This window comes from Clarias gariepinus, chromosome 4 (genome assembly GCF_024256425.1).
Source record: "Clarias gariepinus isolate MV-2021 ecotype Netherlands chromosome 4, CGAR_prim_01v2, whole genome shotgun sequence".
NCBI lineage: Eukaryota > Metazoa > Chordata > Actinopteri > Siluriformes > Clariidae > Clarias > Clarias gariepinus.
Genome location: NC_071103.1, coordinates 11,848,089 through 11,992,267, shown reverse-complemented (window position 1 = coordinate 11,992,267; position 144,179 = coordinate 11,848,089). Strand labels below are relative to the sequence as shown.

Genomic DNA, 144,179 nt, shown 5'->3' with positions numbered 1-144,179 from the left:
TTGTATAGCAATTTTCATTGCCGCAAAGCAGCTTTACACAGTCAAAAAAATTATTTAAGTTTGTATGAAATGTGAATTTGTATGAATCAAAATGGTCAGTTTGTCCCTGGTGAGCAAGCCGAGGGCGACAGTGGCAAGGAAAAACTCCCTGAGATGGTAATAGGAAGAAACCTTGAGAGGAACCAGACTCAACAGGGAACCCATCCTCATTTGGGTAAAACAGAAAGCAGTAAATGATCTGCATTTATACAGTGTGTAGGGTGGGAGGCAGTTCAGCTATAATAGCTGATGTTAATTGATGTTAATATGGAGTCCAGGTAGTTATTGAAGACCCAGGTAGACTTGTAAGAAGTTCCAGTCATGAACTATCGAACTGTCAAGTCCCCAGAGAAACAGTTGCCAACACCAGTCAAGGCCAGAACCGTCTTCTAGGTAGAGAGAACCATCCCCAGACACCAGACGCATCCCAGAGAGACACACGGGGCATCCATGTGACGAGATCTTCAGCCAGAAGCGGGGCACCAGGATGGGTCAGACAGGTCCGGAGGGCAGAGGGAGTCTGGATCACTGGCAGCTCAGGAACGACGTGTAGCTCGACAGAGAGAGAGAGAAAGAGTGAAAGGGGGAGACAGGAGGAGAGAAGAAAGAGAAAGAGGGGGGGAAGAGAAGAAGAGGAGAGATGGCAGTTAGGTATGGTCACAGTCACACAATGTATAATGTGAATGTATATTAACTGTAGAGTGCAAGCAGAGACTCCGGCAGGACTAACTATGACAGCATAACTAAAAGGGAGAGCCAGAAGGAAACACAGACATGAGGGCTTCCTGACATGTAAAGCAAACAATCACCTCACCGTCAGCAAACCTGAGTGATCAATGAGAGTGAGGAAGACAGCATCCAAACATACCAGTTCACCATAATACTCTACGTCCATGAGTCCCCCAGATCTGCTCCTTTATCTATGGCAAATCTATTTATAAAAAATAGGTTTAAAGCAGTGGACCTAAAACTGAACCCTGCGGAACGCCAAACTCCACTAGAGAACATGCAGAATAATCACCATTTAAGTCTACATACTGATAACGATGGGTCAGATAGGATCTGAGCCAGGAGAGGGCTGTACCCTTAATTCCTACTACATTTTCTAATCTGTGAAGAAGAATAGTATGATCAACGGTGTCAAAAGCTGCACTGAGGTCAAGTAATACAAGCATAGTTACACAACCCTGATCAGAGGCCAATAGAATGTCATTTACTACTTTAACGAGTGCTGTCTCTGTACTGTGATGAGGCCTAAATCCTGACTGATACAGTTCATGTATGCCATTTCTATGTATATATGAGCATAGCTGCTCCGCTACTATCTTTTCCAAAATCTTAGAGATAAAGGGGAGGTTTGATATTGGCCTGTAACTGGACAGCTGACAGGGGTCGAGGTCAGGTTTCTTAATTATTGGTTTGATAACTGCTAATTTAAAAGATTTTGGAACATAACCAATGCTGAGTGAAGAATTAATTATTCTCAACAGGGGTTCTGTTATTGCTGGTACTATCTGTTTAGGAAAATGTGTCGGTACAGGATCTAATATACAGGTTGATGAATTTGAAGAAGAGATGAGTGAAATTAGTTCATTCTCTTCAAGGGGAGTAAAGTATTCTAGGTTTTGATCTGACATGGCTAGATTAACATCTGCATCAATTACATTGTTCGGTTTCAAAACCTCAATTTTATGCCTAATATTTACAATTTTATTATTAAAAAAGTTCATGAAGTCCTCACTATTGCATGATGTTGTTGTGGAGATTTCTGCAGTGGTCTTATTTCTGGTTAATTTGGCTACAGCATTAAATAAGAATCTAGGATTATTTTTGTTATTTTCTATAAGAGTGGAGAGATATCTTAATCTAGCTACACTAAGAGCTTTTCTATAGTTCAGGATGCTCTCCTTTCATGCTATTTGAAATACTAGTAAATTAGTTTGACGCCATTTACGTTCTAATTTCCGAGCGGTCTGTTTTAAAGTGCGCGTGTGATCGTTATACCAGGGAGCAAGTTTCTTATCTCTAATAATTTTTTTTTTAACTGGAGCTACATTATCTAAGGTATAGCGAAATGTTGACTCTAAATATTCAGTCGCCCGATCGAGTTCTGTGGGTTCAGACGGTGATCTAATCGAAGTTGGGAACTCTGGGAGATGACTGATAAAACTCTGTTTGGTAGTTGATGTGAATGTACGTTTCATACGGTAGCGCGGCGCTGTGCGTACATTATTACTGTGACACACTTGAATTGAGACAAGATAGTGATCTGAGATAACTTCAGATAGTGGAATTGTGAATAAATTTCTTATACTTAATCCGAATAATATTATTAAATCTAAAGTGTGACCTGCTTTATGAGTGGGTCCTACTACACACTGATTTACTCCTACCGAGTCCAGTATGGACATAAATGCTGTTCTCAGAGGGTCTTCTGGGTTTTCAAAATGAATATTAAAATCTCCAGCAATTAACACTTTGTCTACAGAAACGACTAGGTTTGAAAGGAAATCTGCAAATTCACTAAGAAATTCAGAGTACGGCCCTGGAGGTCTGTAAATGACAATTAGCGGGATCGACTGAGCTGACTTAATATAGTTAAATACACTTATGTTACTATAAAGAATTTCAAATGAAATAAATTTGTGTCCGTGTTTTTGTACAATAGTCAAATTATCATTGTGAATAACTGCGACGCCTCCTCCTCTACCAGTTAACCGAGGCTGGTGTATCGGGGGGTGGTGAAGGTGGATGCTGGCGGCAGGGTTTTCGGGGCTGGCTTCGGGCGAGAGGGGAGGCGCTGGTCGATCCGGAGGGCGAGTTGAATCAATCCCTCCAGCGTGGCAGGAAGCTCTCGCCCGGCTAGTTCGTCTTTAATCCTGGAAGCCAGTCCCTCGTAGTAGGACGTCCGGGGCGCTGCATCTCCCCAGGTGGTCTGGACGGGGAGAGTGCTAAATTCTGCAGTGTAGCGACTCACGGACGATCCTCCCTGCCACAGGTGGTAGAGCTTGGTGTCGGTTTCCACCTCGCCCGCAGGGTGTTTAAAGGTGAGTTTGAGCTGCCTGGTAAATTCGTTATATGAATGGGCGGTACCAGAACCAGATCTAAGAACTGCTGTGGCCCACTCAGCTGCCTGCCCGGATAGCAACGAAACGAGTAGCGCGATGTGCAGCCGATCGGTGGAGTACTCAAACACCAGATCTAAACCCATCAAAAATACACTGCCCTTCCGTCCATGCCATCCCATTTATCTGGTAAAGAAAGGAAAACACCGGGGCTTTTTCCAACGCGGATCTCCGCACGGCTGTTGGAAAACACGGGGGCCGCCGGAGCTCCGCGACCTCTTGGAGGCCCCTGCGCAGATTAGCGATCTCTCTGGTTAGCTTATTGATAAGCGCAGCGTGCTAATCTACCACGTCACAGAGGTGCGCTTGATCCGCTGGGTTCACCGCGGAAGACTCAGTTATTCTGTCAGAGTGAACTAACCTGGAGTGACCAGAAGATCTTTAGCGGTTAGCCCTTTGTAGCGTGGATGGTAAACCCAAACGCAGAAGCAAGCGAGTGGGCAGGATAACCACGAGAATTTGTCTAAGGACTCTTATAACTGCCGTTTTCTCCAAAATACAAGCTTGTACATACATGCTGCTCATATATTACTGTGTAATCAGACTTTAGCCATTTCCAGTGTAATCTTGGATTATGAGCATAATTTGTTCCGGAAGCTTGTTCATATATCTATATATATATATATATATATATAAACTCATAAATCATAGCAAATTTCCCTATAAGAAATAATAAATAGAAGAATAAAAGTGTGCGTATGCGCTGCGTATGTGTGTGTGCTGTGTATGTGTGTGTTTGTGTGACAGCCTCTCCCTCTTCTCGTCTTACACAGTAACCCTTCTTCCTCTCTTATTTGAGAGGGGGGAGGAACTACTTTACGGGACGACTGCGGGAATCAGTGCAGGCTGACACAGAGAGAGAGAGAGAGAATGTCTCTCTAATGAGACTTTCTTTTTCGGGAGCCTACGGGTAGGGATGGGAATCGAAAACCGGTTCTTGTTGAGAACCGGTTCCCAGTGTTTCAATTCCTCGGAATCGCAAAATGTGCAAACGATTCCCTTAACGATTCCAGTGGGCACGAATGACGTCATCACGCGCATTGCATAACTTACGCACGTTGCGTAGCTTACGCTCAGTCAGTAGTAAGCATGGCGCCTAAGCGGAACAAACGCTCAAAAGTCTGGTTGTATTTCACCCAAAAATGTGAAATGTGGACATTCTTGTAGAATTGCCACAAAATAATTTGTTGTATTTTGTTAATTTTACAGAAGAATATTTATTTTATTATTTAATAATTTTTTCATTGGTGATGCTAATCAACAATTTGTTGTCCCTTTTCTTCCAAATTAGAATTGATAAGGGAATCAATAAAAAATCGAATCGTTAAGCCGAATCGAAAATGGAATTGGAATCGTAAAAAATCTTATTAATTCCCATCCCTACCTACGGGGTGAGCAAGGAGAGTTGAAGCACACACCCATCACAAGCGCATACCGTGACCGAAGCCTTACAGTTGTTGTAGTTCTGGCTTAGGGAAAACCACTCTTGGTGTCAAAAAGATCACTTTGAAGATGATTCAAAACTCACCTTATAATAAGTTGTTAATAATGTTGCCTCTCTCCCACACTCAAGAAAGTTCTATTGGGACAAAGCACTTGTGGCACTAGCCTTGCAAGGGGATGTAATCTTTTTATTGACTTTATATACAAGCAGTTACAAGTTAGGCAAAATAAAGCAATGTAAGATATTCATGAATATCAAAAAAAAAAAAAAAAGCAAAATGGTTCTAAATAAAATTAAATTCAATTCAATTTTATTTTACAACACTTTTAACAATTGATATTGTTGCAAAGCAAACAATTAAAATAATTATTTAAGTTTGTATGAAATGTGAATGTGTATAAATCAAATTGATAAATTGATTCCGTAATGAGCAAGCCGAGAACGACAGCGACAGTGGCAAGGAAAAACCCCATGAAATGGCAATAGGAAGAAACCGTGAGAGGAACCAGACTCAACAAGGAACCCATCCACATTTGGGTGATAACTGATAACAGGGAAGGATCTGCAGTCATACTGTGTGTTAGGAGGCTGGAAGATCAGTATAACAGGAAATGTGTTTAAGTTAATATGGGGTCCAGTTCGTTATTAGAGGCTCACGTAGCCTGTAGGAAATGACCTGACATTCTTACAACATTTCCTTTGCAGCTTCCCCTAAACTTTTCCCATTAATGATCATAAACTCTTTGCAGAGATGTGGTTACCTGCTACTGCTTACTAAAAGAAAATCAACATAAATATAAGACAGGATTTGGGTTCTTGTTGTCTCTAAGATTATAACCATAAAAGGAAAATAACATAGAAATAGCAATTTTCTACAGACTGACAGTGCTAATGATATCCATGACCCAAACATCTCACAAATTCTTTAGAGTTTCAGGTAACCATGTACCATACAACTCACAGAATATTCAAGGTTCTAACAATGTCTTTGTTTCTGTGCGAGTTCCTATATGCATCTGTTCATAGACTGTCTTTCTTTCTTCAGTGCTCATTGCCGTTCCAAGATAAGGCGCCAGCTCTTGAGCACCTTTTGCAAGAACTTGACAAAGATTCTTGAGACTTTTCTTCTCCCTCCGTACTGCCTTCTATCATGCATCTCAGCAACATGTTCAAGTTCAAGTTTAATTAGGCTTTATTGTCACTTCAACCATATACAGTTAGTACACAGTGAAACGAAACAACGTTCCTCCAGGACCAAGGCACTACATGCAACATAAATTTACAGAAAAACTAAACTAGCTAACTAAGAGGCCTAGTTAGCTGGCTAGCGAAGACTAGACAGATTGACCTGACAACATAAATTTACAACATAAATTAACAAAAACTAACTAGCTTACCCAGAGAGGAAGACTATCTACGGATTTTTTTTTTTTTAGACAACATAAAGTGCATGTGCAAATGTGCAAACAAGAGCAACAAAGGGACAGTGCGACAAACACGACAGAGAGAAATAGAGAGTATATTCTGTCAAAAGTAATTATAATTTTGATTGATTGCTCAAAGGTCAAAAAGGTCAAGGGTAATCATAATTAATAAACATGTTGACATGTCTAGGTCAAAGGTCATCGTAATTAGTGAAAAATGCTTAGGAGTAATTAAGGAAGTAATTAAATAAATATAGGTTCAGTTTGCTGCTATGATTTTCTTTAAAATCCCATCACTTTCCAAGTTAAAATGTGTCTCTAGACTAATCTTTTTAATTAAAAAGTCAATATTTTAAACTTTTATACTCATTTGAAGATGCTCTTATGCAAAGTAACTTACAAGTAAGGCGGTAACAAATTATATGCAATAGCTAAGCAGCTGAAGGTTAATAGGGTCAAACAGTGAATTACAAACCTAACCAAGTCATTTTTTTCCTGAAATATCAAAGACAAGATGCCTAATAAAAGCAATACTTAAGATGTTCCAAGTTGTATTGTGTAAGTGCTTTTTTAATTACAGAATCTAAATAGAGGTGTGGCTACTATATAAGGTGTTCTGTTCACAGAAAATATTTTTTGCATTCACTGAAACTTATACTGTCATTTGATTATTTTATTTTTCTGTACTCAAACTTGAGACTTTTAATAAACTGCATGAAACAGAGCTAAGACAGTTTCAGCAACCTGATTTAGTAAACTGGTTTTCTGCTGTTTTGAAATGGACAGTAAATGAGTTTTTAGACATCTAAAGAAGGAAACTGTAATAGTTTCTGCATGTGGTTATGGTGGTGAAAACAAGGAATATAGGAACGTGAGAAAAAAATGAAGTGTTTATAGGCAATGCAATATGCAATGCAATATGCAATGCTGATGATTATGACATAGTGTTTCAGTTAACATTTTTTTTCCTTTATGTTTCACACACACATTTAACTGTAAAGAATTAGCTGTCAGAGAAGTTTCATACTTGCAATGAGACCATCACTGCAACATTACCTTGTGCAAAATGACATGGAGAAAGACTGTCTGTGGACAAACTCTTGCTGAAACTCTATCCTTTTGCATAATGTAGTGACTATAGTGCTATATTAGGATTCAAGATTCAAAGAAATGTATTAATCCCAGAGGTAAATTGCTTATTCATGGTTACAGTTGCTCACGGTTGTTATCCAGTAAAAAGGAAAGAGTAATAGATAAGGAAAAAAAATAAAATATGATAGAATAAAATAAAAAAATTATTATATATATATATATATATAGTGTATATATATAGAGATATATAATATTATATTATTATATATGTTACATTGTTTTAGTAAGTAATATTGTATTATGTAATATTGTCTTCCATTTTGTCTTTCTACTTACTCGTCTGTCTGCATGCCTATCTGTCTGCCTGACTTATCTGTCTGCTTGCATGTTTATGGGTGTGTTTTAGTTCTGTAAAATATAATGTAAACTTATTCTACTCAATTCTATACATTAAAATACAATAATAAACAAATTAAATAATAAACTGTTTAATTATTTCCCTATAAGACAATAATAAATTCACTTAGATTTTAGATAAATGTTTCAGAAAGAAGTAGTGGAGCTGAGTCTATTTTCTTTGCTTATTAGACTCAGAGTTCCATTTTTTTTTCTTTTACTTGGGAAGCCATAGTGGGTAACAATCTCAGTCTGCAGTCATACCTGTTCTGAAAAGTCAGATAGTGGCCAATATCAGTTCATATGGCAGATAGGCCGAGTTCTCTCAGAGGGGAGGGATGAGAGGTACTTAGTGCTCCCACATTAATTACGGCTCTACAGCCAATCTTCACTAGTCTAACCTCACTGTCTATAGTCAAAAAAATATTGTCATGTATCACTCTTAATCAGGCACCTGAGCTCCAGTTCAAAATTCTATATAAGAACTCAATGTTTCTAAAAGCACTTATTCTTAGAATAGAATTTACTGCCAATCATGACAAATTATTAACAAGTACAATATTCAAGGACAAGACTGAAAAGAAAAACTATGCTACTCTATTCTTTTTACTCTGGATTTTAAAAACACCTGTTGTGCTGGCATTCCTGGTGTAGCCAGTGTAGCTAAAACCAGGGAAATAAGCTCTGGCAATGTTTGATTTGATAGAGATTTACATGTACATTTCAGTATAAACAGCATGCAGTATGTAAAACAGGAGAGATCCAGAGAGCCACCACTGCTTCATAATAAGCTTCTCTACAGGCTGAGGCAGAAGGAGATCCTAAAGAAGGACTTCAGGAGCCTGGTCGAGAAGGTCCGCAGCACATCACCCACAACAAAGATTGTCGTATCTGGACCACTTCCGAATCGAGAGGTTCAGTAGATTATTTGCCTTTAATGAATGGTTACAATCTTGGTGTCAACAACAGAGATTACCCTTTGTTGATAACGGGAATGTTTTCTGGGAGCGTCCTAGGCTTTACCACACAGATGGCCTGCACCCTAGCAGAGCTGGAGCAGCGGTCCTTTCAGACATCATCTCCAGGACATTACAAGCCATCTGACTGGCGGTAAGTTATACCTTAGATTCTTTAGATATCAGCCACAATACAACCCATCATACTAATAGACGCACACACATAGCTTGTCCTATAGAAACTGTGTCTGTTCCCCGAATAGTGAGAAAAAAGAATAAATTCATTAAATCCAGCCGAAACAATCTGGTAACCATTAAACCAGAAAAAGGCCAAATAAGTAATCGAAGTCTACCTCTAAAGTTGAGACTTCTCAACATTAGATCCCTTGCGCCTAAAGCACTTATTGTTAATGAAATGGTATCAGATTATTGCCTTGACGCACTCTGCCTCACCGAAACCTGGCTTAAACCAAATGAATATATTTGTCTGAATGAGTCTACTCCGTCAGGATATTTTTATAAGCACGAGCCCCGTCTAACTGGTCGCGGTGGTGGTGTCGCCACTATCTACAATGATGTACTCACTGTTACTTAGAAAATAAGGCCCAGGTTTAACTCATTTGAAGTGCTCATCATTAATGTTGCACTTAATGAAATACATAATAAACCCGCGCTATATTTTACAATGGCCACCGTGTACAGACCCCCAGGGCCATATGCCAATTTTCTTAAAGAATTTGGACATCTGCTATCAGACCTATTTGTTAACTCTGAAAAAGTGTTGATAGTAGGAGATTTTAACATTCATGTAGATGATGCTAACGACACTTTAGCCCTCGCATTTATGGACTTACTAAATTCCTTTGGGGTTAAACAAAATATAAATGGATCAACTCACCGCTGTAACCATACGCTAGATTTAATTATATCTCATGGTATAGATGTCTCCAATATAGAGATTTTACCTCAAAGTAATGATATAACAGATCATCATCTCCTGATATATACTCTACCCGTAGAACAGATTAGCTGTGTCTCCCCACGTTATCGATTTGTTAGAAATATGAATCCGACTACTAAAGACAGATTCACGAGTAATCTGCCGGAACTGTCCCAAATTCTCATTAGACCCCTAAATGCAGACGATCTACAGTAGATGAAGTGACTAGCAGCATGGGTACTATTTTTACCAGAACATTAGACACTGTTGCTCCCATCAGATTAAAAAAATTCTGAGATAAAACACTTGCTCCTTGGTACAATAGTCATACTCGCGCCCTAAAGAGAGCAACCCGTAACCTCGAGCGAAAATGGAGAAAAACTAAATTAGAAGTTTTTCGAATTGCGTTTAAAAGACAGTATGTGCAGCTACTGTATAGACAGGCTCTAAAAACTGCTAGGACCGAGCATCTTAGCCAACTGATAGCAAGAAACCAAAACAATCCCAAGTTCTTATTTAGTACAGTAGCCCGTCTAACAAAACCTAAGATGCCTGCAGAGAGTACTCCACAACATTTTAGTAGTGAAGATTTTATGGACTTCTTTAATGAAAAAAATCGATAGCATAAGGAAGAAAATAACAGAAGTTCAACCTCTAATAGCATCTCATAATCTAGTTCAGCCAAAACTAAAAGTTTCACATTTAGTTTTTCAGTGCTTTACAGGTGTAGGACAGGAAGAGCTTTATAAACTTATCACCTAGTCAGCTAATTCAACAACATGCCTTTTAGACCCAATCCCAACCAGATTTTTGAAAGAAGTAATGCATACGGTTGGAAAGCCACTTTTAAACATTATTAATTCTTTATTATATCTAGGTCACGTCCCTAAACCTTTCAAGCTGGCAGTTATTAAGCCGCTTCTTAAAAAATCTAATTTGGACGCAAATAAATTAACAAATTATAGACCGATTTCAAACCTCCCCTTTATATCAAAAATATTAGAAAAAGTAGTATCAGCTCAAATATGCACATTTTTGCAGGAAAACAACAATTTCAAACAGGTTTCAGGCCCCATCATAGTACAGAAACTGCACTAGTTAAGATTGCAAACGACTTGTTTTTAGCTTCAGACCAAGGCTGCACCTCAATTCTAGTCTTGCTTGATCTTAGTGCTGCATTCGACACTATAGATCATAATATTCTCATAGATCGCTTACAAAATCACATAGGTATTCAGGGACAGGCATTAAAATGGTTTAGATCATACCTGTCTGATCGATACCATTTTGTAGATCTAAATGGAGAACTGTCTGGTGTAATGCCAGTGAAATATGGGGTCCCACAAGGGTCAGTTTTAGGACCTCTGCTGTTCTCAATATACATGCTTCCCTTGGGTAACATCATTAGAAGACATGGGATTAGTTTCCATTGTTATGCTGATGATACCCAATTATATATCTCAACAAAATCAGACGAACTACCTAAATTGTCTAGATTAACCGAGTGAGTCCAGGACATAAAAGATTGAATGACCAATAACTTTCTTTTACTAAACTCAGACAAGACAGAGATATTACTCATCGGCCCAAAAACCAGCACACAACAGCTTTCACAATTCAGCCGGCGTTTAGAAGGATGTACTGTTACTACTAGCTCAACAGTAAAAGACCTGGGCGTAATATTAGACAGTAACTTGTCCTTTGAAAATCATATTTCCAATATAACAAAAACAACCTTTTTCCATCTTAGAAATATCGCCAAACTTAGGAGCATCTTATCCATATCTGATGCAGAAAAGCTAGTTCATGCATTCATAACCTCCAGACTGGACTATTGTAATGCATTACTAGGTAGTTGTCCTGCATCCTCAATAAACAAGCTTTAGTTAGTCCAAAATGCAGCCCCCAGAGTTCTCACTAGATCCAGAAAATATGATCATATAACCCCAATATTATCATCCAAGGCTTTAAATGGTTTAGCTCCCACATACCTAACCAGTCTTCTAAAACGCTATAATCCACCACGCTCCTTAAGATCACAAAACTCTGGACTTCTTGTAATTCCCAGAATTTCGAAATGTACACAAGGGGGTAGGGCTTTTTCATATTTAGCTCCAAAACTTTGGAATAGCCTCCCAGACAGTGTTCGGGGCTCAGATACAGTTTCCCAGTTTAAAAGTAGACGCATCTCTTTAATCTGGCATACGCGTAACTCATCCCATAACTTCATACTTCAGTTCTGAATGGCAACTACGCTAATTCTCTCCATCTGTTCTGTACTTTTCTACCCATCCTGAGGCATCTGAAGATTGGACCAGCTTCAGTAGACAAAGGCCAACCCTGCGAGGATCCTGAGGCATCCAGAGAAGGACCAGCTCCAGCTGAATTCTGCCTTATTATGGTTGGAGCTACACATCCTGCTCCTGTGCTCCCAGTGATCCAGACCCCATCTGCCCTCTGCACCTACTGACTCATCCCTGTGTTGAACTGAACTTCATGTTAATTTAAAGAATTCCTGTTATATTGTACTGTACTTTCAGCTGCATAACACACATGGTGTTATATCATCTCTATCTGTTATCACCCAGATGAGGATGGGTTCCCTGTTGAGTCTGGTTCCTCTCAAGGTTTCTTCCTATTACCATCTCAGGGAGTTTTTCCTTGCCACTGTCGCCGTCACCCTTGGCTTGCTCATCAGAGAAATTTCATTCATTCATCTCGTTATTATCTAGACGCATTTTTCTCACACATACACAATTTATTATTATTATTATTATTTATATATATAAAATAATATTTATTTATTTATTTATTTTAATGAATTTCTTTCATCTTTGTGAAGCTGCTTTGAGACAATGATCATTGTTAAAAGCGCTATATAAATAAAATTGAATTGAATTGAATCTACAGAGTGATCTGTGCTGATTAATCACCAAATGTGAACCGAATAGTGTTGATTTGTTATAACTCAAACGCCAATAGAAGTGAGCAGATACCGCAATAGACAGCAGATGAACAGACTTTGGGTAAGAAGGCTACTGTATTACATTCAGGTTCTGCCTTCATGTCATTACATAATAAGTGTTATTATTTTCACAAATATCATACAATATCACTCGGGTCAGATCAGAGAGTTTAAGTTTGGGTCTGTTAAAAAAAGATTACATTAATTAACATCTAGGAATTTTCTTTTTTGGAGGTGTTCTGTTGTCAATCGTGTCATAAAAACTAATTGCTTTTTTCTTTTAAACCAGAGATATGGGGAATACTGTTGCACTAAAGTGCAGTACAGTCACTGATCAGACAGTGCTCTCTACTGGTCAAATGTTACTAGTCTAATATTCTAAGGAGAGGATTCAGTGTCAGCAGCAAGCAAAAAAGCATCTGGGGAAAATACATAAAATGTTTTCCTTTTTATTTGTGGCATACGAACAACATGCTACTCTGATATACTGTACAAAACCATCAGCACACTCATAACATTTGTTCTGTTTGATGAAAGGCAATCAAAATCTTACAATTTAACTATTAACTATTAACTATCATTTTAAATATTTAATATTTTTTAAACAAAAACTAATACCCCAACTATTAAAACGTGTATAACTTGTAAATAAATTTTGAATCATAATAAAAATTGATTAAAGATGTACAGAGATTTATTCTTTTTTTTCTTTTCTTTTTTTTTACAGATTACTAGCCTATAACACTAAGGATTTCTTGCTGAAATTAAAATTTTAATTGTGATTTTTTTAATAAGATGTAGTCCTCGATAATAATGATAAATATATAAATCCTTTTCCAGCTCAATTTTTTTTTACGCTCCAGCAAGACGCAATGACTTATGGGACATTTTTCATTCCCTTTTCCGGTGAAGTGAAGACCAGATATTCACTCACTCCCTACACACTATTCACAGTTCCCTTTGAACTGAACATTTTCACTCCCTGCAGTTTGGAATTACACCTAACATGGCTGAACACCCTGTGAAATATACTTCGCAGGGTACTTCAGGCCGATTGGAACGCACCACTTGTTTATGGCAAAAAGTGCCATTGACTTGAGTGGCTTGTATGCTCAATACCCAGTCAGGAAGCTCACTTAGGGTTGCACAAGCGAGTTAAATTTCGGTAGGGTTGTGTCGGGACGGGCAACCAAGTTAAAACCTGGGCTAGATTAAAATCTGCAAGCCCAGTGATCCTCTGTAGTAACCCACAACATGGGCAGGACCCAAAACAGGAAGAATATAGATTATAAAGAGGGGTTTGGTCAAGATTGGTGAACTTTGACAAAATGACCAGGGAAGTAAGCTTTTGACCAAATTAGGGCAAATGACATAAAAAAGGGGAACCTGTTTCAACAGATTAAGTTAAAATAGCTCAGAGGGTAGCTTTCCATGTAGATAAATTAGATCATACATTTTTCTTATTTTAGAGTGATCTTTTAAGTTCTGCCTTAGCTTTATCTTAGACTCTTATCCATTTCTTCTCCACCTTCTCCTTCTTTTAAAGGTAGTTTTACTCTTGTCGCAGACAAACCCCATACCATTACCCCACAACACCAGTCACCCCTCTATAACGGTGCGACAAGGGACAGAGTCGTGGAATGGCTTTAAATAACCTGCCTGGCAGGTGCAGCCAATTCAGCCTAATCACGCTGGGGGATTCTGGGAAGTTTTCTCGGCTACTCTCACTATGCACCTATGTCGCCCTCTGCTGGCTGGCGGTGGCTATTTGGGTTATAGTTTATACCATAAGTCATGTTAATGGACATTGCTCATCATTTGTCTGAAAGCCATATGCTGTATGTATTTCAGTTCAATAGCACTATACACAGTACAGAATAGAACATACAAGAGAAGTAAAAATATCTGTCGAAAAACAGGTAAAACCAGACTTTCGTGCCGTTTCAAAACAAACTGTATGCATCACTCAACAGAGCCAATCAACGTGATAGTTCACCGTGTGTAGATAGAGTGTCAAGTCGCCACAAACCTCACAAACATAGATGAAAGTCCAGGTACCAAACAGGGAGTGTATTTGGCTGAGGATGAAGGAACTACAATTTACTGTAAACAAGGTGTAACTGATACAAAATGAAATTAATGAATAAGCTAGGCAGAGAGTTCTGCCATACAGAAAGACAGGTGTACGATGTACATGGGCTTCAGCCTGAAATAATAATATCAGCTACAGTATTGATCTAGAACAGATTACAGTTAAAGTTAAGGTGAATAGTAAAATCAATCTTCCTAATTACAATTAACTGGTTTTTATTTCAGCAAATCACTATATAAAGATTTTAATATAGCTGTATGTAATATGTACAGGAAAGTACAGGGAACATATTCTAAGCATTTAATCCTTTGACACTTCCTATTCATGGTTTAATTATTCAGTGCACTTTAGTCTATCATTAACTAAATGTTTACGTCCTCTTCTTCTTATCATCAAGACAGCTGTGTATATTGTTCAGTAGAACTACTACAACTGATCGCCATTAATTAGGAATTTAACTGGCAATAATTATTTTATTTATTATTACTATTATTTATTAATTCATTAATTTATTCTCCTCAATTGTCAATCTATCACAGGGCACACACACACGCACACACACTACATGCAATGTGGAAATGCCAATTAGCCTAATTTGAGTACCTAGAGAGGAAACCCACCAAGCACAGGGAGAACACTCACACCCAAGGCGGGAATCGGCCAATAGACTCTGGAGGTGCAAACACTACACCACCATCTATTATTATCGAGTCAAGTCAAGTCAAGTCAAGTCGGCTTTATTGTCACTTCAACCATATACAGTTAGTACACAGTGAAACGAAACAACGTTCCTCCAGGACCAAGGTGCTACATGCAACATAAACTTACAACATAAATTAACAGAGAAGCTAAACTAGCTAACTAAGAGGCCTAGTTAGCTGGCTAGCAGAGACAAGACAGATAGTCCTAACATAAATTACAACATAAATTAACAAAAACTAACTAAAGACTAACTAACTAAAAGACTATCTACAGGTTTTACAGACAACAGACAACATAAAGTGCACGTGCAAATATGCAAACGAGCAACAACAAAGTGACAGTGCGACAACAACGACATATCAGAACAAGAATCATTATTATTTATAAGATTATTATTATTATTGTTGTTGTCGTTGTTGTTGTTGTTTTTGTTGTTGTTGTTGTTATTATTATTATAATTGTTGGTATTGTTATTATTATCAAGAAGAAGAAGATTTTTCTTAATTCATTTTACTGCACTTTGAACTTTCAACAAGTTGTATGTTATGAAACAACTCACAGTAAATGAGGCTTAATGTTGGATGCTTCATGGCCCATGAGCCAGATACAGAGCAGATGAGCTGTTGAATTTAAGCAGCAATCTTTTATTTGTTACTATGGTTACACTAGAGGCTGGCACTATAGGGGTTAAAAGGTAATACATGGATCAGGTCCATACACAGAAGACCAGAACATGAGCATCTTAAATCAAAAAGACAATTGTACGTCGTTATTGTACCAATATTATTAACAATATTATTAACGTGAATTTAGACAATAATCATTTACATCTGTTTAAGTCATAGTGGGGAAAAAAAAACATGCAGATTAAAAATTTCTTGATATCGGGATGCTGGCTTCCACAAAACTACAGAACTCCTTTAATGTTCCTAACATGTGAAAATCACTTGGTCAGAAATATACTGTATATGGGATGTTTCAATAATTCCAGTCAAATTCTTGGAAGGTTATGCATTGAAAAAACAGGTATCCTTTAAGTTAATGGTCATCACAGCCAGCATCATCATTCACACATGTACAGCTTTTTTTTAAACATGCCTCATTGAAATGTTTTACTGTGTCTAAGAGTCGTAGTGTGCTTGAAGTATCCTTGCTTGAGTAGAACACCCCTCGTGGTATTCTAACATTTTTAAATGTCAATACAGTGTTATAAACTTTTGATATGGGTCCCAATCACCAAACTTCAGCCAAAAGCCATGCCAAATTCTTTACTGCAATATGGCACCAGAATAAAAATAAGCACTACTGAAGTAAACAGTGACACAGTGGGTTGGATGAAAGATGATGGCTTCTTTAATTTTTATGATGTAATCATTACACAAATCTGTTAATTAAAATAGTTTTGAAGTCTACAACATTCTGTATTGAATTTTTGAAACCATATTGACAATATTAATATACTGTAGGATAAACTAATAAATAACACAACCACATCACAATGTGCAGTAAGACTGGTGTTTCCATTAAATCTCCATCCCATGAGAATGTGTGCAGTATCAGAAACATGAAGGAGACTGAACCTAGAGATATAATGAACGTGTTCATCTGTACATGTGACCAGAAACAGAGTGCGGTGTGTAAATCCACCAGGAAAGATCCGGCACTCCATCACCGCTTCTTAATAAGTGTCTCTACATAGAGATCTGTGCTGATTAGTCACCCGATGTGACCCGAAATAAGCAGAACAGTGCCAATTAAAACCAAGTTATAAATATAGAAATGGTCTGAAAACAGTATCATAAAAAAACACATGGAGGCATGAATAGCCTATAGGAGGGAAAAAAAATCTGATTTATTCTCCACTGATATATTCCAGACGATCATATTAAAGTTTATAGGTATGGGCTTCCTTGGTACTGTCCTATTAGCAGAATGAATTAATTTATGCTGATGCTCTTCAGATGTCAAATGGACATCAAATTTATTTCTGAATTAAATATAAATATATCCCTTTGCATTTATAGCTGCCTTCAAACTTTAAGTACAAAATGTGCAATAATTAGGCAATATGTGCAATAAAGAGAATTGTGCAATTTTTACAGTACTTTAAATAATTAAAATCTTGCAGCAATATTTGTGGGGTGAAGAGGTCTCGGGTGCAGCAGTTATTAAAGTATCTCTTAGGGTTTCAGTGGGGTTGAGGTCATGGGCCAGTGCAGGCCACTGAAGTTCTTCCACATCTAACTTGATAAATCATAATTTCATGGAACTTGTTCTGTCCCCTTAGTTCCAGTAAAGGGTACTGATGTTATAGCCCACAAAAAAAATTATAGATCTGTGTGTTTTCAAATTGGTGAAGAAACATTTATGTAATGGTCAGATTTTTAACGTGCTTTTAGCTATAAAGTGAATGTGGGTGATGGGAGGGTATGAAATTAAGTTATGTGTACAACATGGTAAATATTAACTGTGCTATAGATTGGGAAAGCATGTGAGCATATTATACACAGCCTTTCACGATAAGGTCTGGAGGCTTTATACTTTTGGCACTTTTCTAATAAAATGTAGTTGTCCATTTTAGAGTCTTTTTAGATAAAGGTATATTTAGGTTAGTTATATTATAAAATAGACCTTTGTTTTCCCTTTGTCATCTAAAGATATAGTATCAGATACTTTTGCAATAACTTGTGTAATGTACTTGTGTATTGACAGTATTTGGTTAAACCTTGCAGTCCATGGTCAGAGAGTGCTCTCTAGTGGTCAAAGAAAGGTTTACATCATCACAATATCATGTTACTGGCCAAACAAGTGTCTAGAAAAGATTTATTGTTAGATCAAAAAGCAGTTATAATGGTGAAAAGATAAACCACCAAATAAAAGTTTTTTTTATCTTTAGTGAAATATTAGCAGGAGACGTCTTTTGTAGAATTAACTGTATCTTAGAGGGAAGGGATGGGAGGCAGTCAGCGCTCTCACATCAATCGGGGCTCTAAGCCAATCACGGTGTGTGCTTCTCTTCTCGGAGTGTGTTACACATGAGCGAGCAGTTCAAAAAGATGCGGTTGGCTGGTGTCATGTGGTTTAGAGGTAACTCTGCCCTCCCTGACTGATAATTGTTGTTTACATGTAGTTGTATCCTAATGATGGATTTCCCAAACGTGGGGATTGGCTACTACTAAATTAAGGAAAAAGTCAAGAAATCCTTATCCAAATCAGTGATTCTGTTTTTTTTCCCTGAAATGTTATATCTTTTATTTGGATGTTGCACTAAGTAAATACAGCTGGATATACTGTAAATTTGATTATTTTATGGGGGTGGGTGATTCTAAAATAATGTACTATATATTAGACTATTCTGGGGGAAAAACATACAGTGAACAAAAGCAAGTACAGTGAAACCTCGGATTGCGAGTAATGCGGTTTGCGAGTGTTTTGCAAGACGAGCAAAGATTTTTAAATAAATTTTGACTTGGAAAACAAAAGTCTTCGTTTACGAGCACCAAGTATCATGTAGCATGCATGCACTTCTTGTTTTGGCGCCGAGCATTGCGTGATCACAACTGAGCCAACGGTTTTTGTCTCTCTTGCGTTGCGGAATTGTGGGTAATCGTCTCCCCTGCTGGGTCTTAGTGCGCATCTCTTACGCATAATCAACATTCGGGCATGCATGTACTGTTTACTATAACACTGTGACCATGTGTGTGGGCGTAAAACATATTTTATTTTGTGTCTTTATGCGTGTTTGTACAGCGTGCGTGTAAAGCAAAAGCAAGTCTCATTAGAGAGGTTAAAGATCTATTTTCTTTCTCTGCTCAAGGCTCAGACTCCTCTTTGTGTCTGTGTGCACACGTCATTGGACACCATGCCCCAAAACTGCCCAAAGTGTACATTTTTACTAAATTAATTTATATACATTTATTTTTATATAAATACACAATTCTGTATAGATGTATAATGTAGTACTAAGCAATGAAATGGAAAGACATCCCGACCAAAGTCCTGCCATGCAGTGAGTGCTCCCATGATACATTGTGGATCCAACACGATTCTAACCAGGTTCAAATGTGTACAGTGAACAGTTGGGCACTTAAAACCACTTTTAATTTATTTATTAATGCATTTATTACATATAAAGTATATGGAGTGTTCAAGTCAAACCAGAAGCTTTGGTGAAATGTCTTCTAAATGAAGGTATAAATCTGAATGACATTTACAGAAGACTTCAAGCACCATATGATGATGAGGCTCTTAGCCACAGTAAAACATTTGAATGGTGCAAACATTTTTAAGAAGGCCATATATCCATGAATGATGATCCTGTCTCGGAACTCACTGCGATTGTTCCCGCAATCATTCAGCAAGTAGAATGCCTGACTGTCCAGTGACTGGTTGCCAACTTGAAAAGACGCATCTGTCTGTGGGTACTGTACACACAATCATTCACAAAGATCACTTGCACATTACAGGAACTCAGCTGGGAGTTATTGCCACGTCCGCTGTACAGCACTGACCTCACTCCAAGCCATTTCCACATGTTTGAACTGTTAAAGGTCAGAATTGAAGTCCAATTACATTGCTCCAACATGTTAAAAAAACTTTTTACTTTGACTTTCTTCTTTGATGGTGTCCAAGCACTATAAAAAGCTGCAATAATATAGCATGCAAAACTGTTTTGTTACTCTGCACAGTCAAAAGTCCCGAATTTAACTGAACGTTCCTCTGAGTTTTTATCCTAAAAACACTGAGACAACTGGGAATTTAGAAGAAATATCCTAAAATCTAACCTTTTTTTCTTTTTCTTTTTCAACAAATTCCTTCAATTCTCCTTCAGAATATAGACAAAACGTAGACAGCTCTGCTAGGAGCCAATTCTCTGGGAATTTGTGTAAGTAATGTTGATCATAGGTGACATGGATAAGATCCACATCTGCTCCATGCAAACTATCCACGGTGTCCCACAAGACTTAGTACTCGGTCTTCCTCTTTTCTTGCACTATACTTCATATCTTCACATGAGTTCGCATACCACTGGTTTGTAGATGACACTTAATTCATCACCTCCTTCCGCCCCTCATACACTTCTGCTCAGATCTCAGCATATTTGGCAGACAACTCATCATGGATGGCAGTTCATCAGCTAAGAGTTAATCAAAGCAAAATTAAGCCGCTGTTCACCCCAGGTGATTTATTTAATGTCAGGACAATTTGACCAACATGGACAACTCTCAGCTTTTACCCTGGTTAACCAGGAACTATGAACTGAGCTTATACTTTCATATCATTCATTTGGCATGTCCATGTCAATTTCCCCTAAAAATCACCAGAAGATTACATCCATTTCTACCCACACAGGATACTACAGTATATTGTTTTTCAGGACTGACCTACTGCAACTTGCTCCTGGCAGGTCTGCCCCTGTAACTTATGCTGGATACAGCTGCACGACTTGTTTTTAACCTTTCTATGTTCTCCCACACCACCCCATTGTTACACTCCCTTTTCTGGCTTCTGTAGCTCCCTGCATAAGATTTAACACACTGATGCTTGGCTACAAAGCCAAAAACGAACAAGCACCCACTTACCTCAAAGCACTTTTCACACCCCGCACTGCACCACTGCTCATCTGGTCCCACCATCATTCAGGGTACAAAGAAGACATGCCTTAGGACGTTACTTTATTCTTTATTCTAGGACGTAAGTGATGTGATGAACTTCCCCTAGATGCCCAAACAGCTGAAACACTGGCCGAGGTCTGATTTATTTACATTAGCAATTTAAAAAAGTCTTGTGTGTGAATTTCTAACTATAATATATCCCTTACAGAATTTTTAGCTTGGTTGTATTCTTAGGCTGTGACCTACTGAACCAGTATTTGGATGTATTTAATAGCTAACACCCAAATTCAATAAATGTAAATGTACCGTCTTTCACTGGAAGGCTTGTTCCCAAAACTTAATTGAGCATGCCGGTCTTTTCCAGCTGTAACCATAGCTTTTCCTTAACTGCATTGTTTTTGTTGTCGCATCATCTTATTAATGATCAAGGTTATTGCTTTTGAAGGTGGATTACATTTTATGTCAGCATTTAATTCTTAAAAAAAAGAGCAATGCAGTGAAAGAAAAGCAACACAATCCATGTATTGTATTTCATGTTTTTTCACTGATGTGTTTACTTTTTGCTTTGGCATTAAGAAATTCTCAATAATAATGCAGGCTACATAGCAGGCATGCCAAAAAAATAACCTAACATTTTAAATTCCAGAATATTTTGGAAAAGACTTGACCTTGGTAAATCTTTTAATAATCTCTTAGTTTTGCTGTATGATGTTTCTAAAAGAACATCTAGGGCTCCATAGCTAGCTAACGATTTTAGTTTAGAGGAATGTATTCTGAACAAATGCTTCAGAACATTTACTTCAAACTTTTCTGCACTGCAGCATATCTCTGCAAGTACATCTTAAAAAGATGCCAATCAGCTATAACATTGAAAGCATTAACATTAAAACAACCTAGGTTTTGGGCTTCCCTTGTGCTACTGGGACAAATCTGGCTCCTTGGGACATGGTTCAACAGGGCCTCTGGGTGTGTCCAGGACCAGGACATTGGCAGGTCCTTTTGGTTCCGTGGGCCTCCACAGATCAGACTTTTTTTGTCACAGGCACATCCTATGAGGGATCTGGGAAGTTGGTGACCAGGTTGGTAACCTTGGGCTCTTTGCCTGCAAGTCTCTGTTAGTGGCAGGCTGTAATGCATTGGGGTGTTCTGGTGCCTTTCCTTTATTAGCTTTTCTCTGGAAATGGGCTGACCTTTTGTCCGTGCAGGCATGGCTGATTGGTATAGGTAAAGATTTCTCATAATGGTATTTTGATGGAAATCCAAGAATCTTAACTTATTTTTGCCATTTTTTTATTGCAGTAACATTCTTCTTTGAAAAAAAAAAGAACTAACCTTCTTAGAAGCAGTTGAATACTTACTGAATGTTATAATTGCATTGTCTGTCATCTGGATAGCTCTAGATTTCTCAAAACAATAGATCATACTGAGTAGCTGAATAAGCATTGATCGTTAATAGGCTGATGACACACCATTATGTGTGTTCTAAGTATCTAATGAAAAGGCCTCTAATTACTGGTAGAAACAGTTTTTTTGTACAGTAGATTACAGTAGTTAATTGAAAGGTGCTACAGAATGGAGATTTGTCACCTTGTACAGTGGAACCTCAGATTGCGAGTAACGCAGTTTGCGAGTGTTCCGCAAGACGAGCAACGTTTTTTAATACATTTTGGCTTGAAAAACGAGCAAGTCTTGGTTTTTTCGAGTACCGAGTATCATGTATCACGCATGCGCTTCTTGTTTTGACACCGAGCGTCAAACACGTGATCACAACTGAGCCAACTTTTCTCCTGTCTTATTTGAATTTTACACAAACACACACACACATTAACGGAAAGACTGTTTTGTCTGAAATTGTAGCAAGGACACTAATGACACTCGCATGAGCACATACTAATGAAATCATTGCTGTAAAGTAAAACAAACAAATAAATTAACCTGCACTTTACTTTTAAAAAGAATCGCGACAGAGCAGTGTTTCTGTGTAGAACAGAGGGTGTGTGTGTGTGTGTGTGTGTGTGTGTGTGAAGCCGAGATGGAGGACGGGTGTAAAGGCGAGAAAGAGAGAGAGAAAGAGAGAGAGAGAGTGTAACAACTGGCTGAAATGGAGAGAAAGAAAATGGTTCTTTAACCTCTCTAATGAGACTTTCTTTTGCTTTACACGCGCGCACCCATGTAACTATAAGAAACAGTACACACGCACTGTACACACATGCTTACAAACACAAGATAAAATATGTTTTACGCACACACCCACATGGTCACAGTGATATAGTAAACAGTACACGCGTGCACGGATGTTGATTATACCAGTAAGAGACGAGCACTAAAACCCAGTAGGAAAGACGATTAGTTGTAATCACGTGACGCTCGGCGTTAAAACAAAAAGCGCATGCATGATAGATGATACTCGCAGTCGTAAACCAAGACTTGCTACAGTAGTTTTTTTATTCAAATTTTATAAAAAATTGTTGCTCGTCTTGCGAAACACTCACAAACCGTGTTACTCGCAATTCAAGGTTCCACTGTATAAGTATTCAATTATTATTGCATCTAAATTCACTTATCAAGTTGATGTGTGCATTTACTTACCATGTGTACAGATTTCCTTAAGTGTATCCTTCCTTAAACATTGATTTTGCAAACAAAAGCAGATCACTTGTTAGCACTAACCTGGGAGGAAACTGGAAATACCACCAGTAGAGAGTGAATGATAAATGGATGGCCTCTGTATCCTAGCAACAACATCCTGTTCTCAGCTGGTGTTTTTCAGTCCACATCAGAACTCCTGTGTTTGCTAAAAATATATAATACCATAAATATATCATGGTGAGTTTTATACATGATGCTTTCCAAATAAAAATTATTAGATTTAAAAGTTTTTCTGCCCACTTAAAAATACAAAAATATATAGGACATTGCCTGTAATTATGTCTATCTTTACGTTAGCTTCACCCCCAAATCACAGTTCTGAATCTCTTTCAATCACACACACAAAACCCAATATCAATAAAGACTGATTGATGTCTTCTTTATTCCAAAGAAATCTTTTTGTCTATAGCTTTAACATCAGGTGGTCACTCGGTAGCAGACCCTCATCCCTACACTCATATACAACCCAAAAGACTCCTCCACTTCAGTAGAAGTACTTATAATAACAACAATATAATCGTATTAATATTCATGACCATCGTTTGATAAACCATTGCACAGTAGTAGAAATTTGAAAAAAGAACATAGAGCAGAGAAATTTAAAACATAGAATGGTTCGATTCCCCTTGGATCTCTTTAGGAATGTATGGTTTCTGGACTAGCCTTAACCTGCCATTAACTCTTACAAGTGTTAAATTCAATGTCCTGTTATGTCAGGGGAAAATATATGCATATCTGTAAAGATTACGTTATATAAGCTGAGGCAACTACTTTTTTAGTTGAAACGCCACCATCTGGCAGTAGGAGATTTGACAACCAGCTGAACAGCTATGACTATCGATCATGTCTACCCATTTTTCCTGCTTATACCATGTCGGTCCAATACACTGTGTCACCAGGTAGTTTGTTTATATCTACATGAATTTGTCAGGTAGATGCACCATATAGGGCAATTAGTACATATAAAATTACTTAGTGTAGATAATTAGACCACATAATACACACTAACAAGCCACATGCCATGTCAGCGATCCTGTGGTTGAGACTACAGTCAGTAACTGTATATTTACAGAATCACCCCTTTATGGTAGCTGGTCATTTTTATTTTTTAAAGGCCTGAATACACTAAGCTCACATCCTGTCTCATTCTATAACACCTAGTGAGAAATGTAATACATTTCACCCCAATATTATGTCATATAAAGCCATAATTATGACATGTTTTACACTACTGTACCACTGTGTTTAAAATAAGGTTTAGATGCTGGCATGAAGTTTTCTTGGTTAAGAAATATTTCTGCTCTCGTTAGCAGGTCGCTCGCCCCTCTTAGGAGGTTAAAAGGGTGGGTTTATACTGTAGCAAGATCATGTAAATTAAGAAAGGCATTAAGAAGGGAAAAGAGAGCAAAACAATCTTGTAATAAGATCACATAAGGTCAAAAGGAAGAGGCAGAGGTGATCAAATTAAGAAACAACTCCAAACTTAATGCACATTTGGCAAAAACCTGCATCATGAATCCCCACAAACACTCTAAGAAAATAAAGACAATTCACTCCAGTTGAGGTGAACATGGTAACTATCACTTCAAGTATAAAACAGACAGAAAAACGATTAACTGAATAATCACGCTGCTCTACCAGAACCGTAAGACATACCTACTGACACTACTGTGCTGATAAACAGAGTAAATTCGTGTTTACCTTTGCATCCCTTTCAAATTGAATTGTCGACCCTTGTGCATAATCTTCAGTATGCTGTTGCAACAATAACAAAGGAATAGCTCGGCATGTCTCCTGAGTGTATTCAGGCCTTAACATACAATTAATCCGCACTTAATAATGGTCCATAATTTATAAAACACCTGTAGCTCTTTAACTTTGCATTTTGAACCTGGCAAAAGTAAGCTTGGGGAATTAAACAAGGTAGACAGTAAATAAAAATAACAACATTGATAATAATAATAATAATAATAATAATAATAATAATAAACCTAATAAAGAAAAAAAAACTGTGAGAATGGATCAGTCTATTTGGAGTGTCCCATCATATATTTTTTTTTTAGATTGTAGTACATTTAACATAGATTAAACATCCTCTTTTATGGTGTGTGCTCTCATTTAGGAGAAGCCAGAAAGTTCAGCTCGAGGGAGTCTTTGTGCCAGGGCGCTGCTGTTCAGGGGGAGGTGAAATATCACTGCATTACTCATTCATCCTCAGCTTCCAGTGTCACTGCAGTATGAAAAGAGACCACCATTTTCTTTCTCTCTCTATGTGATATGTCTATAGTGATTTCCACACATCTAAAATACCAAATCCGGACATGACAAAACACAGAGGAGGAAGTGGGAGGACCAGACTCCGGTTGAAACATTCAAGTCCCTCTTCTACATTTTGTCATCCTGATTCACATGTTGAATTGTCCTTGCAGAACAGTACGTCCATTAATCTGTCCGTTCTTGATCTCCTCCCTCTGTCTCTGTCTCTCTCCCTCTCTTTCTCTCAGTCCTGGCCTCCCAGTAGGTCTGTATTTGCAGTGCTCTGAGGGGGCGGGAGTGCACAGGCTCTCGGAGGAGGGGAGTGGCCTCTTCGGCGTGGGCTAGGGCCACCACCCCCCTCGCTGTCTGTGTTGGAGGAGGAGCGCGGTGGGGGCGGAGCTAGGCGAGGCAGCGGTGCTGAGGATGGAGGGATCCGCGAGCACGAGGTTGTACGTAAGCTCTGTATGCGCCGGCACTCCTGGCAAATTCTTACATGAGTGCAGCCTCGTGGCAGAGGCACAGTCACTGCAGGGGGGCCCAGAGGCCCTGCGGGTGTGCTCTTGGCCCCCAGTGGCTCCTCTAAAAGACGCTGAGGTCCAGGACCAAGCTCTGAGGGACCTCCTGCACCTCCAGCGCCTCCTGTTAAAGGCCCGGCACCACTGTAGAGCTTGCCATTGCTGAGGCGCATCTCTCGGACGAGGCGTAGAGGACGTGAGGCCCCCAGGCTGAGGCGAGCCGGGTGGCGCAGGGCTAAAGAGCTCGATAGAGGCCGGCGGCGACGCAAACGAGAGCTCTTCTTACATGACACGGCATTCCGAAACTCGGTCAACATCTCCTGGCACACAGACACCTGTGATAAACAGAATGGTAGGAAAGAAAATGAATGATGGTTAATGATAAACCTCGCAAAAATAAAACAGCTAGTGTAAGCTTCATCGAATACATACTGGCTTCTGGAAAAGTCACGCAGGCATATACTGTATTATTGTGTTTTCTTATGTATTTAAATTATGTCTAAAAATCATGATTTTATTCAAAACCTATTTTAATGAAGAATCATAGGGGTCATTGCCCCAGAAGTTGTTTTGATAGACTTACTGTATGTTTTGTAAATAAAATTCAATATAACAAATGTGTATAAAGAATTAATACATAATGTAGCCAGATCATAATCAGATCTTTCCACTCTGAATTGAAATAGAATCACATTGTTGGATGCCCAAAAATGATTTTTGTTGCAGGGTTTTCTTTACATCTATAAAAAAAAAGTTTGTGGTAGCTGCGTATTGGGTGGGAGGAGAGAAATCATACCTCGTCTGTTTCAGCAGAGCGCCGTGTGGACCACACGAACTCCATCACCGCCACAAACACTGAGATGATCAATCCACAGATCAATACCACAAAGATCCCACCAATATTCTCCATTCCCAGACCTGCAACACGCAAAGACACTCAGATACCTTATTAATCCTATCCAACAGAAATATTTGTAGAAAAGACATTAGTATAAATAGCATTTATTTGAACTGAAACACCAAATACACAATTGTTATTTACAGAGCCAAGACCTGAATTAATTATCGGGAAACAATTAGACATCATGCTGTGTAAAGTATATGGTATGATAGACAAATTAAGTGTGCGAAATGTCAAACCTTTAGCTCTGTGATCCTCTTCTTTGGGGCACTGCCCTCCTTCCCACCACCTTCGCTTCAAAATCTCCAGCCTGTTATTCTCCTGCAGCTGTAGAACAGCCAGACTGATCTCATCTCTAAAGGGAGAGCCTGAGAAAAAGAGGAAGTGTGTGTGATACAGAGTGATGGCAATATGTAATTCAAAATACATTGCTGAGACAGGGAGAAATCCTTTTTTTTTTTTTTTTTTTTTGCTTTGGCTTTTGTGGCATGTCTCTATTATCGTCCCGCTATGTTTATGAATATTTGAATAGTGCATTGGCGTGGATTCCTTTACCCATGGTGAAATTCATCTGGTCATGGTTGAGCAAATACATTATGTGTGTATAGCAGTGTGTGTGAATGTTAAGATGATCTCTTTTAACTCCTCTAAAATAAGATATTTCTATGCATACCTTATAACACTCTCACTCATTCTCTACACTGCTTATCCTGAACAGAATTATAGGCCTAGAGCCTATACTGTACCAGGGGACCCGGGGTATTAAGCAGGGTACATCCTGGATGGTGTGCCAGTCCATTGCATGGCACACAAGCACACATACTGAAACACCACGGGCAATTTGGAGACACAAATTAGCCTACTCTGCACGTGTTTAGACTGTAAGAGGAAACTGGAGTATTCAGAGGAAACCCACCAAGCACAGGGAAAACATGCAAATTCCAACCAATAGACCCGAAGGGGGAGGGGGGGGGGGCACAGTGCTAGTCACCACACCACCATGCACACAACAAATGGCATAAAAATACACTGATACTGTATTAGATAGCAGATAGACAAACCCTATTTTAATATTATTCAAAGCTTTGTTTGAAGATAGACATCCAAGCCTCCTATTAATAAAAAAACTGTGTAATGTTTGATATATACTGTACAGTCATTTCCAAAAGTAGAGAACTTTTTTAAGAACTATTGGGGAGAGGCAAGCTATTTAAAATCTGACAAAAGAGGGAAAATCGATCAGAACCATTGCACAAGAATTGGACATAGCCAATACAGCAATTTCAAATGTCCAGGAAAAAAAAGAAAGAAACTACTGGTGTACTAACAACACCTTTGAACAAGTTGGCTGAGGAAAACAACAGCAGTTCACAATAGAACTTTTTTTCACGAAAAAAAAGAAAATCAACATTGTTGACCAACAATTTCACAGTTACCACAACCCACCGTTCGAAGAAATCTACAGAAACATTCTTCCTGCCAGTTTACAGAGTAATGCATCCACTGTAATTAAAACAAACTTCATTTATCTTCACTGCCAAGACAACAAAGGACTTCATAAGAGGAAAAATGGAAGGTTTTAGACTGGCCACGTTAATCACCAGACCCTAACCCAACTGAGAATATATTTCACCTACTAAAGAGGAGACTGAAATGAGAAACATTAATACTAAAGAATCTGCAATACAAGTCTGAGAAAGCTTTACAAGTAAAAGGAATGCAACAGCTTGTTAAAAGTGAGGGATATTAAAAAATATTAAGGGCCTCTTACTTTAAGACTATCTGTTCCAAAGTTTTTGCTCACCCAAAATTAGGTGGTATGTCACAGAACGTGGTGTGTTCTAAGTTGTTTAACACAACAAATATCAATTCAGTAGGTCTCTGACTTACAAACCTTCGTGTTACACATTTCTGCAGATAGGAATAAACTGCACATCTACGAACATTCGTAGACGTGAACAAATTACGAAAATACAATAAACAAAATACGAAAAAAAAATATTTTTTTGTTTGTTTGTTTGTTTTACGATTTACATTGTATATTTGTGCCAAAGGTGTATAAGGCTCACTTTGCCAGACTTAAAAATAAATCTGACTTACAAACAAGCTCTCGGAACAGAACTCGTTGAAATTTGTCTCATGTTTATCTTTTGACCTACATTACATACATTTGGGCATTTGGCAGACGCTCTTATCCAGAGCGACTTACATTTTTATCTCATTACACATCTGAGCAGTTGAGGGTTAAGGGCCGTGCTCAAGGGCCCAACAGTGGCAACTTGGTGGTTGTGGGGTTTGAACCTGGGATCTTTTGAACCGTAGTACAATGCCTTAACCACTGAGCTACCCCTGACCTTAACCCCAAATGTCTCCAGTGTACAGCAAAAAGAACATAACTGATCTTCCTGTCATTCCAATACTTTTGGTTACATCATGTTTACATCATGTTTCATTTTTAATTGACTTTATCATAAACTGGATATGTACAGGGATAAACCCTTACCAAAATATTATAAACTCATTGCTATAGTTTCCTGATTAATGGTATAACAGTGTTTCTCTCAGTCTCACCCAGAGGCATGCCAATGCCGTAGCCCTTGGTATCCAGGAGGCCCCCGATCTGTGTGAGATTGCAGTTGAGACTGCGATGGTACTCATTCATAGTGCTCTCCAGCAGAAAGGCGTATTTGGAATTCAGGACACGGGCAATGCCTTCCTCCGTGCTTTTCACGAACACACTGGGCTGCTTGGAGTACATGTAGTTCCACATCCGCTGATATGTCTGATAACGTGAGTTCTAGAACAAAGACAGAAATGAAGAGTATCTGAGATGGACATTTGTCCTGCATGGTTTTAGCAACTCTGCTCTTTTTCCAACAGTCCCTTAGTTGTCTGAGACATGATACATGGGAACATTCTACAACAGGTTTTTGCCCTTATAAAGAGGAAACGCTAAATGATTTTCTTCATATATTACATGTTTATGAAATACAGAGGCATTTTACTGTACCATACTATGGTATATGGTTCTATCATGGTACATACTGTACTTTAATATAGCAGTATGTGTACTATATGTGGCAGGTTGAGGCTCCACATACTTACACCTAATAGGTTACTCAATTTATTGGTTGTCCTATGATGGGGCAGTGGGAAGATATATAAGTAGGGTGGCAAGGCTACCTTGTGTTATAAGTCCCGGCCCTTGGCCTTGGTGTCATCACTGCACTATCCAGGTATGTGGAGTGAAGCTGAGTGGGTTGCTTGTGGTAGACTGCAGGTCATGGTAGTGTTTTTTTTTTAGACCAACACATTTATCGAAGCCCCGTTGCTGGCATTGGCCCCGAGGTTAGCCCTCTACAGGTAAGAAAGTTGGTTGTAAGTGCTGTAGTTCTCTGAACCTGTCCAAATGTTCAGCTGTATTTGTCTATTTATTCAGATTCAGAGGTTGGCATGGGACAGATTCAGACATGTGAGGTTCGGACTTTATAATATTGTGTTTTTGATGAATTGTTGTTCTTTTATTAATTGAGCTTTCCCCTTGGTGGTGTGTGTGTGTGTGTAAAGTGTTGTAGTGGTTTGATTTAGAGTGACTGATTTCACCAGGGAGTCGGTGATCACACCGAGAGAATTATATAACATATTTTTGTAGTTACAGGAGCTGAGTGTCTAGGGCGGGATGTAGTCTTAGTGACGGTCTCCCTTTTATGTGTGTGTGCGCATGTCAGTCTCTACCAAGGTGTAAATAATGGTGAGGTGCTGTGGGGGCCTAGTTGTGCCCCTGTTTGCCTGCTGTCATGCCTCAGCTGTTGTACATTGAGCTCAGTCCTTTTGGGATATCCCAGTCATTCTTGTATGAAGTTTATGATGTGCTTGCATGTTATATGTTAAAGTGGGATTGTTCTTCTTCGTGATGTTTTGTAATAAAATTGTATTCATTTTTCTATCTGCGTCTCCTGCCAGCTCACTGAGAACAAACCTGTGCTGTCGCTGGTGAAATTCCAGGCTGACGTAATGGTTGGGTAGCACGTCCTTGAACCCTCGGTGTCCCGCCACATATAGTATGGTATTATAGAACACATACCAGGATACTGTCATATGTTATACCTGTCATGGTGCTGCCTGTGCTATACCATATCAGTGTGGTCACTAATTACTGCACCATGGTATTTACCAAATGATTGTGGTGCACACCAAAATACTACCACAATACTCACTTAAGTGCCCTTAGACATATCCTGATGAACTTTCTTATGGAAATTAATCAAAATTATAATCATGGCATATGCTTTGACTCAAATTTCATCAACAGAAGACAGAGACAACTAAATGAAACTGACCGTCAGTGTGAGTTTATTCTTGTAGTAATATTTCATCATACAGACTGCACTCTTCTTCTACAGCGCACCACTTCGTTTGTGCTAATTAACTGGGTGGGCTTATCTGCTAATTTAAAAGGTAATTATTTTATGGATTGGGTTTGGATTGTATTCTATCAATTCATTAATAGGAACTGAGTGAGTTGGACGAAAAGTTCAAGAAATCTGTGTTTGTAATTGAAATAAATTTGTGAAGATAATGATATGATTTAAAGCCTATTAGCTGAGGGTCACATTAGTTAGCCTACTACACCATAACTAACTGGATGTTCAATGGGGGTTTGTGTGTGCGTTGTGTAAATGATTTCTAAATGCATTCATTTAATCCAGCTTGATATTTAACACAGTATGCTTTATACATTCAGTTCCTGTCCTGACTTGCAGCACAGCTTTGATGTTCTCATTTACATAGACACTGAAATGGCACATTTAGAAGAGGAGTAAAACTAAATCAGTTTAAGGTATGGAGAAAAAAAAACATTATCTGAATGATATTTCAGCTGGAGCATCAACAGGTACTTTCTAGGGGAACCCTGAGACTGATGTCAACATGTTAAAGAAATAGTAAAATACTTTCAAACTGTTGTTGTTTTTTTAAATCAGTTTGTTTCCATCTTATTTATGCATGTGTGTTGGCTGAAGAAGTTACTGAACAGAAGTTCACTGTAGTAAATTAGATTAAAACTGAGCTGTTCCAAATGAAATAAAATTTTACTTTATCTAACTGCCAAGCATTGAATGCCAGCTGAGTTTGCAGTTAGGCCAAAACCACAAGTCATCTGGGTACAAAAAAAATAGTTAGTGTGATTGCTCGAGCAATCTTCCTAAGTTTTATTTGTATTATTATATTTATCTTTATTCCTCACATATTTGGCGCTGCTTCTACTCCTAGCACTTTTGAAATATCGACGATGCTCGATGTCTGGTATGTTTGCAGATCCCATGTGGTCCTGGTGTTAAAATGATTGCTGTGGTGCCCGTCTTCCTTTTTCTCCATCAAAATGAATGGTCGAACATTCAGCATTTATGACCTTACTCGCTCTGCCAGCTGTACAGCATTCTGAGCAGAACACCTCGCTCTTTGCATTTGATTGCAGACTTGCGTCTCAAGTTCATAAATGAAAATGTGTTTCATCCGTGATCAGAGACAACAACACAAACAAACACAGAATGTCACGGCCTGACAGGGGCAAACAAGACCTGTTACAAAGCACACCGAGCCAAGAGTGACTCAAACCAACAAACAAAATACAACACTACTTCAAACAGCAGCATATGCCAATCCAAACAGAAAAATGCTCTGACACACGGCTGGCATGAGGACAGCGAGGAGAGCACATGAACGAGATTATTCGATTTAAACATTCACATTTTTCATACCATGAAGAAGGTCATGGTACTCCCACCATGTATGGTGCCATACTGAATGTTGGTTTGGTCTGCCAGGTCATCGGGTGACTCGATAGGGACCTCCATCCTCTGCACTGTCAGGAATGCAGCCAGATTGGCAGTGTACGAGGAGATGATAATCAGAGTGAATGCCCACCTGAGCGGAAAAGAAATCGAGAGAGACAAAAGTATTTATGAAAGCATGAATGATTACAACGTTGACCTTCATTATGCCTGACTATGTTATTATAATTAACATTTATAACATTTAACCTTCAGTACACTAAAACTCTGATTGGAAGGAATTAATTAAATGACATATGCTACACGCAGACACACACAAACACACACACACACACACACACACACAAACTAACCAGACTCCGCTAACACAGCGTGTAGACAGAGCTTTAGGCATGATTTCTGAGCCCTGCTGCATGAAGCCTCCCACTGGAAACCACAGACTGTTCCCCAGAGTGTACTGGTTCTCCAGCAGGTCCCGGCGTTCGCGCAAGCACGGGTGAGGGTTATACCACTCATAGGGGCTTAGCCTAGGATGCACACAGAGAATGTGATTTATATATGAATATATTGTTCTTTTCTTTATTCCCAAGCCACCCATGAGTAAACATAATGCTTAAAACAGAGCCGCAGTCTGGCAGGTCTCTTTCTTCATCACTCTGTTATATAGCTGCCTGTTGTTTTGTTTTTTCAAAGGATGAGGGCATTTGATTGACATTGCAAATGACTAGCCACAGACCGTTAATTTTGTGTGACAGATATATTCAGTTAGTTGTGGCTGGTTAAATGTGCAATAAATGTAAGATGGTCCACAGGCAGAGTGTCTGAGGCTGAGACTCGTGATTGACTGACTGGGGTTCACAGTCAAAGCAAATGATAGGAAGCGTTTTAAAGTTCATGTGGAATTCTGTAGCATATTTACATTAGATATTAAATCAGAGATATTCGATACCAGATATTCGATATAGCTGTGCTTGGCTCTGAGAGACACCACACAAATGGTGTTCTGAGTGCTGCAGGTTACAAAACACATAAACAACTATCTCTGATTATGAGTCGGGGTATGTGTGAGCAAGTGTGGGTGGGTGTCTGTACCGGGCAGCGAGGAACAGCACGCAGCTGACAGCCAGGTAAGCCAACAGCATGAAAAGCCAAACGGCTGGAGAGAAAGGATCTAGGAATGAGAAATAGCCTGGCTTTCGCCCCTAAGACACAAGGGAGAGGAATAAATACAAATAAAAATGAAGCTCGAATACTGTGTATATATACTGTACATCTCAGCTTAGTCTTGTTCAGTGCACTAGTAAAGCAGTTTGCATAAGCTTAATCGTACAACAATAGGTTCTGATCAAGTAATATGATTTGAAAAGAAGCATGCCATGATTGGTGCTAATAGAGCATAACGTCACTGTGATGTTGAATTACTGTATATGTATTACACCACATCACAGGTGTTCTGATATTCACAGTAATGAAAAGAGGGAAGGGCAGCTGCTTGCCAAGTCCGTATTCACGGAAACCCTTTCGCAAAAGAAAACACATCTGATAACGTTATGTCAAACAGCACTTGGTCTTCTTAGTAATTGCTTCAAAGTCATTCCTATATGCCTCATCCTAATTGCCTGATTGAAACATTTCTCATGTTTAATGCAAGCTGCAAAGCTTACTCGCTTCTAATGTAAGGCTAAATCCAAAATCCCTCTCTAGCACATGATCAAGGGCACTACTTTGTGTGTGGAACAAGTGATTGTACACTTTAATGCACAAGTTTTTCATTGGAGTTTTTGTGGGATTCTTACAGTATCCTGAGCCCCCCGTGCTGATATTCAGTACAACAACACTCCTTCTTGTTTGATGTTGCTTAAATACCACCTACAGTGAATACCCTTTTATGTGCATTAAAGGCAAAGCTGTCTTATACAGTATAAACTTTATCTGTAATGTCATTGGCAAATCCGTCTACAGCTACAGTACCCCGCAGATTTTCAGGTAGGCAGACCCACGGACATCCCACGCGCGGTTGCTAGGCGATGCCCCCGAGGAAGTAATCAGAAGAGATGCGTGACACCTGGGCACGCACATACGTGTAGTGTATATACACCCAAAGATTCATAGGGACAAAGAGCATGTGAAAAAGTAAGAAGAGCGTGTTGAAAAGAAGAGAGAAGTGTGTTAAAAAAAAAAGAGAAAAGAGTATGTTAAAAAGAAAAAAGAGTGTCTCGAAAAGAAAGCCAAAAGAGATGGTGAAAGAAAGGTGGAAAGAAGTGTATAAAAGATAAGAGAGTTGCGTTTAAAGAAAATTGAAAAGAAAGACGTGTTTAAAGAAAATTGAAAAGAAAGTGTTAAAAAAATCTTCGAAAGCAAAGAAAGAAGTTGCCTTTAAAAACAGGTGAAAAAATTGTGTTTACAAGAAAGGAAAGAAATGGTCTTCCCAGAAAAGAGGGGAAATCTCCCAAACAGTTGCACAGTCACTCCTGCAGGCTCCTGCTCCACCATCTCCCCCTGCATCAGGCTTTTACTCGGTACACACTGATCTTGGCTGCCACTAACATCTGCCATGCCGCCACTGTATAGAGGTTATGGATAGAAGATAAATAGGCTATAAAACATAAAGATACAGTATGGTATTCCACTGTACGATCAGTGTTACTTAGGATACCAATAAAGCCTGTCTAATTAACACTGATCATAGCATACCATACTGTATGTTTATGTTTTATAGCATCTTTATCTTCTATCCATAGCCTCTATACATTTACCCCCCACCCTCACCCCCAAGTGCACCTGCCTTTAGTATTCCACGTATACAGAGCTTCATCAGAAAGCTGAGTCCAACCAGATAATAAGTTCCTTATTTAATAATGATACAATATCCTGTATCATTCTGTTGCAGTCATGGTTATTAAAGTGCAATAAATGATTTAAAACTCCATACATCAAAATCTTTTTACCTGGAAAATAATGAAGATGTAACAGGTGAGCCTGCCAAATGAGTCATTTGAAACCTGAACGAAACTAAGCACCTTAAAGGGATTCTCTGCACATCTCCTTTGCCCTGCCATGCACATGGTAACACTGGCTAGGAACTGTATACTGCATTCACTGTGAAGGTTTTCAATATATCTAGATATTTTTGATCATTTGTATTTTCTCTTATCTTTACAGTGTGTTAGATTTGAATATCTTATAACATCTGATGAAAGAGTGAGAAACGTCTTGACTAGACTAATGACACACATGCAACACTAAAGCACACAATTATTTTAATTAAGTGACTTTAACAATTCATAAAAGTTTAATGGAAGTATTTAAATACATAAAGCAAAAAATGTCACCTGATTCATATTAGCCAACTGGTGCATGTTTGTGTAAGCCTGATTTTGGATATCAGCTGGCTGGAGGTGCACTGTGACCCAGATCAGGAGAATGAAACATATACACTATTTTTCTAATAAGAATAGTCATGATTTTATAAGGGTCAAATCATTGGGCTGCTTCAAGGAACAAAAACAACTAAAGAGACTTATTTTTATTATTATTTTTATTATTATTATTATTATTATTATTAAATTATGGAACTGGGTTAAGATTGATGGGCACATCAGGAAAAGAAGTTAAGCACATGAAGAGATGCACTGATCATGCATAGTGCTTGCGGTACATGCCTCAAGACAGTGTTATGATCAGTTGGTCAGGTCTAGCCTCAGCAAGATGATTTGGAAATAAAATGAAGTCAACTGATGGTCTTAATCATTTTCGCACATGAACTAGCCACCACATTGTGTGCTGTAATCAAAGCTAAAGATGATTAAATAAAATCTTTGAGTATGCACCTTTTGTCTTTTAGCCAGGCGGTGTTTATTAATGAATTAATTGTAGCACTCTTCTTATCAAAGCCTTGGAAGGATTACTTTTACAATAGTCCTACATATAAGCTTCATTCATACAGCACTGCTTTTGAAAATACTACATCAACATGCCTGCGTCAAAGGAATATGTCTATTTATGGCTTCGCTTTTTCTCACCAGTAGAGGGAATATTTATCATCAGCAGAAACAGCTGAGTTAAATCAAGAGGCTCAGAGATTGTTCCTGATTGCCGGCACATAAATCTTTATATAACTTACTATATGAACTCGGTAAAGAATACTGATGCCCAGGGTCATGAAAGGTTTGGAGAAATCGATGACTTTCTCCCGCTCAGAGGTGATGGTGAAAGCAGCTACAGCTAAATCTGCCTTCTGCTCCAGATAAAGAGAAGGAAGGAGAGAACATTGGAAAGGTGAGTAATGTGAAGGGGGGCATAAAAATTAGGTAAGTTAAATACAGAAACAAAATGTGTGTGTGTGTGTGTGTGTAGACTTACTCTATTGATAAGTTCCCCGACCATGCCAGTCCAGGAACCGTTGGGCTCTGGAGCTCCGTACAGACCGTCATCTACCAGTTTGATTCGAAAGGTGAACTTCAGAATGTCTGACAATTCCTTCAGCATGTCCACACAGAAGCCTTCATACTGCTCATTCCCTTCTAGTTCCTGGTAATTTGCTTTCCTCATAACATACGGGTTTTCCTGATTTCACATACACATAGCGAGTTCAATTAAAGAACCTTAAAACATGTGATGTACATTTCCTTTTTTTTTTTTTTTTTTACAGTTACGGAACCTCACCAGTATGGTGGTGACAATGAGGGTCTTGTTGGCCAAAGTTTCGGAGACATTGATGTCCAGACTGGTGGAGTTCATAACCAGGGTGTTGTTCGAATACCAAATACCAATCTAATACATAGATATAGAGTAAATCCCAATTACCCAAAAAACCATTATATAAAGATAAGAACTGGATGTGGGAAGAAATCTGAATGTGAATGTGTGTTACCTGTTTGTGGCCTGATTTATGTTTCTCCAGGATATGCAGGGTGTAGTTGGTTCTCTGACCTTTGCTGTTAAACTCAACACGGCCTGTTAAACCATCATACTCCACCTGAGAGCACAAAGGGGAGAAAAGAAAAGCCAAAAGCATTGGCAACAGTGAGATGAACTACATTTCATCACTTTTTCAGCTCCAAACACCTCTTGTAGTGGATATAGTGTGTTATTAAGTTCTGGTTTTAGGCAAATTGGGAGCTGTGAGAAACCAAGAATGTGGACCATTTGGGCCTCCAGAGAAATGATTTACCTAAAACAGGCCTAGAGAAAGAAGAAAAACAACCAGCTATTTATAAACTGTAGACACATTTACTTTTTTTTTTTTTTTTTTACACAATTACTAGTTTGGGCTGCACTGTAATATAGGGTCTGTTATCTCATTAGATCAGATCACATACAGTAAGTGATGCAAACTATGAAAGGAATCCATTATTTAAAAGCATAGTTCAGTTTTTTTTTTTTCAAGTCTGTCTGAAATCAAAATTGAGCTTCATATCCATGATCTGTCATGCTTACACCACTAGGCCAAAAAGTCACACACTCCAAGATTTCATTGCCCGACTTTTGCTTTGGTTATGATGCTCCTAGGAACCACACTAACACATTTTGAATCCTGGAATATTTTTGTAAAATCAGGAGGAAATAAGTAATTTGATGTGATAACCTGGTCATTCAGTACATTCAGGTTATCAGTTGACTTCATTTTATTGCCAAATAATATTGCTGAGGCTACTGAAACAACCTTAGATCATAACCAGAGGCTTGTACAGTGGGCAGTATGTATGATAGGTACATTTGTTCATGCACTTCCCTTCTTACCCTGATGCACCCATCACTCTGGAATAAGGTCAGTCTGAACTCATCAGCCCACATGACCTTTTTTCATTGCTTCAATTGTATTTTTTTGCATTGCATCTTCATAAATCATTTGAGTGATTTAAGTTGGACAGTTCTTCCTTAATTGTGAGTACTTGATGCAGGCCAATAATTTGACCCTTCTGAAGTGGTGGCTAGGCAGTGCATGTGAACCAGATGTTTTATTATTATTATTATTATTATTATTATTATTATTTATGCTGCTTCTTTTTTCTTTAGTTTTTTTTTCCCAAATTTTGTTTTCTACAAGACACGTGGCACCAGCCAAATACATATATTTAAACTGCTTGAATACACACACGGTAAGGACTGGCGTAACACTTTGAGGATAGCGCTATCCACTCCTTTTGCTTGCATGAACTCACAGACGCCCATGATTGGCTCGCGTTGCCATCCCTCCCCCCCTGAGAGAGCTCGGCCAATCAGCACTCATAAGGCTACCCGGATACAGCACCACCCAGGATTCAAACTTGTGATCTCTGGTTGAAAGGCAAGCTTGTTATCGCTGCGATATTTGGGGTAGAAGGGGGTGGGGGGAGATTTCACCTCACTTTTGATTTAAAGCGAACCATCCTTTTAAGCATGCAACAAAAACACAGCAAGACAGTGAACATGGATTGGAGCTGTTCTTCAGAGTTTTTGCTTAGTTACACACAAATTACCCTGGCACAAATGTAGTTTTAAAATGCCATAACTACAGTGCCATTAAATCAAAATACGATGACTGTAAAATGCAACGGCAAACCCAGACACACATCATTAACTCAATACAGGAAGGCTACAGTAGGTCCGTATTAAACATCACATTCCTGTTGGCTCCAGCACAACTCAGTCTGAGAGATCAAGGAACACAGACAGCCAGAAAATGTTCAAAACAGAAGTTATTATGAGAACCTCAATTAATCTACTGACTCCCTTATTTCTGCTTATTTTCATCAAGGGCATTCATATGATGTAATCGTAGATACGCTAACTATATCACATGGCAGTATTACTGTAAAAGCAGGCGAATGCTGAAATCCTGCATAAAGGAATCAGCATTATTGTGAAGAAAGAATTAGTCATTACTATAATAATAATAATAATAACATACATAAATAACTTCGCATTAAAATCATTTAAATAACAGACTGAAAATGTTCTGTTCCTGTTCCTTTTAATAGTCATGCATCGTGTTCCATCAGGAACCAGCATGTGATGTTTAATAAGCACCTACAGGCTCCATTTCGACTTAGTTGTAAATGTGTTTCTTGCATTTTTTGATTTACTCTCTGTAAATGTGTTTTGCACTTACAGGTCACCAAAACACTATTTTTAAATGTGGCTCGAGGATTGCACAAAAACTACAATACACTCACTGTTTGGTTTTGTTTTTGAAATTACATACTCCGCAGCAAAAAAAGTACAAAAAAAAAAAAGTTTCCTAGAACTATAGCCTGGGAACTAGAAGTCTGTTTTTGTTTCTGGTGGAAATGCTTCTGAAAGCCCTCAGTAGTAGAAACATGCCCGAAGGAAATCTGCACACACACACACACACACACACACACTAACCATGCGCAGGTAGTTCATGAGGCTGGTCCCATGTTGCCAGATCTGTGGGGAGGAGCAACTTAAAGGTTTCACTCCAATTTCCTGACTTCTGTTCAGCTCCTGGACAGCGCTCGCCACCACATGGACGGCATCGAACAGCAAAGCTGAAGACAGCTAGACACAGCAGGTAGAAAGAAGTTTAATGTGTTTTTGCATGTCTCCATGTTTCGTTTTGATTAGGATATAATTCTGTAAAGGTTGTGACATTTGGCTATTTTTATTTAACAGTCAATAGGTTTCATTTTGGTTAGTGAGGTTAAGAGAAGGGATGGATTCAGATGCAATTATAGCTTTAATTATCATCATGTGCTTGTGAAATATGTCTCACCGCTGGTCCTGGGTATGGGTTAAGGTCACAGCCTTCTCTCCACGACAGGTTGAGGCTCCGGATAAATTCCAGGTAAAATGGATGAGTGGTGTTGAACATAGAGAAGCCAACGATGTTGGAGTGTTCATCAACCACATCATCCAACCACAGCAAAGGAAAGTCCTACATACACACAGAGACACAACATAATCACCTACATGTCCTGGTGTCCATGCTTAATCTTGCCATTTAACGTACACTGTTTTCAATCAGGAACCAATGTATTATTTAATGTTAATTCTCTAATGTCTTCTTACTCAGTCACTCATCGTCTATACCACTTTATCCTGTGTACGGTGTAGTGGGAGGCGCCTCTAGCCCAGGAGACTTAGGGCACGAGACGGGGTACACCCTGGATGAGGTGCCAATCTATCACAGGGCACACATGCATGCATACACACACTCACACACTCTGGGCAATTTTGGGAACACCAATTAGACTAATCTGCATGTTTTGTGACCAAGCACGAAAAAACACGCAAACTCCATGCATACAGACCCGTGGCGGGAATCGAACCCAAACGCTAGAGGTGCGAGGCAACAGTGCTAACTACTATGCCACCAAGGCTGCCTTATGTCTTCTTATCAGTAAATAAATAATTAAATAAATAACTAAAAAGTAAATAAGCTTTCAAAATAATTTTATAAATAAATAATTCAATTTAGTTACAGGTTATAGTAAAGGGCTTTCAATCCCAGAGTTATTTCAATTACAAAATGAAGCTGATGAATAACCATGCACATAACCATCAACAATAAAAATACTAATCCTTCTTACCATAGTGGTAAGAATGTACTTGTAAAATGCTGACGTCATCCCCAACTCAGACGCCTAGGACGGAAAAAAGAAAAAGTGAAGAGATTAAAGTGTAAAAAAAGGAAGGTGAAAATAGAGAGAATCATTTCATCAGCAGGTTGAACCATACATATTCAGAGCTCTTCAAATCAACCAGAGTACAGGTACTTTTAAAGGGAACAGAACTGAATTACAGTAGCTGTAAATCAAAAATGAGAGGGAAAGGGGGAGAGGTGGAGTGAAAAAGAGAGAGAGAGACAGAAAATGACTGATACGAACAAAAGGAAGCCGTCACCGAGCTCCATTTAAATGCATTAGTTTTCAGTAGTACAGCCACCAGGGGACAACCAGATCCGTGCGGTGCAACTCAAACCCATATCATTTTGTCAAGTAGGTTTTTTTATATGTGTGTGTGTGTGTGTCTGTGTTTGTGTGTGTGTGTGTGTGTGATGCTCATCATGATATACTGTAGCTTGCCAGCACGACAGAAGCATTGCATTTCTTTTAAAAAAGGAGTTTTATGATTTATCTATCTACAATTTAAAGGTGACACCAAAATGAAAAAGAAAATCTCTAAAATGAGTTTAAAGATTGCAGTTCAGCTGATAAGTGTCTCTTATATATATGTACAGTTGCCGCATTCCGTGGAATTCCGTGATCAAGTTGGGGAATTTGAAAACCATTGGGGCCCCATGCGTGGCAGGCTGTGATGCTGTGAGTGTTCGGGTTTGTTTCTATCATAGTCAGTACTGACGTTTTTTTAAGCAATGTGTCTTATATTAGCTTTTTTGTTAAATCAGACCAGACAGGCTAGATTTAGCTCCCCACCGGCATAAAAGAGCCTTTAGTGCCCATGATCCTGTCACCAGTTTACTGGTATATACTAAATAATCAGTGTTAATGTTATGTCCTCTTAATGTTATGGCTGATCTGTGTTTAATGATAAGGTTATATCTTCGGCGGAGAGCAAATTTGCCTTATTCCAACTCTTTGTTCCGAGTTCATTCCGGTCTTTTTCACAATAACTGCAACTTTTATTTAAAAACATAAAACAGCCAAAGGGTTTCCTTTTTGTTCCCGAGCTTCAGGTTAAGTCTAGGCTGATTTGGTGGCATGGCACTAATTAGCTACGTTTATAATTATGTCCCCACAATGCTACTTAAACAAAGATTCTGTGTGTGTTTGTGTGTGTGTGTGTGTGAGACGGGGGGTGGTGGGGGTGGTGGTTGTTGCTAAGTGTCTGTACCTTTTTCAGGATCAGGTATGACACAGAAGCATTAGCATCGATGATGATCGTAGCTATTTTATCATCACGGATCTCTTTGAGTAAAGACGTAGGATCGAGGTCATCATCCAGCATTCTGACAGACAGCGTTTCCCTAGAGATAAGAAAACGTCGCACCAGCTCCTCCAATCTCAGCAGACCTGTAAAGCAGGTGGGGTTAAAGATAGCACAAGGGAATGCGCGTGCATGTGTGTGCATGTGTGTGCATGTGCGTCTGGGTATGTGTTTGTGTGTGCATGCGTGTGTGTGTGCATTAAATGTAAATAAGTGGCTGTCTTCTCATGGGAGTGTGTGTACGGAGAGAGAGAGAGAGAGAGAGAGCCAGTGAACCTGGTGCCAAACTTTAATTAGTTTGAGGGAGGAGAGAAATCAATGCACTCACTTACATGCTCTCATTCTCTCTCTCTCTCTCTCTCTCTCTCTCTCTCCCTTTAACTCCCCCAGCACTTCTTCATCCCCCCTTCCTGTAGCTTCCTCTCACCCACTCACTGATTCCTGCAGCAACCCTTCCCAGATATATTCTCAGTGGATTTCACCGACTCTGTTTTTTGTGCATTAGTACTATTCATGCCGTCTTTCAGCTTCTCTTTCTCTCTTTTCCCCGACAATGAAAACTGAAGGTGATGAACAGCAGAAAGTACAGTAACTAAATCCTAACAGTCAACAAAGCAAGTACTCGGAGGTCAGACTCCACTATTTGCAATCATTAGATTGTTGTCCAGAGAAATTCGGTTCATATTTACTCATTATTACCCGCTCTTGTTCCATTAGCCAATTCTGTTACCACAGTGAAACCCTTTCAGGTTTGTCCCAAAGCCCTTCCATATTCCACAATCAATCTCTTGGTAGGTCTGGGCTAACATTCGGTCCTGTTTCTTATACCTTTTGCTGACTAAAAAGGAACTAATTTATAATAGCTCCTGAATCGTATGCTTTTTAGCTGAAGAAATGAATAATAAGCCTAAGAAGAAGTGTCTAAAAATAGCACACCTCCCTAACTGCAGTCACAATTCACCTATGAAAATAATAAAGGGCAATACCGATGTCATTGGATTATGGATTATAGGTTTACTAAAGGCTAAAGAGCAAGTGCAGCAAGGAAAAGAAAAAAAAAACATTTTTTATGGATTACTTGATGCTTTATTCTCTTACTTCAATTGTTGTTCTTAGAAACGTGCCTCAAAGGTCAGCTCTACCGTTTTCTTACAATAACGCAAAACCTTTTTCATCAAACCTACTGTATAGTCCTGGAAAAGTATCCCCACAGCCTTTACGGAATAACTGAATACATTCACAGGTGCGTGTGTCCGAGAGGTGGCCATCTTGTGGTCAGACTCGGCGCTGTTAAATCGGATGTATAATGGCTCCCCTCTCTCATGTGCCCGTTCGCACTAACAGATGCAGCCAGACAGAGAGATCAAATAGAGTGTGCAGAATCAGAGGTGATCACGAGCGTGTCCAATCAGAGGGCAGAATAATGACTGGGTTGTAATGAGAAATAAATGAACATATTCTCATTAATTAACAACTGTGCATCTCTCTCTCACACATACGGAATCCCACACAAAACCAATATATACACAGCAGAAAGCGGATGTGTAGAGCAAGGTCCGCTGGCCTGTCTCTCCATCTCCTGCCACCATTTTAAATGAGCTTGATGAGTGGCAAGTTGCACCTACTCTGCTGCCATGGCAACCACGGCGCAGCCAACTAGGTCAGAGCCGAGCCGTGTGAATTGACGATCTCGCACATGCTCACACTTGCTTAACTGTATATATATATAAAAGGCACTTAATGTACATATTTCCAGGCTGGTACACAACACAGAGTGATATTTAATCAGGCTTCCATGCGCCACATATGATACACTCCTGGGTAGAGACGTTCCCCTACTGGGGCTGACCAACACTGATGAATCCATATGCAATGAAGCAATGGATGAAGTATATGATGGAGCTTTCAGGATTTATTTCTACGTTCTATATTCACACTGATTCACTTATGGATACTGAGTTAAAGTTAATTAAGGAACATCTTATTGTATCGCATTAATTATTCAGAGCAGAATCTTGAGAGTCTGTACTTGCTTTACATAAAATATATTTTTCAAAAGTTGAGTGGCCATACAACCCCTGTGGTGACTCATTTGGAAAGGCACTTTGACATGTGTGGAGCTTCTGGGCAGGTCATACACACTGATGGCGAGAGCAAAGATCAAAGACTCACACTCGGCCTTGGCACAGACCAGACTGGCTGATGGGTAGCTGAAAGAGCGTAGGATGGCGCCCACGGCCAAGCTCAGATCCTCGTTGCTAGGATACAATGTGACGGACGCGAAACGCAGGTAAGGCAGCCGTGGAGTCTCCTCAGGACCGATCTTCACATGAGGGATCTGAGAAAGAGAGAGAGAGAGAGAAGAACAAGAAAAAGAGAAGGTTCGAGTGAGATTGTTTAGAATTAGTGTGTAATACTAAAAACTATACTGGTATACATCATACTATACTTAGCGTACATCCTGTTTTGAAAGTACGAAGGGCGTTCAACTCAAACAGGGACTTGGGTGGTGACATTTCTCGTGAATGAAGGCTTAAAAACATTTGACATTTACATAAGACTTCAAGCTCAATACAGTAGAGAGACTCTTAGCCACAGAAAACATTTAAATAGTGCAAAACACTGCAGTCGTTCTCATGAACATTCAGCATCAACACCTGATTGCTGAAAGCTGACAGATAACTCGTCACCAACTTGTGAAAGTCATCTGTCTGTGGGAACTGTACACCACTTTGACAGGCACTTGGCTGGGAGTTATTGCCACATCCTCACTACAGTCCTGACCTCACTCTAAGAGATTTCCACATGTTTGGCCTATTGAAGAGGTTCCTGGGAGGCCAGTATTTCAGATGTGAAGTGGGCATCATGGCTTCAGCATCGTCAGAAAGATTTCTACCTTGCTGGTATTCAAGCACTATTATATAGAGAAATAAAGGTAATTTTCTAATAATCTAAAGTCTCGGTTTGACTTGAACACCCTTCAAATTAACAATCAACTCACCTCCTTTTCCCCACAGATGTGACTGACAGTAGAACCCGAGGCAGGACTGGAGGTGGGGCCAATCACAGCAACCACACCCTTAGGCAGAATCTGGCACACTAAAAAAATATGAAAAAAATTCCTCAGGCCTTTTTTTTTTCCCCAACTCACTTCATTTTTTCTTTTGAATAAGGCCAACTCATACTGATGGATAGATAGAGCTGCCCAATCCACTTATAGTGATACATTTCACTCCTAATTTATTTAGTGTTTTTGAGTGTGGATGAGACTTACTGGTGTCTGTGGTTTCGTACTGAGAGTCTTTCTGGAGCTCGAAGACTTCTACGTCGACGCGAGCACGAGCCGGTCCCTCCAGCACGCTGTTGATGTTCTCCCGTGCTAAAGCTAGAGCCAACCGCTCTCCACGGCCACAGGCAGAGCGGTCATCCAAAATCGCCGCTGACCAGTAGGAAGTAGGTGCAGTGAGTGAGAAAGAGAGAGAGAGAGAGAGAGAGAGAGAGAGAGAGAGAGAGAGAGAGAGATTTACTCTGCCTCTCAAGGGCCAACTCCAAAAGGTCATGGCAGAAAATTCTGTGCTTAATGTGGTGGCAGTAAGAGCGGCCAAGCAAAGGCCAAAGGCAAAGTGTGGATTTGGCTGAACAAAGCGGATATTTAAAAGACCCCTGCCTGGTGACTCAGATGAAGTGAAGGACAACATTTTTGCCCATCCTGTTCCGACACAAGCTCAAATTTCCAGCGGCAGCATCACTATTGTATACTGATGACTAAAAAAAAAAGAACTGTTGTCAAATTGTATTCTTCAAAAATGATGCATAACATTCTCACATAGTTGGTACCCATTACAAACATCTCCAGCATCTCCCAGCACCTAAATCCCAAATTTAATCCCCACTCATAATATAATCTGTTTAGGATTAAATATTTCAATCAATGTCATCGTGAAGGTGGTGCGACTCACCCATTCGCACAGATGACAGGAGAGGGGTCTGGCTGAGAGAACAAGGCGGCATGTTAAGAACAGTAACTAGCAGGAAGTGGACGTGAATCGACAGCAGCACTGCTGGCAGTTCCGGCATCTTCTACTGCTCCTCATGGAGACGCCGTCTGCTGCCTAGAGCACCCCCTGTCAAACAAGTGAGAACACTTTTAAGAATAAAAAATACAAATAAATTAACAATAAATGCATGCATTATTCCTCACACAGTTGATCAGCCTATAGCACCCCCTAGAGGACAAGTGTTAAAAGTAAAAGCCTAAAGACACATCCTGTTTATAGCACACATAGACATAATCTGCAGCCTTGGGCATGGCAATGTGTTAAGGATATTTACACACACAGTTAGTTATACTGCCTAGAGCTCAGAATACTTCCATACAGATTGCCTTCTTTCTCACATCTGCTCAGCAATCGTACAAGTGTCCGGACAAAAAAAAAACAAAAAAATCTGTCAGAGGTTACCTTAAAGCCAAATGCACAAATTAATGCAAATTTACATTCAATTTAAATTGAATTTGTGTTCAGAGAGCAGTGGCTGGTCCGAATTTACATGCAAGTGTAACTTGAGAATCTGAGTGGTTATAACGGCAACATATTGCTGATGTAGTTGGTGCATATTTTAGCAAGTGTGCTTTTCCTTAAATGAAATCTGAAACGTGAACCCTAAGGTTGTTCATACAGCCTGGTGTCATTAACATACAGTATAATAACATTTACTCACTCACTCATTCACTCACTCATCATTTATAGCGTTTTATCCTGTAAACAGGGGCCTGGAGCCAATCCCAGGAGACTTAGGGCACAAGGCAGGGTACACCCTGAATGGGGTGCCGATCCATCACTGGACACACACATGCACACACACACTAACTCACAAAACTAGGAATGCCAGTTAACCTTATCTGCATGTTTTTTGGACTGTGGGAGGAAACCGGAGTCCCCGGATGAAACCCACCAAGCACGAGGAGAATATGCAAACTTCATGCACACAGAGCCAAGACTCAGAAAAAAATAATTTAAAAAATGGTCAACAGATTAAGTTATTGTTTAGTACGAGGAAAGATGTCACTGTACTGAGCTGTAAAGAAGGTAAGAGGAGCTGAGTTTTGATTATATACATTTAGGCATTTGGCAGGCGTCCTTATCCAGAGCGACTTAAAGCTTTTAGCTCATCACACATCTACACAGTTAAGGCTTAAAGGTTAAGGGCTTGCTCAAGGGCCCAGCAGGGACAACTTGGTGGTTATGGGATTTGGACCAACCCGTAGTCCAATGCCTTAACCCTGACCCAAATTTACATTTAAGCATTTGGCAGGAGCACTTATCCAGAGTGACGTACATTTGTATTTCATTATACATGAGAGCAGTTACTGATACTGTATCAGCTATCCTAATGTGTTGTCTTTTGACAACATATTCATTCCAACTCAACCCACTTTTTAAAACCACTGTGATTTTCCCAAGTTATGAACAGCCAATGGCCATAATGCATTTTAACAAGGAACCTTCCTACATTCCATATCCATATGCTATGATATTTAATGGTACTGAGAGTTAGCGTTTGTATTTAAAAGTCCATGAATATAAATTCCATGAATGCAGGGGCTCGAACCAAAAACCTTCTGTTCAGTAACTCCTTAACATATTGAGCGACCACACCCTACTTTAATGGCTGTGTGTACTCAACAAGGCATGGACTTCACAAGTTTGTGTAAAACCCTATGATCCATTTTTGATCAAAACTGGACACAAATTTCAGTAGAAGGCAAACGGGACCTTTTGTGCAAATCAGCTAACATGCCTAGTATCACACATTCACTTACTGTATATTTACAGAACATTGGGGTACAAAAAAAGTGCAGAAAATCAAATATTAAATATTCAACTAACTGAACATTTTCTTTCTAATTTTAAATAATAAAAAAAAATGGCTTTAGACTTTTATCCACTTTTGTGTGCATTTATAATACTGTATATTGTATAATATAATCTATTTAATATATGGTACTGTATATCGAGTATAAGACGACTATCCTAATTTGTATGACCTCTGTAAACCACTCGTGCACATGTGCAATGCAATCAGCGATGACATTATAATGGAGAACCCTTTTCAAACAAGGGTTAGCAGGTGCGCTAATTAGTGCTTTGTTTTTGTTGTTTGCATGGACCAAGGGAGAGGTCTTTCTATGCATGAAAACAACTGCAGCGTGGTGAACAATAGGGAGAACTAGACAACCAGCATCATGGGAATGCAAAAAGATTAAATACAAAAACACAGTGTAAAGCCACTTAACAGGGTCATAAAGATGCCTGGTGAAGTAAATAACAAGATAGTTTATTACTGGGCTAAGCTCTTGGTGGAATAAGCTTTAAATTACACTTAATTCCATAACAACCATCATTTTGGGCAATAAGCGTTCGTTAGGTAGACAGGCATTTTATGTTTTGGATTGTCACCCTGACTGTCATCATTTTATTCAGCAGCAGCAGCAATTTAAACAGGTGTGTGTAAATCTGTATGGATCTGTGTGACACAAAACCTGTCATTCAGTCATCCAGGATTCTACTTTGATTAACTGTTAAACTACTGGGCAGAGCGGGTGTAATGGTTAGCACTGTCGCCTCGCACCTCCTGGGTCCGGGTTCGATTCCCGTCTCGCGGTCTATGTGCAAGGAGTTTTGCATGTTCCTCCGGGTACTCCAGTTTCCTCCCACAGTCCAGAAACATGCAGATTAGACAAATTGGCATTCCCAAATTGCCAGCTGCGTGTGAAATCAAGGGGCAGAATAACAGAACACAGTTAGAATCTCTTTATTTCTCTATATAATCCCCTGCTACACTAATGCACCTATCCCAGTGTTTCACTAGTGCTTGGATAGTCAAGGTAGAAAGCTAAAAAGGTTTCTCAGGAGCTATGATCGGACTGCCTGCTTCACGCTCAAAATGCTGGCCTGCGAAGAACTTTAAAGGAAATCACATTGAGTGAGTACAGGACTATACGAGGGATGTGGCAATAACTCAGAGTTGAGTTCCTTTAATGTGCAAGCAGTGTTTCTGAAAGATAGGGTGTACAGTTCCCACAAACAGACGTGTCTCTTCTGCAAGTTGAAGACAAGATATATCCGTTTATTTTCACGGATCAGGCATTCCACCCACTGCATGTTCACGAGAATGACTGGAGTGGGCTCCGAACTACCTTAGCCAAAATCATCGTTCACACAATAGGGCATGGTCTGCATTAATTCCATGTAATTTGTGCATGTCAGCCCACCAGTGTCCAATCTACAGGGTGTTTTAAAACTCCCCATACTTTTTAGCCTTTCAAAAAGTCTGGCCTTCTTTAAAACTTTTGCACCGTTCAAATACAGTATTTCACTCTGGCTAAGAGTCTCATCGCCATACTGTGCTTAAAGTCTTCTGTTAATATCAGTTTTACCGCAAGTCCCAGTTTGACTTGAACGGCCCTTGTACACTGTTAACCATTAAAAGTGTCTGACAGAGAAGCTTTTTGACTCAACATACTGTAGCACAAGAAGTAAAAATTTATTACAGTACATGTTACCATATATCTTTCTACCATGTTAGCTCCATACAGTATGTTTGTCAGTGTTTATGCGCTGCACAAAGTACAGTAGATGTAGTAATTTCGCCGTGTAGTTTCTCAAGATTTGTGGATCTGTTGACAACAGCACACCACAAAGGAATCACACAGGAAGTTTGAAGAGAGTGCTGTTTGTTGCACACAAATGAGTAAATCCACAGGGTGTCCCAAAAGTCTCTTCACATAGGGAAAATTAATGCTTTGTATTTACAAAACAGCTTTTATAGTACATGATTGCCATTTCTTTGTAAACCCAGACAGTTGTCTCTCCCACATATTAACACATCTGGTGTTATGCATGTAATTGTTCTCGCTCATCTATCACAATCTTGCGACGGCTCACCGATCAAGCCATTAGAACCATTTCGATGCATTCTTCTAAGTATAAAAAAAAATGTAAGACAATTGCTAGAAAGTATGGAGAGTTTTGAGGCACCCTGTAGATTGCACATTGGTGGGCTGACATGCACAAATTACAGGGAATTAATGCAGACCATGGCCTATTGATGTGAGTGTACTGTACAATACAGAAATGTAGAATCAAGCCTTGCAGTACAGAAAGCAGCACTAACCCCAAATGAGAAATGTACTTTGCAGCATGCTGACTCAACTCGAATTTTATAAGGTCATGATCATAAGGCTCAATACAACCATTCACAAAAGTGGAAATGTAGGTATAAGATTTTATATTTCCTAGTTCATGAATTTAGAAATTGCACCTTTGGGACTTTACTCAAGAATTCAGTAAGTGTTTCTGTATACAGGCTTGTTCTGCAGGACCTTCACTCTTCAACTCACTATACAAGTAAAGAAATGACACTACAGTATAATATTGCTGGTTGAATTACAAAAAAATACAAATAATTAAAGATGATAAACAAACTATTTTGTTCATACACCAACGATGAATGTCCAATCTGATAAATTGCTTTCGCAGTTAGTGAGAATGCGAAAGGAGATTTACAAAGAGGAACTGTGTAAATGACGCCCAGTGTGCAAATGTCAATGGTGAGGGGCAAAAGAAGAAGGGGAAAACAACATTTACTCTAGGCTTTTGTGTGTTTCTTGCTCATTATAGCTTTGGCAAGTTCAGATCTCAAGGAAATATTCAGAAGTGAAACACAGCTTAAACCCGCTGTGAAAGCTTCTAAAACAGATATTCCACATTCCCCGCCATTAAGACAACTGTAGCTAACCTGCTGCTACCTTGGGTTGAGTTATTGTTCAGTAACATACTGTACCATGTACTATTTAGAGCTGAGCCTGCTGAATGTATAGGGTTGGAGACACTGTTAACTCCACACATATTTTTCTTCACTTTGATGGGATTTCTTGGTATGTCGAATTGATTGGCCACAAATAACTCTGCACCAAGTTTGATACTCATGTAGTCAACATATGCATTTCTTGGAAGTCAAAGATGGGCGCCAGTTTTCTGCTCATTGCCTCAGCACCAAGCAAATCAAGGGTACCATGTTTGACTTCAACATCTGGCCCAAGCCCTGCAGCATTAACAGCTTTCTAGTCAGAAACACCCACGTCCAGTGAACTCTCTAGATGAATTATGACTTGGCAGCAGACATGGCTAAATTTAATGATTCACTGGAGTGGGCTCTATACAGCAATTCTGACATTGCTGTAGGGAAAGAAACTGCAGTTCTGCTCCCAGTCCCTGCCTTTTTATGACTGGAGGTCTCAACACAACCTTTTTCACAAAAGATTTGTTGCAAAAATGGGTAGATTCCATGGTTTTAAAAAATTATTTTATTTAATGATTTAAACATTTTTGTAAGCAATATAGCTGCTTAAAACATTTGCTTTATGAAACAAATAGTTAAAGTACATAAATCTGTGTTGTAATTGTTTCCCTTCCCAAAGACCACAGACACTTAAAAGATTATTATTATTATGATGATGATTTTATTACTATTATTATTATTATTATTATTATTATTATAAATCTGAATACTGCTCTTTAGCCTTTTCCATACATCACAGGTATTTCCATAATGTATGCAAGCAGTGATTCCTCCTCTGATGCCCAGTGGAATCAGGATACTACTGGGCTTGGACAAGTTGCTCCCATGTCCCCTATAAAGAAGTTAAATATTTGAGACATACCCACCAACTTTACCCATATTATGGTGACTGGCCATATGCCTGTAAAAGCAGACCACACATTTTTATTGGTATTTGAATGGGTTCCAAAATACTGGGTATGGGTGTCTATTCTGGATGTTAGTATTGATGATAGTGATTCATCCAGGTTAGTCTAGAGTTACCATAAGTGATTATACAGTATTGTCCAGTAGTTGGAACCCAAATGCCACAGCCTGAAACATGTTCTTGTCTCAGTTCAATAAGCCCAGGTATTGGCTTGCTGGAGACACAGGGCATCCCTATCACAATAGTTTTCCCCCACACCTGCTGATTTTTAGAGCATAATATAGAATTCAGAAACTAGGTCACAAAATGTTGTATTTGTCACAGAGCGAAGCATTGTTTCCCCAGTTGTCAGAACACCCATGCATCATCTTTCTTAACCAGGTTGCTATTTTAAATAGATAGCCCTCTTGAGCTGAATCACCAAATGAGAACTGCAACTTTGATGTTGAGGAAACACCTCTAAACGCAAGAGATTGAAGCACACAGATCCTGTTTATGTGGTTTTGCAAATTGTGCTTAACTCATCAGCTGGCCCTGGACATTGCCTGCTTTAAAGTACAATCCCAGTCCACACTAGGTACAGAAATGGTTAGCTATCACTTGCACCTTGGATGCCATTTTCCATGGTTCATTTGCTTTTTACTGCTTTTCTAATGGGAATGAGACATCTCCACCTACCATGGTCCCCTAGGAGCCTAGACTGAAAGCTCTTTCTTGGACTCCCTTGGAGTCTCATAAGCCTTTGCAAGATACAGAATTGAAATAGCTATCTCTGAAAACTACGATTGGCTTCAGCGAAAGTTGGGAAGTTAAGTGCGTTAACTATAAGCTTGCTTTGCAGACATGAGTAACCAGAAAACTCTAGAGTGACCTTGTGGTTGAAGATTATTTTTTCCCAACTTTGTAAATCAGTGTACTGACCTTGCAGTTAACCAGTAAATCACGCCTTGCTGTGCTTAAAATGCACCCTATGGCATTAGTTCTCCTCACAAAAATTCTTGTTTTTAAATCTGTTTGCCAGGAGATTCTTGACGTTTGGCTTTTCTCTTTTTCTCCCGTTCCTGAAAGTTTTCATTATATTCTGCATTTAACAGCTGCATTTGTATGTGTTGAACTGCTCAATCTCCAGGTAGTGCTCTGGGGGAAAAAAAGTGTGATATGGGCAATCGGGCTTCTTTTTAGAGTAAAAACTGGCCGTTTAGGGAGGGATGGTATCCATTTGAATTGGTAAGGTGCTGCTCATATTTTATGTACTTTAGCTTATAGTCTTTTAAAGGCATAGTTAATAGCTGATAATTCCAGGGCCTCGGCCAGGCAGCAGAGTAACAGGCTACATCGACCATCTGCTAACTGCCTTGAGGCATCAGATTTCAGATTCCAGATTTCATTCTATTGAGTCACTGTCTTTTCCCCAACATAAACAAAGATACAGAAAATCTCTGAAAGTTTATTGTAGTAAACTGCATAACATAAAATAGTCCATTTTAAACACGTCATGGCTTTAATGTTAATACAGTACCAGTAAGCATTATATCTCTTGCATCTAGTTCTTTTTGAAAATAAAAATATCAGAAAGCAGGGAATAAATGTACTTGTCTAACTGTAATTTAAATTAGAACAAATGAGTATGAAACTCTAAACGGGGCTATCCCCAAAGACTCAATGAGAGCATCATTTTTGCGCCTCAATGGGCATCACTCGGATATAATGGGGCCAGTCACAACGGTGGGCGTACTGTTAATTTAATACTTTTATTTAGTGTAGATATACAACATAGTCATCCTCCCACAATCTAAAATTAACCGAGTGCCTCATTTCGTATGTATTGCATCTCAGCCATTACAAGCATATTAGCTGCACAATCACAACAGCTCTAGTGTTCTCAGCTTTATTGACAAAACTTCAGTTTATTGGTTTCCCCTTTAACTCCAGAGAAATTAATCAAGTGACTGAATGCAAAAAATGTAATGCTTTGCTATACACTGGATAATAATAATGTCGCCTAATTCGAATATACTGTAATTACAGAAAAATAACTTGAACCTGGGTATAATTATAATTTTTTTTAAAGGACCTTTTAAAATGTAGAAAGTAAATGGCACCAAATTACAAAGGTGGCGTTCCAGATTGCATGGAAGCAAGAAAAAGCTGCATAACTAAAGTATAGAAAGACTCAGCTTATTACTGCACTCTAATAGAAAATGATTAAAATAATCTTAGATTTAAACCTTACTAGGAATGTGACAGACACTGATGCACAAATGCCAACTGTATGAATTATCAGTGACTTGATGTTTTTATCTTGACAACATCTCCAAGATTCCAACTGAATCCTGTACTTACAGTAGAAATGAAATCACATGCAGGAAATAGTTCACTCAGGTTTTGCAAATGTGTGCGTTTCGATGGATGGATGGATGGATGGATGGATGGATAATTTCTTACTTACAAAGGGAAATTATAATAATTATAAATTGGAATTTTACAATTTTATCCGGCCTTTCATCCACATGCAAACGTAGTTTTGATAATTAAAAACTGAGCTTTTGGAAAACTCATTCCAAAGTGAAGATTTTCCAAAACTCTATTTTCAGTGGTCTTCAGTGGACAGGGGAAACGGAGATTTTGGTTTGTTGTAATGTAATCATCATCATGTGCTAGTCTCCTTGATTTCACGTCAGCTTTGTTTATAAGGATATTTGGTGCAATGGTGGATTTACGTAAACTAGTGACTGTGTAAACCTTGCTTACAGGATTTTTTTACAAACATCTTCATACACGCACAGCTACTCGCACATTACATTAACGAACAGAGGTGCCTGAATGTACTACAAAGTTCACTGCTGCTATATTCAAAACTCTGACGATACAGACCCCGCAGACGAGACGAGACAGACTTTTACATAGCACAACCGGTAATGACGTTTTGTCTAGGTTTCTGATTGGCACTCTGTTGATTAGGGATGCTTATAACAGCACTTAACAGGACGTTTTGCATTTTCATGTGGACAAAGACATTTTTAAAATGCAGGTCTAGTGGACTGAATCTTTTAAAAATAAAAAGAATCTCGTTTTTTAAAAATACCTGGCTATGTATGGACATACCTGTATGCTTTACCCAAATCAGCTGACGAACTTATGACTTACAAAAGGTGTTTAAAAAGACAGTTAGGCTGGAGGCTAAGTAACTTTTTCCTACTTAATTCTGACAAGACTGTAATATTTCTACAAGGCGGAGAAAGATAAAAATAAGGTTCCATATTACTCAATATTTTTCTATGGCCTTCCAGTTGTATTTTGTGCAGTAGTGAATGACCCTGGTTTGACTACTGACCCCAGTTTTTTATGTAAAACCCAAGTGTCCATGAGGCCAGGGGTAGCTCAGTGGTTAAGGCATTGGACTAGGGTTCGGATGATCCCAGGTTTAAACCCCACAACCACCAAGTTGCCACGGTTGGGGCCCTTGAGCAAGGCCCTTAACTGCTTGGATGTATAATGAGATTGAATGGGGAAAAAATGTAAGTCGCTTTGAATAAGAGCGTCTGCCAAATGTATACAGTATGTATTTTTTGAAACCGTGCCAAGCTAAAAACTATACTGTAATCACATTATAAATAAAAACTAGCTCTGAACTCACTAGTTTCATGAATCCAGTCTAAGACAATTTTTGCTTCATGACATGGTCAATGAAGATACTGTAGTGATTAGAAGATGGGGAAATGGTGGCCGCACAAAACAATAATACTTAAATAGGACATTCACCAAACATAACACCACCCCACCAACCTGTACTGTTCACATAAGGCAAGTTGGGTTCATTAATTTATGCTGTTGGTGGGATTAGAATTTGGCACCATCTCTGTGCTTAAGCGAAAATCATGGTTCATTTTTTAGCTTTACCTGTTCAGTTTTTTTTTTTTTTTTTTTTTGAGCCCATGCCCACTGCAGCCTTAGCTTTCGGTTCTTGGATGACAGAAATGGAACTGGATGTGATGTTTTGCTGTTCAAACCTGCTGTTGAAATCTCACTCAAAATGTGATGTGTCTCTAAAATGCTTTTCTGATCACCACAATTGTACAGAGTGGTTATCTGAGTTACTCTATTTTCAACTACTCTGGCTTTTCTATATTGCTCTTGCTCACTGACATTTTTCCATCTACTAATCTGCTGCTCACCATACTGTAGGAGTAAACTTTAGAGACCAATCACAGGAGATCAGGAGTTAAGAAAGAAGGTTCAATTTCATTGTATGCACAGAACAAAATGACAATAAGGATATTAAATTCAATTCCATTCAAATACTCAAACCAGCTCCCATGCCATCAATAATTTTGTCATGTTCAAAATCACAGGCATAAAATTTTCCCCAATCTTTTGTTTGATATGAACATTACCCTTCATGCCATCTGGTATCTTCATGATGTTTTACATTGCACTATAGTATAAATGCATCCATGAATATGTGTGCATGTGTTCCAAATAAAGTGAGTATATCATTCTACGCACACACACGCTCACACAGAGGTACAGTATCTCGGTGTTTTAGGCTACCCCTGGCAGTAATCCTAGGCTCACAGACACACATTTACTTACATAACTAGCACTTCATTTTATTATCAACTAGTGGAAACAGGCTTATGCAAATGTAATACCTAACCTTCAACTGGGTTAATTTACACACAATTGCAGTTCCCAAAATGATCCTCAAATACCAAGGGTGCTAAACTAATCATGCTGAAGAGGATGAATTAATCTATTTTAATCTTTGTGGTCTATCTGTTTGTTTTGTTTTTGTAAGAATTGCATATTAATTACCGCAAACATGCAAAATGGACAGACTAAGCATTTCTTATTAGAAAGTAGCATAATGTTGCTATCTATCTAATCTGCATGCTGTTATCAAGCTTGCATATTTTCATACCAAAAAACAACAGCGCAGGAAAATTTTGTGAACTAAGAGCCCTTTATCCCTTTCATACATACACACATACACTACAGACTCTACATAGAGTGCATAAGTGACATCGCCACCTTGACCATTTTACCTCTGTCCTTGAACATCCCATTCCAAAAGCATGGGAATGAATATGGACTTGGTCCCACCTTTGCTGCTATAACAGTCTAAGCTCTCCAGTAGATTTCGTAATGGGGCTGTGGGGATGTGTGCCCATTCTGCCATAAGAGCATTACCGAGAGAAGGCTCTGATGTTGGGTGAGAAGGCCTGGCACACAGTCAGATTTAATTTCATTCCAAAGGCAGTCAGTTCAGTTGAGGTCAGATCACTGTGCAAGCCACTTATGCACAAAAAGTTATGAGCTATGTTTTTATGCTTTATTTTTTATTCATGCTAAATGTTTGGGACCCTTAGTTCCAGTAGAGGTAAATCTCAAAATGTTCCATATTTCTTTAACAAGTTAACATGGGTCTCAGAGCTGTCTGTTAATGCAATGACTGAAATATGCATCAGATAATACATTTTTTATACCTACTGTATGTTATACAGTAACTCCCTTTATTTCACTTCTCCAAATGCACAGTTTCAGTATCTATGACTACGTTCACATTACCAGGCTGAGAACTCATGACTGCAGTTGCTCAATAGTTCAGGACTGGAGTTTCCTATAGTCTACCTGAGCCTCCAATAATGAACTGGAATTCATATTAACTTAAACACATCTCCTGTTATACTGAACTTCCAGTCTTACACAGTATGACGCGTTAAGTCCGGTTCCTCTCAAGGTTTCTTCCTACTGTCATCTCAGAGTTTTTCCTTGCCACTGTCGCTGTCGTCCTCGGCTTGCTCATCAGGGGTAAATCTTATTATTTTGATTTATATACATTCACAATTCATACATTCCATTTCGATAATTCTTTTGTTTGTGTAAAGCTGTTTTTTTGCGACAATGTCAATTGTTAAAAGCGCTATACAAATAAAATGTAATTAAATTGGAGTGTCGAAAATCTGATTTTTTTTTTTTTACGTAATGTGCCACAGATTTGATGTGTTTCAATCGGATGGAGTCACTTCTATGCAACTTGAATGAAAACAGGCAGATTGGAATTAATGCGACTTTTTACGTCATCAGTAAGCAAAAGCAACTAGCAACAGCTGCTAAAACAGCTAAAGGTGCGGCGTCTGGCTTTCTTTCTGCTTCTGGACTGCAACAAATACAGACAACTAACTGCTTGTTATCCAGAGCTAAATCCCAAGCATGTTTTTTTCTAAAATCTGTTCTTTGAAATTAATTACGGCATGGACAGATATGACCTGTTTTAACCCATATGGCTCAATTAAAGATGTATTAATATGTGTTTCAGCGGCCAGCCCCATCCACATTAGAGTCAGGTAAAAGTCACTTTGTAAAGTAAGTACCGTAATTATGAACATGAACTGTCATGACATGCAAATCCAAACTGACCAAAATAATGGAATTAAAAATGTGGCTTGACATGTAAATGTAGACTATGTACAGTAAATGAGCTACTACTGAGCTCCATTCATCCAGAGAACAATCTAAAGGCAAGGTATCTTCCTATATAATATTACAATAAAGGGAAAATCTGATTCACTTGTTTAAGCGACCCATGTAAAAGAAAAAACTGAAAAAAGACAAAAGGGCAGTAAATGTTTTTTTTTTTGGCAATGGTTTAAGGAAGAACCAGGTGATGGTCAGGTGTTCCGAAACACAGTACAGTGTTGATTAGCAGCAACAGCTGCAATCAAGCATTTGCGATAACTGGTAATGAGTTCTTCACTTCACTATGGAGGGATTTTGGCCCACACTCAAAATAGGTACAATTACAAAATAGTTTTAATTCAGCCATATTTGAGGGCCACAGCATCTCAATCAGACTGAATGCTAGACGTTGAATCAGATGTAACAGATGCCCAAAACTTTTGAGCCACCGGTCTACAGGATATTTGGCAGTAAAATCTTGGGACAATCCAGCTTTTTTTGGCAAATGTGAGACAAGCCTTTGTGTTGTTTTTGGTCAGCAGTGGCTTTAGCCTTGGAACTCTCAATAGATCAATAGATGCCATTTTTTTTAAAGTCTGTTTCTTATTGCTGAGTCATGAATACTGACCTTAACTGAGGCAAGTGAGGCCTGCAGTTCTTTAGATGTTGTTCTGGGTCCTTTTATGTTTTATGTGCTCCCATATGAGTTGTTGTTGTGCTCTTGGAGTAATTTTGGTAGGCCGGCCACTCCTGGGAAGGTTCACTGTTCCATGTTTTCTCTTTTTATGGATAATGGCTCTCCCCATGGTCACTGGACTCCCAAAACCTTAGAAATATCAGCCATTTAGTTGTTTATTTGTTCTTCAATTTCTTTACATGGCATGGTGTGTTGCTTTTTGAGATTGTTTACCATGCTTCACTTTGTCAGCCGGTTCTATTGAAGTGATTTCTTGATTCAACGGGTCTGGAAGTAATCAGGCCTGGGTCTGGCAAGTGAAATTTAAATGAAGTTTCCAAAAAAATGCATGTAAATCACAGGTCATTCATGATTTAGCAAGGGGAGAATCATCCTTCATAATCTGCATTTTGTATTTACTCGGGTTGTCTTCATGTAATATTAAAATTTGTATAATCCGATCTGAAAGTGTGACAAATATGCGCAAAAAAAAACAGGAAGGGAGCAAATACTTTTTCACAGCACTGGACATACACAGACTTCACACATACACCTACACATAAAACACTTGAGCCCTGACCTTAAAAAAGCATGCAATATTTATTTCTTCCCAGGGATGAAAATGATTATTTCTCCTCTCATTTTTTAGTTCCATGTATGCTGTACAAAGAAATGTGTGTTAATGAATGTGTGAATCCATTCTATAACACTGATCCAACAAATTCAGATATACTTCTTCTGATGCCCACTGTTTTCTCAAAACAGTCAGAGGAGAGAAAGAAACAGATAGAATATTTGCTGCACTCTTGGCAGTCTGCAGTGCCTTTTTATGAGAGCAAGAAAACCGTAAAATTGTGCCATCGTAATTATCAAGAGAGAGAAAGAAAGGGAAATTGTGAGTGAGAGAGCTAGAGTGAGAGCAAGAGGAGGGGGGCTCAGGGGAAGGGAGGAGTAGATAGCTGGCAATTCATTTGTATCTTCATCTTTGTAAGTAAGAAGTGAATCTGACAGTTACAATAATAGCAATGCGAAACACTCAATTGGATTTCGTTTCTGGAATGTTGAATGTTGGTCTTATAGAAAAGACGTTGCTCTCCGACCGCACTGCTCTAGCCATCGACGGTGGATTCAGACTTATTTCGGTGTGACTCCAGGCTCAGGAGTAGGAGAGAAACAAAAATAAGTTGTTATTATTTTCTCCTTTTCTCGCCTGGAGCTGCTCTGGAATGATTCCAGATGAGACATCTTCGTCATCTGCGTTTTGACCTTCTTGGCTTTCCGTAGGCAGATGCAGCAAGGGCTCAATAAAACTTCAAAAACCCTTTCCTGTCAAAATAAAGCCTGGTGTCAGCAGCAAACACACACCTATATAGTCTCAGTTCTATTTACACATGAGGGGCACGCACGCACGCACACACACACGCACACACACGCACACAAACACACTATCATGCTGAGCTTCCCCTCAGCACACCACAGGCAGAATTGCTACAGTTCAGTCACTTGATTCTCTCTCTCTCTCCTTCTCTCTCTCTCTCTCTCTCTCTCTCCCCTTGTCGGTCCAATCACTATGCCTCTGTTCCCGTCTGACAGTCCATCCCTCAACCCTCCTGTTCTTATTCAGGCTTTTACACTATATAATTATCCTACCTTTTCTCTTCAGTTCTCCTCTAATAGACCAACCACAAGTCCTGTCTAACAGATGTTCCAGTCTGCTTCTATGACTTCTCTTCACTTCTATCACGATTTCTGTGAAATGAAAATCTCCTCTTCTTTGGGTCACTCTGGAGCTCTGGCATTCATTGTCACTCCGACAGTGTCTTAAGCATAGTTTCCATAATCCTTTGTCTGCTCCAGCGGAAAGGACCCTGCTCGGTGACACTATCGACATGCAGTGCATAAATCTCAGTTATTTGTGTGGTTTGACAGTGAGACCCAGGTGACATTGAAGATGCATGCCCTGACACGTTCTCTCAGCTGGTGTCGTAGCTATCGCTCTTCCTCTGTCTCTTTTGCAGTAGGTGGGTGAATCGCAGTTCAGTGCTATCCTGCGGTTAAATTCAGATAATACTGATTTTGCTGCATGAGACAATAAGCTGTCTGCTTTTTTTTTTTTTTTTTCTGCGCAAATACAATGCAATCAAGTCCCTGGCAGAGAAACGGGTTATAGCCTTTTATTTAGTGTCATCATTAGTCTGTCAGGTATATATCAGCTCCATAACATTCACATTAATCTGCCAAATCTTTACGACTGCTTAGTGTGTTTATGCTTATTCTGCCAAACCACATAACATAAACTCTATAAAGGTTTAAACCAAAGTGACGATGAATTCTGCTTTAATGCTACGTAAATGTGTGGCAATATGTATTACATGAATATTGGACTCCAGTCTGATGGCATCAATAGAGTGAGTGATAAAGTCTATAGGTGCACTAAATGCTCCTGAAAATGATCCTGTTGTGGATCTTGTGCCAGGTCTACTGAGATCACACTGGAGATATCGTAAACATGAACATTTGTAACATGAGCATCAGATCTGATGCAACGGGAGGGTAAATATTTTCCCCAGATGTGCTATTGAATTGCTGAAAACATTTGCACTAAGATATGACCCTAAACATTGATTACTGTCTAAATTATCATGAGCTTTCCCGTGCTTAAAACTTGTATCAACGTTGGAATTTGAGTGGTACGTAATAAAAGTGTTGGGGGACGGTACTCTTTAAAGTAACTAATTATAGTACAAAATTACCGTCATTAAAAAGCAATTAGTTACATTACAGAATTACCTTCTGATAAAAGTAACTAGTTTGAGTACTTTTCTATTGCAGAAATGAAAACTTCTTTGTGATTCCTTATGCATGTTGTTTTAGTCAAGACCTTTATAATTATTCTACCATCATCACTCAGCGAAGTTTGGCCCATAATCTGTTAAAATAATAAAAAATCTGTTGAAAATATAACTAAATAACTGAGCACTTAAATGGCGGCCCTAACACATAAGATCACTTGTTACATCAAAAAAGTAATCCAAGTACTCTAATGCGTTACACCCAACACTGGTAATGAATATGTGAGTATGGCTTAGCCCCAATAAGTATGTAACATATAGTGCCTCGCTATTAAATTAAGATCAGCCTTTGTTTGTCACATATATATGGCTGTGCAGTGAAATTCTTTATTCTTCTCATTACGCAGCTTTGTTAGTAGACCGAGCTCAGAGGCCCAACAGCAGTAACTTAGCAGAGCCAGGAAACGAGTCGCCGACCTTCTGATCAGTAACTCAGAGCCTGAACACACTATTTAATTAATGCTATTAACAGTAATTTAGTGGACTAAATTAAAAATTAGCAGTACAAAAATTTTAACGGCTCTAATCTGAAAAATTAAGTAGCTACCACTACTTCTCCATTTCCTCCCTCTTACATTAATGTTATGCACCTACACCTACTATGTTGTAGTATAATGTCACGCCATCAAGGAAACCATTAGCAAAATCTGTTTGTCATGCCTTTAAGCAGATTGGACTGTAATAATAGAGCTTTAAAGTAATTTTAGAATTTTTATTATTATTATTATTATTATTATTATTATTGTTGTTGTTGTTGTTGTTGTTGTCTTTTGGGGTGCTAACAATAAATGTAGTGTCTAAAATCGTCTATCTCAGGGATCAATATGTATTAGGTTCAGGAAAAACAAACCTGCTATGGGACTGAACACAAGGCCACAGTGTTTACCACCCTTGTTTGGCATTTCGCTCTCTGGGAAAGGACTGTATTACCTTTTAATAAATGTAATTCCAAACCACATACATCAATCCTGCAAGAAAATGGGACACTGTGGAATTTGTGTAGCAAATAAAAGCAATTTTTACCCTGAGCAGAATGCCAACCATCAAGCTTTACTGATCAGTGTTATCGCTCCAGAACATCAGCGTAAACTGGATATAAAGGGAGTTGTTGTCTCAGTTACACCTCGTTCCAACACTCTCTGACGTGGTGATTCCTAATTCAGCCAGGCAGGTGATGTTTTCTGGAATGATGAACAGACAGACAGACAGACAGACAGACAGACAGAGAAAGAGCTGACTTTATATGTGCTATATGCTGTGCTGGTGAGCTGACATCAGCAAAACAGGTGTAATACACTAATACTGAAGAATCAAACAGCAGAATCCATTAACAGAATTACTGAGGTATCAGATGCCCTGCCACTGATGCATTTTATATGCAATAAAGTAGCAATAAGGTAACAATTTAAATTAACTCTGTAGATTAAAGCTGTATAAACTATTAGATCTCTGTTGTGTACGCAATTGAGATTGCTCAGCTCTTTTTAACTTTCTATAAGTGCACATGCATACTAGTGGTGTGTAAAGAAGAACATAAATTACTGTACTTATTTAGGAATATTTCTACTATACTCTTTGGTCACTAAGTATTAAGAATCTCTTATCTTACACATATGCTACCTACTGCAGTACTGAATACAAATAATAATAATAATAATAATAATAATAATAATAATAATAATAATAAATAAATGAATAATTAATAAATAAATAATTCTACTCAGATCAATTCAAATGAAAATGAAATCATTCTAAAAGATTATTCAAAATCTTTTCTGGAAATTTCTGCCCCGTTTTGTTAATGTGCTTAAGCAAACTGTATAGAATCAGCCATAATGGTATATGCATGGGGATCCAGAATTGTTTTTCCCAGGCTGATATCATTTGGCCACATGGGAAATTTTGAAAGCAAAAATAAAATTCTGTTTTCTAGATGTTTTGTGGCGGTTTATTCCCAACTGAATTTGTGAATAGTTATCAAGCTATTATGTACACGGATCAGCCATAGCACGAACATCACTCCCAGGTGAATTGAATACCACTGATTATGGTGACATGATCATGGTCACCCCAGGTTTATTTATACCTGAGCGGAGCAAAGGCCAGATCACCTGGTCTAATCCCACAGAAAAACCAATGTAGCACAAATTGATGAAAAAAGTCATTGCTGGCCATGATAGAAAGGTATCAAAAGATAGGTATCAGAAATGGCCTTTAAATTCTTCAGATATCAATCCTATGAAATACACCAGACAAACAAGACTAATCCAAGGAGGCACACCACCTCATAACCAACATCACCCAAAGCATTCACAGCCAACGTCCTTTTGCCAGAGACCACAGCACACTCCCAGAGGTCTTATGGACCAGAGCTCCCCCGGGGGTATAACGGATGAGAGAATTTACTTGCCCTTACTGATACTTGATTGCCCCAGGCAAGCAGTAAGGTCAAGCCCAGTATAAATACATTTGCTTTAAAATATTTCATGATTTATAATATATTTTGAAGCAAATATGTTAATGCTAGACTTGACATTACTGCTTGCCCAGGGCAAACAAAAATTGGGTTGGGCAAGTAAATTGTCTCATCCAGTCGCCTGATTTGATAAGTGAATAAATAGTAAATGCTAATAAACCCATGCATGCTTCCTCCTTGGCTTATAAACAGCCTAATAATCATATTCATGGCACATGCAGCAAGTGAAACACAAACAGCCTATCATTTAACAAGTGTAAAGTTCAGTGGCACCCGTGTTGTGCAACAACAACAGGAACAGCATGCAGACAGTGAGGGAAGTGTTACTGATAATGTGCTGGAGGACAGGTCAGCTCACCACTATGGCAGTTTTTGTTTTTATCCGTTGAAGTCTAATCGATGAACACTGTTGCATGTAATGAAGTTTGACAAATTGCAGTTTATCTTAAAATGCTTAATATGCTGCCATCCAGAGCAGACAAAGAACACCATCAGACAAACACTACCAGTTTGTTTCACCATTTAGAATCTACTGCTCAGCTTAATGTTGGCCAGCCATCAGGCAATTGAGATTTGACCCTCAACTTCCTCATACTGCATGTAAAGTAGGGTGGTTGCCCATCTCATATAATACATTGTTGTTGTTTTTTTGTTTGTTTTTTTAAAAAAGGGGGTATAACGTTTCGTGTCCTGTATTTTTGTACACTGTGTGCCATAATTACACTTCACAGTGTTGAGGAAAAATATTAAAGTGAATAAACTCAAAAAGGCTTCAAAATAACTCAGTGTTATAGGGCAGAGTATGATTTGTGCGTGCTTTGAGATTAAACCTTAGTGTTACTGCTGTCATGGTTACGGTGACTCAGTAGCATGATTGCTGGGAAAAAAAGGTCTTGAAGTGGAAGTTCACCTGTGAAACATATGAAACTGTCGAAATAGGAAAAGTACAAAAGTAGGTTCGGGCAGTGAAATAAAACTGGTTCTGTCTCTTATTTTACAAGATCAAAAATGGCAACCTGTAACTTCCTTCGGGTAGATGTGTGCAATATTTTCTATATTGTATATTTGTATATTTGACAGATTATGTTCTGTATTATATTGTTGTAGGCATCCAAGGCTCACCTATGCTCATAGGGACCAAAGGCCACCCTGTCTGGTCTGATCCCAGGGCAAAGGCAATGGAGCGCAACATCATCTCAGCTATGTACTTTAATTAAACGTTTTATATATTACATTTTAAAAATTGTCCAAATCCCAGTTGATTTCGTTTTTTTTTTTTTTTCTATGAAATGAAGTAAACATCTCAGCCCTGTGGCAGTAAAAACTGAATGTCAAGCCCTGCTATGTAAATTTGTGTTAATAAACACAGATTCAGTAGATTTGCCTCAGAGCTCCAACGCAAGGCCAACACTTGACATCACCGTTTGGACACAAAAATCATTATTTGCAAAATCGTTATTTGTCACATAGGTGCCATATGGGTCCCTGAACTTCAACCCCCTTCCAGCATGCAATACTGTCACATGAGTCTGACTGCATTAGCCTTATCATTTTTCCCCTAATTTAGCCAATTCTCACCTGTCATAAGGACACTCCCACATCAAGGTAACAACTACCGACCGAAGGCTATCACATATTTCCTCTGAGCCAAAATATACCTGATTCTGCATTCCTGAGCTAGCAGATGCCCACAAATGGTTAGTTTCCACCCAAAGAGCGTGGCTACAGATAGCTGTGGCATCATCATGATCTCCGGACACAGACCAAAGTTACCAATATGTTTAAGAGATGTGGAAGTGAACATACAAAACTCCACATCAGCAGTCACCTAAGTTCAGGATTAAACTCTGGAGCTGTGTGGCAGCAATGCGATACAGTGTTGCTATTAACAATGCAGTACTGTGCAAAAGTCTTGAGCCACCACTCTTTCTTTGTGTTAATTAAATTAAATTATGCAGATTCAATTAAAGAAATGGGAACAAATGTTTTACTGTGACAGGTTGCAAAGTGCCTAAAGATACAGTACGATTTAAAAATTGGCTGCTTACGTAACAACCTCAGCAGGACCTCATTTGCCCTCTCGTTTTTTCCAACCAGTCAGCATTCAGCATCACCAGTATACTAATCACCGGCCTGATCATCTGTCACCATCTGCACCAGTTTCTCACTGGCTCATACACGTAAGTTAGCTTAAATGATTCCATAGGTCACTGCGTGGTTTAACAAACAAAAAACATTTATCTAAAACTGCTCATGTACAGGAACAGGACTGAAAATGAGAGCCAAAAAAGGCTATTCCTCAAGACTATATCAAAAATCCAAGAAAGTCTGGCTCTTTGGAAGCAAACCATGAATAAAAGTTGGAACCTTGCTTAAGACTTTTGAACAGTTCTGTATATGTACTGTTTTCTGAAGGGTTATTTCACTTTGGTCCATCGGGTCATTTACTATAATGGTATAATTACTGACCTTTTACTATAGAGTGCTTCAGGGCCTCAAACAGTGAAGTTTGAACCTGAACCCGAGTTACTGGCCGTGTGATGTTTCAAATGTTCTCTCTGTGTCTGTGTAGGTGTCTCCAGGTTCTTATAATAAAAAAATAAAAAATAAAAAACCCTGCTGGTAGGCGGATTAGCTACACTTACTACACTGACTACACTGTGTGTCCACAAGTGCTGGGGCGGTGGGCATATTTTTATATCTTGGTGGAAGCATGTGTCGCCTGAAGAACAGGAATATCTGAGAGTTTTGACCTTGCCGGGACACATGGCTGGTCCCCACGAGGAAAACTGCTTCTTCACAAAACAATGTTTTTCCCCTTCAATTAATTAATTAATTAGTTAATTAGTTGATTAATTAATTAATTAGTTATTTAATTAATTAGTTAATTAATAATATCCACTGCGAGAAGTAGTATGGGGGAAGCAGGGATTACTCAGGGTGTCTTCTTCACTGTCCACATCCACACTAAATGAATGAATGGATGAACAAACACACATACACTTCAATTAGCAGCAGACTATCATTAATTCTAAGTTGAATATACAGTACATAGATTTATCTGTTTCAGTGACTGGCAGAGACATCGATTCTTTTGCCTTGAATCACTCGCACACACACACGCACACACATACCGAACACAGAGTTTCTCCAGTAAGCGTGTCACATGGCATTTTCTCTTTCAATCAGTCTTTTGCTCAGCCAGTTTTTGCTGCTGTGGCAACAGATATTGTGAGGAGACGTGGAGGAATACTGTACAAAGGCGATACAAAAGGGAAAAAAAAGCATCAGCAGGGTTTGATATAACAATGATTAAATTTAATATAAAGTATAACGTTGCATGTTTAAGTGGATATGATTCCTGTAACTTTACTCTCCTTCTCCCAAACTGCATTTGTTGTCTCTGCTTTTTAATATTTGTTTCTCAAACACATATCTGCCTTTTTCACTCTATATGAAAAAAGTCTTTCATCACGCAGTATAAATATAGAAGATGGCCGCATGAACCTCTCCGAGATTATGAGGAAGATCGCGTATCGTGGAGTGAATGTGTGTATTTATGTCGTATTTGTGTTCCAGAAGGGTGTCTCAGTTATTTACAGTTCCGGCCTTGAATTTAAGTGCCTTTTGCAGTGTGATGTCGCCCACAGCAATAATTCCAGTGCCAGGGCCTGACAATTTGTTGTAATTACAATATTTCACACTGAAATACACAAAAACAACTACGAGGAATCCCGTTTGAGAACAAGATCAAATATAGAAATATAACAGTTAAAAAAAAAATTTAAAAATAAAAGCTGCAAGGAATCATTGTCTGAATCATCCACACTCCTGTTTAACCTTGATGGAGTGATATAGTGTCACGATGGTGTTTTTTTAACATTATAAGAAATTTATATTCATTACTAATAAACCCAAATAAAAATTACATTGTAATAAACACATATAAACAAATAACATTATAATAAATCCATAATTTATTACAGTTTCATATTTACAGTATTCACTATATACTGTATAACGTATGATATTCCATGTAATGGCAGTGGTAGTGGTCAGGTATTGGCTAGAAAAATTGTTATAAATTAAGGTATTATCTTTTAGTCGTAGAAGTAAATTAAAAAATTGAAAAAAAAAGTTTTTACGCTTTAGAAAGAAAGTAATCCTATAATAATTTATCATATCTAGTGTGTAATTTGCTATAGGACATGAGGCCAAAAAATGGAAACTATGCCTGATTGGGCTTACACATATTCAGGGCTGAATTTATTAATGATGTCACACTCCATGGTAGTTGTTAATGACTCATATAAAAGTTAACATTCAGGACTTCAAATTGCATTTTTTTTTATAAGCATTTTTTTTTTACCTAGTTTACTAGGGTTCACTCGCTCACTTACTCATCGTCTATACTGCTTTATCTTGTACTGTACACAGGGTCACGGGGCCTAGAGCCTATCCCAGGAGATTTAGGGCATGAGGCGGGGTATACCCTGGACAGGGTGCCAATCACACTGTATGATTTACACACTGTGGCCAATTTGGGAACGCCGGTTAGCTGCATGTCTTGCCACTCCGGGAGGAAATGTCAAGGACTGTGGGAGCGAACCTGGGTACCTGGAGGAAACCCACCAAGCACAGAGAGAACATGCACACAGTCCTCGAGACGGGAATTGGACCCAGAACCTGGAGGTTCAAGGCACCATGCTGCCACCTACTAGAGTTAAATGTTACAATTTTAGTACACCATTGTATACAGTGATCCAATAACTACAGTAAGTATATTAAATAACAAATAAGCTGGGCTGTAAATTCGATCTCTCTTCCAGTGCTACTGTTGAGGATTGAATTGTTTGCCCAGCAGAGGGATCGCACTCCTTCCCTTTTCAATCAACAGCTAAACTCAAAGGCATCATACTGTACTCAACAATTTCATGAACACTCTTTATGTTTTGTACTGCTAAAAGGTCTTGATTAAACAAATTGAAACTTCAGTTTACTGTGGGAAAGGGCCAAACAGTACACTGGAGATTTAATGGTCCGAGTTAATTTTTATGACATCATTAAAGGGAAATACCACAAAAAATCCCCCTCACTACAGATAAGGTAAGATTTGGTTGACTGGGGATCATGCAAGCTCTTGTAACACTCATGCCAAGCTTTTATAAACAAATTGTTAACACTTTGAAGTGGAGCAGATGAGCAGAAACGAGATGAAACCTTTTAAAGATTTTAAAGATTCAGAACGGTTTTTCTGTGCTATATTTTCACCATGATGTACGTTACACAATGTTTAAAGAATTATTTAACATACTGTAAAACACATGAGCTCTGTTTCAGACATGCACACAACCAGCACCTTCCAACACACACATGAAACAGAAATGAGTATAAATTTAGACAGAAATGGATGCGTTATCGCTTCATATCTACAATAAGGCAAACAAGAGACTGGTGAAAAATGTCTTAGTTACCGCACTGAGGGCAATTAACCCAGATCAAATAAACCTGAGGCCGCCATTTTGCACAGGCTTATTTTGGCACCGCAACCACATGGTTAAAATGTTTATCAGACTACTGGTGAGGTGTCATTATGGTAATAGGCCATATGCTAAGTGGAATAAGCAGAGATTCGGTATGATGAGATTTTGGAAGCGCAAACATTTAATAGGAGATTACCGTTGCCTTGTTTCATAGCTCAGTGAATGCATGCATAATACGTGTGTGTGTGTGTGTGTGTGTGTGTGTTCAGTGGACTTTCCACGTTATTTTGTATGCTGCCTAGGTTTTAATTTGTCGAGCCCTAACTCAAAGGAAGATAACCGATGCTGATGAGTAACATTTTCAGCCTTAATCCAGTGTAAGATAACAAATGTCTTCTAAATGAAGTTCTCTGTATCTCATTAATTAGGCCTTGCCATTTGCTCACTGTGCGCCATCTCAAAGTAGAACTGCTCGGTTTGCTCACTTCAGCATGAAATTTAGCATAAATAAATGAAGACTCAGACAACATATTTATTAACGCCTCCTTGAAAAGCAAATCAATTGCAAGTTGTAAAATGTAAACAAATAATGTTTCGAATATCATGATTGCAGTTATTGGAATATTTTTTTTCTAGACTTCTTAATCCTTAAAATTCAAGCAGTACAGATGCGTACTGGCAACACAGCAATGGCCAATGACTGATTTAAAACACCAGATGCTTATATGGAAAGGGAGGCTTCAGACATCCGGGTTTTCAAATACAGTATTTCACGAAGCACCGAAGTCATCATTACTTTAAAAATGTGTACATTTTTACCGCTACTGGAATATGGGAATGATGCCATAAAAAAGGTTGTGGAAAAAAATTTTTATTAAACAAAATGTTTTTTTCGTGAGGTTTTTAGTCATAGAAACTAAAAACCATAAAACACATGATCATATGTATCTGTGCTTCTTCTTTACCCATTTTTTTTTACATGTTTGTATAGTTATGCTCATGTACTAAAAAATGGTATGTCACTCACTATTGCACAATCCTGGTGTATATTTATCCCTATATATTTACTAAAACCTTGTAATGTAAAATGCAAAAAAAAAAATGAGGGATAAAATGCACGCAGGCTGATAGCTTGGTAGCTAAGCTATCCTGCTAGGTAGGTTAGTACATTTACATTTAGGCATTTGGCAGATGCTCTTATCCACATTTTTATTTCATTACACATCTGAGCAGTTGAGGGTTAAGGGCCTTGCTCAAGGGCCCAACAGTGGCAACTTGGTGGTTGTGGGGTTTGAACCTGGGACATTCCAAACCGCAGTCCAATGCCTTAACCACTGAGCTACCCCTGGCCCCAGTAGTAGGTAGAAAGCTATTGGTAGATAGATAGGTAGCTTGGTAGGTAGGTAGGTACTGTAGGTAGGTAAATTAGTAGGTAAGTATATAAGTAGGTAGCTGGCTAGATTGAAAGTACTGTAATGGATGGATGGATAACAAAGCAATATAGGTACAGGAGGTAGATAGGAAAGCAGGTAGGTAGGTAGGCTAAGTAGGTAGGTAGGTAAATCAGTAGGTGGGTGGGTAGGTAAGTAGGTTGGTATAACTGTAAATAAATGGTTAAGTAGTTAGGTAAATCAGTAGATAGGTATGTAATTAGGTAGCTAGCTAGATTAAAAGTAAGTGGATGGATGGATAGAGTAATGTAGGTACAGTAGGTAGATAGGAAAGCAGGTAGGTAGGTAGAGAACAATAAAAACCTCTCAAAGACCTTAGTATAAAATCAGTGGTGCTACAGCACATGAATGATAAAATGACACACATGAAAGTGTGAGGGGGAAAAGGGACAGAGAATATGTGTGTGGCAGGAGATGTACAGAGAGAAAGCCAGTGGGAGGAGGCAGAGTGGGAGTATATGGAGGATGCTATATATAGCCGTAGGGTTATGGAATAAAAGACAAGAGGTATCATAGTATGCGTTTGATTGCTTAACTCTCAAAGCCATGGCAACCAGCCTACCAGCTACATAAAAGTGTTCATGTCCAAACTTACACACACACACACACAATCTAGCACACGCACATGCGCGGGTGGCATACGCCAATGTGTTGGATGATGTAGACTAAATGTTCATCTCAGATGAGGTCAAGCTCTGATCTAAATCAGCAGCATACACTCTCATTTCATCACAAACAAACACGCAAAATCTTAGGTTCATGCACTTAGTCTGTTTTTAGAAATGAGAGAACAGCAGATCATAAAGATTGAAACATCCCATTCCAAGTAATCACACAGGGATGTGTGTTTCACCAAGATTTGGCTGATGCACAAACCACCAGCCACGTGTAGAAACAAGCCAGAATTGTCCAGAGTGTAAATCCAAAAAAACAAAAAAAGTCTCATGGCCTCTGATGCATCAAAAAACGAGCGGAGAACTTTGATTGTTCCTCCCAGCGTGCTGAAGCGAGGCCGACAGGTGTACAGATCTTAAGGATTTTTGATGGGGTGCTAGTGTGTGTAGGTGTATGTGTGCACAGAATGTAGATACACATACAAAGTGAGTGTGTGTGTGTATATCTGTACTTTTTGATTCACAGACCTGGAAGCAAGAGAAAGTGGAGCAGAAATGAACTGCAAGAAAAGCGTGGCAGGGTCGCAGAGAACAAGCGATGCTTCTCTGTTGTTTTTCTCCGGTGAGAGAGAATAAACACAGAATATTTTTTTGCAGTAACTTTATCCTTGAGGTCTAGATTGAGGACGTAAAGGCCAAATAAGTTTTCAAATCCAACTAGGCAGTAACAACAGATAGGAAAGCTTCAGGCAGCAACAAATCTCCCAGTAATTTTACATGACATGAGGAAAAAAAATAAAACCGCAATAAAGCATTACGTGAAATTATTGAGATTTTAACGTCTCAACTTATGTTGAAAACTATATTAATGCAATTTAATCAATCGGTTACAATATCCTAAAGCACTCTAGTACTAATACTAGATACTGTATATTTCCATTAAAAAAAAGTATAAGGTAACCCGCCATGTCATAGATGCTTATACTGTAGGTATCTTGTGCAGTCTATAATTCAGCCTTTACTTCCTTTTAAAACCGACTGACAAGTTATTTGTACAACTTTAAAAAGCATGTTTAATAAGTCAAGATTTCTTTTAATATAGAGAATAGCAAACTATCATATCTTCCTCAGAATAAAGACAATTTGTCATCCTGAAGCAAAAAGCACATTGTCATGACAAGTGACTAATGAGCAAGTTTTAGTTTTGCAACAACAAGCATTTGTAGACATAAATTAATTCCAGCATCATATTGAAGGGTTCAATTCGACAAGGTAAGGAGGGTCTTAGTTAAAAGGAGCTTCTCCCTTATTCAGTCAGGATGTGGGCTAATCCAAAAGGACCTATTATTCACATAAAAAGGATACTTGTGGATAAATGAGCGATCTGTTGGAGAACAACCAAACGTTCGTCAATTTCTGTCAGCAAACAACGAGGTGCAAATGGCCAAACAGCTCCAAGAGCTTCAATCTGCTCCTACTTTTCACTAATGGATGAATAAGAGAGCAGGAAAGAGATTCAAGAGCTGTCTGATTAAATAGTAAAGATGGCCACAAAACAGGAATCCAACCACGGAGTCTCTCAACATTATGCACGACACATAAGGCTCGGTTTGCCAGGTATGACATATTTATACTGGCGCTGCGATGGCAGGGAGGTGTAAAATACTACTCACTCAGATTCACATGGTGACTCAATGCGGCGCAACTATTGTGTGTACGTTACTGTATATGGACATGGACATAATTAGACCTATACATCATGAACAAAATGTGATCTTTGCAAAATCTATTAAAATTTTTGTAATTTTCTCTACTTGAAAATTTTTTTTTTTGTCCAACCAGTTGCATATACACAGTATAATACAATTAGAAGTCACTATTTAAATGAAGTCCATGTGCATGCAAGAAAAGAGCCACATGATATTAATATAATAACTGTTCCTCACCCCGGATCACCACTAGGAGCAGATCTATAACGATGCATGTGTGATGTGGTTTTCTTTATGCTTTATGCCCCACTGGTATTGTTTCAGTCTCAGAGTGGCTTGACTTGACAGTTAGTGTGGTATGAATATTAATAAGGAAAGTGCTACCTAAACAGAATCAACTCATGTTTGTTTTTGAATGGTCTTATACTTTTATTTAAATTAGAGTACTTGAGAAAAAGGTACTACCTAATTGGTGGGTTGTTGCTTTTAGATGCATCTCAGAAGCGACTTCTGGCAAAAAGTAAAAAGAAAAAAAGACTAGGCACATATCTTCAGCATAGCAGCATACTGTAGAAAGCCCCTCCTGGGATGCTTTGGAAAGGCACCATGGCACACCTGGTGTAAACACAAGTATTGAGTGAAATGGCAGCAATCAACTCTGACATCTGAATCACAGCTGGAATGCGGCACTTCCACTTCCGGTGGAAATAGGGGGTTTGAGTTTGTAAGATAACATATATTCATAAGGCACTTCATTAGTTACACCTTACTAGGACTGGATTGGACCCGATTTGGGCTTTGGAAATGCCTTCATTTTTCATGGCATAGATTAGGAAGGATCTGGAAACATTTCTTTGGCCCATATTGACGTCCAATTCTGGTAAGCCCATATGGATTGCAGCCTCATTTTCCTGGTCTTAGCTGACAGGTGTGGCACCTGGTGTGCTCTTCGGCTGCTGAAACCCATCTGCTTCAAGGTTTGATGTGTTGCATGTTCAGACATGCTCTTCATCATACCTCGGTTGTAACACGATGTTATTTGTTTTACTGTTGCCTTTCTACCAGCTCAAATCAGTCTGGCCATATTCCTTCGAGCTCTGGCATCAAACAAGGCATTTTAACCCAGAGAACTCCAGCTCACTGGATATTTTCTCTTTTTCTGACCATTCTCTGTAAACCATAGAGATGGTTGTGTGTGAAAATCCCAGTAGGTTAGCTTTTGAAATATTCAGACCAGCCCGTCTGGCTTCCACAACCATAGCCCCGTCAATATCACTTAATTTCCTCCCATTTCTGATCCCCGGTTTGAACTTTAGCAGATCATCTTGAGCATTTCTATGTGTCTAAATGCATTGCATTGTTGCAAAGTGATTGGCTGATTAGATAATTGCCTGAATCAGGGCAAAGTCTATACATAAACATTTATTTCAAAACTATATGGAACAAAGAAAAATCTCTCAAACATTTACAAATTGGATATGAACATTAAATTCATTATTATAAACTAAAAGAATAAGACACAACTTTGCCTACTCTGCCTAGAGGAGGCTGTCCATCAGCAGTCCAGAGGGCATTAGTTAGAGAAGCAACCAAGAGGCCCAGGGTAACTGTAAAAGTGCTGAAGAGTTCCACAACTTAAATTGGAAAAACTGCTCACGGGACAGCCCTAGCCTGTGCGCTCTGTAAACTTGACTTTTCTAAAACTGCTGTAAAAGGAAAGCAGTTGTTCAACTGTGGAAACAAAAAAAAAAAACCTATAAACTCCTACTCGGAGACTCAGCAAGTATGTGGAAAAACAAGGACGTCTGGACTTTTTAGCTGTATATCAACCTGAGAACACCATCTCCACAGTGAACATTCTCCGGAAAGGTTTTTCATCAGCAAGGACAGGGAAACCTTGTCGGGTTGATGGAAGCCAAACACAGCACAATTCGAGAAGAAAACCTGGTACAGTTTTCAAACCTTCAGACTTGAAACTTTCCAACAAACAATGACTCTACACATACTGCCAAACCTGGAGGGGTGACCCAGATCTTAAAGGAGTTAAGATGGCACCGTTACAGTCTAGACCTCAATCTGATTGAGAATCTGTGGCATGACTTGGCACTTGCTGTACACCAACAGTCTTCACCTGAACAGATGGCTTTTGAGTGATTCTGCCAAAGTAAAAAAGGAAAGAAAAAAAAACCCGGGTCCATACAGTATGTGCAATATGCCACCAAAAAATGGTGCAAGTGAAAAGGTAAAAATCCAAATCGAGACCATGATGCCGTGGTTGTAACATGTGTAAACTGTCACGTAATGATTACACAGGGGACACAGTGGTGTGGGTTAGCACTGTGGCCTGGCAGCTCCAGGGTCAAGGTTTCGATTCTTTATCTCGGGTTCTTGTCCATTGAGTATGTTCTCTCCGTGCTTGGTGGGTTTCCTCCAGGTTTCTCCCACAGTCCAAAGACATGCAGAGTAGGTAAACTGATCAATTCCCTGTCGTGTGTGATGGATTGGAACACCCTGCCTAATGCCCCGAGTCCTCTGGGATAGGCTTCAGGCCTCCTGAGACCCTGTACCAGGATAAGCAGTATGAAGTGTGAGTGAGTGAGTGAGTGAGTGATGATGTAGAAACTTGATGTTTTTACGTTAAGAGAAAATGACGGATTTCGACCTGTTTACGTATAGGTGTCACCCCCACCACTTTTCCCCACAAACAGAACATATATGTACTTTTTATTATTATTATTACTGTGAGTAATCATGGCAAAAGCAGGTATTATTATTGTGTCTGTGTTCAAGGATCTATTAGGGAGTTGAGCAGGAGCTAGAAACCATAAGGGAAAGCATATATTCATGGCGACTGCGAATACTCAAGACTATTATCTGTAGTGTTTGTCATAAGGAATCACTGAAAGCCTCTAAGCCATTTCTAATAAACTGTGTTTTAGTTCATTTAACTGTCAAATCTACACTACAATATTACAGTCTCACTCGCATAAGCTGCTCGCACCACTCGCAGTGTAAGTGCCTTAAAAAATGAAGTTCCGGTTCCAATATCCAGTTGGCATAAAAGACGTTCCTCTGTTCATGTTAAATACTTAATCATTACGTATCACTTTCATCAAAGATTAAAAGGAAGAAAAAAAAGGAATGGGTAGAGCGTGTATTAAAGACTATAAATCCCATTCCTGCTTGAAGCAAATATTCATGGCCATGACGTATGCCCATAATGATCTGTAGTATTTGAAATAAAGGTGATGTAGGATGCATTTAATACAGTGGGCATATAAAAGTCTTATCATTCTTAGGTAGAGGGAAGAAAGTCTGATTGGCCCTATCCTTACAACAGCACTGATATCAACTAATAAGCACTAACACATAAAATCCAATGTGTAAACACTCAAATTAAATCTTGTCCTGTTGTGTTCACGCATGCTAACCAGGCTGTAAAAAAGGCTGTAATATGGCTATAAAATTGACAATGTGTTCAAGCGTGGCAAGATCGTAGATGCACCGTATGATCCACATACAATAAAGCTAAAGGATCACCACATGACTGTAATCAAATAACCCATACAGCCTGCAGACATCTTCGTCTTGGTCATGGTCAGAAATCCAAGGAGCAATACTTGTCCCTGCTCTCTCAGTGGAAAAAATGGCATTTCCGTCTTCCCCGTCGATCGCACTGAGACGTGCCACTTGTGGACACTAGTTTTCTCCGGGTGTCTTTTAGCTCTAACAAGAGTAGGCTATTAGCATTTCCACCAAGCGAGTTTAACTGCCCTGTGTTGCAAGAGCAGCAGCATGAACGGATACAGCTGAAAGTAATTTTTGATAAAAGATTGGACCAGTATTGCTGATTGAGTGAGCATAGCTCAAAAGAGCTTCTAGGGACATAGCCTGTATTCATGGGTCAAAGTAAGGATTGTATCACAAATGCTTGCCATTCCTAGTGTTTGGCATATATATATATATATATATATATATATATATATATATATATATATATATATATATATATATATAGCAAGGACAATAAAGAGACGGTTTGATGAGTCCAGTGTGGAACTGGAACAGATATTGTGAGCCAGGCTTTCTCATCCAACATCAGTTTCTTGTGGAAAGAATCGTAGCTGTTATGGCTGCAAAAGGTGAACCAACTCCATATTGTATAGAGTATGTATTTGGATATAATATCATTGCAAGATTGGCAATGTGTATAAATATAAAAGTAAAAAAAGATGATCAGGTCAATACATATTGTGTTATAATTGAATAAAAAAAAACCCTCTCATGTGCTTAAAATTGTTTTTGCACGCTGAAACGCTCACTCAACATCTTTCGCCATCTGCCTACACTTGCTCAAATTGTTGCAACGTTATAATCCTGCAACAATTCCAGCCAACCAGAGACCAGAGAAGAGTCGATTCCAGCCAATCAGAAACTCAAGCAAGATACATTCCGACCACCTGTTTCTGACTGCTCCATCGTCCTCTACTTGTTTTTACCTTTAACAGTCATTATACTTTATCATCGTTTATATCATTATTATTTTTTTAACATTAAATAGGGTAAATTTAATGTTGTTTGCTAGGTCATTTGAAATAAAATACATAGTTTAAAATATGGAAAATATTATAGTCAAAGGTTTTATTCATAGGTGGTCATTATATTTGGAGAGGGTAAAAGTCTCATGAATTTCAAAGATTTTGGCTACAACCGTCTCTGTTCTTGTTTCTGTTCTCACCCACTCTCCCTGACCCTGTCTGTAAGCTAAATGTCTTGCTTGCCGGTACTGTCCTTCTGCCTATCTTCCTAGACAAATAACAGCAATAAAAGTAATAAACTGATGCTTGTGAGAATATACAGAGGCAGAATGCCTACTAACTGCATTAGCTGTTCACCGTTTCCCAATTTATCCACACACCTCTTTACAATCCGACACCAACGTGAGATTTGCCAGAAGCCAAAGGAAAACAAAAATAATTTGTTACATTATTTGTAAAACATATATATATATATATATATATATATATATATATATATATTATATATATATATATATATATATATATAAATGCTATTTTTATAGCTTATTTATCTTTAACAAAACTTCAGGTTGTCTCACAAAACTAAAATATAAATTGTTATCTAGACAGGGACAGACATTTTCAGTTATTATTGGAATATACTTTATAAAAAAGAGGCGGAATAGTGTCTTAGTTGTTAGAACCAGCGCTTGCACCTCCAAGGTCCGAGTTCGATTCCCGCCTGTGCTTTGAGGGTTTTAAAAAATGGGATTAAATACAATGGTCACCATTGGCCTCCATGTTTCCTAGTTGGATAACAGAGGTTCTTAGATGGATGGATAGAATATATATATATATATATATATATATATATATATATATATATATATATATATATATACTGTATATATATATATATATATATATATATATACTAGGTGAAAGCTAGGTAGTATTCTACTAAAAGGAAAGTATATAAGTTTAAGCAATAAAACAAGCCAAAGCAATGTTTTCTATAATTAAAACTCATCTCACTCACTGTCCATACCACTTTATCCTGTATTCAGGGTCTATTCCAGGGGATTTAGGCCACAAGGTAGGTTACATCTTGGACAGGGTGCCAAATTCACACCTAAGGGCAATTTGGGAACGCCAATTATTCCAACCTGCATGTCTTTGGACTGCGGGAGGAAACCGGAGTACCCGGAGGAAACCCACCAAGCATGGGGAGAACACGCAAACTCCATGCACACAGAGATGGGAATCGAATCCAGACCCTGGAGGTGCGAGGCGACAGTGCTAACCACTACACCTACCTACTGTAACAAACACCGTAAAAATGCACCTTATGCTGAACACAAAAATAAATCATCACAATATAAACTAACGCGATGCTGAAACGTACGAGCCGCTAAGTGAAAAAACAGACCATGAGAAGAAGGAGCCAATCAGAAACAGGTAATCAGAATGTAACCTCCGCCAGTTTCTGACCGCCTGGAATTGATCCTTCTCTAGTCCCTATAACAGAGAGAGAGAGGTTCAGCAGCACAAAAAATGAGTTAGAGATTTTAAGCACACAATAGGGAGTTTGAACGTGAGAGAGAAAGTGCTTTTGCTCAGGATTGTGGCAGAAATATAACGCCATAAATCCCAAGCCTAGTGAGATGAAGAAAGATTCTTTCATTAATTACAAAGAGTTATTTGGCAGTCATGCTATGACACTAAAGGTGAGATGAGCCAGTGCACTCCGCTCAGCTCAACAATAAGATTAGACTCCTTTGTTTTGTTTTTTTAAACCAAGGTTGTTTATTTTAAATTGCATAGTGAAATCTGTCATACCTATCAAATTATCATTGTAATTCACATTGATAAAAAAAAAAACACTATTGAAAAAAAAACAGAACACTGCTACATATTTGCATTGACTAATAACCCAGAGCAATCATTTCAGGAATAGTAGCTTCAGTATTATTGCTTAAGTGCTACTGAGCATTCAAGTAGAAATTGAAAAAGATTTTTTATTAATCCCTGTAATGATTCACTTCCAGAATAAACAACAACACATCCATTCAGACCAGCAGCAATGAATGACATCTCACATTAACCAAAAAAGAATAATAATTTTATAATATTATTATTTTTAATATTATAATATTAATATTAATATTAATAATAATAATAATAATAATAATAATAATAATTAAGTGGCAATCTTATTAAATATAAGCGATGGTCTGTTCTGTTGTCTGTTTATCACATTGGCTCATCTTGTGTCATGGCTTCAGTTTCAACATTGCTCACTCACTCACACACACTCTACAGTCAATTTAGAAACATCAACTAGCCTCAAGTACCCAAAGAGAACCCATCAAGCATGAGGAGAGCACCCAGATACCGGGGTGGGAATCGAACCCAGACCCTTGAGGTGCAAAGCAACAGTGCTAACCACTAAGCCACTTTAACTAACATTATTTTAAAATTAATTAATTAATAATAAGTTATTAAATCATGTAAGTTTCCCTATTTTAGAATTGTTTTAGAAACATTTAGATATAGTTATCATTAATGATCTAATATTTACCAGAGATGGCGTGATATGGCATGTTGTTCTCTCCAGAGCTCAGTCCTGACCCAAGGTTACTGTCTGTGTGTCTTTGTGGGTTTCATCCGTTCTTTCTGGTTTCCTGACACTTCGTAAAATATTTCAGCAGATCACTTTTCTCCAGGCTGAACATTTCCGTGTGTGTGTGTGTGTGTGTGATGATTTTGCAACCCTGTCCAAGAAAAACTGGTTACTGAAAATCAATGAATGAATACTTGGCCCTCAAAGTGAATTACTAGACAATATCACTGTTGTTCAAGAAGATCTCAGGATGTATTGTTTTTGTTTCCCAAAATTATTTTTTTATACACTATATTAGCAAAAAAAAAACGATGTGGGCACCTAACTGTCACATTAATATTTGCTTGTTGGACATTCCATTCCAGAGTTTGTCCCTGCTTTCATGCTATAATAGCCTCCACTCTGTGCAGTGTGTCTTTTAGAATGTGGCTGTGGGAATCTGTGGCCTTTCATGCACAAGAGCATTAGTAAAGTCAGGTATTGATGTTGAGAGCCCTGGTGTGCAGCTGGTGCTCTAATCCACCCTACAGTATAGTGCCTTGCAAAAGTATTCATACCCCTTGAACTTTTTTCACATTTTGTCGCGTTACAACCACAATCGTAAATGTAGTATATTGGTGTAGTTACGATGCTACGCTTTTCAGATATTTACTTGCAAAGAACTTTTTAAACCGTTAAGCATTTTACCACTTTGTGTTGATCTATTAGATAAAATCCCAATAAAATACATTTACATTTGTGGTTGTAATGTGAGAAAATGTGGAAAAGTTCAAGGGGTATGAATACTTTTGGAGGCACTGTAAAAGATGCTCAGTGGGATTGTTGAGGACCCTTAGTTTCTTCCAAACTAACCACCTCAAACCTTATCTTTATGATCCTCGCTTTGTGTATAGAGGCATTGTCATGGAACAGTTCAGTTGCAGTGAAGGGAAATCTAAAATTTATAGCATACAAAGACCTGTCTGTATTGTCAAAGTGTTGTCTGTATACTCTCCTCACTATATTACGTACCTTCCCAGCAAACTCTTTAGACGTGGTACTGTATTCCTAGCTGGTGAAATAGTGAAATGCTATCAGGATGTACAGTATGTATTGATAGGGACTTCAAAGCACTGCTGTAAGTCACTCTGCATATATGCCGTCTGCCAAATGCTATAAATGTAAATGCACAAGGGGTGTTCAAGTGAAACCAGGACTCATGAATAAAGGCGTAAAACCAATTTTACAACAGTACATTGATGCAACCCTTAATTGCAAGCATTTAAAAAAGGCCATATATCAAAGAATAACGATCTTGGCCAAGGTGGCTCAGAGCCCACTGCAGTCATCCCCATGAATGTTCAGTGTATGGAACACCTGATCCTTGAAAAGCAACAAATAACATTTGTCTATACACGCAATCATTCACGAACACCACTTGTACATTACAGGAACTCTGGGAGCTGGGAGTTACTGCCACATCCTCCGTACAGTCCTGACCTCGCTCCAAGCCATTTCCACATGTTTGGCTCATTAAATGAGTTCCTGGGAGGCCAGCATTTCAGACATGAAGCAGACAGTCTGATCATGGCTCCGGCGTACTGAGGAAACTTCCTACCTTTGTGCTATCCAAGCCCTGGGGCTTGCTGTAGTGTATGTGCTACTTTCTGCCAAACCCACAGTACTTTACCCAAGGTCATGATTTTGATAACCATCTACTCCATATCTACACTACAGTATATCTTGTTGTTAGTTCCCTGTTTTTTTTTTTTTTTATAATTAATTGTACACTTCCAACACATAGAATATAACTTTATACAAGGATTGCATTTTGCAATGAGACTTGCGCAAACTGTTAATCAAACTTGGCCTCAGGGCTATCAGCAGTCGGTGCAAGAACACAGAGCGCGGCTGGTATCTTCCTCATCTTCGGTGTACTTACTGTTTACGGAGCTTGGACGCTAATAAAAAAATATGTGCATTTTTGAGGCTTTTTTCTTTTTCTTTTCTTGTATTTAGGATTCTGATTTCCTCCACAGCAGCAGTATCATGTCTCATGTGTAGACTCTGGCACTGCTGAGATGATGGGGCAGTTAAGTGAGGTGCACAAGTGTCTCATGTGTCACTGGTTTCTTACAGCACTTACAGTGAGTGAGTGACTCAGACGCACTCTGCAGCGTGGAGTGAATTTTGAGTGTGTTCTCGTCTGCCAGGTTGTGGTACAGCACGGGGGACATCTATAACAGTGATTCTGTTGTTGTTATTGTTGTTTTTGTTGTGTTGTTTTTATATTTCCCCTTCCAGCTATTTTATGGAACCCAATTTATATCATAAAATACAATAATATGTGCTCACAGCACATATTGTCTGCTGACAATCATTATCCCTTCTCTGATGGTCAGGTCGCGTTTGAACTCAATTTGCTGTAACCAAGCCTAATTAATCATACTTATTTGAAATGATTTACCCTTAAGGATTTGTTCAAATTAAATTGAGGAACGGTGCTACAATAAACCACAAAAGCAGGAGATAAAAAGAAAGAGATTTAACAAGACGGGGGAACTGAGAATATGGAGAAGAAGGGAAAAAAAAAACCCTAGCACAATTTTTGAAAGGAATGAGGCAACATAAGAAAAATCCATTATGTGCATCCGATTATGACATAACAGTAAAATATCAACGAACCCTCAGGTTTATATCATTAACTCTTGAAATGTACAAAAGTCTGCAGTCAGTCATGTTTCTTCAAATCAGGATTTAGAATATTAAGTACGCACAAATGCACAGTGCTGTGAAGACCTTTAATACACAATTGAGTCATTCATACATTTATTCATTCATGCATGGATCCAATCCCAGGAACACTGAGTGTGATACAGGAGAACACCCCAGATGGGACACTAATCCATTATAAAAAAAAATCATACAGACCTACATTCACACCTCAATTAATACAATGTAGCCAAAGCTGGATAAAGATAGGAGGAAACCTAAGAACCTGGAGGAAACCCACAGAGACACCAACCTGAGCTCAGGATCAACCCCGGGGAGCTGTGAGGTGTTAGGTGTTAGTGCTACCTGCTGTCTTTCACAGTAGATGAGATTATAAAAAAAGAAAATCACCTTAAAATAAAGTATGTTTAATCTTTCCCTGTGTAAGTTATTAAAACTAAACAATCTCTTACGCTGGTCTAGGATGAGATAAGAGCAAAAGCATGACCCGAGTTATCATTTTATATTTGATTAGTCTGATTCTGCTAATGTTTCTAAAATGAAAGTAAGCAGTCGGGAACCTATTGTGATTTGAAGGTCAGACCAGCAGAGGAACGCTAACATTTATTAGGCTTCGACAATACATCCAGGTTACCTAGTTTACTTAATATGCTGTGTTTCCTTCCTAGAAAGAACGACCATTTTAAGTATTAAATATCTTATTCAATGCGGACTTGTAAAAATAATCAAATGAATGAAACTATTGTTAACCTACAGCACTAACTATTAAGACGTTCGAAAGAAAAAGCTGTATATAAGCAGTAACATACATTGGACCATATACAGTGATGTGCAAAAGTCTTCATTCCCCACCACCACCAGACTTTCTTCTACTTTTTTTATTGTAGTCTTTATTGTAGGACTTTATTGGCTCTTAATTTCAGTCCAGTCCTTATACCTGACCTGTCTCAAAAATTTAAGACATGAACCAGTGAGAAACATGGTGCAGATGATCCGGCTGGTGATTAGTATACTGGTGATGCTGAATGCTGAGTTGTTGGAACAGACGAGAGGGGAAATGAGGTTGCTGCTGAGGTTTGTTACGTAAACAACTAATTTTTTAACTGGTACCTTTAGGCACGTAGCAGTCCGTTACAGTAAAAATAATTGTTACCATGTCTTCAATTTATTCTGCATTATTTTATTTTATTTAATATATAACAGGCATGTAATTTAATGTCAAACTGGGACTTTTGATTGTGCAGAACATAGTTATGAGAGTAAAAACTAACTGTATGTCTCCTATATTATCTCCAGCTACACTCCTGCACTTATCCCTGCATTTCACTAGTGCTTGGATACCATCAAGGTAGAAAGTTTTTTTTTTCTCAGTACACCAGAACCATGATCAAATTGCCTGCTTTATATCCTGCTTTAATGGCCCAAATATGTGGAAATGGCTCGGGGCGAGATCAGGACGATACGAAGGAGGTGGCAATAACTTCCAGATGAGTTCCTATAATGTGCAAGTGATACTGGTAATGATTGTGTGTACAGTTCCCACAGACAGATGCATCTCTTCCGCAAGCTGGTGACAAGTTATCCATTGATTTTCAAGATCCACTCACTGAAAGTTCACGGGAATGACTGCAGTGGACTCCGAGCCACCTCATCCGGGATCGTATGGATCTTCTTCGAAATGTTTTACTACGGCTAAGAGGCTCATCGCCGTACAGTGCCTGAATTCTTCTGTAAATGTCAGATCAGTTAATCCTTCATTAATGAGAAATTCCATCATATGTTCCGGTTTGTCACTCCTCGTACATCAAAAGTCAGAGACAATTAATTAATGCATTTCTTTGCATTAGTTTCTTGTTTAACAACAAATGATATCTAGTCATTCTCCATCGATTTCTCTCTCTCTCTCTTCCAGAAGGCATTCCCTTCCCATCTACGGAACAGCTTCTCACTGGACGTTTTTTTCTCATCGTTCTGAGTAAACTCCAGAGGATGTTATGCATGAAAATCCCCAGAGATTAGGTGTTCCAGAAATAGTCAAACCAGTATACATGCAAACCAATTTAATATGTGCAAATAAGAGATATCAGTTATACCTGACATATCCATGGAGACGTATTCATAACCAATAAGAAAGCTCAAAGCTGTCTGTGCTCAGGAAATGTCAAGGGTGTTGCACTCATCAGCTTCTTTCAGTCATTTTCAAAAGCAAGGATTAACCAAAGAAATTCTGACTATTACACTATATCTATAGCAGGCCTCTATGCAGGCTGGCTCCAGTGGTTGGTTTCTCGCCTGCTATGCAGAAGGCCCGGGTTCAATTCCCACCCAAAGCCCAAAACCCCAGCCACTGGATGCGGTGCCTTGGTTAAAATATGAGGGTTGTGTCAGGAAGGGCATCCGGTGTAAAACCTATGCCAAGTTGCTGTGCGGATCAGTTGGTCCGCTGTGGCGACCTTTCAACGGTAACAGCTGGAAGACTAACAACACAACACCATATCTTTGCCACAATCATTTAAACACTACTGAGGAACATTTTTGTCGTTCCATGCAACGCTTTAAAATACCGAAAAGGGTGAGCAGAATATTAAAAAGAGAAAAAGAGCTTTGGGTGCATAATAGGGTCAAAAAACAAAGCTGCTCTGGGTGTGAACCTGCCTGAGGTGTGGAAATGAGCAAGAACCTTTGTGTGGAGGGGTGCAACAGGAAAGTGCGTTCGAGGAAAGGAAAGGTCTACGTATAAACAGCACTTAGATAGCTGGCTCCTCTCTAAATAAGTTCAGAGCAATGTCTATATGACAGGATCGCTGTGGGGTGCACACATGCTAGGTTGCAGCTGTTTGTTCACAACACCTTCCATTACTCGTCTCTCCGTCCTGCTCCCTCGCGCTCTCTCTAATCTCATTTGCTCTGACTCTTCTCTCTCTCTCTCCTCTTTTTTTTTTTAAATAGCTTCAACAGACCATTGTTCCAAACAAACACTTTTGTTTCAGCAAAGCGACTATGCAAAGTTTCGAATTAGCTAATTTTTTTAATTTATTTTTTTTCAGGAGGTGCTAGTCGATCCATTAGCGCGACAGCACTTGGAATAAAAACACACACCCACGCTAACACAAACACGCATGTTACCAGGGGTCCTAACACTACAAAAATCAGGCAGTTAGTCTGGAGTAAAGCTGCTTTTAATGAAGTTAGACGGAATAAACTAAAGTTGCTGCGTTCCCTGGTGTTGTAATTTCAGCTAAACGAAATGATTAAAGTCAAATAAACAATAGCAGTCACAGCCAAAAGTGTGGGTGCATTCATTTTTAAAGAATGCTGGGTTCTAATGACGAATCATGCCGAATGTGTTGCTAGTTAAACACACACACACATACAAAAAAAAAGATTAAATGTGTTTTATAAGCTACAACAGCCAAGGTCAAGGGCATTTTCTCAGGTCTAGCATGTTTTAGGCGGTACGGTGGTGTAAGGGTTAGCACTGGCAAATTTGCACCTCTAGGGTCTGGATTCGATTCCCGCCTCAGAGTCATGAGGAGCATGAAAGAGAACATGCGGAGTTCTCAAATTGCCCGTAGTGTGTAAATGTTGACTAGACCTACCATGGTTGTAAACAAGGGAATAAATACAACGTCACCATTGGCCTCAACTGTCCCTGGTTGGACAGCAGAGGTTTCTAGATGGAGATGAAGCATGTTTTACTTTTTCTAACAATTTGACTTATTGCATTCCTTTTTTTTCTATATAAAAGACCAACAATAGGAGAAGCTGATGTTTTCATGACACTTTTTTTTTTTATTCGAAATCATACCCTACATACAGTATACAGTACCAATTGGCCTTACTTGTTAAAGTTAAGCCACGTTAGCCTAATGGTTTTCAGTTTCAGTTCATGTACAGAAATATTATTTAGCTCATAGATTAAACACCTAGCGCTTCATAATCTGGATCATTAGAAAAGAGTTTGGGAAACAGTGTGCTCTGTAATTGTTGGCAAACCCAATATGCTGGCAATTTTATCCAATTATTCGCACCATTCATAATACCTAACAAGTTTTTGTGTCCTGCTTCTGATTTATTTGGAAGAGGTGAAAACTATAAACGATGGGTGATGAAAACATCATTTGCGAATTGAAACTGGTTCTGATAATTGCCGGGTGTACGGCACATAGGAGCCAATCAACTTGCTTTTGTTGTGATTAATAGACTAATTGTTTCCTTCTCATTTTCATTCGAGTAAGCCAATACCGAACAAATGACAGCTTTTCGAAATTACTTGACATTTCCTGCATTCGCTGAAGTTTCTCATATTCTCAATCTGAATGCTTAATTAGAGGTTGATGGAAGTCAAAACAAAATAAATGCTTCAATTAAGACACGAAGAAGCATTACCATGCAAAACACACAAAAAAAGAAATATGGGACAAGAAAAACCATGCGGGATCTCCAGGGTAAGGATGGGTTCGAACCAGATTGACAGGGTTGAACAGAAGTGGAACATCGAGACCGTGTTTAAAAGGTTTGGAACTTGAAGTTCTTCTGTAGAAGCCTACAGCACAGTGTTTCCTTCTCAGTTGAGCTCATTTTGGAAGCAGAGAATGCTTAACGGTTTAAAAATCCTTCAAGGAAGCCTTTTTTTCTCCCCATGAGAGTACACTTATGAAATCATGGCTGAGTCAGATGTTAGTGGACGTATTTGTGAGTCAGAACAGTGTATTTAAATTTATAAGAGTTTGTATGGGTGGTACACAGGGGGTGTGGGTATTTTGGTTTTGCCAAGAGAAAGACATTTGCCAAAAAAGAAAGACACACATATAATATCAAACTAAAGTACAGAGTTTTGTCAGTGGTATAAATAAATCTGGTTCCTTAGACAGACCTGTTTCTCTTAAGATTTAGTAATGGTTAATACACACCTGAGAAACTGATAAGTGTAGCTGGATTCTTTTGGTAATAGAATGATCCCATTTTACCTGGAAAAAGGCAAATATATACAGTATATTACACTCAGGAGTCACTTTATTAGGTGCACCTTGCTAATAATGGGTTGGACCCACTTTTGCCCACTTCATTTGCTTTTGCAGATTTTGTCGGCTGCACATCCATGATGCCGATCTCCTGTTCCACCACATCCCAAAGGTGCTCTAGTTTACTAAGATCTAGTGACTATCGTGGCCATTGGAGTACAGTCAACTCAATGTCATGCTCAAGAAACGCGTTTGAGATGATTTTAGGTTTGTACCATGGCGCATTATGCTGTGATAAAAAAAGGGTCGTCAGCAGCAATACTCAGGTAGGCTGTACGACATGCCTTGGCTGTGCCAAGAAAATATCATTATATATCATTAATATTATTACACCCAATCACCAACCTGAATTACTCATACAAGGCAGGAGAGATCCATGCTTTCATGTTGTTTACACCAATTTCTGACCCTACCGTCCAAATGTCACAGCAGAAATCGAGACTCATCAGACCGGGCAACATTTTTCCAATCTTCTGATGTTGGATTTTGGTGAACTGTAGCCTCAGTTTCCTGTTCTTAGCTGACAGGGGTGGCAGCCGGTGCGGTCTTCTGCTGCCTTAGCCCATCTGCTTTAAGGTTCGATGTGTTGTGCATTCAGAGATGCTCTTTGGCATGGCTCAGTTGTAAAAAGATGTTATTTGAATTAATGCTGCCTTTCTATCAGCTTGAACCAGTCTGGCCATTCTCCTCTAACCTCTGGCATTAACAAGGCTTTTTCACCCAGAGAAATGCTGCTCACTAGATATATTTTTTTATTTTTTAGCCACAAACAACCATGCCACATTCGAAGTCACTTAAATCACTTTTCCTCCCCAATCTAGTTCTCATATTGAACTTCATCAGATCATTTTCACCATGTCTACATCCTTAAATGCACTGAGTAGCTGCCATGAGATATTTCTGTTAACAAGCAGTTGTACAAGGCAAACCTAATGAAGTGGCTGGTGAGCATATATCGAGACTCGTAATCGTGATCAGTTTGACTAATGCAAATAGTTATATTTCTCTTGGACAAAGCATAGTACGACATGCACAGTTTAGTTTAATGTGGCTTTGGGAGATTAAATCAGAGTCCGAAAATGATAATGCTTGTGGACGATTTAGCTCTTTATTTATGCTCGATTTTCTATTTCGAATTCGAGATTTAATATATTTCTGCTTATGTTTTGGTTTGTCTTTGAAAAATCATGCAACCAACTGATTTATGTAGGTAAAATTCAATCAAATTTTTCAATAGAGTCATAAAAAAACATAATTTAAAAACTTTGTGCAACAGTTCTACAATTACTCTGTGGATGACAAGGGCAATATATCTGACATCCCCATGCTAAAAAGATCCAAACAAACCTTAATAGCTGAAACAAACAACAAAGTTTTTAAAATGATAGACAGATGACAGGTGAGAGACTCGTTTCACAAAGCAGCAGTACTGTGCAAAAGTCTTGAGCCAGTCCTCATTTCTTCATATTAAAGTAAATTAAATAATAAAGATTAAAATAAAGAAATTGAAACAAATGTTTCACTGCATTAGGCTGCAAAGATATAATTTAAAAACTGGTTGTTTATGGTACAACCTCAGCAGCAACCTCATTTCCCTGCTCGTCTGTTCCAACGACTCAGCATCACCAGTATACTAATCACTGGCTCCTTCTGAAATTTGTCAGGGACTGGACTGGAGTGGAGGTGAGAGCCAAATTGTCACAAAAAAGAGCCAAAAAACGTCCTTCAGGAAGCCTGGAGAACTATTCCTCAAGACCACCCTTTTGCACAGTACTGTATGTGTAATGTTACCATGAACACACACATTTAAAACACAATTAAAAGTCATTAGTCATCAATTTACTGTAGAGTTATTCCGAGTCACCAGCTTGTTACTAAGTGGACATGTGCAACATGTACAGTATCTGTAATTATATTTAATGGCTTACCAAGTTTCCATAGTTAACATGCATTTAATGGCTTAACTGATTGTTTGTATAGGCAAAGCTGTCTTTATATTATCCTTCCGTTGTAACGCTGCAACTGTAAGTCACTTTGGATTAATGTGCCTGCCAAACAAGTAAATAGCAACGTTAAAGCTTTACAGTGGTGATGAAAGCAATTCTATGATGGTGTTGAAACCAGCACAAATAGCTCTGGAGCCCCGGTATAAAGATTTATCGAAAGCAAGAAATGCACAAAAAATATATAAGCATTCGTGTGATTAGTGAAAGTAATTACAGTAGTATAGCATGGAGAAGTCAGCGTGCTTACAGAGAGGTGAAAAAAAAATCTGTTTGATTTACTTGATAAATTTTCACAGGTTTATATTTTTTTTAAAAAAAGGTTAATTACAAAGTTGGAATGTTTGCATATAGAAAAGAAGATAGGTCCTGCTAAATATTTGAACCTTTCTTTAAATGATGTTTTGTGTATCCTACAAAGTTGGCATTTCATGCATTCCGTGCCGTTCCTCAAATTTTCATTCCAAATGTTTAACTAAAGGTTGATGTTTTATTTTACAAAATAAAGTCAGATTATCATAAATACAGCAATTAAGATATAACGAGACATTATCAAAAACATATAGGGTCCGTGGGATCTTCAAGGTTATAATAACCTGAGGTTAACTTAATGAAGTTAAACAGTGAAGTATAGCATCTGGACTCCACATTCATTGCAAAGCTCAAATATCCCTACATATTAATTATAGATCAGATCCATAAGTCAAGTAGTTAATAACGTCGAAACCAGGGATTGGAATAATTCTGTAGTCGATAGCACCAACCACTCACTCATGAGAGTCCTGCCAATCTCTGATAAGCAACAGTTAAATCATTGCTGATAATGACTCTATGAATGTAGCTTAGGATATAAGCTCTATACACCAGATTTAGTAAATGGGGAAGCAACCACCTTGTAATGAGCTTAGCGAGTTAATCAGGATTAAACTGGCAAGACAAGACAATACAGGGACAGGGACTATAAACAGCTCAAAGCGTAGTTTTTCTTTTTCTTAGTCTTTGTGTAGGAATCCAGTTAAATGTGGTGTACATGCATACCTGACTTTCAGTATCTGCAACACACCAGTTCTATAATCATCACCTGGCAGTGTCCAGTCTGAGCCATGGCTCCACTTGCATTCACAGAAAGGTCCCAGTTTGATCTGAACATCCCTTGTATATGTACTTATAAAGAAATACATTGGAATAGTGAATATTAACATGAAACATTTTAAATAGTAATTATGCAAAAAATTATGAAATTTGTATTACTTTTTTTTTTGTAAGTTTCACCGTTTTTGTACCTCTTTCACCATTTTGACACTCAGTACTGGACTTTACTGGACTTTACTGTTTCATTTAAAATAAGTTTGGCAGTAAAAGCATATACATACATACATATATACATATATACAGTATATACATACATACATACATACATACAGTATATACATACACATACATACATACATACATAAATACATACATAAATACATATATATATATATATATATACAGTACATACATACATACAGTATATACATACATACATACATACATACATACATACAGTATATACATACATACATACATACATACATATATACAGTATATACATATACACATACATATATACAGAATATACATACATACATACATACATACATACATACATACATACATAGGTCCTGCATATACTGTATATTCATATCTATATTATATATAAATACACGAATCTATATGCTTTTACTGCCAAAAATTAAATTTAATTATTAAATATTAAGTATTATTGATAGTCATTATTGATTAAGAATTTAAGAAGTGAATGTTACTTAAATTCATATCCTTGTGAAGGTAGATGAGTGAATACTTTAGCAATATATATTAAAATTCTTAATCCATAGGGTTTAATATGAAACTATAGAGTTTAAACAATTCTTCCAGAAGCGCATTTGTGAGGTCAGACACTGATGTTGGACGAGAAGGCCGGGCGTGCCGTCTCCGCTCTAATTCATTCCAAAGGTGTCCTATACTGTATACGTATGTACTGTGCATACATATACAGTGCATACATATATACACACAAAAATAGGCATAATTAATAGAGCTCTCTTTCCAAAGCACAATACTGTATATGGCATATAGAAAATACCTTGGTAAGAGCCCTAGAAATTATGCCTACGTTTGTTTCCCATGATAAGGCTGACCTTTGCATTGAATTGCCCACATGTAACCTGTAAAGTTGCTGATGAGTTAGAGTTCATGCAAGGAGCATGATTTTCACTAATGAGAACCATGTACAATACTGTTTGCGCTTGTGCTTTGAGTAAAATTTCGCCTCAAGCATGCAAGTTCTGATACATTGATTTACTCCATTAACTGTTGGAAAAAGTTCATTCCACAACCACTCTTTTAAAACACTCATACTGTAGCAGTGCTTCGGCTCTCATGATATTGAAACACTTTATTATAACACATTTTGTACATCAGAGTGTATGGTCAAATCTGAAAGGGAGAAAATAGGGCCATGTTTTCAGATTAATGATTGAATTAGACAAAGCAGATGTGTCTGGGAACCTGGGGATATAGGTCTATGGTGGTGTGTGTGCATGTAATTGCATGTGTGAGCCAAATAGAGTGTTTGAAATCTCATAGGAAAATTTGTCAAATTGGTTCAGAGAGAGAGAAAGAGAGAGCGAGCGAGAGGGAAAAAGATTTGTTTCAATGAGTGAGCATGTGCATATTTGTGCTTGTGTGTGTATTCAGTTGTGATCATTAGGCCTAGCCGTGTATGCACGTAGAAGCGGGTGTAGCCCGTAGTACGGCTGTTTTCAGCCACCATTAATTATCCTGGAACCTAAATATTTAATCATTATCAGTCTTTAATTAGCAACAACAGCACGTGCGCTCGGCGCAAAATAATAATGATGACTGAGCTCCTGTCTGGCACCCGCTTCACAACCTGACCTCACACTCCTATTACCACCGGTAACAACCAGCCATAACCACGGCAACTCATCACCACTGCAGCACAGACAAAAGCGAGCGAGACAGAGAGGGACAAAGGCAGCCTCGGATTCATTTAATAGAGAAAGAAAAGATCAGTCGCAGCTTGAGAGATGGAGGAACGAGATGAGAGATTTCAGACGGCACTCTCTGCAGGCAGTTCTAACTTCAATCACGTTTTTTTTCTTTCTTTCTTTTTTTTTCACCTCTCCTCTTTATTAAAGAATGTAAATTCCCATGTCACTGGAGCTCCAAGGGTTCAATGCAGCTTACCATAAGAAGAGAACAGAATAAGCTTAAAACACACACATACAGAGAGAGAGAGAGGTAGACGGGAGTGAGAAAGGAATACAAGGACAAAAAGACCATTAGAACATTAAAGCTAATTTACACATGCACATGAGTGCACACACACACATTTCTAGTCCTTCTCTTCATCCGTCTCTCCGCATCACACCATTAGCCAATGGCTCTCCACCATCCACCTCTCCCACACTTTCATCCATTTTTCTGTAGCCCCTGCTTCTCTTCAGCACCTATTCACTTCATCACACCACCTCTCGGGCTCAACAGGGGCGAAGGACGGGCACATCATAACAGGAAGACAGCCAGATGGAGTGAGTGCCAGTGCTCTCTCAGCTCCATCTACTGACTCTCCATTCTCTGTCTCGCGCTTTCCCCTGTTTAGAACCATGCGGCACCCACTCCATCCTGGGAGGGCGATTAATTCACAAGACGAAGGGGAAGAGTTATGTCTGGAAGTGTCTGGGGCAAAACAAGGGGCACGGCTGGATCAAAGGGAAGGGCAGGACGAAAAAAAAACAGGAGGCAAGAAATCATCCATAATCTCCTGCAGGGTTTTTTTTTTTTTTCTTCCCTTCCCTGTTCTTGTGCATTAGCTGAGCGCCGGGGCAATTTAGAGGCCAATAAACCTTCTCACATGAGCATGCATCATCATAGAAAGCAGAAATAAAACAGGGACGTAGGCACCTGGAGATGGAAGATAAGGGAACGCGTGGAAATAAAACTGAATATGGATCAGGGCCTTGATTTATAATTTACATATACTATCCACACATTCGGAGCGCTATAATAGAGGCAGGAAACCTGTGCGCGTGAATGTGGCTGCGCTGAACAAACAAGGTGAAAAGGAGAAAGAAATGGAGATCTGAACAGCAGCTGAGGTGTGTGATGATGGCTGATAGGGGAAAGAGAGAGAGAGAGAGAGAAGATAGATTACTGAAAATGGGAGGGAAGCAAGAAATCTCAGATGTAAATGGGAACAAGGGGAAAGGGCCGTTTGTCATCTGGATTTAGATGAGAGATATATGGTATGATGGATGAACAAAATAAACGGCTTTATTTCAGTCCTACACTGAGTGACTCCATTTCAGAAGCAGCAGAACAGCGCTCGAGAACGCACAGCGAATTTCAACAGGGTTTAGATGCGTGCTCGTTTTAGCAGGCCATTTTCAACAGCTGGTGCTTAGTCAGTTCATCGATCTGGGCTTTGAGGTGATAGTGCTTAGGCAGATTGTAAGATTACACACTTGTGGCCAAAGATTTTTTTGGGGGGAAAGAAAAAAAAAGAAAAGAAAAGAAAACAAGCTCTCGAATTACGCTCTGGTTATGTATGCGTCCTGGACCTCAAGTACCCCTCAATTGCAATGTTTACTGTTTTCCGGGTTTCAGCTCGACTACAATTAAACAACCCTTAATAAGTTTTAAATTACAGGTTAGAGCCGAGATAACAGTAACATGTAATTGTGGGCTACTTCATGACCACAAAACACTTATCTTGGACATTGGGACTGTCATGATCGAATTGGGCCACTTCTCTTTCTCAGCATCAGCATGCACTTTTTGACCAAAGGAAGAAGTAATCGATTTACAAATGATTGGCCAAACAAATACAATGTCTTATTTTACTTATGTTGACTGATCTAAGACCTAAAGACAGAACCGGCCCTTGTTATCTGAAAAAAAAAAAGATTCAGGAATTTTCATTTTTATCTTCCTGCTCATTGTAGTCTATGTGAAAAAAATATTTTGTTGTTGTTTAATGCACAATACTGTAGATTGAAAAAGAAAAAAAAAAAAAAAAAAAAAACAGGTCCAAAACCAGACATATGTAGTTCTGCCTCATTTCTCATGTCTGAGAAAACATTGCAGTGAATATTGTTTCCTCTCCCCAGTGTTCGTATAGGTTTCCTCTCGGTTCTCTAGTTTTCCTCCCAAAAGCATGCTGGTAGCCAGATGCAAAATGGGGCGTGAATGTGTGTGTGTGGTGAGAGATGCCTAGAGATAGACTGGCATCCCATGCCAATGTTCCCGAAATAGACTCCAGATCCACTACAACTCTGAAGAAAGTGTTGACTGCAGATGACTGGTTGAATCGTCACCTGCCTGAGAAAAATCCTGCATTTAATTATAATCACAGTCTTCTAAAGTGCCTAGCTACGAATAAAACCAAAACAGGGAAATTAAGTACTTATATGTTATAAGTATTTAGGTGCAAGGGGCGTTCAAGTTAAACTTTTGATTGCGCAGAGGAAAAGAACACAGTTATGAGGGTACAAACTATCTTTAGTTCTCTAATGCACTTATCCCAACGTTTCACTAGTACTGAAAGATTTCTCGGTACACCAGAGCCATGATTGAACTGCCTGGAACTGAAAAAGTCTGAAACACCGGCCTCCCAGGAACTCCTTTAAAGGCCCATATATGTGTAAATGGCTTGAAGCGAGGTTAGGACGTGACAACGTCTCAGAGACAGTCCTAGGGGTGTTTGTGAATGATTATGTGTACAGTCCCCACAGAAAGATGTGTCTCTTTTGTAAGTTATCCGTTGATTTTTAATCGTTCCATTCTCTTGGACAGCATGCCACATCTGCCGATATCGTCATTCACTGGCGCACGGCCAGTGAATTACTGAGACTAAGTGTCTCATCACTGTACAGTACTTACAAGTCTTCTGTAAATGTCAGTCAACTTTGATCACAACCTCAGTTTGACTTGAACGCCCCTCTTATATTATAACAAATATGTCAGTCTGTTTCCCCAACTTTAATATTTTAGATCCTTCTTGAAATCATTCAGCTCCCAGGCAACCAATTTTGAGACAGCTGCCTGATGGGAAATATTGACCGTCTCAAGGTGGCTGGGAAATGTCAAGTGTCAAATCTGCTCAGCCTTTTTCCCCCCCGCTCAAGAAAGGTGTATGCAGGGCATGTGTCTTTCTCGCTGCAATGATTTCCAGGAATCAAGCCATGCCGATCCTAGAATCGGTCGGAATGCAACCGCGCAGAATCCTGAGAAATCCTCAAAAGAACACGGCAAAAGCTTAATAATAACAACACTAGGCTGCTTCCACCAACCTTAATATAATGAGTCGCAGGCTCCAGTGCTTGGTGGTACAGTGGTATTTGTCATCCGTTTCTGACAAGCAAGGATAAAAAGAGGAGGAGCTGTTTAGGGTTGAAAGAAGGGTTTGAGGAAAAGCTGTGCTGAAGGCTGGGAAAAGTAATGCCGGGCCTCATGAATCTGCTTCTGCTTTCTCGGAGACAGTAAGATGCATCCGCCGTGCTTGTTAATGCCTCAAATAGATAAATAATTCAGCGCAGCGAACCACTGACGGGGAGGACTAATTAAAGAGCAGACTCGTGAGGTGAGACACCACCACCTCGAACATTTGCCGACAATTAACTGTGAGCAGCGAACGCTGTGGCCACGCCGTTAACGTGGCAAGGCAGCTGTCTCAGCTGAGCATGATGGGAAATGTCAATCGCTGACTAATGACCTGACGCCATCACAACACACGAAGCAATCACACTCCAGCATGGCAGCGTATGGCAACACACACTCGTTAACCTGAGGGGAGAGTTGTCAAGGCCTGACATTAAGAAAGACCTGAGCGCTTCTGACAGTAGCCGAGGCCGCTTAACCGCCCGAGTGTCTAAAGGACACACCGCTCACAAAATGTTTACAAACCTAACAAACACGCCATGCAAGCTCAGGTTAACGTGGAAGAGCGATAAGCTCTGGGAATAAGTAGGTAAAAGGGTACGGATTAACGGTGTCATGAAAACACTGCTGGTCAGACAACTGCAGCATCAGCACAAGCTCTTGGCCTTTTCGTAAAGGGTTTTATTGTGAAAAGACACTCTGTCCTGACCTCGTAAAGAGAATATAGACTCCATTAAAGCTATAAAATGCGCTTCAACTCTTGACATTTGGTTATGAAGGGGCCGAAATGGCATCTTGCGTGGCAAAGGCTTGCATGTCTGCTGGGAGTTAACATTAACGGAAGCTCAGTGTGTCCGGTGGATGCTGTAATAAAACCAACATGCTCCAGCTAACCTTGTTGCAGCGGCCACACATGGCAGTGCCCATGACAGCTGGAACACTGGCATTTTGCACAGCACCTTTTTCGCCAAAACCTATTTGATTTGGTTCATACTTGTATCATTTGTTGAAAGAAAAATTCTACACAACTACAGGACAACTGCAGCTTAACAATTTAACATTTGTGCTGCCAATCGATTAAATTTTATCATCTAGTTAATCATAGTCTGTGATTAATCACGATTAAACATAATTTAAAAATGCTCAAATTTGCTTGTTTTGTAAATGTGCAATGTTGGAATCAAGAAATGACAAACTAGTTCGATGAAACATATTATGTAGTTTTATAATATCTCAAAAACTAACACTTACAAATGTCAAATTAAAATCTCTTGAATGGGATTGGCACTGCATCCAGAACCCGGATACCAATCTCAGAACCAAAAATCAACCACCTAGAGCCTTAGCCACCTGAGCCACCACTCCCACATCTTACATGTGATGTATTCTTGAACATCTTGTAAATATAATCTAGTTCAAGTTAGCTTGAGCACTTTGGTTTTATCCGAACATATATTTAAAATCTTTTTGTGATGAAACGTGCAGTTCAGCACACCTGATGGTGTTGTCATCTTATTATCTGTGTTAAACGTACCATTATCACCCACACACCCAGTAACCACTGGCTTAGCGCCAAACTTGGTCATATGATAAAAAAAATGGTAATGCATTACAATTTCTAGCTTAATCACATGTTAATGCATTAATATTGACAGAAATCGTTTAAAAGCACTTTCTTGTATACAGACTATAATATGCTATGTATTGTTTTTCCTATCTGACTTCCTACAGTATATGTTCATTCTGCCATGTTTTTCTACACTAGTTTTTATGCTCATCAAATATAAATCAGGGGACTATGAGAGACATTCCAGGAGCTTCAATGTCCATGCCTTGAAGTAGTTCTAGATGGATTTGGAGATTTGTTTTGTATTTCTGTCCTGCCTTAGACAGCACTCTGTTCTCCGCTTCAGTTTCTTGACTTGACTGTGTCACATTTGCTTGTTACTTCTGAAACGCTTCCTGTGCCTCCGGATGTCACACAACTCCAAAGGATAAAAGATCCGTGTCACTGCTTGACAGTTGGCAAGATTTTCTTTTCATCAAATGCTACTCATTTATTTCTCCAAACACACACTATTTGGTCAAAAGTTTGTGGATGCCTGTGCACGAGGATATGGGTTTGCTGAACATCCAATTTCAGATTTAGTCCCCTGTAATAATAACGTCTTCTCGTCTGCAAGGCTTTCCACTAGATTTTGAAGTGGACTGTAAGAATTTATTCTCATCCATCCACAAGAGCCTCAGTGAGGTCAGGTACTAATGTTGGGTGAGAAGACCTGGGACACAGTCAGCATGGCCCGTGTGGTGGAGGTCAGACAAACATAAGTAAAAATTATGTCTTCATGTAGCTCAATTTGTGCACAAGGGCATTATCATGCTGGAGCTAATTTCATCCCCTTCGTCCAGTGAAGGGAAATGTAATTCTTGATCATACAAATGCTTTATACGAGAGTGAGTCAAAAATTATCCACACTCCGGTTATATTAAACCGTCTGCTGGCTGCACCGTCATCAGCGCTTTCCATTCAAGGCTACCGTCTCCCCAGTCACTACTGTGCAAGTGTGAACGTATTAAACAGTCCATTTGTAACTGTGGTGCGAGCAAAAATTGACACCCCACTTGTGATTTGCACAAAAAAAAAATCAACATGCAGTGATTCGTTTTTTGGTTGTACAATATGCTGACTCAACTCACAGAAGAGCATAAACAGAAATTTGCAAACAATATTTGAACCAACACTCTAAGGAAGAGGAATGTTTCTTAAAAGGAATCATTACCAGTGACGAGACATGGATTCATTACTACAAGCCCGAGAGGAAACGGCAGTCAACCATCAGCTGGAAAATTGATGCTTACAGTTTTCTGTAGGGCCAGTATTCTCAAGGGCCGGTACTGGAACAATTATCAGGAAAAAGGTTCAGCGATCAACAGTGCTCGTTACAGTGAGATGCTTATTGAAGTGCTGAAGCCTAAACGTATAGAAGTGTATGCTTCCAACACGTGGCAACAGTCTGAAGCAGGAGCACATACAGCATGGGTGTAATGGTCGGGTGTCCACATACTTTTGGACAATATTGTATACCTTTGGTGACTTTATCATAAAACCCTACGCTACATGTAAACATTCTACACATATGCCTTGTGGAAGCTTTATTGCAGTAGACTAGTCTGAGGCTGCTTGAATCACAAATGCAGAGAAACAGCATTGTTAGGGGCTCCAAATGTTCTGGGCATTGATGTGTGTAACAACAATGTAGAATTGATTACTTTTTTATGTATAGTCCTCCAACAACTGAGAGCTTCACAGAAATCCAGGTTTACATCCTGATTCCTAATGAGCGTGATGAAGATGCCAGAGGCAACAGTGGCAAGAACAACTCCACAACACAACACAACACGAGGAAGAAAGTGTGAAAGGAAGCATATAGGCTTTTTGGAAAGTGAGATTTTAAAAGCATTACAGTATGGAGTACTACAGGGAAAAAGCAGATAGTATTTGTTGCAATAAAAGGGATACATAACGTGTAGTAAGATCATATCGGTAATAGGAGAAGATTGTATCCGGAAAGTGTCACAGGCTTACATAATAACAGTTTGTAGTGTGAAAGAAACATATGTCAAAAGAGGGAAATTATGTGGGATATCATCTGTCATGTCATTCTGACATTCTGAAGTTAACCCCCTAGTGTATACTGTAGCTATATGGAAACACACAGTTTATCCAGATTTCTTTTAAAGCATTAAAGAAATGCCTCTAAGGAGGCTTTAGCTGGATCAATGATCTACTTAATGAAGAGATATGACCCTTAAATCTTCTAAGCCGCCTGAATTGACTAAAATCTGATCTTTTAGGGCTGTCTGAATACACAAATCTGTTTTTTAGAACAGATCTAGTCACTTTCTAATGTGGTCCTAGATCAGATATATATCTCCCATACATGGTCATTCAACTTGAATAAGAAAGGTCAGATCAGAATTTATGTGACTTCTGTGCCTCTGCGTAAGCGGAGCGTGCTCACTGACGTCAGTGTTGGTGTCCCATAGCAGTGCTAGCACTAGCTGCTGAAATGGCTAAAGCAAGGCGCTGGCTTTCTTTCTTTATTTGGACTTCAATAAATATAGCCAGATAACTGCTTGTTGTCCTCCAGAGTAAAATCCCGAGCATGTTTTTGCAAAAATGGTAAACTTTTGTTAGGAAATATGGTGTTAGACCAAGTTTGACCCAAATGGCTTCCCATGATCGCGGCGCGGTTACCCTGCTGAGATAATGGCAAAGATGTAGTGATAGGAAGTCATTTTAGTGACTCGGTTCATTGAATCTTGTTCATCAACAAATCCTTTTTTTTTTTTAAATCATTTAGTTCATTTTGTGATTTTTAAATAAATTAAATAAAATGTTACATTTTCAATAACCAGACCCCCTAACACGTCTACATACACAAATTTTGGCTATAGTCCCAGTAATAAAAATATTACAATGCAGCTAAGGACATATTATATAAGAGGTGAGCTACTCATTCTGTTTATCATAATCAGATCATAACCATCACTAACAAGATGATTGAGGAAACATCACCATGTGTACTGAAGTTTTGTTATAAAATGCTTCTAGATTGAAGTTTGGATAAAGCTGTGTGCTTTAAGCTACCTTCAAGGGGAACACTTACTCACTCATCTTCTATACCACTTTATTCTGTATTCAGGGTCGCGGGGGCATGGAGCCTATCCCAGGAGGCTTAGGGCACGAGGCGGGGTACACCCTGGACAGGATGCCAATCCATTGCAGGGCACACACACGTACACACACTACATTTAACACCAATTAGCCTAACCTGCATATCTTTGGACTGTGGGAGGAAACCAGAGTACTCAGAGGAAACCCACCAAGCATGGGGAGAGCATGCAAACTCCATGCACACAGAGACGAGAATCGAGCCTGGCCGGGAATCGAACCCGGACCCTGAAAGTGAAAGGCAGCAGTGCTAACCACTACATCACCGTGCCACCTTCAAGAGGGAATTTTTACAAAAATACATTAACTGTAAAATGAGTGACCGGTGGTTTAGGTAGCTAAGGTTTCTATGTTGTTTTTTTTTTGGATCTGAGAATCCAGGTTCGAGCCCTGCTATTGGTGGGTTGCCATCCCCTATACTACCCAACCATGGCATTTTAATAGAGATTTAAATATAACATTTGTTCAATATTAATGTTTGAGATTATATAAAAATATTTCTTCTAACCAGTTTGTCATGCACTTCCTGATTATTTCCATGCATTGGACGTTTATAATACAAATAAATCTGAGTATTTAAAAATTGTGATTAATCAAGATTAATCGCAGACTAAGACTATGATTAACTAAATAAAAATGTTTAATCGATAAATAGCACTAGTGTTAACTTAGATAATCTGAGCAAAAACATAAAAATGTGCACATACATGCTATTTCAGAAGATGGACATGTATACTTAAAAGTCAGATAAAAATAATTTATCATGAATATGAATACATTTCTGACCAAAACAACAGAATTGAACGTAGTGGCTTGTGATGTGAACGTAGACCTCCACTTTTCTATATGCTGCACCTGTATACATTTCTATTATTCTACACTAATCTGCATAGTTTTGCTAGACCATCTATCAGCCAAATTAGCTACTGTCCCCTTAAAACATATGTACTGCACATACTGAATGTTAAAGAAATGCAGAACCTCCGCAGCAGCCTCCACCGTTGGACCCAGCAAGATAAAATGTTTTGAGCTAGCATTAATTACTAAGCTTGCATGAGAACATTTATTACCCTTCATGTGAAGTGATTAGTAGCCATGCAACCTGGCTGGTATGGTTTGTGTACAAATAAGCAGGCAACATTTTGTCTACCTGCAAAAACTGGGTCAACGTTGTACAATGAAGGATAAGTAGTTATTCACTTTGGCAAATGACATCCACAGATTGTTAACTGTTGACATTATGAATCCTTTTAGAATTTTTCGTAAAGAAGAAATGTATTTACCCGCTCTTATTTTATATAGATTTCATAATAATGGTTGATTTGTCTTTTTCATAGTGCAGATATGGAAATGGCGATAGTTATTCATATAGAAAACAATGAGAACAGATTTATATTGTGGAGAAGTGAAGTGGAAATGAGTCAGTTTAGCAGGTGCACAAGCACAGAAATGTTTATATGTATAAATTTATACCTCTAATTAAGATATATCTATTCATTCTACTTCAGTAAACTCTTCATTGGAACATTAGGCACGAAGCAGGAATATACACCCTGAATGGGAGACCAATCCATTGCACGGCACCATACACACATTCACACACACACACACACACACACACACATTCACAAACTCATTCACACCTAGGCAGAGGTGGGAGGTAACTGAGTACATGCCATTTGTTAATGTTCTTATGTGTATATTTCATGCATGCAAGAGTTTTATTAGAGTATACTTTTTACATTTACTCTAATTAAAGGCACAGCAAATACACTACATGGACAAAAATATTTGGACAAACATTATTGAATTCAGGTGTTTCAATCAGGCCCTTTATCCTCAGTGAAGTCTTTAGCATACCAAGACATCATGGACAATGCTATGCTTCCAAGCTTGTGGCAACAGTTTGGGAAAGACCCTTTTCTATTCCAACATGACGGTTCTGTAGTGCACAAAGCACATGGTTTGATGAGTTCAGTGTGGAAGAACTTGACTGGCCCTAACACAGAGCCCTAACCTCAACCCCATCGTGCACCTTTGGGATAAACTGGAACAGAGATTGTGAGCCAGGCCTTCTCGTTCAACATCAGTGTCTGACCTCATAAATGCTCTACAGAATGAATGGGCACGAATTCCAGCAGAAACACTCCAAAACCCTGTGGACAGCTTTCCAAGAAGTGTGAAAGCTGTTATACAGTAGCTGCAAAAGGTGACCAACTCAATATTGATGAGTATGTATTTGGATAAAATGGCACTGCAGATTTGGTCATATACTTTTGTCCATGTAGTCCAATTGAAGTGGGAATTTTGCCACCTGCTGACTATTCTTCCTAACCGTGCGACTTGCCTTTCCACCTAATAACGAACTAAAATGCCTAATAACAGGTAAAATCAGTAGCGGAGCACATGCACAATACTGTGAGCTAATACATGTGGTGTACTTTTGAGGCTTATGTCAATTTGAAGCTGAGCATTTCTGTACTTTTACTCAAGTACACAAGTAAATGGAGAACTTCTACTTTTACTTGAGTAATATTTGTGGTAGAGATTCACTGCTTTTAATCATGTACAGGATTTGGGTACTTTGCCCCCTCTGGATCTAGGGGCCATTCCACCTACCCAGCATTTTAAATGTGGGAGGAGCCAGATAGCAGCAATGTAAGCAATGTTATCCCGCTGTTCCACCTAATTAAAGCATTAAGCCCCTTTTTCCACATTCCAGAATTTTTTTCTGGACCACTAGATTTGGTGGAGATGGTGGGAAATCTCAGGCTGATCTTAAAAATTCGCTACAGCTCATCACAGTTTTGTGAAACACCGCAGCCAACCAACAAAGCTTTCATCCTTGCTCAAAAATGTTAATTTAGTCACTGAGATTAACATTTAGCTGATGGTAAGTCCAAAAATATGCTCTGTATAATGTTGTCATTGAAAGCAGCTGGATTCAGGTTGTTATGGAAAAATGAGAACTCATAGCACGTCTTGACAAGACTTAGGTGATAAGGTCGTAGGGAATTACATTGTAATCGTAAGTACATCAGAAGTATGTTGTACCATTTCATAGGTAATGCTTTGCCAAATCATGAGTGATTATGGCATGTAAATGCAGCAGTGCAGCACAAACTGTGGAAAATAAAGGTTAATGGTGACAATGACAGAAAGGTATCAGAACACAGTGTACGGGTGCAGCAGGCATACAGTTCAAGGTTGTTGACCTCAAGCCGACAGCCATAAGATACACTAGAGAAACAAATCCAATCCATGGAGCACCCACCCCATGACCCAAAGCACCCAAAGGATCTGCTAGCACCATCCCAGCATACACCCTCAGAGGTCTTCTGGAGTCAATCCTTGTGTGGGCAAGGGGAAACAACACAGAATGTTGGGCTTAATGTTTTGCATTGGGAAGTTATAGTGGAAATATACTTATGATGGTTGAATCGCGAAGCTACAAATAAAGTGTCCTTACACAATCCAAGAAAATGTGTCTGACTTCGGTACTTTTTAACTATTCTACCCTTTAATCCTGTTCCTAGTATACATGATATCAGCAAGCAGCCAATTTTCAAAGCACACATAGGAAATCAAATTTTGCTCACTCACTACTTTCAAAAGGTTAATACTTCTGGCAGCTCCCTGTACTCAGTCTCCTACATTAAAAGTAAGCATCAGTTGTTTTTGAAATCAGACTACAGTCTGGAACCTATGAAAGGAGAGTCCAATTCACAGGCACTCAGAGCTGCTTGGACGGAACTTGTAAATGACTACTGGCCTGGCCTAATTCAAACGCTCATGCTGAGATGCTATGCTGTCATTATTTACTTGCGTGTCACAGCCAAGTCCTAAAAGCGCTGGCTAAAACAGAACGAGAATAGCACAACACATCGAGAGACGCCAAGCTGATCGGTAATTGCCTTTCTCTTTTTAACGCTCCAGTTGCAAATGGGCATCATTTCCCATCAGGGTGTGTGAAGGATATTTCCCTTCCTCTCAGCAAGGAGAGCACCTCAAAGCTTTACATGAGACGGCTAATCGATGAGGCCGAGCGCCCCAAGACAGCCAGGAGACCCGGGTGAACTAACGCAGACTTCTCACTTCCTAACCGTCTAAGAACCCAAACTTTCTTAATCTGGGCTCTTAGCAGCTTGGCTCCCACGAGCGCCTCCTCTTTCTCTGAAACTCGACATTTTCTCCTCAGATCCCACCTAAGATCGACCGCGTAGCCAGACTTTCCTGGGTTTAATTGACTTTTTCAAAAGGAAAATAAAAAGACCTCCAAAGTCCCTGAAGTGTGAGCCGTACTTCTTAGCAGCTGGGTTCACACAGCAAACCTCTCCTCTCTGCGAGACGGCTACGGTCAGACGCTGTAGCCAAAGAAGGTCTGTGCAATCCATTCCTCTTCCGTGAAAGAGGCCCTGTACTCCTTTTGCCGTATGCAGCTCTAATGGAGATGGATCTCTTCCACACCGGCACTGAAATGGGAGCCTACAGGTAGCAGCTGCCTGAGACAGAGCCGGCCACTCATTTGTAATGGGAGATTGATCTTAATTGCAACACCGCACAATTGGCCCCATTTCAAAAGCATAAAAATGCGAAAGGGAGTGAAATGAAAAGGCTAGGACAGGAACGCTTCCTCAAAACAAAGCTTCTAAAACAAGCCGTCAGGGACTGACAGGAAGATCAGAAAAAAATCACAAATGTTTTTATACATGCTTTTCCTTCGGCAAGCAAAAAGCGGAATGTGACAATCAGACAGCCAGACGTTCAGACCTGAAATAATAACTGCTGCATTTTCATGCATGTCTGTTGCATCACTGGACTTCTATAAACTTGTCGTCTCGTATCCAAGAGTCATGCGGAGACGCGAGTCTGGCAGACTAAATAACTAATTGATTATGAATAAGCGAGTGAAATGGACCATAATGTAAGCTGCAATTCTCACGGCTCACTCGCGGTGCTCACAGCCCTGTCTGAACCGGATCAAACCGCTCGCAGAGATGGTCACTCATTATGCTCCTGACTCAACAAGGGCTACTGATGCGCTAACAAAACAAGTCAATAGCCCTGTGTGTGTGTGTGTGAGAGAGAGAGAGAGAGACAGAGAGAGAGAAAGACTAGGCTGAACACATCACACCGACAGAGCTCATTGTTTAAACACTGATTTTAACACAACGTAGTAGCCGAGAGTCAGGCTTTCGACTGTGTGTGACTGACAGTTGAGAGAAACGAGTTGACTCCAGCTGGGAATTTTGTTGTGAAAATCTCATGTCAGATGAAGACTCATGTTAAATGGTCAAAGAAGTGCATTAGACACGTTGTGGGCGGTGTAGATGAAAATAGGAATATGGGAGACGTGTGTGTGTGTCTCTCTCTCTCGATCCATCTCTCACTTATACAGCACATATACAGTATGTATATGTACAAAATCAGGGTATGTGATCATGAGTGAACCAGATTTGTTTAACTTGCAAGGATAAAAATTACACAGTGACAAAGTAAAAAAAAAAAAAACACACATTAAAGAACCTCTATAGTCCAACTGGGGACCATGGACGCCACTGATTACCATTTACATTTACATTTAAGCATTTGGCAGACACTCTTATCCAGAGCGACTTACATTTTTATCTCATTATACATCTGAGCAGTTAAGGGCCTTGCTCAAGGGCCCAACAGTGGCAACTTGGTGGTTGTGGGGTTTGAACCTGGGATCTTCCGAACCGTAGTCCAATGCCTTAACCACTGAGCTACCCCTGGCCATGGTATTTATTCCCATTTGTACGACCTCGACCTCCGGTCAACATTCACACACTATGGGCAATTTGGGAATGCCAATTAGCCTAATCTGGATGTTGGGAGGAAACCGGAGAACCCGGTTGATACGAACCAAGCCTAAGGAGAACGTGCATACTTGCACAGACCCAACGCAGGTATCGAACCCTGGACCTGGAGGTGCAAGGCAACAGTGCTATCGAATACACCACTGTGCCACCAATTTCAGACGCATCATCAGACGGCAGTATTTCATAACATATATTTGCTTCTTGTGTTTCTTCCATTAAGCATAGGATATAGTCCGAAATGCTGCCAGGGAAATATTAAAATTAAACTTGGGATGTATTAAGAATAAAGTCATGAAGCACATGCTGTATCTCAGACAGACTTCACTTAGACAATCATGTTGTAACTCTCCTTTAGGTTAAATACTGCATTTTCCCTTTTAAAAAGTGCACAATTGTCTGATTATCAGTGCAGTACCATTACTGAGCCATTATTCGGGCACAGTAAAAAAAAAAAAGAGAGAGAGAGAGAAAGAAAAATGGGTAGGCCTTTTAGGCTAGTGTTTGAGATGTAATGCAAATGGATGTCGTGGATAGTCCGGCACATTTACACAAGATAAGGTTATCATCATCCCCCATTAAAGAAGGAGAATGGCTTTACAAATACACATTAACTGGATTTTATTGCAAGGCTTAAATGAAAATCTCACACAGCACATTGTTCATTCGATCTAAAGCAATCATATTCCTAGGCTTTACGTGGCACGGTGCAGTCGTTCCTCGTCCAGGCCTCTTTACAGACCTCGGGACAGATAGAGTTTGAGATCGGCACAAGTGCTGGACTATAAAATCTTGTCCTTAGTGCTGAACAGCACTAGTGAATTCATTGCCCTGCACGAAAGTTTATATTGCATAAAGCGCGCCATTAACACACATAACTTAATCAGAGAAGCTTCATTATGGCAGGGTGATGGAAAGGCAGTAATTAACTGGAGGGAAGTTAAGCTTGCGAAGGATTGCTTAGTCTCCTCCCCTGTCAATCAGAAAGAGCCTGGCCAATCACAAGCACCTGAAAGCTTGTGGATGAACGAAAGCAGTGCACGCATTTCTTCTACCCTGTATAGGAACGTAGCTAAATAGCAATACTTTTTATCTGGTTAAACAGACGTGTCCTATACCAGTGCATACAGAGCTGGACAAAAGTTGTAAGCACTGTCGCCTTGCACCTCCAGGTTCCGGGTTCGATTCCTGCCTCGGGTCTGTGTGCATGTTCTTCCCGTGCTTGGAGGGTTTCCTTTCACAGTCCAAAGACACGCAGATTAGACTAATTGGTGTTCCCAAATTGCCTGTAGTGTGTCTCTGTGTATGTGTGTGCCCTGCGATGTTTTGGAACCCAGTCCAGGATGTACCCCGCCTCATGGCCTTCGTCTCCTGGGATAGGCGCCAGACCCATGTGACCCTGTATACAGGATACAGTGGTAATGACATTCTCACATGTTTAAAATAAAAAACAATCAAGGTATTATGAATAATTTGTTGCAGTGAAATTGCAATACAACAGTCAATATTTAGTATAAAGCCCCTTTATTCTTCAGAACCTGCTAGATCCGGCTGGGCATAGAGTCAAAAAGACGTCTGCAGCACTCTGGTGTCACTCGTTAAATCCATGCCTGCTTAATTGCTTACAGAAGACAGTTTCTTGACTGCCACTGCCTTCTTCACCATTGTCCAACAGTTTTTTTATTGGGTTTGGGTCTGGAGATGACCCAGGCCATGGCTCCAGAAACTAAATACCATTGTCACATAGACAGTCACTAGTGTTTCGGTTAATTAGCACAACTCTCCAGTCAGACAGGCTAGAACTAATTAGTGAGATCACTTGTTTTTGTGCACAGAAAGAACTACTGTATAATACATGGTGTACACTGTCTTAACTTTCGACCACCACTGTACATATGAATGCAAGAAGTTTTTTTTTTTTTTTGACTAAGTGTGCGCATCGGGACTGAAGGTAACCAAAAAAATTGACTTTCATGAGGAGCTTGCGGAGAGAGGAAAAACGAGGCTCCTGGGCAGGGTTGTCAGGTTCCAGCAAAATGTCCACCAGACTACATGTTAAAGAGCTCGCAAAATACTTGGAAATAGCCCAAAAATATGCAGAGGACAAGGTAGGAACTTTTGTCTTCTGTTTTCTTCCAGTCTTGCAACATCGGTGCACACACGTTTGCGATGTATTTATAGAGCTGCCAATCCATACAGCCCGTGCAGATCACACGCTGTGCACAGTGCAGCATCTCTCTCTCAGCCGCCAAACATAATCATTTCATTAATTTGGACGATTTAAACTTGTACACTCGATGTTCTTAAAGAGGCAGCGATGTGTTTCAGCTTCATAGTAAATTCTGATGGCAAACATTTCACAAAAGATGAATTAAATCTGTAAAATTATTATGATTGTTATTATTATTATTAGAGTTAGTTGTGACAAGTCAATTTGATTGAATGAGAGGCATTTCGTGAGTGCTGATATAGAGTATAACAGCACTGGAACAGTAAACTATATGTATATATGTATAGGTCTTCTTATAAATGCGAACCCCTAATCAAGGGCACTACTTGGTGTGTGGAACAAGGGACACTACATAGTGCACTAGCTTTCCAATTTACGCTATTCAACCCTAAGCAGGTAGTTAACTAAGTCTATTATAAGGCAGAATAAATGAAAATATAAAAAAGATTTACAGGTCTGTCCAGCACCTCCATTGGTTTATTCTCCTCACCTTAACGGAGAATAATGCTTAATATTGGTTAATTATGCTAACTGTTGGTCGTCAGCTCCGCTAGTCATTGTTGGTTAGTCCCGCCAGTCGCAGAAGAATGTGTGTTGGAAGATGAAACTAACTGGTGAAATAAACAAACAAATCATAATCCGTTGATAATAAATGGCATTTTAGAACTTTTGTATAAAATCAATATCACACTCGAGGTCGTGCTGTTGTACTGAATATCAGTAACAGCTGTGATAGCACTCAGCACTTCAGCACTCAACACTCAGCCTGTGCCTTTGTGCCCCTGACCGCATCACAGCCATGCTGATATTCAGTACAATAGCACGACCTCAAGTGTGATATTGATCCATTGAGTGGTTACTGCTGTTAATAATGATAATAACAATAAGAAACAAGCTTGCTTACTCAGTCATGGTAGACATGGAATTTTTAAGAAAGCTTACCAGGAAGTTCCACAGGACATCTGGTTAAGCAGCTGAACAAAGTTATGTATTGCAAATTGCGATTTGTTGTAATAATTTGTTGTTTTCCTTTTCTATTCTATTGCAGTCTTGTGGTTTTATATATTTTTTATTATTATTAATTTTTTTTTTTGCCATTTTCCCAGAGGTGTAGTTTTAAAGTCTAGATCAGTGGTTCTCTATTCTGGTCCTGGAAGACCACCTTCCCTGCACATTTGAGTCTTTTCTCAGCTCCCAGCAGACCTAATAATATACCCGATAATTAACAGCCTTTTTTCTTAATTGAAGTGGGTGCGATAGAGCAGGGGAAACACTAAAATTTGCAGGGCAGGTGGCCCTCCAGGATATACAAAACCTTTCCCATTTAGATGCATTGCTTCAGGTTTAGTAGATCTGAATATGAATCCGTATAAATCTGAATAATATTTAAAGCACCAAACAAACACAGTACAATATGCACCGGTGATACACCGCTAATGATCTGCATGAAGAGCAGTTGGGAAAGAATCTCGAAGGAAGAATGTGCCAGGCATCATCTTCCCCAAGTTGCTAGCTGTCACTGAAGATCGGGTGGAAAGTACTGTATTGTAGCGGTGACCAAATTGGATGAAAACAATTTGAAAAGAGATTGAATGAAATAAACGAAAGAGGGTTAAGCTAACTATCAGCACGGGTTCAGCAAGCATCTTTTAGTAAGCTGTGATTGGAGATGATCCAGTCAGCTCTTCACTGTCGCCAAAGTCTCTGGTGCGGCTTTAAAGCAAAACTGTTTCTTCATCTTCTCTGGTGAACTCATCTAAATAGTGTTGCTGTCTCCGAGACTGCAATTTCATTTCGGTACAATCACAAGTCTGATTACGGGGATCTCTTATTATGTAGCTCGCTTTCGGAATGATCCAGGTTATTATCTCAGGTGTGCCGGGGAGTCGAACTGATCCTTGAATAAGGCCTAGATTTCAAATGCTGCGCTTAACGTTATTGCACCACCATTCCTCCATCAAAGCTCTGCTCTAATACACATCTAAATGTCTAATTATAGCACTGGAGAAACGGTATTAGCAAGCATGACAGATTCGGTTCCGTTGATTATTATTACTATTATTATAAGGTGAACACGTGAGTGTGCTTCTTGCTTTTCTTTTTTTTTTTTCCTTCACCTTTTTGTCATTATGTACTATACGTTCTGTTATATGGTTATGGTCTCTGACACATCCGCTACATTCAGTGTTTGCTCTCAGTAAACACCAATGGCCCGGTGCCATGGCAACAGAGCAGGCGAACATCACAGAGGTGTGTAAATGCAGCAATAACTCGCAAGTACACTCAGACTTCGTACAGGGCGCCGACGAGAGCCTCGTGAGCGTCAGAAGTAGTTACGTCAGCAACGCCGCGCACACACATAAAGACATGTATTCACATTCACCCAGTGAGCACACTGTACCAGTCTGAACTTAAATCGCTTTAGCCTCATTACTCGTCTTTCATCACTGGTGTAACTCTAAGGTATATTTAAGCACCTGGAGCCTTGTGTAGCTTGTGTAAATGTCAAACGTATGACAGGAGAAAAATACTATTTCATCATTTAAGCACCCAAATCTCTAAAATCCCAACCCAAACCAACGGGATTCGAGTTCAATAAATCTGCAATAAATCCTTGTGTAAGTCTTTGAAACTAAGGTGCAGACCCGAACGGGGTGTGGTCCCCATTATATAATATACCTCTCAAGACATTAAACCAAATGAGATATGAGACAGAAGTCGAGACGGATTCTCAGGCCCTGTGGAACAAAAGAAGGAGCGGGTAGGATGTTCGATGCTCTTCACAGCTCGCTGGACCGGTTAAGGGCATGTCCACACTAATTGTCAGGTAATAGAAGGCGCTGAATTGTCCCAAATGGCTTTAATGTGCACGCTTAGAGAGCAGGGAAGAAGATCAATTTTTAAACACTTATAATGCTTTTTTTTTTTTCTTTTTTTTTTTTTTGCTGGTTGTATTTTCTACAAGACTTTTATACATCGATTAGACATAACATTATGACCATTGACAAGTGAACTAAACAACATTGATCATCAATTATACGCCAGTAAACTGGGGCACCCAAGGCTCACCCATGCCTGTAGGGACCAAAGACCAACCCCCGTCTGGTGCGATCCGACATCAAAAGGAAATGCTGGAAAAAGTGAATGCTTGCCATTGATGGAAAGGTGTCAGAAAACTGCTGTGTGTTTCACAGCCGTGTATTAGCCGGTATATAATTTAAGTTTGTTGATCCAACAATCCGATCAAGCACCCATGATCCACAGAAGTCCCACCCCACAACCCCAAGGGGCCAAAAGAACCCAAGTGCCAACGTCCTGGTGCCAGACACCCAGCACACACCCAGAGGCCCTGTGGAGCCACGGCATTACCGCTAATGTTTTAATGTAATGGCTGATCGGTGTAAGTGTCCAGATACAGTATGTACCCAGTGGGGTGAAAATGTAGTTACAATCCAAAGGGCTTTAAAAATTTAATCAGGATGACTGAATGTACTTAATGTAGGCTATAGAAAATACAATATGAAATTTAAGCAGGGTTGAAGCCCCAGAACACTGATCTTTTAGCTGTCTCAGAGTTTCTAAGTAATACTTAGTTATATACTGTAGAAGAATCTCCCAGGGAGAACCATGTGAAAACAGTCTCGTATACGTTGGGTTACATAAGAACATAAAAAAAAAAAAAAAAAAACAGCAGCCTGATTTCAGGAATCAGCTCCAACACACCAGAGCTAACTCTATCTGACAAGTTATCATTTGCGCACAGGATCATGCACATACAGACAGGCCAAACACAGCAAGTGTTGTTAGCTCACTCATCCGAAAACAATATGGCTAAGAAAACACACACACTACTCACTATTACTACTACTACTACTACTATGAGCACACACAAATACGGATATGGTGTAGAATTGATTTACTCACAGAGTGAAGCATGCGTCGTCAGGAACAAGGCGCCATGGAGTTGCTGTGTCAGGTGGTGAACTTGCTCCTCTTGGGAATGGTTGAGTTCCGGTCTGAGACGGTGGAAAAATGACGATCGTCCAAACCCTTGGTTACTGCTCCAAGTAAGGCGCCTGACTTTAAAAAAGGTTGGATCAGCAGGACCACAAAAGTCTATAGTTGTAATGCTTTAATATCATTTGATGAGGGCCTTATCCAAGCTGCAGAGCTTAGCGAAATCCTGGCTGGTGCTACTAACATCAAAAAACAGAAGGAATCAGATGGAGGATTTTAATTTTCCCTCTCCTTTAGGCTCAGTCGAGCGCTTCCTCTTTATTTATGGCCTAGTCTGAAGTGATCAGGGTAGGGAAGCGAGGCTACAATCAGATTGGAACAAAATAAAAAATCGAAAAAGACTGTTCTATCTGCCCGTCTCTCTCTGTCTCAGACTTTATTCCTCTCCCGCAGATGTTATCTCTGCCTGCACGAAAACCTGCCTACAATCATGTCTAATTCGGGGGATTCTCTACACACAATAAAACACACGTTTCCTGATACATGCCCACATTCAGACACACTCTTTTTGACATCTGCACCCTCACTCAGTCACACTCACACGCATGAACACGAACCACACACTAACTTCCCACCTGACTCAGAACTACACCTTAACGATTAACTGCCTCTTCCAGTTAGTGTCTTGCTCCTAACTTTACCCATAACTGTACATGTACAAACACACCCGTCCTAATACACCAACCCTAGGCCAGGTGTGTGAGAGAATTCCTAGGCTAGGATATCGTTTCAGATAGTGTTTGATCGCAGCACTTGAGTTCAACAGTTCAGTGATTAAGAACTAATAGGTCCAAGTATCCAGGTAAAATGAGAAGGGTCCAATTCCAGGGATTCCAGAGGAGCCTCTTTCTTCACTCTTGTTCTTGTGGTGGAGATGTCCAGGAACATAAACCTCCAGGATTCCCCACAGCCCCACAGTCTGACTCCTCGAGTATGTAAAAGACGTAGCAGACAGTGGCTCCTATCTTTAGACTCACATTTCCATGAGCCTGTGAGCTAAAATCCCTTTGGCTAGACTAAAGTCAGATTTGATTGGAGTCACAGATTTTAAGAAGGTCCATGCAGTTGTTGTTCCAGAACTGGTTGTCTGGCCTAAAATCTGAGGAAAAGCACAAAAATACAGAAATTCACTGTCACACTTTGATAGAAGGAAATGAAATTAGAAAGGTGTCCCAAAAGTCTCTATACAAAAGTGAAATCATTCCTTTTAAGGAAAAAAATGATTATATTTACAGCACATGTTCGACATGATTGGCCATTTCTTTGTAAACAAACACACAGTTAGAGTTGTCTGTCTGGTTTATAATGACCTTGTGTTAGCCCGTGTGGTGTTATGGATGTCATTGTATTTTGTATCTGATCAGCCATAAAGAAAGCATTCTTAATTCTGTGTAAAAACAAAATGTATACGGGTAAAACACGGTATTGGTGCTAAAACGTTTCTCACCCAGGGGAAAAAGTGAATTTTCAGATGGGATAATATAACACCATTTTTTTATAATACTTAATGCTTTTTATATCCTGAATATGCATACACATTCAGATTTTTATTAGGTTGGTTTTTTCGTTTTCTTTTATGTAGTGTCTGTAACTTTTTTTTTTTAAACAAATATTTCAATAATTGTAATTTTTCATTAAGATGAAACTTGGTCAATTTAGATTTCACATGAAAAGACATAAACAGAAAAAGTGTATTATTCTAAAATGCTCAATTGTTATGATATTGCAATATGAAATTAACATGGTTACAGACACTACAAAAACAATTAAGGGGGGGGGCTTAATTTGGGACTCAATGCTTTAATTTAGGCAACAATGTTTGCAGGTCATATGTTTCTAGAAGCTTACACCAATTTTAGCATCAATACTCATAAAGAAATATTAATTAATTTAAAAAAAAATAGCCATTCTTGGGACAAAAAAAAATCATCTCTACAAAACTGAAAGTTAACTTGAAATTTTAAGAGAAGCAAAATTGGTCACTTCTATGTTCCATAAACTTCAGAAGAAGATTCTTTGGCACACGCATTTTGTATTATATGTACAACATCAAATAAAAAAAAATCTAATCAGCACCAGTACTGTGTTTTGGCCGATAACATAAACCAAATATGATGTAGACAATTTTATGGGAAAGTAAATTTTATGTATGTATGGACAATTTTGGGACGCAATGTTTCTATATTAGAAACCACTTTTCTAATAAAGGGCTAATAGCTGTAGGAGTATTCCGTCTGTTATACTGCACTGTAGTGTACTGTACTAACTATATTATAGTATAGTAGGCAAAGTGTACTATGTTATGGAGCTCTTTGTGCACCAATGGCAGTCTGCCATTTTACCATCATCATCTCAGTGCCCTTATTAAGCGCTGCAGAAGCATGGCCCGAGCCAATTTTTTTGTGTCTCTAACATTGCTTTTGCATCAAATGATTGGGTTACTCTGGAGATCTTTTGTGAAGCCTGTCAGTGCTGTGATGTTAAATGTAATGGACTAAGTTCAAATGAACCGAGCAGGAAGACATGAAATGAAACAAGGCAAGTGATGAAAGCAATCAGAAATAGAAAGTATGGCCCTCGGTACTACTTCAGCAAGGTCGAGATGGAACCAACATTCGGCGAGATGAAATGAAAGATGAAAGTGAAGGAGCGAGCGTGCTAGCGGGAGGCAAGTGATGGGCGAAAGAGCAACATTTCAGTCGCCCTCATTTATCCCGCACATCACCCCTGCCTTGTCTGCATTCACTTTCTTGTTTCTTTCATTGCTCTGGATCTTCCAGGCATTCACACACACACTACCCCACACACCCCCACCCACCAACCCCTCCTTCCTATCATATTCCTTTCCAAACACACACACAGATAGAAGATAAAGACTCACAAGCTACACAAGCTGTCAGTGTGTTAAACAGGGTGAACAGGGCTTCAGTGATTATCTGGTGGAGATAGAGAGTGAGAAAAATGGAGAGATATGGGCATCTGGAAATGCTGGACAGCTTGAACTATAGCCTTTAACAGTCCTCTGGAGTATTGCTCTTAATCAATACACAGCCGCACACACCATGAGGGGGCTTAGCTCGTTAGCACTGTGCATGTGAGGGCGAACGAGTGAAATCTGGTGTCTAAGTGTGCATGAGAAAAGGGTGTGAAAAGCACCATAGCAGGAGTTAAAATGCCGTCCGAGGTAGCAAATGATGCCATGTTGTCCTCGCCACAGACACACACTCACACTCACACGCACAAAAGCGTGCGCGCGTGTGCGTCTATGCGCAACAAATGTCATAGACAAAATGTGAGTGATCTCTAAGCCAGATGCAGCAGTTATCAAAGCTATAGGCACTCTGACTAAATCTAAGCAATAGGAAGATCCCTTGGATCCATATTATGCAAACTAGAAAAACGAACGAGGGACGAGGGGAGAAGAGAGCAAGTGGAGACAAGGATCACGGCCAAAAAAATGAACGTAAGACGGCCAGGTTTCTTTCAAATCCATCAGCAGAGGACAGCACTCTCTGAGTCAGAGTGGGGGATGGAGGGAGGCAGGAACGGCTATAGGGAGGATGGAGGGATGGGAGAAGAGGAGCAAGGGTACAAATAAAGGGGGAAAGGGGCAAGAGAGAGACTGGGTTGAAATAAAACGTGTTTAATGAGACCTAATAAAATGGCAAAAAAAAAAGAGGTTGTGGAAAACTCACAGCTCTAGTGGAGCGGTTCTCCGCAGGTTAACACAATCCCTGCTCTGTGGAGCCATTCTGAACAGAGCCCGTTTGGAGAGCTGCACACCGTACATGGAATACCAATCACACACTGGCATCATGCACACACGCGCACACACACACACACAGTCTATAGTATGGCACACTCTTCCCCCTGGTAAATCAAAGGCAAGACAGCAAAAGTCACCCAGCATCCCCTTGTCTGGGTTATTCATGAATGACACATTAATAAGCATGAATGACATGGTCATGATGCAGTATGGCAGAAACCCTCACTTACTGTCAGGCGACAATCCCAGTAACAGGGTGGCACTTGCCGGTCTGCTCCGAAGTCTATGGTGTCCAAAAAACAACTAGAGCCCCTCGAACCTTGAGAATTCTTTTCTCCTTGATTTTCCACCACTCCTCAGGAAGCACAGACGTCCCAGCGTGTCCGCATTCGTACTTCCAATTCAAATCTGCATTCTCTTTTAAAGTGCTTTCTTTCAGGTCCCTTACAATGTTCTCTGCTGTAATTCCACAGCAGGCACCGCAAGCTGCATTCACTCCCTGACTCCGACCCCTCCCTCCCTCTCTCTCTCTCTCTCTCTCCCTCTCTCTCTCACTCAGCTCATTGTATCCCCCATACCTCCTCTGCTCAAGCTCCAATCTAAATCCAAAGAGCTATCACTCCTGTCCCTCCTCCCTCAATCCCGCTCCTTTTTTTCCTTCCCCATTTATTAAAGATGGACAGGCACTTCTATCCCTCCCACTCTCCATCGAGGAAATAAGGAATGAAATAAGGGAAGCAGCAAGAAAACAAATGGAGGCTCCAGTCCAAGAGCGACATCACACGTGCGTATTTTGAGATGCATAGTGTTGTGTATATAAACAAAACATGACAGACCTTTGAACAGCTACAGTATACAGGTGGAGATACAAACACCATTGTCACACATGTGGACACATTACAATTACACCATTACACCTGAACACATTGACATGTGGACCCCTGACACCATTACACGGTAACACATCCACATTTGGACAGAGATTACAGCGCTACACAATAATACATCCACACATAGACATGGATTACAGAATTACACCTAAACACATTGACATGTGGACACATTACACGATTACATAGTAACACATCAGACACGGACAAAGTATACCATAATACATCCACACATAGACACGGCCACAAGTACACATGTACAGTAGACACGAACAACAAGGTTACACCACAACACATCAACATGTAGACACAGATTTAAAAATTACACTATAACGCTGTCACACCGTGGACATAGATTACACCATTACACCACGAAACATCCATATTAGGGCACCGATTACACCATTATACCACAGTAACATCCACATGTGGACACAGATTATATGATATCCACATGTGAACACATAGTAGACCATTACACCATAACACTTCCAGATGTGGACACGTTACACCATTACACCATTACACTTCCAGATGTGGACACGTTACACCATTACACCATTACACTTCCAGATGTGGACACAGATTACACCATAACACTTCCAGATGTGGACACATATTACACCATTACACTTCCAGATGTGGACACATATTACACCATAACACTTCCAGATGTGGACACATATTACACCATAACACTTCCAGATGTGGACACATATTACACCATAACACTTCCAGATGTGGACACATATTACACCATTACACTTCCAGATGTGGACACAGATTACACATTACACTTCCAGATGTGGACACAGATTACACCATTACACTTCCAGATGTGGACACAGATTACACTATAACACTTCCAGATGTGGACACAGATTACACTATAACACTTCCAGATGTGGACACAGATTACACTATAACACTTCCAGATGTGGACACAGATTACACTATAACACTTCCAGATGTGGACACAGATTACACCATTACACTTCCAGATGTGGACACAGATTACACCATTACACTTCCAGATGTGGACACAATTATACCATTAATCCTTACTGTCCGAGTGTTCAACTAGGTGTATAAACAAGCTTGAGTCCTTACTAGAACCAAAAGATACGAGCAGATCACCCCTATCTTATCCACACTGAATTGGCTCCCTGTGAAATTTTGCATAAATTAAAAAAAAATAAAATACTACTATTGTCGTATAAAGAATTAAACGGTCCAGCACCGCAGTATCTGAGTGAACTGCCAGTGTATTATGATCCGCCACGCCATGCAGGCTACAGCATGCAGGCTGCTTATCAGTACCGCGTATTATAAAAACTACAGCAGGGGGCAGAGCTTACAAAGTCCCAAAGTTATGGAACACTGTAGTCTTCCAATTAATGTTCGGGACTGAGACACAGTCTCAGTGTTTAAGTCTAGGCTACAAACCTATTTATTTACCCAACCATGTTTGTAAATAGATTACCCTTAAGTAAAGGAACAGATTTAGGGAACTCATAGACGTAGAGTATTACGGTGAGCTGGTATGTTTAGATGCTGCGCTGTACAAATAAAATTTAATTAATAATACCATTACACCATTACATTTCCAGATGTGGACACAGATTATACCATTACACCATTACATTTCCAGATGTGGACACAGATTATACCATTACATTTCCAGATGTGGACACAGATTATACTATTACACCATTAAATTTCCAGATGTGGACACAGATTATACCATTACACCAAAACACATGTGGACACAAATTACTCCATAACACTTCTACATATGGACACAGATTACACCATTACACTTCCAGATGTGGACACATATTACACCATTACACTTCTAGATGTGGACACAGTATTACAGCAATACATTATTACACGCCCAGATGTGGACACATATTACACTATTAAACCATACCACTTCCATATTTAGACACATACTACACAATTACACTTCCAGATGTGGACACAAGTTATACTATTACACCATAACCTTTCCATATTACACACATTACACCATAACACCAAAACACATGTGGACACACATTACTCCATAACACTTCCAGATGTGGACACAGATTACACATCCACTTGTGAAGAGGGATAACATCATTACACCACAACATATCCACATGTGGACAAAGAAACCACTATTACACCACAGCTTCTTTACACATGTACACAGATTACACGATAACATCCAATACACCATTACACCACAGCACATCCACATGTGCACACAAAATTCCCAACAAATGAACACTATAAAGTGTTTATATAGATACAGTTGGACTTAAATTAACTCTGAAGGGTTTGAAACCGGACTGGAGATTTTACTGTGTTATATCATAACATTACAATATAATACTTCCAGATGTGAACAGAGAAAACACCATCCATGTAAACACAGATTACCATAGTACATCCACATATTACACAACAACATCCATACGTTGACACAGAAAACACCATTAGACCACAGCACATCCATATTTAAGTTAAAATCTCAATCACAAGAAAACGCTTAATACGAAGGTAAGTCAAAAATTATCCGCACTCCGGGTATGTTAAAACTTCTATTGGGCACACTGACTTGTCCGCACTTTCCGTTCAAGGCCACTGTCTCCCCAGTCACTGCTGTGCAGGTGTGAATGTGTTACATCAGTTCATTAGTAACTGTGATACAAGGAAAAATTGATCCCCTGCTTGTGATTTGGACTAAAGAAGAGCAGCATGCAATGATTTGTTTTTAGTGTTCTAAGGGTGTACCTGAAGTGTGTAATGAATGGATAGAGAAATTTAAGGGAGGTCACAAAAGTGCTAGCCATCAAGAAGGAGCTGGACGCCCGTCCACGTCCATGGCTGATAACAACATCGAGAGTACATGTGAAATAAACGAGCGCCAGTAGATTACTGCAAATCAGCCATGACTTTACCTCCATCATGAAGAAGTGAAGACAGCAGTGCATTTGTGGCTTGCAGCTCAGCCCAAAACATTTTTTGATTATGGAATATGAAAGTTTGTTGACAGATAGACAAAGTGTATTAAAAAGCAAGGAGATTCATTTATCAAAATGATGTACAGTAGTTGTCTTTTATGAAAGTTAATTCAAACAAATTCTACAGTCAGAATGCGGGTCATTTTTGACTCACCCTCGTATATCTTCCCCATATTGACTTGTACACTCACCAGTCATTTTATCTACCTGATTATTCATGAACTTATTTAATCATTAGACAGCAGGGCAAGACATAAGGCAGTGCCAGCACAGATCTCCAGTTAATGTTCACAGCAAACAACAGCATGGGGGGAAATATGATCTCAGTGACTTTGACTCTGGTCGTCAGTGCCAGATGGGCCGGTTTTCAGTCTTTCAGAAACTGCTGATTCCGTGGGATTTCCATGCACAATGCTTCTGGAGTTTACAGAGAATAAAGCTGACAGGTTGACTATGTTCACTCAAATAACCAATCTATACCAAAGTGGCGAGCAGAAGAAGACATCTCATTGATCACTCAGGTTTGTTGACGGTGAAGTGATTTACATCTCAGGGAGCCCTCATGTCTGTGTTTCCTTCTGGCTTTCCCTTATTAGTTATGCCGGTATAGTTAGTCCTGCCGGAGTCCCTGCGTTCACTCACAGGCAGGTGGTCTACTACAGCAAAAGACCACATCGGCTTTCATGTCTACCAGCTAAGGACAGGAACGTGAAGCTGCTCACCCAAACTTCCCAGCTGTAGACTTGAAAAAGAGCAGGCAGTGTTCTTTTGTTCATTTTGTAGTACCGCCTGTAGTCACAAAGTCCTGTGCTTGATTCGAGTCTAACATCCGTCCCGGATGGTCCGAGCCTATCTGCCTTTGTTTTTCGGTTGTCCTGAGATGCTTTTCTGCTCACCATGCCTGTACATGGTGGTTCTTTAAGCCTCCTTATCAGCTTAAATTCTTTTTTTTTTTTTTTCTTTTTTTTTAAAAAGCCTGTCTGGCACCAGCAACCAAGATGCGATGAGATCACTTTGATTTTCTCTTGGGGTTGATCTGTGTCTGCTTGAGTGTATGCACTGTGCTGGTGTCCCCTGATCGTCCGTGAATGAGCCAAGGTCCAAGTGTTCCTATTAAAGTGGCCAGGGATGGTGTGATATCCGGCGAGGTAATCGGCGTTCATTCGTTCTCTTTTGGAAACAACTCCCAGAAACTGTGATTCAGCCAATTAATTTAATTTACCGTTTCACCATTTGTGTTATTTTTCCCCCCGTTCCATCCCTCCTGTCCCTTTTTTCACGGAAACTGGATAATGTAATCTTTTTAAAACGGGCAATGAAGGCACACACCCGCGCCCTTGAATGCATGTCTCCTTAATTACTGTTGTCATCTACACCTGTTGTCATGCAGCACTGCTCTTCACTACTCTCTCTCTCTCTCTCTCATACACACTTATGCTACTCTCCTCTCCTCTTTTCCCTCAGTGCTTCAGTATCAGCTTAGCGCAGAATCCCCTTTTTATGCAGCACACACAAAAAGTCCTCATACTGGCATAGTAACACACAGACACACAGACACACACTCACTCACAAACAATAGCACTGTGCTGGGATGTAAGTGTTTGCAAGCCCTTCCTTTTATGCATGCAAAGATACATAGGGGAAAAAAAAAAAAAAAACCTGGGCCCGTGTCCCCTTAATCCTGGCGTCTTTGAGGCTTTAATGTTAACCTTTGCCTAGATAACACAGAAACCTGGGGACACAGCAGGGGATGGAGCAAAAGCGTGGGAGAGAGGGAGGGGATGGGAAGATAAGCGAGGGAGAGAGAGAGAGAGAGAGAGAGAGAGGGAGAGACCAGGCAGAATTGGCATTCCGTCTGTGCGCTGTGCCTCGCTAGAGGAATAATGATTAGATGCTCAGTATTCCAGTCACATCGTCTCTACTATCAATGAGCGAGAGACACAGAGAGAGAGAGAGAGGGAGAGAGAAAGAGGGAGGGGGGAAAAGGGACGGGGGTAAGAGGAAAGGAAAGGGGAGAAGCAAGGTGAACAAAACAGGAGAGGACTAGAGGTGAGTGTATGTTCTAGCATAAAGCAGAGAGAGAGACAGACAGAGAGAAATGGCGAACATGGCCAGACAAGCGTGGAAAACCATCAACTAGGTACACACACACACATACACACACACGCAAGCAGACACATGAGCACCACACATCCCATTAACACTCAAGGATATCCAGGACAGCTCGCTCATATTCTCATAACAAAGTGATAATAAGCTAAAGGTAGTGAGTTCAAATCCCAGGACTCCCAGAGAACCACATCCGTGACCTTCTAGCAATGTTACCGCTTGACCGGAGTTCTTGGATTGCATTCTGGCTTGTTTGTAGGCCACCAAAGCTCCTAATGAAGTCGGAAAGGTTAACCTAAATATTCCTCACACTCTCAAACACACACACACACACACACACACTCACTCACAAAAGGACAAAAGTGTCCCGACCAGTCCGTTAGTCATATTACTGTCATAAACACAGCTGCATAATATCATACAGTGCAGCATAGATCTTGCACACACACACACACACACACAAACACACTATACATAGGGGGAACACTTTGTCAAAGTTAGGGCAAGTCACAGCAGGTACAGCCACCTCAGCAGAGACACACTGCAGAGAAAAAGAGAGCGGGAGAGCACAAGAGAAGCAGTGACAAAGTTATAAGAACCATACTGAACGTTTCAATGCAGTGTCTGCAAACGGACACGACGCCAGGTGAGTTAAACGCAAACACGCACGCACACACACATACATGCGCCGTTCCCAGCCAAAGGAAAGGGCCGATCACGATGCTCATTTGCGAAGGCCGCGGTTCTTTGGAACCAATACGTTTGCTTAAGTGGCACTCAATCGACTACATGCTGACAAACTCAAGGCGTTTATTAAAATAATGCATTTATCACACACGCCAAACTACCCTCCTACTACCTCCTCCTACCCCCACCCACCCACACACACACTTGGATCTGCGTGGGTGAGTTTGTTGTAATACACTAGTGTATTGTAGGGTCAGCAGGATTTCAGCTGCCTCAGCATCCTCGTACACGGTCATCTCATGGACGTGTATTTATAGGCTCCCAGATATCAAAGGGACGCCGTAAAGGTTAAATAATCAGGGCGATAGTAATATAAATACATTTAAAGCTGTTTGCGTCGAGTTGGTAACAGGACCTCCTGCTTCTGACAGGACAAAAAAAAAAGTCTTAGGAAGGTGTTGGGCCACCATGCGCAAGAGAAAAGGGTCAAAGTTAACCTTTAGCATGATGATACGACTAGCATGCGTCACTGTAAAGATGGTGATCTCATGGTGCTGAGCAAGGGTTGGTCCCTGCCAAAAACATAAAAAGTTACAGTATATATAGTCAGCCAAACATGTATACACACAGAGTATCATGTATAATATTCATTATTGTTTTTATTAATTATATTTTATAATATTATGATATCTATCAATATATAATGTATATTAATACATTTAACAAACAAAAACAATCCCCTGAAACTGGTCAGGTACGAGAACCGGTCTATAAATGAGAGACAAAAAAGTTCTTTAGGAAACCTACATAAAAAAGAAAGAAAGAAAGAAATCCGGCAAGTAAAATATGATGAAATGATTGTGACTCGAGACTTTTGCACAGTACTGTTTGTTTTGTTTTGTTTTATTGCAATGCTCTATAAGCTTTTTGGATTGTCCAGGCTTTGGTTGTCCTGTGAACAGCTTCTCCCATATGAAATCTCAAGTTCTTTCATCGTTACCTCTTACCCTCTTAGTTTTTTTTTTTTTTTCTTTCCTAATAAACCCAACCATACCTGACCATCGAGACTATTTGCCAAACAGCCTCCTCACTGTCGCTCCATATGCTTTCCATTTTCAGCACCATTGCTCTGTGAAATGTTCAAGTTTTGGATTTTTTTTTTTTACTTTTTCCCAGACATGTTTTGTTAGAGTCTTTGTTTAAATACACCCACCTTCTACTTCATTAGGAACACCTGTACATCTGCAATTTCATGTAAATAATTAATCAGCCAATCATGTGGCAGCAGCACAATGCAAAAAAATAAAAAATAAAAAATCATGCATGGTCAAGAGCTTCAGTTAATTTTCACAACAAAGACAGTTATGAAGAAAAAAATGTGATTCATTGTGGTATAGGTTTTTTTTTTTTTGGTGAACAGATTGGCTGCTAGTAGTATTTCAGATACTGATCTCCTGGGATTTTCACACACATCAGGCTCTATAGAGATTACTGAGAATGGCTTGAAGACAAAAAAAAAAAACAATAAGTGAGCAACAGTTCTGTAAGTGGAAATGCCTTGTTGATAAGCGATTTGATTCAATCTAGCCAGGAAGGATGTAGCAACTCAAAGAATCACTCTAAATAGCAGTGGGGAGCTGAAAAGCATCTCAGCATGCACATCATACTATATGGACCTTCCAGGTGGAGGAACATCAACAGCAGATGATCACATCAGGTTCCACTGCAGTCAGAACTCAAGAGCAGGAATCTGAGGTCATCATGGGGACAGACTCACAGACTGGACAGTTAAAGACAAGAGAAATCACCTGGTCTTTTTGCAATCTTTACCTGTCCAGTCACAAAGATCACAATGTTTGATATGAATATCGTCTAAAGCTCGACTTGATTGCGTGCATTGTGCAGCTGCCATATGACTGGCTTATTGGATAACCGCATTTCATCTTTTAGGAACAGCCATATTTTAACATGACACTTTAGTTGCACACACTTGTGACTTCTGGTGGCAATTTCTTTTTTTTTGCAAGTTAAGAACCATGTGTCCCTTTTGTTTTTGGTCCCCCCTCCCCAAGAGATGCAACACATGCTCTACCCACATTTAGGCATTTGGCAGACGCTTTTATCCAGAGCGACTTACATTTTTATCTCATTATACATCTAAGCAGTTGAGGGTTAAGGGCCTTGCTCAAGGGACAACAGTGGCAACTTGGTGGTTATGGGGTTTGAACCTGGGATCTTCCGAACCTTAGTCTAATACCTTAACCACTGAGCTACCCCTGGCCCACCCCTGGCCTACCTCATAGTTATACATGTACTTCTCCAAGTAATTCTTAGTTCTTAAGTGCAAAACTGACTTTAAAAAGAGAAGCAGAAGTCTAACATTAAAATTTAAAAGCCATGTATATATATATATATATATATATATATATAATTATTATTATTATAAGGTAACATAAGATTCACTAAATTACATTTGTGATTGCTCCAGCTGGCATTCACTCTTTCCTCCTCTATACCACGGCGTAGAGCCTATCCCAGGAGTCTTTGGGCACATGTCGGCATACACCCTGGAAAGAGTGCCAATCCATGCACACACACACAGCACGTACAGTGGAACCTCGGATTACGAGCATAATTCGTTCCGGAAGTGGGCTCGTATTCCAAAACACTCATAAACCAAATTAAATTTTCACATAAGAAATAATGGAAACTTAAATTATTTGTTCTACAGCTCAAAAAAATAAATACATACAAATAATTAATACAAAATATAAAGTAAAAATAGAACAAAATAACCTGCACTTTCCTTTTAAAAAAAATAAAAGTTAATCCCGACAGATAAGTGTTTCCATTTGTGCACGCAGGCGCTGTGTGTTAACGGAGACTGTTTTATCGGAAAAAAATTGCACGGAATATCACTAGTCACACTAGCGCAAGCTAATACTAACGGAATCACTGCTGTTAATTAAAAAAAATAAATAAATGAACCTGCACTTTACCTTTGAAAAGAATCGCGACAGAGCGGAATTTCTGTGTAAGGTAGTGTGTGTGCACTTGTAAACCGTGTTACACATAATTCGAGGTTCCACTGTATTTGGGATGTGGGATGAAACTGAGAAAGCCCATTAAGAAAAAGGAGAACATGCAAACCCACCAGACACCTACAACACTGGAGATGTGAGGCTGCAATGCTAAACACTACACCACGCTGCCACCTTCCAGCTAATATATTTCTCAGATAATGTAATTGTTAACAGGTCATTTATATTTTATTATTAGGTTTAATTCCTCCTCTAAATGCGTCGGTTCATTGTCTATGTGAATGAGCAACTTCTGAGTCACATTTAACCAGAGAACAACAGAGCTGAGCAACAATTTAGGGTGGGGGATCTTCTTATACGAGGTCGAAATAGGGGAAAATCAAATTGTCTTGTTTTTAGGTTAAAAGGCAAATATTACTGTCCCTCACATTTTATGTTGGTACACATACAGGAAAACCACCTGAATGTCGTAAAATCATAAAAAAAATTAAAAAATATATTTTACAAAGTAAATCAATCTTTATGGATTTTACATTTAGTACCTTGCAATATTTCCTGAATAGTCGCTTCATCTTTAAGCCATCTTATACGTTCGGTGTTCTGTACAGTTTCACAAATATGAACGCTTGATCATGTCTGCATGTGTTAAATAAGAAATCAAGAACACGGAGCCCAAAAAGTCAAACTGTTTTATTAAAAAAAACACACACACATTATAAACTTTATGAGAAACTCATGCCAAAGATAATAATGATCACAATGAGGGCAAAGTGTTGATAATGTGCATGAGCTCATTAACACTATGCTCAATGCTCTTTAAAACTTCAGCGGAGCTGATGCTTTCTGGTCTGTCCTGCTAGTCCAAACACGTAACAGCTATTTAAGCCAAGCAACAGCTAACATTTTTTCTTCGGAACGTACAAAAGGTTTTATTCTGTAAGGTTTTCACCTCGGCTCATTCTCTATTTCTTACCTAGATAACCTTAAGTTATCTCTGTGCCCGTCTCTGAAACCATTTCACAAATGGCTCCAATCTTTCTCTGTCTTCCTTTTCCTTTCACCCCCTCCTTTTCTCCCTCTCTACACAGTCTCCTCTATAATGAACTCGATGGTGTGCGGGACTTCTTGGCCGGCCACCACTGATATTGCGGGCATGGTAACTGCAGGTATTGCAATGTTGTTATGGAGAAACACCACAGACGTACCGTGCTGCTCGGGCACAAGCGTGCCCTCCTGGATGATTGGGACGGTGGTGGTGGTGGACTGCATGGAGCTCGTGGACGTGGACGAGGAGGCATCCTGCACCAGGAGAATGGTCTGTACAGCCGAGTCCTGGTTTACAGCGACCTCGGTGGTGGGATCGGAGGGGTCGCTGGCGTGCAGACGCAGGTGTTTGTGAAGATTGGGGCGTGAGCGGAAGGCGGTAGGGCAACGAGGGCAAGCGAATGGGCGTTCACCGCTGTGCACCCGGGCGTGCTCGGCTAACCGCGCCGCAACACTAAAGCTCTTCCCGCAGACCCAACACACGAACGGGCGCTCACCACTATGGATACGCTCATGGTCCTGTAGGTGGGGCAGCTGCCGAAACCGCTTCCCACATTGAGTGCACTAAGAGAGAAAGAGAGAAGACAGGAAAAGTTAGAAAGGACAAAGTAAAATAGTCAGTGGGTAAAATGTTCAAAAATAATGCACTCATAATTCAAACAAATACTATCAGAGTACAAATTAAGTGAAAAATTCTGTACAAAGTAGTACGAAATTCAGCTTAACTTAAATAAAATTAGTCATCAGCGCTCCTACATCCTGCTCACAGGATGTAAATAAAAAAAAAACAGCACTGATCAGTAACACAGTATAAGGTCCTAGTGGAGCGCAGGGACAGCCGGGTGCTGACTAGGTTGTTCACAGTGCAAAGTAGAATTTCCGCCTTGTTATGACGTTGTTACATAATTCTCTAGAAGAAAGCGAGCAAATCTTTTTTGTGCCTGTGCCTGCGTGGGAGGACTGATTCCATATCTGGACTTTTGTTTCTCCAGGCCAAATTGGCCATGCTGGATAGAAGTGAGTCCTTATCTACTTGCAGAGACTGAAGTGTTCCACTGCACAAGCACAAAAACATCTCCTCTCCGTTACACAATGAAATTACAGAGCAGTGCTCTTTTAAAAAAAAAAAAAAAAAAAAAGAGAGGGAGGGGGGAAAAAATGCATAAAGGTTTTTAAAATTACTTGTGCTTGTTTTTCAATCATGGTAACTGTCTCATCACATCAGTGGAGCTGATTGCTTAAAGTTGTTCACCAAAAAAAAAAAAAAATTCATTGTGTGTTCCATGTAAAACAATGTGAAAATCACATTCAGCTTTTGTTGAAATAAATACTAGTTAATAATAATTGGCTAAAACAATCTTGCAGCATAATGTGCACTGTATGTGTCTCTTTCTCAACCTATACACATTTCATTACAGATACACCGCTTGGTCAAAAAAAGAGAAACACATCTAACAATAGTTACTATGCACGATGGGTGCATTGCTTCATGCGCTCCCTTCTTACCTTTACGCAGTCATCACTCTGGAATTGGTCAGTTTGGTCTTATCAGATCACATGACCTTTATTCATTGTTATCCAAAGTCATTTCTTTATGTTCCTTAGCCAATTCAAATCTTTTTTTTTTCTGATTAGCCTCACTAACATATGGTTTCCTTATGGACACAGCTGTTTAGTCCCATCACACTGTGTGCATGGAAATGCTCTTACTTAGTATCTTACTCACTATTAAACATACTTAGCAATGGCTTTTAAATGTTGAGTTTTTAACCATGCAACTTCACCATGTGTTTATGAGATCTCCATTCAAAAAAAATGTTTGTCCACATTTTTTCTACAAAGTTGACAGTTCAGCACTATCCCTCCAGATTTGATAATGTGTAAAGGCTTCTTGATTCCTGTGCAAGTAATTTCAAACGTCCTTAGTTGTTTTCTTTGCTTGATGCAGTCAAACGATTTGACCCTTTTGAAATGGCAACATTTTTGTCCAGACAGTGTATTTTTCCATCAGTGTTTTAGCCAATTATATGAGATGGAAAAACAGAACAGATCTTAAAGTTATCTGGTAATAAAAATTCTGGCGGATGAGAATATTCTCTGCATTACATAGCACAAATTATTATTCTAACATGAGCACAATTTTAAATGAATCTTTTTTTAAACAAACCCGTCTTGTTTGCCACATGGTAAAATCAGAGGCAAGAGCAACAGATGGCAGCATGAGCCGAGCAACCTAATGATATTATATCATTATCGTTATATTGAATCAGTTACTGCCTGAATATCTTTGACTGCATTAGCCGGGGCCGTCAAGCAATTTTTAATTTTTAGCTCATGCAGCTCTAAACTTTTAATGAGTACCAGACCAAAACTATCTCCCTATATATATATATATATATATATATATATATATATATATATATATATAGATAGATAGATAGATAGATAGATAGATAGATTTATACACACACACACACATTCTCTCACACAAATCAACAGTACAGGTTTAAGCACTGGTTTAAGGCTCTCCTAAACAAATCAGTTCTCATAGACAAGTTTGCTAGGTGCAAATTACATTGTGATCTGTTGTTATTTTATAAGGGTAAAACACAGTGTGTGGTGTTATAGGAAAACAATGAAATATAAATAAATTAATACATAAATGACAACCGGCCCGACATTAAGGCTTTTTTCTGTAGTGTTTTTTTCACAACTTTTTAATGGTTCCTAGTCACATTAAATGATGTGGATGGTCTGCATTATCACTTACATAGCACGTAGAAACAATCATTCCTTCACCAGCCTCTTCTTTTTTTTTTTCTCTTTTAATTTAATAAGCAGTAGCTTGTAATGTTGGTGAGAAACTGCAAAGCAGAAACTGCTCTCCTCTGAAGACTTCTCATGGTGAAAAGCCGTCATTAATATAAATTATAACAAATTATATGTTTGTTTTTTTCTTCTTTGACACAAAGTGCTTTTTTAATCTGTTTATTATTAGCCTTCGATTATATACATCATTCATCATACAAGTCCCACTGTATGAACTGTTACTATAGAAACTACACTGGATTAGACTGACAAAATTAATATTAACCCATCATTACAGCTGGCACTAGTGTCACAGTCGTCCTGGAGATGTTGAACATGGCTCATTATATTGCATATTTATACACTGCTTGACAACAATAAAAACCCATCATTTCAGAAAGCTCGAATTATAGGCAAATAAAACATTAAAATGACTGGAATTTGGTTAACAACTGTCCACGACCTGTCCTGGAAGCCTGGTGGGATAGTGCTGAGCCGTCAACTTCATGACATCACTGCTATGCATAATAGTGAAAGTATAACTATTTCCACACACACACATGCATAATGTGACTAAAACTCATAGGATTTACCCTAAACAGCTGTGTGGCCATAAGAAAATCACTGGTTAGAGTTTCAGAGTTTGCTCGGAAGAATAAACATTAGATTTTGGAGCAACGGAAAAAGGTCATGTGGTCAGATTGATCCTATTCCAGAGTCATGAACATGTCGGGGTAAGAAGGAAACGCATAAGGCGATGCACTCATCATACATAATACACTGTACAAGAAGGCAGAGTTATAATCTGGGGTTTCTTCACACTTCTTCAGCTCAGCTATTGTTATGTGCCAATAAAATGAAGTCAGCTGATGACCTGAATGGAGTTTCTCCTTCCCTGACGACATGGTCATATTTCAGGACCCAAAGTGTGAATGAGTGGTTCTGAGATAATGAAGAATCATTTTACACATGAATTCATCAACTTAAAACCATAAAACAAAAATCTTAGTGTGTGATTTTTTTTTTTTTAGGGGGTGCAGGGTGCAGTAAAGTTATATTTACAAAAGAAGCCTGCTATGGGGCAGTGGTAGGTTGACAGTTAACTAGACTAGTAACTGGAAGGTTGTTTAGGGCGGCCCTGAGCATGAGTCATTGTATGCATGTTATGTAAGTAAGTAAAATCACTGTCAGACAGTGAATAAGTTAAATAGGACAATTATTGATTATAGTCAAAAATCAGTTGACTTCCTGTACATGTAAAAGCGATTAATTATGAAAAATAGCAATGAATAAGGTATAAATCATTAAAAATTCCTACATGCTACATTTCATGTTTTTTCCGCCCACCTGAGCTACTGCTGTGCAGTGAAAATGAGCGCATATAATAAACAATAACTGCGCAGACACTCAACACGGCTGCATATGGCTGACCGGAACTAGCCATTCTAACACGTGCTAAGGACACTTAATCTAACAGGTCTGCAAATAAGTTTTTGTTTCTTTGTGAATGTGTGTTTTTTTTGGCTAAAACTAGAGCTCACCTCAAAGGGTCTTTCATCGGTGTGTGTGCGCATGTGCACGGCGAAGGTAGAGGCGTAGGCAAACTCCTTAGAGCAGAAATCGCATATAAAGCGGCGTGGCATGTTCCTCTTGGACATCGGGGTGCGGCAGTGTGACACCACGTGCTGCGCCAGGGACGAGCTGGAGGCGAACCGTTTCCTGCAGGGTGCGAGAGGACAGCGTAGTGGCGTCTGTCCTGTGTGTGAGAGCCGGTGCAGGTCCAGACCGTCCTGTGTCACGCAGCGGTGGCCACACATATCACACTCGAGCTGACCCCCGACTCGGCCGCGCCCGTGACCTTTATAACGACGCCTCTGAGTAGGTTCTCCTGTGCAGCGCTGCAGGTGCACATCTAATACCGCCTGGTTCAGGAACTGAGACCCACACTGAGAACACACCACAGGCTCCTTATCTAGAGAGAGGATTACACCAGAGGGAAAAGCATTTAATCTCACACTCACACCAGATGAAAAAGAGAGGCTGATAGAGGGACAGAAAAGAGAGAGAGAGAGAGAGAGAGAGAGAGAGAGAGAGCAGAGAGAGAGAGAGAGAGAGAGAGACAGAGACAGAGAGATCTATTTTCTACACGTATATACAAAAGCAAAAAGGAAAATCTCACAAAAAAGGTTCCTTATCTAGAAAAAAAGAAGAGGGAAGGTGGAGAGTTGCAAAAGCATAACATACACGTACACCTTACATCTCTTATCTAAAGAATAATAGGGACTGGCATAAAAACATTTACACACTGTAAGATATGAGTAAAGAAAGGAATAAAACAAAGATAAATAGAACTTCAGGGACTTAATGACGGATCCAAAGCTGCTGTTTAGATTTAGCTGCACTGTCCGTGTGTGACCTTTACAGTCTTCAAACACACTCTCTCACACAAATTAACTGCCATCGTCTCACTCTATTTTTCTCCATTTGGTTCTCTCTCTCTCGCTCACACACACTCACTCCAGTGACTGGTTTTAGCCTGATGAGAAAATGACTGATCAGCAGCTGATCTTATCAATACATGCAGCTAATCAATGCGACCTCTGACCTCATTTATTCATTTCTGTTGGAGTCCCAGTCAATAAGAGGACATTCGTCAAAGTGGAACCCCGGATGTAGGAAAAGAGGAGAGAGAGCACTCAAATGTCAAAATTACAAGTGAAAAAAAAAAAAAAATGCTTTGGTTGGTAGCCTGTTTCTTGCCTTTCTTTAAAATTTTTAAAAAATAAATAAATAATCACCCACAGGAGAACAACTTTTAATTATATACTCTAATCTGACAAAGGTTCCTTTAGAGAGTAACACTATACTAACACTATATCAAGACAGAAGTGTACACATGATCATACTTGTGCATTATTTAGACACTGCATTGTGTGTATTCACTATATTGGAAAAAGTTTGCGAACTTGAAAATAAACATTTTAGTGCTTTTTGGAACAATTTATTCCAATCTTAGTGCCCCCTTTTCCACAACAAGAATCACCACTCTTCTGGGAAGGCGAGGCATTCAATTTTAGTCCTGGCCTGGACGGATTTGTCCCTTCAGCCATGAGAGCAAACACTGATGCCAGGTCAGGAGGCAAAGTCAGGGCTGTGATCCCCAAAGGTGTTCAGTGGGGTTGAGGTCAGGGTTCTAGCTCTTCCATTCCAACCTTCGCACACAATGTCTTCATAAAGTTTGCTTTGTACACAGGGACAGGGTAGGGCCTTTAGTTCTAGCGAAACTGCTCCACCATACCAAGGCATTCTCTGTATAACTGCGTTTTGAGGCACCAGTCTACAGCAGACTCACAAACAAATGGAATCGTCCTGATGTGTTCACATACTTTCGGCCCAAGAGTAGTATATTTAAACACACTGAAATCACTTTGTCTGTAAGGTGTGCACTCAATCCTGGCCTCTGACCTTGGTGAATGAGAGAGTGCAGGTCGAGCTCTTTCCGCCGCTTAAACGCTTGTCCACACACCGCGCACGGGAAAGGGTGACTAGTGTGCAGCAACCTGCAGGGGGAGGGAAAAAAACAAAAAGAAACAAATCAGATGCAGTTATTAATATTTGTTATTTATGACAGACCACATTATGCATAATCTTTTAACCTTAACCTCTATTAACATTCGCCTTACTGTAAGATTAATCTGTATTTGGGACACAACCAATTATGTCTGGATTAGTTGAAAGTAACACGGTTGGTGTATTGCCGAATGTGTTTTGTGCCTCACACATACTTCATCCAAATAACAGCAGGTCAGCGGTGGGCGTATGATGCTCCTTGTCCACTAATGGATTAATGGACAGGGTAGTGGGGCTTGAGAAATAGTGCAATGCAACAAGGGCACTGTCTGTAACTGTACACCTCAAAAATCTCCCTATATTGCTGAAGAAACAGGCAATAATCATACATATAACATGTCAATCTCGGTATGAGTTTAAGAGGTAAAAAATGCACAAAACAAAATTACCTTTCAGATTTCAGCGTTTTTTAAGGGCGTGTTCACACTTGACATATTTGGTTTGATTAGAAAGATCTCTGGTGCGGTTGGTCTGTTGTAGGGTGGTTCACTTGAACAAACACGAATACAGGCATCTGAACCTCATTGTGCACCAAAATAAACACTGGTGAGGTATGAATGAAACATGAGTGCACCACCGACCAAATATATAAATAAACGAAAGTTTTGAGTCTACTTCACTAGCATTATGTAATGATGATGACCGTACCGAAGAACCTTTATCTGTACCGACTCTGTATATGTGACATCCGATGTAGAGGAGCCAGCATTTGGTCAGGGAGGGAGTGAGAAAAAGTTAGTTAGTTAGATTGCACAGGCACTGAATGAGTTTCAAAAACTGACGAGGTTAAAAAAAAAAAAGGAAAAAAAATTATGTACCTGACATCATTAATAAATTTTACACTGCCAAATTGAATGTTAAATTTAATGAGCATCCAAGGACTTTCACTATGGACAGAGCAGGAGAACACAGGAGAGAGCAGGTGATACCCCAGCAGGGCTGCGTGCAATAACAAGAGCTCTTGTGAAATGTATGACAGTTGAACGGTTTAATGAAATGTCATATGTTTTTGAGCTACTGAACACAGGCCTGCTGTATTATCACACGCGGACCAGTGCTCTCGTGTCAGACAGGCGGAAGCAGGGAAGGGGAGAGTCTATGAAAAGGATTTGTGATCAAGATCGTGGCTTGCCTTTTATTTTTTTGTTTATTTAACTTTGTGGTGTATAATGTTATGCACATCAGCAACTGTTGCATCTGGAGACATGCTTGTGCTGATTTCAGGTGGTGAGGACACCATTGTATATATAATAATCCACATTTCTCCTGCTGCGTCTTAAAGCAAACTTTATACTAAGGAACCAAAACTAATGCAACAATGTAATGCATGTAAAGTGTAAATGCATAAAGACTACAGTCACTCTCTGTGTACAGATTAAAACAGATGGCCGTGTGGTATAAAAAAAAAAAAATATTCTATTTTTTTTCCCCTTTTTTAATTAGTTGGTTTTCTTTTTTGTATGATTTTCATCCCTGTTAGAATTCTTGTCCTCATTTTTCAGCTGTCTTAAAACGCTACATAAAGCTTGTTGCTTTTATCATCATGTTGATTGATATGCAGCGAGAAACTGAAGCAACTTCACAAACAACAGACACCGCCTCATGTCAAACAGTTAGAAACAGGCCGTGTGGGCTGTAGGCATTTGGTGGATCGCTTGAAAGATGATGCTTCCAGAAAAGAAAACCGCCAAAAACAGGCAAAAAAAAAAAACAAAAAGAGTGAAAAAATTTTTTGAGCCAGAAATATAAAATGCTTCCAGAACCACGGTATCATCAAGTAATTCCTTCATCATTTTAGGATAAGCCTCATATGATGATGGATTTGTCCGTCCAAATTTTACACAAGCACGCGCACACACACTCTTAAGCAGTGCTACAGCTCTTTGGTTTGGCCCTCAAATACCATTTCAGCATTTCACTTTCTCACTGCACCCAAACGCACTGTATTTTGACTCTGCAGAGGCGAAAAACATCATAAAAATTTGCCTTAACAATAGTTGTATGTAAAAAGTGTCGTTATATAATACAGTCGAAGCCATTAGAGATCTATTTATAGCGTAGGTGAAAATGCGATCGTTTCATGCGGGCCTGAAAATAAGCTGCTTCTTAGTATGCTGAGCACACGGCTACTTTCCCCATTAATGCCTACCCTCTGCAAACTGAACCGTGGTTGTCGGATCTTAGACGATCTGAGGGCTAAATTTCCTTCTGACTGGATTTATAATCTGAAAAGGGACCTCTGGAGACTGGATTGACATGGGCTGATTAATGCACGGCGTGATGAGGTCATGCCTCGTAATGAGCTGGGTCAAGGGTGAAGCTTCATTCACTTCCTGCTCCATGTTTGCGTTTCTGACTGCGTGCCGCTGCGGCCGGACGTTTTCGAGAACCGGGACAGCTGTCATATAGGGATTAGAAGTGGCTCAGAGACAGTGGACTCAACAGAACATGGACCACGTCCTATCTAAGGGTAGTGCTAAGGGTAGAGTCTAAGAAAATAAATCACGATATGATAATTATGCCATCCAATATAACATTTTCTGTCACAATATCTCATTTTAAGTAGATGGTTTCAAAGAGAATGCTATTAAGTAGCATAATACTGCAGCAGCAGGGCAAGTACTAAATTATTTAGGCAAGGACAGCTCTAGCATGAGACTTAAAAACTGACTTTTTAAGAGACACATTCTCCTTCAGGAAAGAAAAAAAAAAAGAAAAAAGTGAAAATGAATTTTAAACTAATGCCTATAAAGCATTAAAAACTCGACAACCCTTTCCTTTTGGGATCATCGGCAGGAAGTAAAGAGACTCTCCCTGCGTCCTGTTAAAACCTTTTGAACTTCAATCACCTGTGCATCTGTAGCTGTGATTCCAGCTTGAAGCTGGCCGGGCAGTCGGGGCAGGTGAGCAGACGGGAGTCTCCAGGCGGACGTCCTCGTCCTTTGCTGCGCCCCGGGCCTCTCCTCTCTGTGCCTTCCTCGTGGGCGAGCATGTGGCGTTTGAGCGAGGCAGGCTGAGAGAAGGTCTTGGGGCAGACGGGGCAGGTGAAGGCGCGTGGTGGACCGTGGCACAGGCTGTGGCGTAGCAGGCCGGCGGGAGTTGGGAAACTCTTGTTGCACACGTTGCAGTTGAACAGCTTCTCGCCAGTGTGCTGAAAGACATGCTCGCGCAGGAGGTTGCGCCGTGTGAAGCCCTGCCCACAGTGCGGGCACTCATGGGGAAGCGGTGTGCGCGACCAATCACGGCTCAGCTTGGCTGTGGCCTCGAGTGTGCCGTCGGGGAGCGCCATCTCGGTCGAGGTTTCTGAGGGAGGAAAAGGAGTTTTTTAAGAACATTTTTACTATTGTTCCTATCATTTAGACCAAAACTGCTTAATAAAACGAGACAACATCTTTGATTATTCAAATTAGGCAAACTGCTGTTTGTCCTTACAAAATACAGATAGTAAATTATTTAATAATTAATTAAATAAATAAACGCTTCCATTATTTCTGTCGGGGAAATTTTTTTCAATACTGCATCCAAGTTTAAAGTATCGAATTCAAGATAATTGGCTGTAAAAGTTTTTTTTTTTTTTTTTATAAATAAATAAATACATAATGTGACTAGTAATGGACAATTATTTACACAAAAATCTAAATCAAGATATGGACCAGAGCAATTATTTAATCACAAAAAAACTGCAATTTATTACTGATGATTAATGCACGATCTGGAATTTATGTGGAGTTTTTCAATCATTTCAGTGTTTTTTTTTTGGCAAAGATCTTCTTAATGAGATCATTTGTGCCATTTTTCCCTGTTAGCCTAAATAAAGGTTGAAATACAAAATAATGCATTTAAATAGATTACATATCGCAATGTGTCAAAATAATCGCAATTTTTTTTTTTTTTTTTTTATTAAATGGTGCATCCTTAAATATGACAGTATAACTCAAACCCTCGTTGCAAAACTTCTTTTACATTAACATTTATACTATTTAGGATAACTAGCAAGCATAAATGTATTTGTTGATCCTACAAGTAATTACAGGACATCTTCCCATGTTCGAAAAGTAGAAAGGAAGAAACGAATATTATTCCATCATAAATTGAGGCTGGTTTATAATTAGTTATAATTAAGGAACATCTCTGAACCCTAATATAGCAAATGTCGTGCTGCTATAAAGTAAAAAGATCCTTGTTTTCTTTATTTATTTAACCCAAAGAGTATGCATGCTTTTGCACTTGCTCGTAATTAACATATGCTTCTATCGCACAGTGTTGCTTCCTGTCGGCCTCTCCTAATGACTAACATGCAGTACTGACTCACTTGCTTTATGTGTCATTAATATCATTACTGCTTTCGAAATACAACCTTAAACATGTAATATTGATTTAAACTCAAATTAGTGCCTCATCACTGATTATATAAAACATTAGCGCAAAGTGCTTACAGCATATTTTTTAAATCTGATTTGTTAGTTATAGATTATGTGGAGAGCCAGAGAAACAATTAAAACAAGTGCATTAGTACAAAACTTGGGCTTTGCCTCACAGCTGGCATTACCAATCAACAGCCAGCCAGATTTAAGCAATAAACAATGCAGCTGTGGTGTGATGCGTTTTATATTATCACACATCTAGACACCGAATACCTTAAACTCTGATGGACAAGGATGTTTTTTTTTTGTTTTTGTTTTTTTTATAAATTTAGTCCTGTCCAATTCTTTTTTTCCCCGATTTTCTCCCCAATCTAGTCGTGGCCAATTACTCCCCGTCACTAGGGGGCTCCCACACACATCAAGGCTACTACAACCACTCAGTCGGGAGGATGAAAGCTATCCCGTGTTTCCTCCGAACCACGTGACGCGAGCCGACCGCATCTTTTCGAACTGCTCACTCACGCACCGTTAGGGGGCGGAGTAACACACTTGGAGGAAAGCGCTAGCCGCTCCTTCCGTGTGCGCGAGCTCACAGACGCCCCTGATTGGCTGTAGCGCCGTGACTAATGTGGGAGCACAAGTACCTCTCGTCCCTCCTCCCTGAGAGAGCTCGGCCAATCAGCTCTCTCTGTGCCTCCGGCTGTGAGAGGAAAACAGCATCACCCGGGGTTCGAACCAGCGATCTCGGGATGATAGGGCGAGCGCTTTACCACTGCGCCACTCGGAGGCCCTTGGACAAGGATGTTAAACGGGATTCAAAACGTGAGCCGACACTGACCTGGCCGTCGCAGCAGGAGGGTGGAGGATGCGGTCGAGTGTTTGGCCAGAGAGTTAAAAGCGGAGTTCGGTGTACCAGACTTGCGATGTTCTCTGCGATGGTACAGAAACAGAGTGGTGCTCATGAACTCCTGGCCACAGTCGGCGCAACTGTGCAGTGCCTCGGCCAGGCCGTGCTCACTACTGCGGTGCTTCGCCAACTCCTGCTCTGTGTTAAACGAGCACCCGCACTGACCACACAGGAAATTCAGTCGCGTGGAAACCTCTGAGGATGCTTCTTCGTCGGCCTGTGTCGTCTCCACGTTGCTAATCTCCGTCTCCACGTTGCTAATCTCCGTCTCCACGTTGCTAATCTCCGTCTCCACGTTGCTAATCTCCGCCTCCACGTTGCTAATCTCCGCCTCCACGTTGCTAATCTCCGCCTCCACGTTGCTAATCTCCGCCTCCACGTTGCTAATCTCCGCCTCCACTTGTTTTTCTTCGACGACTTCTTCAATCATGGACTCAACCCTGCTCTCAACTTGCTCCTCTTCCATGTTCTCTTCTTCCATGCTGACGATCCCCTCTACTTCGGTCTCTTCGATTTGCTCCGCGTCAACCGCCTGAGGTTCCTCTCCGCTTGACTGAACGACCTCGGATCTACTTTCAGGATCGAGCTCCACCTCCACCTGAGAGATGGGCACAGCCTCAGGCACCGTCTGCTCCAGGCTGGTGATCTCCATCAGGCTCTGGCCCTCTCCGGCGGTGGCAAGCAAAAGCAGACCCTCTCCTGGAGTCTCCAGCAGGGTGGTGGAGAGCTGGGGCACCTCAATCTCTTTTTGCTCGTCTTCTTGCGTTTGAATGCGATGCTGCTTGCGGTGGTAGAGGAAGAGCGTAGTGTTGAGGAAGCCCTCGCCACACACGTTGCACCGGTGGATGGCCTCCTTCAGGTTGTGCGCCGTTTTCCGATGCGTCACCAGCTCTGAAGCCAGGCTGAAGCAGTGGCCGCACTCCACACACAGCAGGCTGGAGGGAGGCTTGGTCTTCTTCTGGCCTCTCCGTCTCACTTGTGGGCTTGGTTCCTCCACAGGCTCAGTCCAATCTGGTATATGAGGTGGGGGTTCCTCAGAGGGTTCACTGTGGCTTGGTAAACTCTGCTGTGGAACACTTTCATTAGTTATCTCTGTTAATTGTCCTTTCAGTTGAGTTGGAGTTGAAACCTCAACGCTTGCATTGTCTCTGTCTTCTCCCTCCAACTCGGCTGGCTGGTCATGATCGACAGGTTGTGGCATTGAAGCGGCACCCACATCCCCAGGTCCTGGTCCAGGTTCGTGTCCGCTTCCGGGTCCAAGGCCGCAGCCAAGCTTGCGGTGCTGCTGCCACAGCAAGAGTGCGTCAAATAGGAGCTCACAGTCAGCGCACTGGTAGAGAACCCGTGGTACATCTGACGAGAGAACAGGTCTCCTTTCACTCTGAATCTCAGGAACATACACTGGCTGTGCTTCCAACTGGAGGAAGAAGACAACAGAACAATGTCAAGTCTCATTCACTTGAGAATTTTCTGCACAAACTGTTCTAAACACTGGCTGCTTTTCACCTATAATCACCTTTTACTTTTGGCCTTGCAAACAAAAAGCAAAAAAACTATCACTTCTTTTTGTCTTTTGGCCTTACGTACGTCCACTCGTTATACCTTCAACATGTTCTGAAAGCTGTCCTCGATTACCTTCTTCCCTAACAACACTTAAATGTGCGACAAAGAATCAAGCATCAAAAGACAATTCTCTTATGGCACATTCTAATCGCGGATCTTCCAGAGAGTAAAAACACACTTTTTTTTTTTTTCCTCGTGTCACATTCAATACCGTTATTAACTGCAGTGTCTTCATGAAGGACCCAGCAGGAGGGTTGTATTACAGTAATCCGATGGAACAGTCTGCGACATCCTCTTTATCTGACGAGGCGAAAGCCGTCTGCCAGCTTCGTGCGATGCCAGCGTTTAAAAATAGTCAGAGCATTCATAGACGATGGCTACTGATGGCTGGGTATTTAGATCAGAGTACGAAAGATATGAGGCTCTCTGAAGTCTATTGAAACACGTGAGACAGGAGTAAATAGAAAGCGCAGAAAAGATATCGATCGATTACGGTTTTGGAATTGCCAGGTTGTTCAAAATGTCGTGAGATAACTGTTATTTAACAAGTCTTCATAGATTTTTCTTTATTTACGCCACCAGTCAATCGTTTCGACACACATTATAACTCCATGGTCTTTCCTGATTTTAATATAGATTTACTTTACTGATGGCATGCAAAATATGCAATAATCTCCTTTGGACAGTTGATATTGAGATGTCTCTGCTACCTACAGTATGCTTTTAAAACATTCCTAACAGCTTGAATGTGAGGTGCTAGTTGTTAATTGGTCTTTTTTTTTTTTAGGCTGGTAACTCAAAATGAACTCCTCTGCAGCAGAGGTAAATTTTGGTCTTGCTTTCCTGGGACGGTCCTCCACGGAGAGCCAGTTACAACATGGTGGCTTGATGGGCTTTGCAAATGCACTTGACATTATTGTTCTTGTAAAACATATTCCAAAACAGCTGACCTTCGTGGCTTGACTGTTGTTGTTGTTGTTACTTAATTACCTAACTTGTACTGTATGAACTGCTAATATAGTATTGTGTTGAATAATTTAGTCTTGATTATGTATTGTAATGTTAAAGAATATGACGTAAAGATAAAAAATTTATGTACTGTATGTAGAGCTAAACCGACATACAGAACCTCAAATCGATGTAATCTTAATCTGTCCCATGTCAATTTTCTTATTAACCTTCTCTTAATACTTACCTCACTGTGTGTTTTCATGTACTGCTCCGTTAAACACGTACTAATTTGCGTGTAGTCACATGACTAGAGAGAACTCTTTCATTAGGCTTAGTCGATCATATTAACAGTACAAACCTTTTGTAGTGAACAAACAAAAAATAGTTTATAAGAGGTATAGTAAAATTATAGGTAAAACTAATTGTGATATTGATTTAAGGTCAGATTGCCCAGCATTGTGTGTGTCATATGCCAGCTCAGGTGAGTGAAACTCTGGCTAAAGCATGAGAGAAGGAGGAGGAGGGGGTAAGACAGACACAGAGAGAGAGAGAGAGAGTTAGATCTGTATTTACTCACTTATCTACAAAAGCAAAAAGGAAAATCTCAGACAAAAACACATACACTTTAGCTTCCTTCTCTAGGAGGAAGAAGAAGAAGGGGAGGGAGGAGACAGAGAAAGAGAGAGATAGGGAGCAATATAACTAAAAGGGGGAAATGGATATAGGTGTGATGAAGCTTTTTCTTGCTTAGGGTTTTTAAGGGCTTTATTTTTTTTTTCCACTAGTTTGGTGGAAAGCTAGATGGCCAAGGGGAAAAACAAAACCTCACCATGACTAAATACCATTAATGTCCCACCGTATAAGTGTATCTAAGGTCGTCTCTAGGGCAGGCAACGCAGTCATGCAAGTCAGTCATTTAGAAAACAATAAATCACAATTTTACGGTAAGTATTCCAATATTAGTACAC

General features: G+C 39.6%; 2 protein-coding genes across 4 annotated transcripts in view; both read right to left on the bottom strand.

The window, feature by feature from the left end:
* Nucleotides 1-23,849: 23,849 nt before the first annotated feature.
* Nucleotides 23,850-118,663, bottom strand: grik5 (glutamate receptor, ionotropic, kainate 5). 3 transcript variants are annotated; one of them, XM_053494400.1, is made up of 22 exons: nucleotides 118,434-118,663; nucleotides 114,345-115,536; nucleotides 63,574-63,731; nucleotides 46,754-46,918; nucleotides 46,069-46,233; nucleotides 45,796-45,893; nucleotides 44,967-45,132; nucleotides 42,702-42,880; nucleotides 41,438-41,491; nucleotides 40,621-40,782; nucleotides 40,254-40,406; nucleotides 37,777-37,881; nucleotides 37,569-37,676; nucleotides 37,266-37,469; nucleotides 37,027-37,140; nucleotides 33,996-34,105; nucleotides 33,257-33,430; nucleotides 32,871-33,036; nucleotides 29,683-29,908; nucleotides 27,351-27,479; nucleotides 27,007-27,128; nucleotides 23,850-26,545 (listed from the first exon to the last, which is right to left on the bottom strand). In XM_053494400.1, exons 4-22 carry the CDS (start codon nucleotides 46,869-46,871, stop codon nucleotides 25,940-25,942), a joined length of 3,159 nt encoding a protein of 1,052 aa, XP_053350375.1. In that variant the 5' UTR covers nucleotides 46,872-46,918; nucleotides 63,574-63,731; nucleotides 114,345-115,536; nucleotides 118,434-118,663; the 3' UTR covers nucleotides 23,850-25,939. The 3 variants fall into 3 exon arrangements, with proteins under 3 accessions (XP_053350375.1, XP_053350377.1, XP_053350376.1); XM_053494402.1 differs by lacking the exon at nucleotides 118,434-118,663 and adding an exon at nucleotides 118,133-118,236; XM_053494401.1 differs by lacking the exon at nucleotides 63,574-63,731.
* A 9,953-nt stretch (nucleotides 118,664-128,616) lies between these two features.
* The window catches only part of znf574 (zinc finger protein 574), a 21,244-nt gene continuing 5,681 nt past the window's right edge, over nucleotides 128,617-144,179 (bottom strand). Inside the window, exons 3-7 of the mRNA XM_053495256.1 lie at nucleotides 140,629-142,114; nucleotides 138,276-138,729; nucleotides 135,262-135,356; nucleotides 133,338-133,768; nucleotides 128,617-129,552 (exon numbers count right to left, since the gene is read on the bottom strand). Of these exons, the coding sequence (XP_053351231.1) occupies nucleotides 129,025-129,552; nucleotides 133,338-133,768; nucleotides 135,262-135,356; nucleotides 138,276-138,729; nucleotides 140,629-142,114 (2,994 nt within the window). The 3' untranslated portion in view covers nucleotides 128,617-129,024. The remainder of the gene's footprint in view (nucleotides 129,553-133,337; nucleotides 133,769-135,261; nucleotides 135,357-138,275; nucleotides 138,730-140,628; nucleotides 142,115-144,179) is intronic.

Bases quoted from the DNA above. Each gene is read 5' to 3' on its own strand.
- grik5 (XM_053494400.1), bottom strand. From the start codon at position 46,871: ATGCCGGAACTGCCAGCAGTGCTGCTGTCGATTCACGTCCACTTCCTG. The intron at 40,783-41,437 runs GTAAGAAGGATT...GTGTGTATGTAG, and splicing joins AGTACATTCTTACCACTATG to GACTTTCCTTTGCTGTGGTT. The intron at 27,129-27,350 runs GTTTGACATTTC...TGCGTGTTGCAG, and splicing joins AGAGGATCACAGAGCTAAAG to GTCTGGGAATGGAGAATATT.